This window comes from Mesoplodon bidens (genome assembly GCF_964165515.1).
Source record: "Mesoplodon bidens genome assembly, chromosome: 6".
NCBI lineage: Eukaryota > Metazoa > Chordata > Mammalia > Artiodactyla > Ziphiidae > Mesoplodon > Mesoplodon bidens.
The window spans coordinates 13,408,043-13,552,221 of NC_138162.1; the positions used below are offsets into that span (position 1 = coordinate 13,408,043).

A 144,179-nucleotide genomic window follows, 5' to 3' on the forward strand; every position below is an offset into this window, starting at 1 on the left:
GACTTAGGAAGGAAATGCACAGATAAGATTATGCCATAGATATAAATCTCTTTGAGCACCAACCCTGACCGCATCACTTATTATCTCCCTGCTGACCTCCAAACCCTTGGAAACATCTGCCATAATGTTAGTCCTTGACTGTATTACAAATAATCTCAAAATGAACTCCCTTAAGTCTCAAAGTTCCAGGTAGCAGAATATGATTAGCATGGCAGGTAGTTTAGATCATGTGCCCATGTTTTAGCTGCAACTGGCAGGGAAAGGAAATTTCTGCCTATTTCAGTTTCCATACTGGACAGAAGGATGCTTTTGCTTCTTGAATTTAGGATTCCCTCTAAATGAAGGGTGTTCAGGTTTTGGGCAGCCAAAATATATACTGTATAGTTTGAATGTTTTGCATATTTAAGGATATTATATAAGTAGAATCACACAATATATGTTCTTTTTTGTCTGGCTTCTTCCACAGTATAACTATTTTGAGGTCCACTTATGTTGTTGCATATATCAGTACTTTGTTCTTTTTTATTGCTGAATACTACTCCATTCTATGGACATTCCATGCCACAGTTTGTTTATACATTCACTTGTTGTTGAACATTTGGGGTGTTTCCACCTTTTGGCTACTACCAAGAAAGCTACTGTGAACAGTCGTGAACAGGTCTTTAAATGGCCATATGCTTCTGTTTCTCTTGGGTAAATATCTAGGAGAGGAACTGCCAGATTGAATGGTAAGTGCTTGTTTAAATTACTAAGAAACTGCCAGACTTTTCCAGAGTAGTACCATTTTACTTTCCCCCCAACAGCATATGAGAGTTCCAGTTCTTGGAACCTCACGAACACTAGGTGTGGTCAGTTTTCTTAAATTCTAGCCATTCTAATAGGTATGTGGTGGTAAATACTGTGATTTTAATTTGCATTTGCCTAAAGACTAATGACGATAGAGACTAATATGGTTTTTTCATATACTTATTTGCCTTTTGTGTGTGGTTTTTTTTTTTTTTTTTTTTTTTTTTGCGGTAGGCGGGCCTCTCACTGTTGTGGCCTCTCCCCTTGCAGAGCACAGGCTCCGGACGCGCAGGCTCAGCAGCCATGGCTCACGGGCCTAGCCGCTCTGCGGCATGTGGGATCTTCCCAGACCGGGGCACGAACCCGTGTCCCCTGCATCGGCAGGCGGACTCTCAACCACTGCGCCACCAGGGAAGCCCGTGTGTGTTTTATTTTGTGGTGAAATGTCTGGTCAAATATTTTGCCCATTTTTAATTGTATTTCTCCCAATCTCCAGTTTCCTTTTCATTGTCTTAACTGTTTTTTACTCCTATACATTTTATTGTTTTAAATTTTACGTTTAGGTCAGTAATCCATTTGAGTTAATTTTTCTTGTATGGTGCAAAGTGCTGACCAAAGTTCTTCTCTTTTTTTTTTTTTTTTTTCTTTTGGGATATGGATATCCAATTGCTTTAGAGCCATTTTAAAAAAAATGAGTATCCTTTCTCCAATGAATTGCTTTTTCCTATTTGTCAAAATCACTTGTACATATAGGTGTAGATCTATTTCTGGACTCTTGATCCTGTCCCAGTAATCTTTTTGTCTGTCTTAAAACCATATGGTCTTAATTACCTTTAAATCTAAAATTATGTCTAAATAAAAAAATTTATATAAAAATTCAGAGACCTAATAGAAAATGAACAAAGGTATGGACAGTTTACAGAGAAGGAATTACAATGGCTTTTAAACATGCAAAAAGATGCTCAACATCAACCATAATAAAATAAATGCAAATTAAAACTCCACTGAGATACAATTCCCACATTTCAGACTGTCAAATACTAAAAATTATAACAACACACTATATTGATGAGGGTGCAAGGAACTGATTACTTTTATCCACTGATGGTACAAAGTTAAACTGGAACAATCTCTATGAAAAACAATTCAGTAACATTTATTTAAATTTTAAATGGGTTTAACCTTTGACCCAACAATTCCATTTCTAGGAATTTATCCTGCAGTATAGTTCAACATGTGCTCATAGAGCATGTTCAAGTATTTTCACTGTGGCATTTCTTAGAATAGCAAAGACTATAAGTAACCAAAATCTCTAGCAATAGAAAACTGGTGAAATAAATTATGATATAGTCATATAACAAAATACAGTTTACCAGAAAAAGAATGAGTCAGATGTATGAGATGTACTGGAATGATCTTCAAAATATACTGATGAGTGATAGTTTGAAAGTACTGAAGAGTGTTTTTAGTATGCTCACATTTGTGTGAAAAGGGGTACTATTTACTTAAAACTGTATATACGTTTTCAGGGCACAGAATAGTTATGGAATAAAACCCAAGAAACTATGAACAGTGGCTGTCACTGGGGATGGGATAATCGGAAAAATCAGATGCTGAGGTAGAAGAAGAGTTAGTGTACATTATATAACTTTTTTTTCTGTTAGGATGTGTGTCTTTCTCTTTCAATAAGAAAAACTATAAAGGAGGCAAAATAAAGGTGCATGCTTATCTCAAACGAAGAGTGAATATCTCAGAAAGTGTGAGATGATTTGATCATTTTCTTCTTTGTGCTCTTTTGCGCTTGAAAAATTTTATAACATGAAAATGTGTTACTTCCATAATCAGAAAAAGAAGTACTTTTAAGATATTCTTAGAAAGCATGAGAAAAAATTAGCTTTACCTGAGATAATTAGACAATGCCTAAAAGAAGATGCTGCACTTGTTCTATCATTCGTATACACACACCGCTCAAAATCTATTTCCATAAGCAAAAGTCATCAAAAAAAATGTAAGGAAGTACAAAAAAGGAAAGTAAAAGCAAACCATTCTTTAAGTCCTTTAGTTTTTCAAATAAGACAAAGTTCTACCATCTGGTAGCCTGAGAAAAACTTCCTACCAAATGTATCATTATGACTTTCTTATGTTTTCATCATCAAAAAGAGTGGCGACATCACCATTAGAATAAGACTCAAACACCAGGAAAGTATTAAACAATATCTGATTTTTTTTACAGAGACCCCAAAATATAATGCTTGGGAAACATCCTAGGACTTTTTCTCTTTATATCACCAAAACTAAAGGTGAGGCTCTTAGGAAGGAGCTGTATGAAAGTTTGGATGATCTGGCAAAATCACAGATAAGGATCATCCCCAAACCTCGGCCTTAAAAATACATTGTACAAAACAGGCGACACATCAACATACTCCTGACCTTTAAAAATAATGTCATTGAGGGCAGACTGTCAGAAAATAATTTGGCTAAGTGGAATCTTACCACATACCTAGGGCATTTCTAATGGTCTTGAATTTAAAAGGTGGTCATTTCGCATTGCAAGGACACTAAAATTGTGCCCAGTTAAAGCCTTCCCAGTGTAGTATTATCTATAGAAGAACTGTAAGAAACATAATGCAAGCCACATTTGTAACTTTAACTATTCCAGGAGCTACACTGAAAAAATGTAAAAGAAATACGAAATTCATTTTAATAATATATTTCATTTAACCCACTATATCCAAAATTTCATTTCAACACGTATTGAATATAAACAATTATTAATGAGACATCTCACATTATTTTTTTCATAGTGAGTCTTCAAAGTCCACTGTTGGACTAGCAACATTTCAAGTGTTCACTAGTCACTTGTTGCTAGTGGCCACCACATTGGAAGGTACAGATCTGAAACATCTTGCTCATGAAGTGAGGGTCCAAAGAGTAAATATCAGAGACCTCCATTTTACTCCAACCTATAATCTAAAAGCGGGACCTGGTTTTGGATGATGCCTACTGAAGACCAGTTTATGCTTGTAAACGAAAATCCTGCCTAACACCTTCAACACAAGCTTGGTCATTGGCTGAAGCCAAATATTCCATTTTAGAACTTAATGCCTTTAATTTATATTTTTAATCACTGTTTACTAGGATATACCTTTGAAAGAGCTCATATATTTTTAGGTTTCTGGTCCTATAGACTTTGAATAAGTTATCAGTCTTAATATCTTTGTGAGGAAAATACATGGATAGATAGATAGATAGATAGGGATACATAAATCAACTTTGGGGGCAGAATATATCCTAATGCATAATGATGTCTCCCTTAGTACTCCATTTTATTGTCACAGAAGCCCAAGTGAAATAGAATGAGTTTTACTGAATTTCTTGTACACAAACAGGGTGGAATTTGATAAAGGAATACAAAAAGAATATCACAGACACTTTGCATCTAATCTAAAATGGATCCCTCCTAAAGGGCCCACCCTAGGGGAGATTTCTGCAGCACTTCAAACAGAATAGGTGGTTCTCCTGACTCAAGTCTGCCTTCTTCCTAAGGCTGAGCATTCTGGAATCAGACACTTGGATTGATGGCCAAGCTTCCACAAATTAGTCTGTTATTAGAAGGTGGCAAGAAGGTTGTTTTCTACTTCCCCCCAAAACTTTTTATCCTCTTTTTTTCTAGGAGGGAATGAATACCAAATGGAAAAAGCTGTTATTGATGGCATTTGCTTTATCCTTGATGTTGATTAAGCATCATTTTCGGTAAATACAGAAGACTGATGAGTTATCTTTAACGATTGGCAGAGTTGATCTAAAATGCTATGTGTTGCCCCAAAATATTAATAAATATTCCCTAAATTAATCAGAAATTACTTCTCCTTTGGGGAACAAATCAAATCATAAATATATTAATTCTTTCATCTTTCAACACTCAACAAATATTTATTGAGCACCTTCTTGGTGCTAGGCCCTGTTCTAAGTGCTGGGAAAACAGGAATAACACAAAGTGACTGCTCTTATGAAGCTTTACATTCTAGGTGGAGAAGATGGACAATAAGCAAAGAAATATTCAATATAATGTCAGGAGCATTGTATTTTACATAATAATACTATGAAGAAAGAAATTAGACAAGATAAGAGGATATAGAGCGTTGGGGGCTATTTCAGATACATTTTAAACTACATCAAAGTTCCATCTAATAGGAATAAGATTCAAAGTAACCTGCTACAGAAACACAACTATACTGGGAAACAAATTTTTTAACCTGCTAAAATTCTCTCACATAGAAAAACTCAAATTCTTCCCACCTCCATGCCTTCCTTTTTGATCTTTTTAAAATAAGCAATGCAATGCTACTGGTGCTATTTGAAAGTCAGCTATTTGTGGGAGCTAATGTCTTTTAAAATTAACCCTATAGCTTTGGTGTCATGTTCTACATGTTATTTGCCCTCCTGAGGTGTTGTTCCTTAATAGAAAGGACTTGTGGTCACTTGTAACAGTATTAATATCATCTTTTTGAAGATAATGTGCTATCTTAGTAGAAAAAGAAATAATAGATCATAAGCTCATTGCAGGCCTGGATTCCAGAACTGGAATGTCACATCAGAACTAGATGCCAGGGGCTTCCCTGGTGGCGCAGTGGTTGAGAGTCCGCCTGCTGATGCAGGGGACACGGGTTCGTGCCCCGGTCTGGGAAGATCCCACATGCCGCGGAGCGGCTGGGCCCGTGAGCCATGGCCACTGAGCCTGCGCGTCCGGAGCCTGTGCTCTGCAACGGGAGAGGCCACGGCAGTGAGAAGCCCGCGTACCGCAAAAAAAAAAAAAAAAAAAAAAAAAAAAAAAGAACTAGATGCCATGTATTCCAGAACAGGAGTATTGTGCCTGGCATATAGTAGTTTTGTAGTAATTATCTGGCTAACAAGTGAGTGAATGAATGGATCTGAATTCTAGATTGTTTTGTTATTCAATTGCAATAGGCATTTGTTCAAATTTAACACTAAAATGCCTTTTTTCTTGTATCTAAAGAATAAAGAAGAACGTAGAGAAGATTAATCTCTGCTGGTAAGAATCTTTGTTCTGTAAGTACTTTACAAACTGTATGTAGGGCAAACTGGCTGGAGTCAGGTGGATTCTAATGGCAATGGCAGTCAGAAAGAACAGAAAACTAGACTGAATTCTCTAGAGGCAACCACTGACAAATTTCTTGGGTTATCAGTTCAGAAATATTTTGAGTTTATATGGACATCTCCCAATTTTGCTCACTTGACACACTCATTTGCTTATACCAGACAAGTTTCTGACATTTTCTACAGTTTAAGTATCTCTGTCCAGGATGATATTTTTCTTCTACCATTGACCATTGTATAGAACCCAAGAATTAGTGAAACCAACCTTAAAAAAAAACAACTTTTTTTAAGTTCTCCATTTGTCATTGTATATATATATATATACACAGGCTCAGAGGCCATGGCTCACGGGCCCAGCCGCTCCGCAGCATGTAGGATCTTCCCGGACCGGGGCACGAACCCACGTCCCCTGCATCGGCAGGCGGACTCTCAACCACTGCGCCACCAGGGAAGCCCCGCAATTACTGCTTTCGCCCTTGGTCCTGGTGCATGTGAGATTTTGTGCGCTCCCTTTAAGAGTAAAGTCTCTATTTCCCCCAGTCCTGTGGAGCTTTTGCAATCAAGGCACACTGGCCTTCACACCAAATGCTCTGATGGCTCCCCTTCCCAGAGCTGGACTCTCAGGCTGGGGGACCTGACATGGTTCTCCCACAGGAGAACCTCTGTAATATAATTTTTCTCCAGTTTGTGGGTTGCCCACCTGTGGGGTATGAAATTTTATTATATCACATATCCGCTCCTCCTACTGGTCTCATTGTGGTTCCTTCTTTTATGTCTTTAGTTGTAGAAAATCTTTTCTGGCAGGTTTCAGACTTTTTCAACCATCGTTATTCTGCAGATGGTTGTGATTTTGGTGTGCTAATGCGAGGAGGTGAGCTCAGGGTCCTTCTACTCCGCCATCTTGATCACTGTCCTCTGCCCTTGCCTCCTTTCAGTCTGTTCTCAACACAGCAGCCAGGGTGATAATATTAAATTGTACATAAGACCATGCTCCTGCTCAAAACTTTGATTTCCCATCTTATTCAGAATAAATGTGATGGTCCTTGCTGTGATCCCGAAGGCCCTCATCTCCTAATACTGTCTCCCTAGTTCAGTCTATTCCTCCCCACTGTTCCTTGAACTCACCAGGCATGCTTCTACCTCAGGGCCTTTGCACCATTCCCTCTACCTGGAATACTCCCTTACTATCTCTGTTTTTTACTCACAGGTCATCTTCTCAGTCAGGCCTCCCTGATCACCTGGTCTAAAATTATAGAGTCCCCTCGCTCCAAAATTTTAAACTTAATTCTCCCTTCCTTATTTTTTCTCTTTACCATTTATAACTATATAGCATGCTATATATTGTATTTTACTTATTTATCTTATTTATTGTCTTTCTCCCCACAAAAATGTAAGCTTCCATGAGTTCAGGGTTTTTGTCCATTTTGTTCACAGCTGTAATCTCAATGCCTAGAAAAGTAACTGGCATATAGAAAGTATTCAATCAGTATTTGTCAAATAAACAAAAGAATGAATGGACATGAAATAAACATGACTGATGACTTTGGAAACTGTCTTCAGATTCTTAATTCATTTGCTTCTTTTTAAGCATCTAACCAGGACAAAGGAGTACATGAAAATTAACACTAGGTGGCACAATATTACAAAGAAAGTAGCCTAATCCTTTCCTCTGGACTGGAATTGCTTCAAGAAAAGCCTAAATGTTGCCAAGTTTCCTCTGGCCTCCCCACACCCCAGCCTGCAGATGTTATGTTTTGCTGTAATAACTCAAATTTCACTGATTTATACCCCACCTGCATAAATGTTATTCTGCCCTGTTGAGGATTTCAGTGCTCCCGGGTGCCGGTCCACGTTACCAAGTTCCTCCTCCCCAGCCCTTGTAATCTCCCAACACACCTGCAACTGAAGTCATTAATGCACTAAAGCCTTCAAGTTTCCAGAGCTGTGGGTGGTCTGTGGTGAGAAAGAATCTGTCCCCTCTGGGTCATACTCTGTTGCGGGGGGAGGTGTCACAGATTTTTACCCCCAACCTCCTCTCTCCCTAGAATTCACATTGGATCCATGGGTTCCAAGGGTTGGGGATGGATTTGAATGACAGCTACCATGGAGTCTTTAAGAATCACCATTTCCCTGCACCAGTTAAAGGCTCTCTTACTGGGACAACTTTAGCACATCTTGACTGCTCACTCCCTGAAGACTGGTTGTCCCAGAAGGTGACTCAGTGCTCATGCCAAGAAGCTACCATCACTCATCAGTCTTTGCCAGTTCATATTAGGTTGTGGTGACCAACTCATTCCGGTTTTCCAGGGACTTTCCCTGTTTTAATGCAGGAAGTTTCACATTCTAGGAAATCCCTCACTCTGGGGCAAACCAGGACAGTTGATAACCCTACATTAATCCCAGATCTCACTCCACTCAAACTCAAACCAGAACTGTATCACATCTGTGTAAAATTTTTAATGCACATATTTTGTTCTCTCCTCCCACCCACATCATCAGTTGCCACATCGGTCAATTCCATCTCCCTTTTGTCACCTATATTCATTTTCTCCTTTATATTCTCACTGCAAAAGTTAGTGGGAAACTGCAGTAATCAAGACAAGACGGGACCACTGAAGATCCAGAGCCCTCAGGAATGAAGCTTTGAATCACACCACCTGGTACAGGTGCTGGCTCAGAGTAAAGGAAATATAGAATGAGTAGGGGAAGAAGGAAGTTACAAGTATCAACTCCAGGCTCATGACCAGAGAGAAGAAAGGACTAATATATAAACATTAGTTTCTTTTTTGCTTACTGTATGTCTGTATATGTGTGTGTTTATGTATTTGTGTATATACAAACTAATTTTTTCTTCTTTCGCAATGTAAGAATTAATGGCAGTGGTTAACTTTACAGTTTCATCTTTAGCGTACAGGATATTCAAGAGGGACTCTAACTGAACTTGAGGAGTAACTGACATCATTCAAAGATCAATAAAATGACATTTGCGACCTTTCCTTTTTGTGGAAAAGGTGAGAGTGCCTATTTCTACAAAGGACAGTTGTATCTTGTTAAAGAAAAGTTGAAATTGGTTATTGCTGTACAGGAAGTTGAAATATATGTAGAAAGTTGCATATGGATATTGAATAATTAAAGGGATGAGCTGTCCCAGTTATTACACCATTGGCTCTCAGTTCAAACCCACACTTTTATACTCTGCTTTGTGATGCTAGGTTGGGACTATGAGAACTATATTTCTACTTTGCCACTTGACTTCCTGCAAGGAAGAGGAGGGAGAAAGGATGCACTCCTTTCCTGACAAGTGGTTATCAATTACAGTACTCAGCTTGGGGGGGTCACTCCTAGAACCAGCCTCATCATGTCTAATCAAAGATATCGGCAATAGTTAGCTATTGAGACCACCTCGGAGGTCTCAGGATCCTCTCCTTCAAGCTTCCTTTTGTGCCCCCAACCCCAGGAGTGACAGCTTCATCATACAGTTCCTATCTCTGGGTTAGCTCAGTAGCCCCTTTTTTGCCTTTTCAGTTCTCCAAAACTGCTTAACTAATTCCTTATATTAACTTCTCTCTGTTGAAATGCCAAGTGTGTTTTCTGTTGTTGTGACTATATCCTGACTGATACAGTCACCTGCCAAGTAAAGAACACTAACCACCTGAAGTGCTAAGGCTAAAAACAAAGGAAATATGGAATAAGAAGTAAAAGAGGGAAGCGATAAATATCAACTATGACCTTGTGACTTTATACAGCAGTAAGGATGGTAGCACTAGTGCATATCTTTGTTATGCACCTACTAACCAATGACTTCTACTTTTCCCCCTTCCCTTTCTCCTGCAGTTTTGTATGCAGTGTTGGTGGAACTTAATTTACAATTTAGTTCATAGGTCACCAGGTCACAAAAAGTCACATCTGGAGCTGCTGGAGAGGAGTGAGGCTCACCAGTAGATCCTGAACATGAGAAGGAGACAATGACTAACGGGACTTTTAAGTCTCTCGTCTCGTCTGGGGAGAAAGGGAGAGTGTCATTGTATGACAGGCAGAAGTATGAAGGTATTAAACATGGGCAGAAGGGTGAACTTAAATGTTAAGTAGCAAAAGGGCTGACAATTTAGATTCTGAAACTGCTTGTCCTCAAATCCATTCTTTGCCCTTCTGATGAACTGCTCTGGACTGCAGGGGGCTGACCTCTGTTAACTGTGATACCCAAACTCACTATCAACTGATTTCTGAAAGACTGGAAGACAGGGAGGGAAGGAATACGCCAGGACACTTCTCTCCTCTGTCTTCTAACTCAGGCACTTCTTTGGCAGGGACTGCACCTCCTTAGTGGACCCAGCTCCCATGAGACAGATCCTTAGAGGTCCTGGTCTCCAACAGATGACCCCGCAGCTCTGGGATTCAGTAACACGGTTTTTCATTTATGTCTCTCCATGCTACAAGCTGTGGCTCTTCTGCTTAACTTTCTCAGTTAGGCTCTCAGCTCTTCTATCACCTGGTAACCACTTCCCTGCATTACATTTTCTCTGTTGTAAATACTAGAAGTGGGTGCTATTTTTCTGGTTGTCCATGAGGATGTCCATTTTTTTAAAATTTCACTTCAAATTCTAGCTGGAGTATCCAGTGATATGCACTAATTAGCATACTATTCAGTACCATTATACACAGCAACTGAGAAACACTTTGTAATATTAAATAATTCATATTACTCTTAAGTCTGTGTGTATATATGTCTAGATATAACAAGTGTGAAGCAAGTTATGTATTTTACACTGACAGATGGATACTAATTCTAGAATTGTAATTTGTTTTCGTTTTATAAAAAGGCTAATATGATTTAAACAAAACGTTAAGTTTGAATTACCAGATAAGCAATAATGAGAGATGGAGCATGAGACGACTTCTCAGTTTTCTCCCTCAGTGAGTTGTGGTTTCCTTAGGCAAGGTTTGCACAACAGGTAACACTTATCCAATGCTTCTTACACCAGAGGAAATTTCCTCCCTTGCTTCACCTGGGGGGCAGGCATTTGGCAATATCTGGAGACATTTTTGATCGCCATGACTCAGGGATGGGGTGCTACTGGCATCTGGTAGATAGAGGCCAGGGATGCTACTAAACATCTCACAATGCACAGGGCAGCCCCCCAGAGCAAAATAATCCATTTCAAAATGTTAATAGTGCCACAGCTGAGAAGTCTGTTTTAGATAAATCTAGGAGTTTGGGGTTCTCTAAGCTTTGATGTCTCTCATATACTGCTATTCCACTTGTCAAGACCCCACTCTTCCTTAATCTAGCTTAACCTGACATTCATATAAAATGCTTGGCAAAGTATGTGGATTCACATACTAATATAATTTACCAAATCACAGAATCAGTCTCTGAATTTGGTTTTCAGTTACCTCAGCCCTATGACTACAAGCAATAAGAGATTTTTACAACACTATCCCATAAAGGCTTTTGAGTTTTATTCCATTAAGGCAACACTTTTGCAATTTGAGTATGTCACCTGCTTGCTTTAAATTACCCCATGTGATTAAAGGCACCCGTCATGGTTCAATCACACCTGTTCCCCTTTAAACTGAACTATGGCAACAGCTATCTGATTCCCCAGAGCTTCCTCCTCAGTGAGTACATAGTTCCATATAATCATACAAGATAACTTGATTGGCTATTTTTCCATTGCATACGGAATGCCACTTTACCATCATGGAATATGAAAGAAAGTCTCTGCATTTTGTCTGACCTCTATGTAATAACCATTTCCCTGAGGACATGTTGCCTGCAGCCCACTGTCTGGAACCACTAGATAGTAAGCTCCATGGAGCCAGGGACCAAGCCTATCTTATTAATCACTGTATTCCCAGCACCTAGGCTGTACTTGGCACATAGCAGGCACCTAGTTAATATTTGTTGAATTAATTAGTAAAGTCAAATGTCAATTCCTCTAAGAAACATTTTTATTAAAGTGCTTATTACATATGTTTCTTCATCTGTTTTTCCTCCTCAACTAAGTCTCTCAAGACAGAGACCTAATAACAAAGATACTTAGTAACCTAGTTACCAAGGTACAGGAAAGACCTTTCAAACAACTCATACAATAAAACCAGCATCCCTGCTACCATCGTCAAAAGAGACAGTGTGAAAGAACTGAGAGCTTAAGAACTTATAGGCTCTTCACGTAGGGAAGTAAAACTGTGGAAAGGCTGAATAGCTTACGTTTCTAAGTACACGCAGAACTGGTCTCCAAGAGATAACCAAACTGCTTTCACTCCTATCCTCCCCCAAAATGCCCTCTTGAAATGGCCTGAATTTTTTTTTTACATCCTAATAATGAAAGAAATTCTTTCAAATTTAAATTCATTTGAACAGGCATTCTTCTTTAAAATAACAATTATATCTGAAAATGTTAAGAGGTTGGCTATTAATAATCCACGTACTCATTAGGGCAAATCACTACAGTAAAGTTACTTTTTGTCTAATATCAGAGACTCTCCAAAACAGGAATGTAGGTAATTTTGGTGCAAAGAGAGCTTTGACGGGAGAAGATGGGCTTGGATGGACTGGGGCAATGTGGTAACTAGGGTAGTTAGCACCAAGCACTATGAAGTAGAAGAGAAGCAGATAAGAGAAATGAAAGGATGCTGAAGACAACATACACCAATTTACAAACTGCCTAAGATCACTTCAAGACTTAGAGAACATAGGGCTTCCCTGGTGGCACAGTGGTTAAGAATCCGCCTGCCAATGCAGGGGACACGGATTCGAGCCCTGGTCCGGGACGATCCCACATGCCGTGGGGCAACTAAGCCCGTGCGCCACAACTACTGAGCCTGCGAGCCACAACTACTGAAGCCCAGGCGCCTAGAGCCCGTGCTCTGCAACAAAGAGAAGCCACTGCAATGAGAAGCCCGCGTACCACAACAACGAGTAGCCCCCGCTCACTGCAACTAGAGAAAAAGCCCGTGCGCAGCAACGAAGACCCAACGCAGCCAAAAATAAATAAATAAATAAATTTATTTTTTTTAAAAAGACTTAGAGAACATCTTCGGCTCTTGTTTCTGCACTTCACTTGCTCTCTGGTTAGTACTGTGGTTCACCTGCTTCTAAATTAAGGATTACATGATGGATTCTGGGAGGAGGCTTCTTCTGAACATGAAGTCCACTAAATACCACCACTGTGCTGCTCACTTTCCTTGCAGCCACAAAACTGTGCATGCCCAATGCTCCTGTTAGTACCGTTGAGGCAACCATTAACTTTCTGCCACTTTGGAAGGTCTACAGTTCTCAAAAAAGTCTTGTGATGATTTCATCACCTGACTAAATTACCTGACACAGAGCTAAGAATGATTCAATGACTGCTTACAGAGTATAAAAACGGATTAATTCCACTCAAGGGGAAAAAAATCACTGACAAAACCAAACACTTTTACTAATTACTGTATTGCCACTCCATAAACACATGGTAGCTTTTATAGTAAAAAAAGATAGTTCCACTATGCTGAATTAGTCACTTAGTTGAATGCTAAGCATAATTTAATTTTGTTAATTTTGAGGGGATTTGTATAAAATCACTCCTTAATTTTATGAAATGCAGATTAAAATACAGACTGTTTGGGCTTCCCTGGTGGCGCAGTGGTTCGGAGTCTGCCTGCCAATGCAGGGGACACGGGTTCGAGCCCTGGTCTGGGAAGATCCCACATGCCGCGGAGCAACTAAGCCCGTGTGCCACAACTACTGAGCCTGTGCGTCTGGAGCCTGTGCTCCGCAACAGGAGAGGCCGTGACAGTGAGAGGCCCGCGCACCGCGATGAAGAGTGGCCCCCGCTCGCCGCAACTGGAGAAAGCCCTCGCACAGAAACGAAGACTCAACACAGCCAAAAATAAATAAATAAATTTAAAAAAAAAAAAAAAAAAAAAAAAAATACAGACTGTTTGCCATGATTTAATGCATAGCTTGTTTTTTAATTTTCCTTTCAGTCTATGTATATTTGATTAATAAATAATAAAAATAGAACCAAACACAGAAGTAGTTCTCAGCTTACCTTCTTCCAGTAGAAAAAGTTTCCATTTCTCCATGGATAAACCAATGTTTAGGGGAAGTGTGACAAAAAGTCACTTTGTTTTTATATTTCAAAAAAAAAATCCTCGGGGTGGAGCCCGTCATGGCGCAGCTGTGTGGGCTGAGGCGGTACTGGGCACTCCTCACCCTGCTGGCAACGCGGCTCCTCTCCCGCTGAGGCGGCCGACGGAGAATGTGGCGTCCATGGAAGCAAGGGCATCTACTAAGAGTGAGGTGTTTCTCCGGCCACACACAGCTGCACAGACTTTTGCCGAGTTTCGAAGAGTGTGGGGAAATGCCGGGCCTCCATCCCTAAGTGGTGGTACAATGTCACTGACGGATCCTGCCAGCAGTTTGTGTACGGAGGCTGTGGAGGGAATGACAATAATTGCATGACCACGGAGGAATGTCTTGCAAAGTGTGCTGGTGTCACAGTAAACACCATCGATGATCTGTCCAGGAAGGGAGCAGATTCCTCTGTCCCAAGTGTTCCCGGAAGGCAGGATTCTGATGACCTGTCCAGAGATATTTTCAACTATGAAGAATACTGCACTGCCAAGGCCGTTCCTGGGGCTTGCCGCGCATCCTTCCCACGCGCTGGTACTTTAATGCCGAGAAGAACTCTTGTGATAACTTCATCTACGGCGGATGCCGGGGCAATACAAACAGCTACCTCTCCAAGGAGGAGTGCATGCAGCGCTGCTTCGGCAAGCAGTTGTGTCCTGCCCTGCCCCGCACTAAAGCGGTGGTCCTGGCAGGGCTGTCCGTGATGGTCCTGATCCTCTTGCTGGGAGCCTCCGTGGTCTGCCTGATCAGGGTGGCGCGGAGGAACCAGGAGCGCGCCCCCCGCACTGTGTGGAGCTCTGCGGACGACAAGGAACAGCTGGTGAAGAACACTTAACGTCCTGTGAATACCCTGTCGCCAAGGGGCTGCCCTCCTCGATCCCCCGTTAATGAAGAGAAGCTGGGAAGGGAGGGAAGACAAGTGTTGAACGCGTCTGTGCTTTTTCAAATAGAGTGATTGGTTTGTATTTGTGCGATCATTAGGGCTTTTGGTCTGTTTGTTAATCCAGAAGGTAAGAGGGCTGCTCCCTGGTCTCCCGGGATGGGTTTGCTTTGGAAATTCTCTTAGTGAAGGGCTGTGCACGTTGCAAATGGTCTTAGCCCTACATCGGAGTCGGTTCCTCTTCGATTTATTTCTTTGCTCCACGTAGAGTTTTCGTAGCTTATGTTGAATCCTATTGTCTCCTTTCCGATCACAGAAGTAATGTTTAATAGTTTCCTTTGTTTGTTTTCTGTTTTTTTTTAAAGTAAGGAGAAACATGTTTTTTTAATTAGGATTCTGAAAGGAAGAAGTGAAATGTACAAGTTTAATAAAAACGGCCTTCCCTTAAAAAAAAAATTCTAAAAGTGGAAGGAAAAAGCAATCATTAGTTTACTTCATATATATGGTTTGACTAACTTTTAGTAACCACAACCCCTATGTTCAGTACAGATTAGAAGAAACCTTATATTCAGACCATTTTAACTCTTCAGGGGATGTGGATTCTATCGGGAATAAACTTTTAATTTTTTTAAATTGAATCAGTGTTTACTATTAAAAAATCACATGGCACTGAGAAGCAGAAAAGAAGATTTGAATAAATGGAGAGAGATATACTTGTGGATCAGAAAACTGACCCTTCAGCTATCCATGCACTGCAGACTTCTGCCAGAGGTTAGCTTCCCGAAGCCTGTCATGAAATACCGACGGATTTCCTGCTTCCCTCAACTAGTCAACTGGTATCTTTGGATTTTCTCTTTCAATCTAATCCACCTGCCATCATCTCCCTGCCTTTCGAATTGTATACATCACTCTATCCCTTGAGTTTCCTTTGCCTAAAAAGAACCCTTTCTTCACCATTTTCTGTTCTTGGTAAGATGCAGCACCTTTTTCCCAGATCACACCAGCCCAAGAGTAAAGTATTAAGTCTCCCAAATCTGTATGTCTCTGACTCAGATTCGGACTCTACCTGCACTTCAAGAGCTCCAGTTTCCCTGCAACAGCTTTGGGTGCCCCAACGGCTGCCTCATGGATGCTCTACAGAAAAATCCTCTTGATTATCCACTTGGTTGGCACCATTTGCTCTTCTGCTGCTGATGTTCCCTGGCGTTGCTAATGAACAAAACAGCAGCCATGCCGCCGTGGCCACCGACAGTACTATAGCTACCTACTGGGACCCACCAACAGGTACCAGTCCTGATGGAACCTGCCGATGTCTGTGCCATGGGTCCTGTCCTCTGACACTTCCCAAGCCTTGCATCTGATGCTGTTGACACTTTCTGTTCTGTGTTACAGACACTATAATTCCTACACCATTTTCCACTTTAGCTACCATGCTCTATCATTCTGAGTCTGAGAGTTGGGCTGCAGAACTAAATGCATAAGCCTCTGCTATACTCAGATCATCTGTCCACTACAATGCTGGCCAAATGTCCTTCAATCAAACATAGGCTCCTGAAAAATCTTCCCTAGTTTAAAAAATTAAGCATTTATTTATTCTGCCTTTTTAGGAAAAACTTGATTCATCTCCAGTTGATAAAGGAAAGCTCCTCTTTATTGAAGAATGCTAGATAGTGATAATAACTGTGGAAAGAATGGTAGAATCAGAAAATCACCATTTGGCACCCCCTGCCCCTCAATGAAATAATTGATTCAGGTAACAACTATCAGTGGATGTCAAAAAAGATAAATAAATAAAACAAATATGGCAAAATGCTAGCACTTACTGAATTAAGTAGTGGGTAAATTCTTTTAATCTTCTGAAAAAATTTTTTTCAATAAACAGTTGGGGCAGGGTCAAGTCTCTCTTAACTTAAGGTGAGGTCTTTCTCATGAGGATTGGTGTTCCTTTATGTAAATGGAACCCTGGAGTCATCTACCCATGCCAGAAGCCAGATATACTGACTTGTGAGGTGAGCACAGCTTCAGCCTGAGCTGAGAACCCTGCTACACTTGAGTCATAGTGCCTTCCTGATGCCTTCCTTTTTCTGACCCTTTCAGCTCTGTTTCCTCCCATCTGTCTTAAGGACAACCCTTGAAAACAAATATGAGTTTACAATTGCATAGTCACAACAGGGAGCAAACCAGAACCATCTGGGGAGCTTTTTCAAAAGATACACACCCAGAGCCTGACCTATAGATATTTCCATTCTTGGGTGGGCCTTGGGCACATGATCTTGAAAAAGTCTCCAGATAACTCTGATATACCTCTCTGAAAGAGAGGTGTTTCTCTGAAACTATACTTAGGCTTTTTCCTGAAGAATCTATACAAACATCCCTGACTTACAATGGTTCAACTTAATGATTTTTTGACTTTAAAATGGCATGAAAATATGCATTCAGAAGAAACTGTACTTTGAATTGTGAATTTTGATCTTTTCCCAGGCTAGCGACGACACTCTCTCTTGATGCTGGGCAGCCACAGCTCCCAGTCAGCCACACAGTCACGAGGGGAAACAACTGATACACTTAAAACCATTCTGTACCCAGACAACCATACTGTTTTTCACTGTCAGTACAGTATTCAATAGATCGCATGAGACAGTCAACACTGTATTATAAAATAGCTTTGTGTGAGATGATTTAGCCCAACTGTAGGCTAATGTAAGTGTTCTGAGCACGTTTAAGGTAGGCTAGGCTAGGCTATGATGTTCAGTAGGATAGATGTACTAAATGCATTTTCAACTTACAATATTTTCAACTTATGATTTCAACTTAGGTTTATTGGAACAAAACCCCATCATAAGTTGAGGAAGATCTGTATTCATAAGAAAGGATGGGGGCAGATTTAGAAATTGAAAAGATAAATATCAACTTAGGAAACTGAAAAAAATTCAAATTGTTGGTATGGTAGTTATTAATGCTGCTCACTGATGTCTAATTCTCTCTTTCCTAAACCCAGAAAACTGCACTTGCCCCTGCTCGTTCCAAGTTGGACCTAGCTGTGTTACTCGCTTTGGCCAATGAAATATAAGCATCAGTGCATGTGTCACTTCCAAGCAGAAGACTTCAAGAGACAGTGCACAAGTCACCATATCCCCTTTTCCCTCCCTTGGTGATGGTGGAAGCACATGTTAAGATGGAGCCTCCATCAGCTGAGATCCCTGGGTGACTATGATGAAAAAGCCTCTGTCATCCCAGGACATGAAATGGGAGTAAGAAATAAAGATTTTTGTGAAAAATCATGGAAATATGGAAGTTGTTCATTAATGCAGCATAATCTACTCTATCTTGACTGATAAACTGGCAAACCTTCTTTCACGGAGCCTAAGCAAGTTAAAGAGAATCAGTTCTGTCTTCATCAATGACTAAAAATTTACAGAGACGGTGCTGATAGAGGGAAACGGGGGAGCCTTAGGGTCAGAGCTACCTAAGTTTAAATCCGTGGTGTCATTGTTTGTTGTAATAATAAAAATAGTATATAATGTCTGTGTAATATACAATTACTTTTAGTAACCACTAATACTTATGAAGTGCTTACTATGTGCCAGGCACTGTGCTGAGCACTTTACATGGATTATTTCACTTATTCTTCCATAACTTGCCCAAGGTCAGAGAGCTAGGAAATGGTGGAACAAGGATTCTAACACAGGCAATGGAGGCACAGAGCCTGTGATCTTAACCACACCTCTATCTGCCTCACTCATTTGCCTCCTCTATAAACAGAGATCAGGCAATATGCAAAAAGGTACCATGAGTGATTACTTATCATGACCTACGGGAATGCAGTACTGTAAAAAGATGGGGAGCACAGGCACAATAATCAAATGCTACATTACTATGCTTGCATTACTTAATGGCCAGTATCGAAATGATCACTGTTAACTTCTTTAAATAAAGGTTTTTTAAAGTAAAGATACAGTGTACAAACAAATAGCACCCATAAAATGCCCAATGATGTAGTAGTAACTGTATCCAGTAGCTCCAAGCCATTATGTCTTAAAGTCCAAGAAAAAAGTTTTCAAGAATAGCGAGAAGATATTTTACGCTCAGCTAGCCACAAATGATATACTGGGATCATTCATTTTTTTTTTTTTTTTTTTTTTTTTTTTTTTTCTTTTTGCGGTATGCGGGCCTCTCACTGTTGTGGCCCCTCCCGTTGCGGAGCACAGGCTCCGGACGCGCAGGCCCAGCGGCCATGGCTCACGGGCCCAGCCGCTCCGCGGCATATGGGATCCTCCCAGACCGGGGCACGAACCCGCATCCCCTGCATCGGCAGGCGGACTCTCAACCACTGCGCCACCAGGGAGGCCCGATCATTCATTTTAATAACCTTACATTCATATATCAATTGTTAACTACATAAGAAAACACCATTATTAAATGTGAAGCCATTTGTTCTGGGCCCTTTCTTCGTTTGTTTAACTTCCTCCTTTCTTTTGCTTCCTTATATAATACTGTAAGAGTACAAGTACAGACTTTCTGCATAGACAGTCATGTCTTCTACAAACAAAGACAGTTTTATTGTCTCCCTTCCCAACCTGTATACCTTTTACTTCCATTTCCTGTCTTATTCATTAGCAAGGACTTCCAATATGATGTTGAAAAGGAGTTGCCTTGTTCCTGATCTTAGTGGGAAAGCTTCTAGTGTCTCACCATTAAGCATGATGTGCACTGTAAGTTTTTCGTACATGTTCTTTATCAAGTTGAGGAAGTCCTCTCTATTCCTACTTTACTCAGTTTTTATGATTAACGACTATTGGACTTTGTCAAATGCTTTTTCTGCATCTATTGATAGGATCATGTGACTTTTCTTCTTTAGCCTGTTGATGTAATGGATTACATTGACTGATTTTCAAATGTTACACCATTTTATATGTAACTGTATATAATTCTTTTATACATTGTTGGATTCCATTTGCTAATATTTTGCTGAGAACTTCTGCACCTATGTTCATGAGAGATATTGGTCTGTAGTTTTCTTTTATGTAATGTCATTGTCTGATTTTGATATTAGAGTAATCCTGGCCTCATAGAATGAGTTAGGAAGTACTCCTTCTGCTTCTGTCTTATGGAAGAGACTGTAGAGAATTGGTATAATTTCTTTCTTAAATGTTTGGTAGAAATCACCAGTGACCCCGTCTGGGCCTGGACTTTCTGTTTTAGAAGATTATTACTTATTCAATTTCTTTAATAGATAAAGGCCTATTCAGATTGTCTTACATGATCTTTTGATAAGAAGGGTTCATTCCACCTCTCTTGCTAAGATCTTCCATAACTTATGGCTTCATAATTTCCTTCTCAGTTTGGCATATGCCTTTTAGTCCATTGTCATCTCTTATCACTCCCACTCCCTGCATATCTGACTACTTACATTTCCCCCAAAATGTCAAGCTCTGTCATACTCCCATGCAGTTACAAGGGCTTCTCTGTATTCCTAAGGCATCCTTTTCTAACTTGTACTTATCCTACCAAACTCAGCTTTCTGCAGAAGCATTTCCTGATGTTTCCAGGCAAGTTAGCTGCCCCATTCAACTTGTATAATAGAGAAACAAAAATTATTCTTTAAAATTACCAAAAAAATCCAAACTTTTTAATAGTTATTTTAAATGTTCGACATAATTCAAGGTATGCAATAAATAAACTATAAGATACTGACCTGGTTGTGGATTGTGTCCTTTATAAATTCATTATCTAAGACAGACAGACACACTTTGACACAGCACATCAACGACGATACAAACACTGAACAATAAAGTATCATTTCAAGATAAAGGTTAAGTAAAGTATATATCAAGATTGAAGACAAACGTGAGTATTCATTTAGGTGTATGCTTAGATGTGTCACTTATTAGGAATGCATTACAAAATGTTTGAGTCTTTTTGTTTCTTTTTATTTATCCTGAATGATTAAGAGCTTAAACTCTGAAGTCATATAGACTTCGAACAAACACTACTTATAATCTGTGAGATCTTGGGCAAGGGAGTAAACCGAGCCTCAGTTTCCTCATGGAGATAAAAAATAAACAGTAAGGGCTTCCCTGGTGGCGCAGTGGTTGAGAGTCTGCCTGCCAATGCAGGGGACACGGGTTCGTGCCCCGGTCTGGGAAGATCCCACATGCTGCGGAGCAGCTGGGCCCTTGAGCCATGGCCGCTGGGCCTGCGCGTCCAGAGCCTGTGTTCCACAACGGGAGAGGCCACAACAGTGAGAGGCCCACGTACCGCAAAAAAAACAAAACACAACAGTAACTGGTAGTGATAGTAAATGATGGTACTGATGTTACTTGAACTATTAAAAATAGTGTCATTATGGAGACCTCTCTTTCATTCCACATATAGTGATGGAAAAAATATTTTTTATCATGAATCCTTAGTGCCCTGTGAATAATAACCTGTTGAAAAGAGAACTCTTTCTCCAACATAGTGCCCCTTTATTCATTTTTATAACTTTGACAGAAGTAGTTGAATATAGCGGCCACTAGATGGAGCAACATTCCTAGCAGAGTAATCCTTCCTAACCAAGAACTTTCCTTTCAGTATTTATTAAAAATAAATCATGTCTAGAAAAATAATCACTCATAATTATAGGTTACCTGGATACATTTTACAGGGAAACATACATGACTTTGAATACCTCAGAGATATTAATATGAGAAAACAAGTAGGACAAAGATTTGAATACACCGTAGTCGTATGTGGTATTATGGGCTGAAGTGTGTTCCCCCAAAATTCATATGTTGAAATCCTAAACCCTGGGACCTTAGAATGTGACTGTATTTGGAGGTAGGGTCTTTAAAGAGGTAATTAAGTTAAAATGAAGTCATCAGGGTGGGCCTTAATCCAATACGACTGGTGTCCTTATAAGAAGAGGAAATTTGGACACAGAAGTGTACAGAGAGAAGACAATGTGAAAACACAGGAAGAAGACAGTTATCTACATGTCAAAGAGACAGACCTGGAACAGATGCTTCCCTCAGGCCCCTTAGAAGAAACCAACTCTGCTGAACCTTGATCGTGGACTTCTCACTTCCAGAAGTGTAAGAAAAATATACTTCTGATGTTTAAGCCGCCCAGTCTGTGGTACTTTGTTATGTAAACCCTAGCAAACTAATACATGTGGAAACGAATACCAGAAAGAAAACTCCATGAGGGCAAGAATTTTTGTCTTTTTTGTTCATTGTTTTATCCCAAGCACCTACAACAATGCCTGGCACGTAATAGGTGTTCAATAAATATTTGCTTTGTGAACTGATAAATAAAGCGGATTAATAAAATTCTTGCCACAGATGACTCTATTAAATACCACCAGTGTTTCAGGAATGCTTTTTATTTTCATAAGACCTGAGGACACAAACACCCAGTGCTCTTACCAAGTGCTGTGGTGTAATTGGTCTGCTGCTACAGCCCAAATGTACAAAATCCACTGGTGAAACTCCTGTTATGATTCAGTTCCGGAGTAATTTCCTGAAGAACAGAAGAGCTAAGAAGACAAAAATGCTGCTGTAATACAATAAATGTGAATTAGCCCACACAGAGAAACAGATCAACCTAGTTAGACCCATCCTGGTGAAAATGCCACATACAGACATAGCTTGCTGGTACTGCTGTTCCCTCAAAAGCATTTGGTTAGCTGATTTCACTGCAATCACTGTGAACAGCCTGGAATCATAATTTAAAGGAAAAGAAAATAAATAAGGACTTTCCTCTGTTGTTCTTAAAGCATTTCTTACGTGGACACAGGAAAAAGACTAATTAAATTTCCTTCTGACTTATTCAATTATGAATTCATGGTGCATGTCTGTCTCAAACCCATCTCCATGTCTTAATGTCATCACTGTCACCATCAATCAATACTTAATTTGGTACCCTGAATACGCTAGGGAAATAACAGCAAAATAAAACATGAAAGAAATATGGAATAAATACTCTGATTTTAACCTATATGCAAATATACTTTAAATAACAGCTAGAGGAAAAATTCACCAAAATGATAATAGTTCTGTTAGAGCAATAATATGAGAAGTAATTCTTTCTCTCTTCAAATTATTTGTAATTTCATATAATAAGTCTCAGGTTTTGCTTTTTTTTTTTTTTTTTTTGCGGTACACGGGCCTCTCACTGTTGTGGCCTCTCCCATTGCGGAGCACAGGCTCCGGACGCGCAGGCTCAGGGGCCATGGCTTACGGGCCCAGCCGCTCCACTGCATGTGGGATCTTCCCGGACCGGGGCACGAACCCGTGTTCCCTGCATCGGCAGGCGGACTCTCAACCACTGCGCCACCAGGGAAGCCCTAAGTCTCAGTTTTTAAAACATAAAGTTCTCAAAAAACATTCTAACTTCTAATCACTACTGGAAGAAATTTTAGGACTAGAAATTCCCCCAAAGGGAGAGGGTGATACAATAATATTTATTTTAAAAGTACATTTAATTAATACACTTATACATAACATGCATAAGAAAGCCAGAATACAACAGTTTCATGGGCAAGTGAAAGTCAGCATTTAAAAATCTAAATCTGTAAATTCCCATCTATTCTGAAAGTAATCTAAAAATCAAGTCAAGGCTTGTTCTTAGTTCGGGGCCTGGAATTAGCTCCCGAACTGATGCAATCTGAAACCAGGGCCAACAAGTGTTTACCAAAGTCTTTGTCCCAAAGGGTGAAGCCTCTTTTCTAATTCTCCAGAAATGATGCTGTTGGAATTGCCTTGAAATTGAATCAACGCAGCAGGCAGGAGTACAAACATTAAATTCATTCTGAAATATTTTCCTTTCCAGCAAAAATGAAAGCTAAATACTTTTTCACAAATTGATTATGCAATTTGTAATCAAGTCCTCCTTTATTAAAAGTTTTAATTAGCTGCCTGTGCATTTGCTCCTCATTCCTGGGAACCGCGGCGTAAACAGGAAGTTCATGCCTCTGGGGCTTATTCGTTGTGGAATGGAAAAAATGAAGCTGCGGACTTTCTCCAGGATAATTTAGAGAGAAAGGATCATTAAATAACTGTACTCCCCTCCTTATCTTCTCCAGAAGGCTTATAAACCAAGCGACTGCACAAGCTGTACTCCACCCCCAGGAATATAAGCAGTTCTTTCTCACATGTGACTGGAGATGAACTTGAGAGCTCTGCACTAGCCTTGAACCACACACTAGTGTCCGTACCCCAAAGCAACGATGATCAGCCACTCTCTTAACACCTGTTACAATCGTGTGTGCTCCACTTTCTACCCCGACAACCACAAGGCTCCAGACCTAAAACTAGAAAGTCTACCATTTCAATTACCCAAACACCACAAAGTGTTAGATATTACAGGGCCAAAGGGAGAGCTTTGTGGTGATGGAATAGCTCTGTATTTGACTGTAGTGGTGGTTATACAAATCTATGCTTGAGACAAAATGGCATAGAACTATATGTACATTTGCGCCACTGTCAGTTTCCTGGCTTTGATACTACAGATAAGTAAGACGTAACTATTGGGGGAAACTGGGTAAAGGGTACCTATAACCTCTCTGCACTGCCTTTGCAACTTCCTGAGAATCTGTATTTATTTCAGCATGAAATGTTTTTAAAAGTGCACCTGCTTGTGTGCATCACCATACTTTGAACGGTTTGCATTCGGACAAGTTTTATGGAGAATAAAACACAGCCTGGTTTTCAAAGGTGAGGTTTCAGCCACCACCCTGCACAAAGCGTGAGGTGGGGAATACTCTTGCCTGTGCTTTTCCCTCCGCCTGGGATTCCCTTTCCGACCTCCACCCCACCCCACCCCCGCCAGCCCCCCTTCCCAAGGGTGGCTCCTTCTCATCTTTCAGGTCACACCTCAATGCCACCTCCTTACAGCGGCCTTCCCTTGTCCCCTTAACTAGAGTAGCTGCCCTCGGCTATCCTCTGAGTCCCCCCGTGCCCTTCGTCGCGCTCTTCCGCACGTATAATGACTTGTTTACTTGCTTGTTACCTGTGTCAACTCCACAAGGGCGGGCCCCATGTCTGCTCCTTGCCCGCTCCGCCCCTAGCAATGAGCACGCTGCTTGGCGACGGCAAGGGCTCGGAAAGGATTTTATTTGAATACAGGGCACCACACTCGAATTCACTCCCTTGGGCTCGAGGGTGGTCGCGCCGCTTTCTTCCCCTCACACCATGGGTGCTCCCAGTCTAGGGCTGGGCGCGGCGCCCTCACTCTGGCCACACAGGTGCCTCTCTGCCTCCTCCCTTCACTCGGACCCTACTCCGCCCAAGGAGGGCACCATTTTCTTCTAATTCTTCTGCCCAGAAGGGGCGCCTTTTTCTTCTTCGTAGCCTTTTCTCAGGCCATCCTCTCTACCCCCTCCCCAGTCTCTTCAGCCGCAATTCCCAGCCCTGTGGCCTCCGCCCCTCCCTTCCGGCACCGCCCCACCCTTCCGGTGCTGCCCCTGGCCCGGACCCCCGCCTCAGGGGTCGCTCGCCCCTCTGGCCACGCCCCTCAGCCCTTGGATAGCTGGAAGCTCCCCAGAAGCTGCCGCGCGGGAGGGGAGGGCGGCGGAGGGTGGGGGCGTGTCCTCCTCGGTCCTGGGCGTCGATTGGCCGGGCCGCGGGCAGTGGGCGGGACTGCTGGCTGAGTCTCGGGCTCCTGTGTCGCCTCCGGGCATTCCTCGCCGCTCCCGCTCCGGCCCTGGCGACTGCGACCTGAGAGTAGCGACTCCGGTTCGGGCATCATGTCTGACAAGCGGCCATCAGCGGAAGCCCAAGCCCGGCGGCTTCCCGACTCCTTCATGGGTGAGCCCTGTGCCCCTGACGAGGCCCTTGGGGTCAACCGCCGCCCCTTAACCTTCTCCTCGAGAACGAGCCTTAGCCCAAAGGTCCCAGGAAGGTCTCGGATGTTTCTTAGCCGAGCAACCGCTGCTCAAAACCGCGGTTTCCCCACTTGTACGCTGAGACTGACGAGCCCTACTTCGCGGGCTGAGGGTCAGGTTTAGGGATGTTAGGGTGCTGAGTGCAAGCCCAGTGCCCGGCACACTATGGACACTATGGGCGTAACAGAGGGCGCGTCTCCAGTGCCCACAGCCAGAGCAGGGCTCGCGTTATCCAGCGGCTGCCAGATGCCAGGCCCTGTGCCAGCGCTTTCCGCTCATTATCTCGTGGCATGCACGCGGACGAGGACGTGCCTGAGTGACTGGCGGCCAGCGAGTGGTGGAGCCGGGCCCAGACCTGCACGCCACACCCGGGAGCCTGCGTCTTCGCCCCACTCCCCCCTTCCTCCCCCCCCGCCATCGGAGGCCAGCTCCTTTACCCAAACCTCGCCCACCCCCAGAGTGCGCCGCCGTCCTCCCGAACTAGAAGGAACTCCTACCCCCCACCCCTGCCAATTTCCTATTAAGCCGCAAGACCGACCTGTGTAGTTTCGCCACATGTTCCCGACACATTTGCGGAAGAAAGGAGGAAGTCTCTTGTTAGCATCCTTCCTGTATCTCTTTCCAGCTTCACTTTCTGCCCCATTCTGCCCCCTCCACTTCACTTCCTTTGTTCTAGAAACCTCGCCTTCCGGACTTTTGTCCCTCACAAGGAACTGTAAGTTCCCCACCCTACCAGGGCCTTCCCAGTCTTGAAGGCAGAAATTGTGTGAGTGACTCAATTTGTTGCCCTGTGACTAGTACCCTTGAGAGGGCTATCACCTAGAACCTTTATTGGCTATCCTTGCGGGGGAGGAGGAATTCATAAAGAGAGGCAATAAACCACTTGGGAGTACTGGTTGCCTCCCCGGGGCTCTTAGTGATCCAAAGGAATTATTTCTAAGGATGGAATTTCAGACAGAATGACATAGTGAAAGAAGTTTAGGGGACTGGGTGGGCTTTTCCATCACCCAACAAAGAACACTATACTGGACTCATTTATTCTGATTATTTGCAATGCCAGCCTTGTCCACCGATCCCATGTGTCCCCATTTCCTTTCCCCAGCAATCTTTGTCTTTAGTTCCTCCCCAGGAACATCAAAAGAATTACAGAAATCTTAATTTCTCTTTTCTGTACCTTGGACAGTTATTTTCCCAAATCAGGAGTGTGACAGAGAGGATGTACTTGAAGAAACTGATACTAAGAGAAATTAAATTACTTTAAAGACACACAGTTTATAAGTAATGGAGTCATATTTGAAGTCTGGGTTTAACTGATTCTAAAACCTGCCCGTATAAAAATTGTGCGGTCTGCCTCTTTGATAGTCAGTCGTCTCTTCCTAGAAAGGAAGGTAGGCAGGATCCTTTCATCTGTACCCTGATGTCCTGGTGGGAAACTAAAGGACTGTGAGGACAATGTTAGAAGTTTGGTGAAACTGCAGTGGGAAATCTGTAGAAGTTCTTTGGGAATAAACATGATCTTTGTACTTAATGTTAGTTGTCTTTCATGGTCACAGAACAGCTTTCACTCCTAAACTCCGTTGGTTCTACACTACTTTTTAGACAGAAGTTTTTTAAAAATCTATTGAAAACTGTGCACCCTTTCCTCTGAAAATCATATATACAAACAAAATTTTGCTTGGTCGCTGTCACCTTTTTTTAAAAAAATTAATTTATTTAATTTTGGCTGTGTTGGGTCTTTGTTGCTGCGCACGGGCTTTCTCTAGTTGCGGCGAGCGGGGGCTACTCTTCATTGCAGTGCGTGGGCTTCTCATTGCAGTGGCTTCTCTTGTTGCGGAGCACGGGCTCGTGGCACGCGGGCTCAGTAGTTGTGGCTTGCGGGCTCTAGAGCTCAGACTCAGTAGTTGTGGCTCACTGGCTTAGCTGCTCCGCGGCATGTGGGATCTTCCTGGACCAGGACTCGAACCCATGTCCCCTGCATTGGCAGGCAGATTCTTAACCACTGTGCCACCAGGGAAGTCCCGCTGTCACCTTTTTAAAAATGTACGCCTTAGAGACCTGACACTGGTAGGAAAGCCACTACTAGAATTTATTAAATAGAATTTATCGAGTGCTTGCCATATGCCAAATACAGCCTAAATGCTTTGAAAGCATTATCGAATGCAATCCTCTAGCAGCTCCACAAGGAGTGTCATTATCTACCACTTTACAGCAAGAAAACGGAGGCTCAGAGTGGAAAAATCACCCACACCTGTGAACGAGGTTCAAACTTGGGCTGATTTTCCAAATCATTTTACCTATCCTAGAGCTGCTTCCAAATTGCATACCCAAAAGGAGGAACTTGTCAAACATCAGTACTTCACTGAAGGTGAGAGACAGTAAATAAAGCCCAAAGGAACCCGGCTTCAATCAAGACCTCCTGGCTAGACAGCTCCGGAAGACTGCTTCTGAGAGAAGCAGTGGACTATCAAAGCCCAAACTGTCCCTTTATGATTTTGCTGATAATTAGTCTTAGGAACATAAATATGACCAAACCTAGGGCAAGACTAGTTTTTCTTAAAGCCAGTGCATTCGCTTTCTAATGAAATAATGCAGATGGATTGCAAAGAAATGTGTGGTTATAATTAAGAGCCATGTCAACAGAATAAATCCCTTCGGAAGAACGCCTGAAATTATGCAGAATCAAGGGACTGATTTGTTTATTTCAGTTGTTACAGCAGACCAGATTGGGGAGAACTTTGTAACTTATTTATTTATTTATTTTTAATTTATTTATTTATTTTTGCTGCGTTGGGTCTTCGTTTCTGTGCGAGGGCTTCCCCTAGTTGTGGCAAGCGGGGACCACTCTTCATCGCGGTGCGCAGGCCTCTCACTATCGCGGCCTCTCCTGTTGCGGAGCACAAGCTCCAGACGCGCAGGCTCAGTAGTTGTGGCTCACGGGCCCAGTTGCTCCGCGGCACGCGGGATCCCCCCAGACCAGGGCTCGAACCCGTGTCCCCTGCATTGGCAGGCAGACCCTCAACCACTGCACCACCAGGGAAGCCCTGTAACTTATTTAATAATTAATCTGAGTTAAACCATCAATGGTCATAGATTAACTCAAATAACAACCAAGTCTACAAAAGTTGGCGTTTATATAATTTTTTTATAATTAAATAGGTCATTGGTTCCACCTGATGGTGTAACTTGTACACTGTAAAAGACAGAGTCACTGATCACCTGGTCAGCTTTGAAGAAAAAAGTTTTTAATGTTGATAAAGTGATAAAGATTGGATTCAAAGTCTGTTTTTTAAGAAGATGTGGAAAAACATTTTCCTGAAAATTACTGTAACCAGAAAAAATGAGCACCTCTCCGCTGTGTCTGCCTGGCATCTTGTGCCTACCTCTGTCATAATGTTTATTGCACAGTATTATAAATATCAATTATAATCACCTTTGTTAGACCAGGAGAGCTTCTGAAAGCAGAGATTGTGTCCTTCATCACTGTAGTAAGTTCAGGGTCAAGAGCATAGTAGGTTTGCAAAAATATTTGTTGAAAGAAAAAGGAAGCAGGGAGATAAAGACACCCATAGAGTAGATCAAGTTGTTAAATGTTTGGCTTACGTTGGTAGAGATGTTTTTCTGTTTATAGTTTATTTTTATTAAGTTTATTACAACCCAAACTATTGATTTTAGGGTGTGGACATGTTCCTCGTACAGATAGACTGTCTGGGTTTATATTATCAATAAAGGGATTATAATTGTTATGATAATATACTGTACTTAAGGAATCTCCTCTTAGGGAAGTGTGGAAAGAGCAGTTAGAGGTCACAGTAGAAAGAAGGAAGTGTGTGTCAGTTGCCTGTTGACACACAAATCGTTCCTCCATTCTTTTTGAACCTTTGTCTATACTCTGATCCTCTATACTCTAGATTAGCCTTGAAGATACGAGCAATAATGTGTCTGTCCTAAAATATCAGACAATGAAAATTAGATACCAGCCTTACCTAGTTGTGGATATGCACTGATGGTAGGATGGTATAGGATAGCGAAATGAGAGTGGACTCTCCAATTTGAAGATCTGAATTGAGACCTCAGTAGCATCACTTACTACCTACGTCACTTTGGGAAGTCTCAATCTCCAGAGTCAATTCCTCGTCTTCATGTTGGGCTTAATCTTACTGTGGTATCTAGCTCCCAAGGTTTTAAGTATCAAATGAGAAAATTTATATGAATGTACTTTTGAAACTTTAAAGTGTAAATTATTAAGATATTATTTAATGGGGAAAACAAAGAATAAAAAAGTTAACAATGACTATTCAGGAAGCCTAGTAATTATACAGGAAATTAAAATTTATGCACAAAAAGTTGTATAAAAGTCGGTCCAGGAAACTTTAGGACTCCAACTTACCTCCCCAAATGTGGTCTGTTTCTCCTCCAGAGACAGAGTCCCCAAGCAGGTGGTTAGTCGATATTTTCTCTATGGTGTGCAAGTCCCAGAAGGCGATTCACTTAATACAAAGTTTATTCCTATAAACTGTATCAGTAATGACCTTAAGGTTCTGATAATAATAATGGCTACTGTTTATTGAATGCTTCCTAAGTGTCAAGCATTTTACATATTTTCTCCTGTAAGATAATGACTGTTCTCGTCCCTCATTTTACTAATGAGAAAATTTAGTGGTAGAATGGAAATCTGACACCAAAACTCCAAGCTCTTAGCCACTGTTTAGCTACTCAGCCTCAGTTGAATTGGAAACCTCATGATCTAGTTTCCTTATGCTTCTGTTTCCCATTATTTAATGAAAATGATGCTGCCCTCCAAAGACTTTTATGAGAAGAACTTATAGTTACTTTTAAGATATCCAAGTAAAAGAGCTGGAAAAAAAAAAAACTGAAGAAGTAGGGGAGGTTTTGTTTTGTTTAGTATATTTCAGGCCTAGTCTAAATTTAATTAACTTAATAACATTATGAAATTGTTTTTCTCTCCAGTTTTTCTGAACATAACTATTTTTATCTTTCCAGACATGGGTCATATTCAGCCCATCCTTCTATCTTCCTGAATTCTCTCACCTCACAGGTGAAAAGGGCTGATTTTAAAAAGAGAAAAGGAAAGAAAACATTTGGGAAAAGCATTATGACCACTGCTTTGGGACAGAGGACGATGATTCTGAACTGTATTCTTTTTTTTTTTTTTTTTTTTTTTTAAGTAACAATGGTTTATAAGTTTCATGAATACAACATTGTATTTCTATTTCTATCTACCTACCATACAGCATGCTCACCACCAAAAATTGATGAACTGTATTCTGGGATCCTGTATGCAGACATGTAATTTCCATTTATCTTCTGTAATACTCAGCCTTTTCTTCCCCTCCCCAGAAAACAGCAGAATCTGGGAATTCCCTGGTGGTCCAGTGGTTGGGACTCTGCGCTTTCACTGCCGAGGGCCCAGGTTCAATCCCTGGTCAGGGAACTAGGATCCCACAAGCCGCATGGCACGGCCAAAAACAAAACAAAACAAACAAACAAAAACCAGCAGAATCACTCAATTCATTCAACAGCTATTTACTTAACAAATGTTGTTCAAGCACCTGCTCTGCACTGGGTGTCTTCCATGATAGCTCACTTACTCTTCACACTGACCCTTGAGGGGGTACTCTTATTAGCCCTCTTCTTAGATGGTTAGAGTGAAGCACAGAGAGCTAAGACACTTGCCAAAGATCACACAGCTAATAAGTGGCAGAGCCAACTCTGAAGCCTTATGCTATATATATACTACTTTAACAAGACCAAAATCTCATGAAGACACTGAATAAGATAATTACAAGTATGATAAGTAGCGTTTAGAGAGGGTGAAGTGCTATAGGTTAGGAGAGGGGACCCTATTAAAGACTCGGGTTCAAATTTAAAATTATTGATGATAGTCTCACCTATTTTTTCCTCCTGTTTTGTTTGTTTGTTTGTTTGTTTGTTTTGCGGTACGCGGGCCTCTCACTGTTGTGGCCTCTCCCGTTGCGGGGCACAGGCTCCGGATGCGCAGGCTCAGCGGCCATGGCTCACGGGCCCAGCCGCTCCACGGCATGTGGGATCTTCCCGGACCGGGGCACGAGCCGGGGTCCCCTGCATCGGCAGGCGGACTCTCAACCACTGCACCACCAGGGAAGCCCTTTCCTCCTGTTTTATGGCTAGAAATATTTGAATGAAGGAAAGCTACAGAAAATCCTCAGGATGTTTGGGAAATAAAATATTTATATTTATTTAATTTCCTGATTCTTTTTTTTTAAAAATTTATTTATTTATTTATTTATTTATTTATGGCCTCATTGGGTCTTCGTTGCTGCACGTGGGCTTTCTCTAGTTGTGGCGAGCGGGGGCTGCTCTTTGTTGCAGCGCACAGGCTTCTCATTGCGGTGGCTTCTCTTGTTGCAGAGCACAGGCTCTAGGCGCGTGGGCTTCAGTAGTTGTGGCACGCTGGCTCAGCAGTTGTGGCTCGCAGTCTTAGTTGCTCTGCAGCATATGGGATCTTCCCAGACCAGGGTTCAAACCTGTGTCCCCTGCATTGGCAGGTGGATTCTTAACCACTGTGCCAGCAGGGAAGCCCTCCTGATTCTTCTTGAGCTAAGCACAGCATTCCCTTTATTTCAACTTTTATTGACAATCTTTCTTAAAAGGACTAGTCCATTTCCTCTCCTTACTATCTCATGGTAAACACATTTTGAGTTTTGTAATTCAGGTCACATAATGCTTCATTAGTACTAGTTCTTTTAGTCTAGTTATCTACAGGTTTATAATAGGGTGGAAAAGTTACGGTCTTCAGTCATGGTTCTTAACTTGATACCATCTGGTCTGTAGCCACTCCAGTCCAGAGCATAATTTCTTCCCTAGAGGTTTAAGGATAAGGGCATTCAAAGAACTATAAACCATGCCTAATTAAAATAGTCTTTTGAAAGATGGGTTATAGTGTGTGCTTGTTTGCTTTCAAAGCCTCTGCCCAATGAACTGCAAGTTGCAGTCGCCAAGTAAACAGCATCATTTTTTCAACATCTGTTTATTGACACCCTACTATGTGCTAAACTCTGCTTTTCTCCCCTCTACCTGTTTGAATCTTTCTCTCTACAGGATGCTGCCTTCACTTTTGTTGTCTCTCTTCTCTTAACTCCTTTTTTCCATTTCTCTTATTTGCCTTTTCTTCTATCGTTTCCTTCCCTTCTCTTTCTCCTAAAATCCCAGTCATTTGAAAAACTCAGTTATAGTAAAATTTTGATTAATTGAAGATGTATTTATATTCAAATAAAATATTTTATCTGCCCTTTTGCCTGTTTCTGCCTTCAATTCTTATTTATCAGGTCTTTAAAGACCTTGTTTCAAAACAATTAAAGGGAAGAGAAACTAGGAATCTGGGAACTGTACCCTTACTTGAAATGCCAGAAGAAAGATCAGATGTCTTCTTTAACTCACAATGTCCTCCTCCTCAAATAGATGACTATATGACATAGAACTGGAATGAGTCGGATGGCCTGTAGACCAAATCTGGCCGACTGCTTGCTTTGTATGCCGCACAAGCTAAGAATAGTTTTTATTATATTTATACATTTTTTTTAAAAAGAGGAAGATTTGAAACTTATATGGAACTCAGATTTTACTGTTCATAAATTATGTTTTCCTGGAACACCGCTGTGTTCATTAATATATGTATAGTCTGTGACTGCTTTTGCAGAGTATTCAGTGGTTGAGACCGACTTTTTGGCCTGTAAAAGCCTTAAGTGTTTATTCTGTGGCCCTTTACAGGAAAAGGTTACCACACCTTGACATGGAATCTCCAATGAGGAGTAGTTGTGGCCAAAAAGAACACTTGTATGCTGAATATATATGCTTTTAAGAAAAACTCAAAAAATGCCAAGACCTTTCGTTTCGACCTACTATTGCCCCTTAAAAGTTGCTATTAGAACCAGATAACGTGTTTTTGAGACTAAATTCCTAGCCATGCTATCTTTCCCCACCCAAACAACACCGTTTTTGGCAATTTACAACATGAAGCATTTCGCCTGTATACTGAGCAAGAGGAAGGAAAAGATTGTGCTTTAAATGCTGGTATTTCAATAATTCTTTGGCTTACCTTTTCTTTCTGTGTGTAGTAATGTGTATGACTCAGTCAGATTTTCACATACTGCGTGAAGGTATGTTTCCGGTCTTTGCTTGAAGAAGAAATCTCTTATCTTTTGAACTTTAGAATAGAGTCCCAATGGTAAATGGAATTTATTATTTCACATGACTTCTAGTAGTGCCAAGTTCAATCAACCTTAAAGGAAATCGGCTGATATGGGATCATTAACAATGTGCAGTACTCTGAAATTATGCCTGTTATAATCTTGAAAAGTATTTTACTGCTTGTCTGGAAGCCAACCCAACAAAAATTACTGTACAACTTGGTTTTGTTTTTTCCATTTGTTTCATGGTTTTGTTTTGTTTTCTTTTGTCTCTTCCCAGAAATTCTTTTGCTTTAGTACTTTGGGACTCTGGAAGGAATATTTTACACCTAATTTACAGATTTTTGTAAATATGAGAAATAATGTATATATGGAGTTAGCTTGTGGCTGACGTGTGATAGGCATTTAATAAATGGTTATTATTAGTGTTAATAAAATGTACCTCCAGAATAAGAGAAATATAAGAATTGTGTAATTTCATCTTTTCAGCAAAATTAGTTTACACAATAAGGATGTATGGAAACTTTGCTAAAAGTATATTCAAAGCAACAGAGTTTCTAATTGAGAAAACTGGACACAACCTAAATGTTCATCATATGGAACGATAGAATATTATTCAACCTTTACTAATAAAGAGTATTTCCTGACATGAAAAGATGTCCACAATATAGGGCGGAAAACAGATTTAAAATTATTATGCATACCATTATTTCATTTTTGAAAAAAAGGACACATATATATTTGTGTGTCCAATAGCAAAGCAGAAAATAACCACCATCCAGAGATATAAAAGTGTAGATCATTTTTCTTCCTCTATTCTAAACTATAATTTTAAATGTTATAGTGACAGTATTTTGCTTTTAAAATAAGAAAAAAAAGTAATATTTTTAAAAATTTACATTAGTTTCCTGGAGGTAAGCCCAATTTGAATGCTCAATTAAAAAATGTTAATGTATGGGCTTATATCCATTTTCAATACCGTGCTTTGGTTAAAATTTTATTCTACCACAGTTTTCAGGAAAGAGTTTGGTAGTAAAAGAAAAAAAAATACTCTAAACCATGGCAAAGTAGTATTTACAACCAAGTATCATGGGATCCCTAATCTTTAAGATTGTTCCTACCCAGCAAATACCAACAAGTATATCAACCAAAATGTCTCAGAAATACCTATTGTTCATTACTTGTCTTTTACCTCATAAAGGTAGGAGGGAGGATTCAGTCCTCAGGGTAATGAGTGGGAATCTTGAAGGAAATGAATTTCATAAAATTTGGGGGAGTAACTGAGAATTTCTTTTCCGCTTTGGACTGTAGTGACCGTAAATGACTAAGGGTTTGTTTACAGCCTGGTGGAGTTTAAGCCTCACCTCTCTGAGGAATGTGATTTATGCACCTTTTTAAGCTATAACCAGGTGGGGAAGAGTTTCAAGGGTTGAGAATGGGATAGTTTCATTTTACAGGCACTAGGATATTATGAAATAGCACCCCTTTCTCCAGTGTGTATGCTCGGATTATTTCTAGCTAAGCATTTGAAAAGTGAAAGACCAAGCCCAGTTTTCAGAAAATCCGCTTAATTTCTTCTTCCTCTTGATTTGCATTCAAATCCCGTATACTCATCTGGGGTTTTCAAGAACATAATGGACATTGAGCACAAAAAACCTGGGCTGTACTTTGCGGTTTGTCCTTATGTAGATAATAATTCAGTAACTTAATAATTTGATTCATTAATCAGCTACTTGAAGGTCTTTGAATGTACAGGCCTAGCCTGGCAGGAGGGAGGCACAAAGTGAGGGAAAAATTAAGTAGTTTCAGAGGCTCTTATCAAGAAGGGTAAAAGCCACCTATTTTCCATTTTTCATCATGGAAATTGAACACTTGAGTGAAATAGGAGAATGACAGAAAACTGTCATCTGTGTTTACTGAGCACTGCCTCAGTCCTGCAAGGCCAGTCTGATTATTTCAAGTAAAGACACAAACGTTCAGAGAGGTAAAGATCGCACAACTAAGAAGTCACAGAAAGTTGAAACTTAAACATTCCCTATTCTCAGGAAATTCATCTAATAAGGGATATAAATGCACAAGAAATTACATATCCAGTTGGAAAGCTGGCTAAGTATTTTATATACTCTCTCTGCAAGATACTGTGCGAGACATTGAGAATATAAAAATAAAAAAGAAACATCCCTGCCCTCAGGGAGTTTATCATCTATTACTCTTCAGGACACAGAGAGCTTTGCCTGGAATATGGGAGACTTGGGGCAGTATTTTAGAAAGCACCAAATGCTGTCAGATAAGTATTTGTGGCCCATCTCTTCCTTGTTTGGAATTCCTTTCATTTTGGAAAACTAGACCTGAGTCTGGCAATGAGCCTTGAGACTGTCTCTTGCTATAAATAGGCACAGCTGGAATTAAGGGGGCTTCCTCTGTAAGAATATCAGATTTCATTCTTGGAACTCCTACCATGCTTTCCCAGCTTGGGTTCTGTTTTGAGGAAGTGCTCCAAACACAACAACTTCTTTAATAAGGATTTTTTTTTTTTTTTCTAATTCAGAGGCAAAGGGTCAAAGAGTGAATTGATTTAGAACATGGGCTTTGGAGTGAGATGACCTATGTTTGAATCCCAAGTCCTCCATTTTGTGACCTTGGGAAAGATGTTGCTTCAGTTATTTCATTTGTACAGTGGAATTAAAAACACCTAACTTCCCAGGGCTTTGTAAGGAGTAAATAAGATACGTGTCTAAAGTAATTTATTACAGTGCATGAAGTATAACGAACTGTCTAAAAAGGCTGCTGTGATTCATATCCGTTATGACAGCACCTGATAGGGCTTCTCCACCTGTGGAGAAGTGGCCTTGCTTGGAATATTCTCTCACTGAACATGCCTGTACCCCTCAAAATGATAACTTAGAAGCCTCCAGGATTAACTTAGTTCACTTTTACTTCAGTACGCATTAGGATGTTAACCTGACACTATGACACAGGATTGGAAAACTACAAAGTCGTGTATAACCAAAGTACTCACGTGTATTTCTGGTTTTTCATCTTATGTTTTAGAGCACTTGACCTGGAAACCCACGTGTGTCTCTTCTTCGTGCTCCCAGCCGTCACTCTGCTTCTTTCTTGGCCTCCTATTTATTCAAAGCCCCGTCTCGCTGCTGTCTTCGCCCCTCCTTCTGATCTGAGTAGTAACCCACGCCTGGCCTACCTCTTTCCCTCTGACCACCTCCCTCCCTCCCATCATTAAAACAGCTCCTGGAAAGACAGCAGACGCCTTCTGTGGTTGATAAGAAAAGCGATCTATCCCTCGGCCTATTCAGTCCCTCTGTCCCCCACAGAAAGGAAAACCAAACTAAAAACGAGGAAGCATCGGACACAGTGGGAAACACAACTTAGGAAGGGAAGGCAGTTTCCCAGGATGACAGTGAAAGGCGATCAGAGGGATGGTTGCTGCACCAGGACCATGAATAGGTCCAGACACGACTCAAAGACTCTTCTTTGGAAGGTGAAATTGGTAGAATACCTGAGCCTGCTGAAAGGAGGTGTAGACAATTGATGAAAGGTTTGGGGTTGAATCAATAAGTACATTGAAAACTAAGCAAAGGGAAAAAAAAAACAGACATTGACTCCAGAAAAAAGAAAAAGTTGTACAGGAAAAGAAAACGAATTATGATTCACTACGTGGCTTAGCTCTGAATGGCATTTGCATATTCATGAAATATAAAATTTGATATTGATCTAACCAAAATTATGATGCAATTCAAAGGATGGGTATATTTATGTGTGGGGGAGGGGTAGAAAGTCAACAGATAAAGCTCAAAACTGAAAAAACAACAAATAACAAAAGCAGTGTATTATTTAGAAACGGGGGTTATTTTTATTTATTTATTTATTTTGCGGTACGCGGGCCTCTCACTGTTGTGGCCCCTCCCGTTGCGGAGCACAGGCTCCGGACGCGCGGGCTCAGCCTCACGGGCCCAGCCGCTCCACGGCATGTGGGATCTTCCCGGACCAGGGCACGAACCCGTGTCCCCTGCATCGGCAGGCGGACTCTCAACCGCTGCACCACCAGGGAAGCCCAACAGGGGGATTAAATACCACAATACTCAGCCGAAAGAGCGGTTGCCTTGAGTAGAAGAAATTGGAAGAGGTGAGCAGGGGACCGCCCTCTTGTACTCGTGGAACTATTTGACTTTTTTAACTTTATGCAAGTTTAACTGATAAAAAATTAAAACTAAAACAGAAAAAGCACTAATGCATAGCAACAGGCTAAAAAAGAAGGTGAAAGAACAATATCTAGAGGGGAGAAACATAGGTGACAAATTTTATTTATTTACTTCGAAAAATGTGCATGCACATAGAAAGAGTTTGGAAGAATATTTATCATCTCTGAATTGAATGATTTTTCCCTTATACTTTTCTAAATTTGTTTGCAGTGGGGCATGTATTATCTTTGTGATCAGACAAAAGCTATTTCAGGGAATTCCGTGGCGGTTCAGTGGTTAGGACTCCGCGCTTTCACTGCCAAGGGTGCGGGTTCAATCCCTGGTCGGGACACTAAGATCCCACAGGCCTCATGGCGCAGCCAAAAAAAAAAAAAGAAGGAAAAAAACTATTTCGTGTTACAGACAAGGGAAACTATTAGAAATGTGAGAGGGAAACTATGGACAAAGATGTTCATTATAGCATTGTTCATAATAGTAAGAAATCAGAACCAGTATGGATGATACATTGTGCATATACCCAGTGAGATATTTTACAGGTGTCCTTTTTAAAAAGAGGACCTAAGTGAGCTTACATGCGTGTATCATATGATTTTCACCTTTAATTGTGCTGTACCCTCGGCTTAAATTCACTTTGCCCTCCTTCCCTATTTCATTGGTATTTTCCTTAACCATTACATCCTGCAAGAAGCCCCTCTGACAACCATCACCATTGCCTACCCACCCCATCCCACCCTACTTTCACCTCCATCCCAACGGTGTGGTGTGAGTTACCCCTATTCTGTGTTTTCAAAATATGCTGAACGGACACTATATCTGCACTTAGTATTATGATCTGTTTGTCTATCTTGCCCGCTAAACTTTAACCTTCTTGGTAGTTGGGATTGGGTCTTACTTTTATCACTTCACTGCATAATAAAAATTAGGGAAAGCAGCACCTGCACTTCAAGGTTTTTATGAGGATTCGATGGGAAAATACCTGTAAACAGCTGGTGTTCAGTGAATAGCAAGGATGAAGATGATGGGGGAACCATGCTAAGAACAGTGATAAGAGCTGTATGTTTTTGGTTTTCACAGATAGCCCCAGTGCAGGCCTGGGACCTTGTGGATGGATTTTGGTGGCTGTATCATTCCTGTTCACAGTTTTAACTTTCCCGTTGTCAGTATGGATGTGCATAAAGGTAAAGAATATTTCATCAACATCTGGAAAGGGCTCAACTCCTAAGTACATAAACCCACTGTGTGTGTGTGTTTGTGTGTGTAAGAGAGACAGAGAGAGACCATACTGGCCTATAATTCTTAACTCTAGTCACCAATTATAATGGAATCTTAAGACTTCTTTTCAGCCACTGCCCAGTCAGTCCCCCCTGATGATTAAAGTAGGGATCACCGTCTAAAATTTTCTGGAGTCAGGGATGTGGGATGGTCCTGTGAGAACAAGTCCTCCAGAGTCAGGATGCTGAGGTGTGACTGCTGGTGCCATTATTTACTGTGTGACCTTTGCGGTGTATAATGTGAGGAAATAGCAACACCTGCCTTATAGGGCTGTCGTGAGGATTAAATGAATTACGTACTTATCACAACACCTGGCACGTGTTAGTAATACATTCATAACGTTAATAATGTCTATAAAGTTATTAATACTGTGATAAATGACTATCATTTTCATTTTCCTAAAAAGAGAAAATACGCTCTAAGAATTTTCAGATTATGTTACTATTATAATTTAAGGAATCAGGAGACAAACTATGAGGACTTTAGTGCGTTTTTTCCTGTATTGACAATGCATGAGTAACTGAATAATAATGTTAGCAGCTGGGGAGTGAGGGTGTGGGTTTGCTTCTGTATGCTCTTCCTTACTTTCCAGATTTTATACAGTGAGTATCTATTGCTTTTATAATCCATAATAAAAGTAAATACCTTTGGGTGATTTTGGCAAGGCTAATTAAACATTAACCATGTTACCTATAGGTATTATCTGGATTATAGAGAAGAAAAGAAAATAGAGGCATCTCACTTGTTTAGAGCAGAAATATATCTTTTAAAAGCTATGCATATAAATACTTGTACTTCTCATGTTAAATTATTATTTGTGCTTTTAATCTAGATCATAAAAGAATATGAAAGAGCCATCATCTTTAGACTGGGTCGCATCTTACAAGGAGGCGCCAAAGGACCTGGTCAGTACTAGGATTCTGAACTGTTTGCCTGGAGAACGAGATTCGTCCTTTTACTGATGTGATTTCACTTATGAGGGTCTCTGTTGACTCAGTAGAGAGCTCTCATAGCAGAAGCTGTGCAACAATAGCAGTGCAGCCTACCAGAAATTACCCTTTCCTTCCTGCCTCTCCCCTCCCTTTCCTACTTGAGTTGATAAGTTTATCTTAGGCCAAGAATAGCCACAGCTATCGAAATTTGAGCGTGAGAATTCCTACTGAAATAAATGCTTTCAGTCATTATTTTTGGCAAACTTCGATTAAGCTCCCACTGAGTTCCAGGCTCTGGGAATTCAAGGGAGAGGAAAACACAGCCCCTACCCTCAAGGATCTTACTGCCTGGAGGTGGGACACCAACAAGGAAACAGGTAGTTACAATCCCACGTGATAAGTATTATGGTCAAACAATCACAGATGGCTGTGGAAACCCAGAGGAGTGACGACACCAACTAGTAGATGCTTTCTGGAGGTGACATCTTGGCAGGAAAGGGTGTGAGGCAGGGGAGAGGTGTTCGCAGCCCAGAATATGGGCAGAGCAATGCAGAGGAGGGCATTGTAGGCTCAGGGAACTGCAGGCGGCCCAGCCCCGCCAGAGTGCAGGACCGGAGGAGAGGGGAGTGGCTGAAGAGGTAAGCGGGGTCAAGGTCGTGCAGGACCTTGTACGGCTTGTTCAGGGGTTTGTGTTGGTTCCCAGGAGAGAAACTAGAAGGAGTAGAAAGACGACTTGGGAAGTGATTGCGCTGGTCTAAGGGAAAACAAATGGGCGACAGTAACAGTGAAGCAAGGAGGTGCAATCCACAGGTCTTGTGGGGACAGTTAGATGTGGGAAGAAAGCAGCGGGAGTCGAGGATGACCTTCCTGGCTTCTGGCTCATTCACTGAGATGAACTGCTTTCTTTCGGTTTATCAGGTTGATTCTGTTAGAACTGAATGGTGCGGTGAGCTGGTCAGGCGCTGGTGTCTCTCTCTAATGTCGTGTATGTCTCTGTTGCAGGTTTGTTTTTTATTCTGCCGTGCACTGACAGCTTCATCAAAGTGGACATGAGAACGATTTCATTTGATATTCCTCCTCAGGAGGTAAGGTTGTCTTTTGCTGTGAGTAACTGAGCTATCACCGGGGAAGGGGCCTGCCGTTGAGAGCAGCAGGGGACAGTAGTCAGAGCACAGCTTTAGAGGCTGTCTGCCCTCACCATTGTCTGGCTGTGTGACCTTGAGCAAGTTCTTTAACTTCTCTCTGCCTCCGTCTCCTCATCTATAAAATAGAGGTTATAATAACAGGACCTACTTTATACGGTCCTTGTGAGGACTCAATGAGATACTCTATGTAAAGTGCTTAGAGCAGAGGCTGATAGGTAGTAAGTGCTATGAAAGTGCTTGTTGTTACTATTATTGCAAAACGTACTGTTGTGTTAATGTAAGTATAATATCACTGTCCCCACCGTTGTCATCACTTTTACTACCACACTTCTCCTCTCTGGGTTTCTGATACAGTATTCTTCTTACGGTTCTTGACTGTATTCTAAATAAATTGGTTAGAAGCCAAAGAATTAGAAACTGCCCGTTTGGTACTTTAGATAAGCATATAATGTTTTATATTAGTAATTATTTCAGGCTTTTTCAAATTGCTCCACAAATCACCATTGAAACGCACAGCAGAACCCAGAAAGTAGATGGTTGCAGTGAGACAGAGGAATTCCTCCAAACTACAGTGGTGGAGCCAGGACTCAAAGCCAGCCCTTTGGATTCCCTGTGCAGTGCTTTCCCCACAGCTCCATGCTAAGTGCATCCTACAGCAGCTCCGTCCTGGCCCTTGACGCAGTGATGGCCATCCTGGCACTCGTGTCTAAGGAGTTGTAATAACTGTCGCAGATAGAAAGCCTAAAAACATGATGATGGGAGGAACAGAAGAAAACTGCCAGTGTTTTCTGGCCACAGGCCAGGTACTCAGGAGAGTGGTGGAGCCTTGTCACAAAGTCCAGAAACCATCTCAGGCACTTCCCTGCTGGCACTGAGCCAAGTAGTTAGGGAGGTCAGACTTCTTAATCCACACATACGAGGTGAAACCAGAAATCATTTTCACCCACAAGAACAAGACTAAGAGCATTGCTGTATTCTCTGCGTGGAAGATTGACCCTTAGGAGCCCCATTCAGGGTAGCGGGAAATTCTCCTGGCACTTTCCTCTGTAAACATGGCAGGCGTCTGGCAGGGTCACTGTGAGCTTCTGCCTTCCAGCTGCTTTCTAAACACAAGAGCGGATTGGAACTTGGCAAGCAGTCCTTTTTCTGATCCCCTGTGAACTTACTGAAAAGGGAGATAAACACTCTGCCTACAATAATTAGTAGATCAAGAGGATGCAACTTTACAAAGTTCCAGCTGTGGCAGAGTCACAGTGGCAAGAACTCATTTAGAAATGATACACATTATGGGGCTTCCCTGGTGGCACAGTGGTTGAGAGTCCGCCTGCCAATGCAGGGGACGCGGGTTCGAGCCCTGGTCTGGGAGGATCCCACATGTCGCAGAGCGGCTAGGCCCGTGAGCCACAACTGCTGAGCCTGCGTGTCTGGAGCCCATGCTCCGCAACAAGAGAGGCCACGATAGTGAGAGGCCCGCGCACCGTGATGAAGAGTGGCCCCCACTTGCCACAACTGGAGAGGGCCCTCGCACAGAAACGAAGACTCAACACAGCCAAAATAAAGAAATAAATTAATAAACTCCTACCCTCAACATCTTAAAAAAAAAAAAAAAAAGAAATGATACACATTTTCCCACCACGTCATAGGAAAAGATTAATTTTCACACAAGATGGTAATATACTGTGTATCTATTTACAAATCCCCCACTTCTCTTCCAGGTTAGAAGTATTTTTAGGTTACTAAAAAAAAAAGGATTACTGCTTTGATGCCTTGCAGAACTAAACTGCTATGTATTATCATTGTTTTTATTATTTTCCACGTACATAGCTCTTTACACTCTCAAAAGGGCTTCGTTTCCAAACATCATCTTCTTTGACCTTCAGAGAAATTTGCATAGACTTGGGCCGTATTATTAGCCCCATCTCACAAGTGAGGAATCGCTAAGTCAGTCTAAAGGCCTTGCTGGGGGGTCACCGAGGGAGGTGCTGGCAGAGCTGAAACTAGAGTTGGGGTCTCCTGACTCTCTCACTCGCACTCTTCATCCCTCACTGTGTTCCTGGGACCACGTTTCAGTCCCGTTCATCTCTTGTTTACTGACTACCTGCTGTGTGTCAAGCACTCTGCCAGTGCTAGAGATACAAAGACAAACTGCCCTCAGGAAATTCATAGTCTAACAGAGAAGTGATGATGTAGATAAATCATGTCACTGCAGTGAAGGGGCAAAGGAAAGCGTGGTTCCGTAGAGAAGAGGACACTTGAGCTGTGTCTTAAATGATGAGTAAGGACGCTCCAGCCTGAAGCCGTGGGGGAGAGAGGAGAGAGGACGTGCAAGCAGAGGGCCATCTGCAGAAAGGCCTGAGGCATGGAACATGGTGCATGTGGGGACCTGCATGTCATCTAGCATAGAGTGTGTGCAGGAGTGGGGAGGAATGAAGCCAGAGGGCAGATGTCAAAGGGCTTTACACCAAACCAAGGACTTTGCCCTTGAACGTGATAGGAAGCACTGATGCATTGTGTCCTGTTGAGCATTTTTACGTAGCGTGCTGTAAATATACTTGCACCTTGACCTCACCCTACAAAAACAGTTCCGTTCACTTTTTGTTCTAGTAACACTCTGCTACTTACAGTTCATCAAACCTCGGCTCCCCGGTACCTCTGTTCCTTTCACACATTATTCTCTCTGCCCTGAATACTCTTTCACTCTATCCTCAGAAAATGTTTATTTCCTTTTTCAAGACTTAGTTCATGTATCACCTCTGCCACCTAAAACTGTCCATCCTTTGTTCCTTAGAGCTTCCCTTGATTCCTCAACCTCTTTGAAAGTGGGAACCAAGTTTTTTCATACCTTTATCCCTGGAACATAGCACAATGCCTACTGCTAACTGCTACTAAGTCTCAGTATTTGTTAAGCGATCGAATGAAGGAATGGAATTAATAAGTAAATGAATGTACTTTGTTAAAATTTTATAGACATAGTTAACATTCTGATGCTTTGCTCTCTTAGTCCCTTTGGGCTGCTGTAACAAACCACCATAGACTCCGTGGCTTATAAACAACAGAAGTGTATCGCTCACGGTTCTGGAGGCTGAGAAGTCCGAGATCAAGGCACCAGCAGATTCGGTGTCTGATGAGGGCCTGCTTCCATTGTCTTTTCATTGTGTCCTCACATGGTAGAAGGGGGGAGGGATCTCTCTGGGGCCTCTTTTCTAAGGGCACTAATCCCATTCATGAGGGGTTCACCCTCATGACCTAATCACCTCCCAAAGGCCCACCTCCACACACCAACACATTGGGGATTGGGTTTCAACATGGATTTTGGGGGAACACAAACTTTTTTTTTTTTTTTTTTTTTGTACAGTCCAGCGGTATCGAGTATATGCACATTGTTGTACAACCAGCACCAACATACACCTCCAGGACTTTGGTCATCTTGCAAAACTGAAACTCTGTACCCATTAAACAATATTAACAATATAAAACAAGAATTCCCCTCCCCCAGCCCCTGGTAACCGCTATTCTACTTTCTGTCTCTATGAGTTTCGCTACTCTAGGCACGTCGTATAACTGGAATCATACATTATTTGTTTTTTTTTACGACTGGTTTATTTCACTTGTTGTAATGTTTTCAAGGTTCATCCATGTCGTGGCACATGTCAGAATCTCCTACCCTTTTAAGGATGAATAATATTCCATTGTGTATAGACCACATTTTGTTTGTCCATCAGTGGACACTTGGGTTGCTTCCACCTTTTGGTTATTGGGAATAATGGTACCTCTTCAAGTCCCTGCTTTCAACTATTTTGGGTTTGTATCCAGAAGTGGGATTGCTGGATCATATGGTAGTTCTATTTTTTTTTTTTTTTTGAGGAATCTCCATACTGTTTTCCACAGTGGCTATATCATTTTACATTCTCACCAGCAGTGTACAAATGTTCTAATTTTCTTACATCCTTGTCAACACTTGTTGTTTTCTGGTTTTTTTTTTTTTTTACATCTTTATTGGAGTATAATTGCTTAACAATGGTGTGTTAGTTTCTGCTTTATAACATAATGAATCAGTTATACATATGTTTCCAAACATTTAGTCAATAGCACTTACTAAAGACAATCAGCTAGTGTTTTAAGGTGTTCTGTCACATATCGTTCCTTATAGTTTTATTAAAGGAAGAGGTGGTTGACAGTTGTAAAATTGCTTCCTTTGTGTTGTAGATCCTCACTAAGGATTCAGTGACAATTAGTGTGGACGGCGTGGTCTACTACCGCGTTCAGAATGCTACCCTGGCTGTGGCGAACATCACCAACGCTGACTCAGCAACCCGTCTTTTGGCACAAACGACTCTGAGGAACGTCCTGGGCACCAAGAACCTTTCCCAGATCCTCTCTGACAGGGAAGAAATTGCACACAACATGCAGGTGAGGAGTGCACCAGTGCTGCAACTCACCAGAAGTTGGAAAATAAAGCAAAGGGTCAATGGGTGTTTGAGAACTTTTCATCAAGTCAAGTTGGGGAATCACCGGCCTTTTTTTCTTTGTAGAAAAGTTTTCCCAAACTCGATGGAAGGGGATTTTTTTCACATAATTAGCTCGTGGGTTAATAACACTCCAATGTGTGCATTGTTTTTTAATTCCCTCCAGTGTGGTTTTTTTTCCCCCAGAATTAGCGTTAACCTTTTTCTTCTGCATAATAGTTCAGAGGCCATTCTGCAAGATAGCGCAGGTATAGTTAAAGCCGTATTCTGTGCGAGTCCTGTGACTGCCTTTGCAACTCTTAGGCTTTCCAGTCTTGCTTATGTAACATGATGAATCAAACCTGACTTGTTCAAAAAAGATCAAGTACTATAAATCTGAACTGTTATTATGTGTATAGACTTCACTGTGTGTGAAATCTCTGGTCTTACTTGATGCCCACAACAACCATATGAAATAGAATAGAATGATTTCATTCCTACCGTTGTAAAGGGAGGATACTGAAGCACAAAGAAATAACGTGGCTCACACAGAGTCACATTGGCTCAGGAGTCTGCTGGCCACCTGTTTTCATAAGTGAAGTTTTATTGGAATACAGCCACACCCATTGATTAATGTACTACCTGTGGCTGCTTTTGACCTGCAAGGGTAGGGTTAGTTGCAACAGAGACTGAAAATAAACAATCACTATCTGACCCTTTTAGAAAAAGTTTGCCAGCCCACATTAGCTTATTTGTAACAGAATCAGAATCCACTCCCCAGTAACCCAGCCTCCCACTTCAGCCTCCCTGCCTGCATGGATAACTGATCTCTCTGCAACCCTCCACCAGTGCCTTACCCGCTCCAAATCCCAGGGAACAGAGCTACCTTAGGCCACTGGGCGGAGGCTGAACATTTCTAGCTTGCCTTCTCTCTTCCTAACAGACTACTCTGGATGATGCCACTGATGACTGGGGAATAAAGGTGGAACGTGTGGAAATTAAGGATGTGAAGCTCCCTGTGCAGCTCCAGAGAGCCATGGCTGCTGAAGCAGAGGCATCCCGGGAGGCCCGAGCCAAGGTAACCTATTTTTTTTTTGGAGCCCGTTTGTTTTTCCTGTTGAGTTTTCTTTTTTAATTACACAAAGTAAAACGTGTTTGTTGTAAAAAATAGAAACGATCCTGAAGTAGTGAAGATGAAGGCTCTCCCCGTCACTTTCAATTTCCCCCAGAGGCCAGCACTCTTAACAGCTTCGTGTACATACTTGAAGATTTCCATCTGGGGTTTATTTGACTAGGTTGTTGGTCCACTGGCTTGTTTGGTTTACAGAAGTGGGATCATACAATACGTACCTGTTCTTCACCTTGCTTTTCTCACTTAACCGTATCTCCTGGGAACAGCAGCACACAGAGCTCTACCTCGTTCTAACTGCGCCTCCCATACTTTTTTCTCCCAGTCCCCTATTAAGGACACATTCACAGTTCTGACTTCAGAGCAGATGGGCAATCTCATCAGTTTGCTTACCATTCCTTCCTTCCTTATTTTTGTTTTCTGTTTCATTCTCTGTCTTTTCCCAGGTTCTTCTTTCTTCTTACTGTTTCCTCTTCCTTTCTCTCCTCTTTTTTTCATTTCTCTTTCTTTGATGTCTGCTTTCCCCCCCCCTTTTTTTTAATCATTATCCCTGCCTATGTCTTAACCCTACATGGGTACACGACCCCCGTGGGAGGTGCTGAGGGAATATTTGTGAACCTGGAAAAGAGGATCTATTGAGATGATTGTGCATAAGGGTACAGGGATGTCTCACCAAACCCAAGGGTAGGAAGTAGAGTCAAGCCTCACCAGAATTGGAGCCAGAAACCAGAAAGCAGCCTCAGGGGAGGCAGGCATTCCATATCCTGGGCCACGTCTCGCTGCAGACAGCTGGAGGGGGAGAATGTCTGACTCCCAAGTGCACGTCTACCCAGTTGAACGCTGAAGGAGACATTCCAGCCCCGATTCCAAATTCACAGCAGAGTGATTCTTTTCAGTCCAACGTCACTCAAAGATCCTAATAAGGTCCCACAGCCCCTTACCTATGAATGGGTGGAGGAAGAGGGATGGTTTTCATAGGAGTGGTCGCCCTGGATGTGAGAGATCTCCCAGGATACCAGGAGCGAACCAATTTGTCGCCGTTAGAAAACAGTAGTAACTGGTGATAATTGGCTAACCACAGAACCCTGCCCTTCTGTTAGGATGCCCTGTAAGCCACAGATTGGTCACTATACTTTTTGAGCCAGCACCAAATAGAATAGTGGCTCATTTGACACACTGCATCCAGAACTTTCTACTAACCAGGATTTTTAGATTTTCCTAATGTGTTCATTGATGCTTGTGATGACACAACACCCTCAAGTACCTTCTCTCCAAACCATCATATTTTATTTAGAAGATTAAATTACATTTGTGTTAATGATATTAAATATGCCCCACTGCAATTTAGTTATTTGGAAGATCAGGAATCGCTTTTACCTAGAATATGTCATTAACCAAAAGCCCCATTTCCAAACCATATTGAATAATAGAATTTATCATTCATAGAATACGTACAGTATCGGAACCTGAAGTGTCCTTAGGGATTATCTTCTGAAGGTGACAAATACCTGGCCCAGAGGCTGCCACTCCACCCTCAGGCTCCCAGGCCAGTAATTAACCACAGCACTGTTTTCCCCTGAGCTTGACTTGACCTTAGAACAGTGCTGAAGCACTCCAGGTAACTACCTGCAACTGCTTGGAATTGGCCCTAAACATGAAACTTATTTGCCATATCACTCTTTCGATGAAAACATCAAAGCCCAGAAAAGTTATGTGTTTCCCTGAAAAGCACACAGTTGATTAGTGACCATGGAGATTAGAATTTCTTCTGCTCCCCACTGCCTCCTCTGGGACTTTCCAGGACGGACCGAGTCTCTTCTACCAGCATTCTCACCAGTTAGGAAAGAGCTCCTGACTTCCCTTTCTAACAATAAGAAGAGATAAAGGAAGCCGGTTAGAATTCTGAATTACTGTGCTCTCACTTGGGTGAGGCTGTCTTTAAGGTTGCGGTTAACACGCAGAATCACAATGAGTCTCATCCTTCCATAAGGTACAGTAACCCCTCAATAGCCATAAGCCCCTGTCCTCAAGTTCTCAGGGAAATAGGGGTCACCGTTTCTTCAACAAATAAATTGCAGAGGAAAAGGGTGGAAGAGTCCATAGATTAAGAGACTTCAGAGAAAGATTCCTCAAGTTAATTGGCCACGAGGGAAATGCAAATGCAAGTCACAAGCAGATGCCACACTAACCATCCACCAGGATGGCTTAAAAAAAGAAAAAAGAAAGCAAAAGGTCCAAGTGTGGGTGAGGGAGGAGGTTTTGTTGGTAAGAATATAGATCGGTAAAACCACTCTGGAAAACTGTCTGTCTGTATGTATCTGCGAGGAATGCACATGTTTGGTTACCAAAGGGCACGTGCTGGAGTGTTCACTCCAGTACTCCAGCAGCACTTTGTAATTACCCCCGACTGGCAACTACCCACATATCCATTGCTAGCTGGATGGATAAATAAACATGGTTGATTCATACGAAGGTGCACTGCACAGCAAAGAGAATGAACATGTAAGTGCTCGCAAGCATAATTGTGAGAAGAAAGATCACAAAAGAGGACAGATTCTCCTGAACATGTTATGATACGTTAGGGGGACTTCTTTTTTTTTTATTTTTTTGCGGTATGCGGGCCTCTCACTGTTGTGGCCTCTCCCGTTGCGGAGCACAGGCTTCAAGACGCACAGGCTCAGGACGCACAGGCTCAGTGGCCATGACTCACGGGCCCAGCCGCTCCGCGGCATGTGGGATCTTCCCAGACCGGGGCACGAACGGGTTCGTTGAGAGTCGGCAGGCGGACTCTCAACCACTGTGCCACCAGGGGAGCCCAGCGGGACCTCTTTTTATTTTCAGACCAACTCTTAATGACTGGAAATGGAATGTCTTCCGTGCTTGCAAATTCTCCCTTATTTCCTTTTCCACGGTTCTCAGAAAAGTGCCTGGCATGTGCTTTCAGGCTCCTATCTCTGGGGCTACTCATCTAATAATTGAGAGGGTGGGGTGCAAGGATGCAGGTCACCTTTCTTGGCGCTTCCCTCAGAGCAGCCCCCCTGGGCCACAGGAGGAGACAGCCGGACCTCCCACGTGCCTGAAAATGCCAGCTTTCGACACGACGGTCTGTAAAGATGAAGAGCCGATTGACAGGGGACTACTGCACTTTTTGCAGAAGGCGCACACACCCACGGGTAGCTTGCGTTGCTTCCTAACATCCTACCCACAGTGCCCGCTTGGCCTGTATTAGACACAGCCTGTGGTGTTGTGTTCACCTCTTGGGCAGCCCACTCAGAGCAGCTTTTCTATTAACAAAATGTGAGACAGCCGGGTGGGTCTGGCTTCCCAGCCAAGAGATGATGTATTGATTGGTAGTGGGAGATGAGCTATCTTTGCAGTTGGTCCGTGTCCAGACAGAAAAAAGGACCTAACTGGGCATCTGAGAGGACATGGAAAGAAAATCAGAGCCTGCCGTTCTCGTGGCAGGGTCAGCTTGTGTCTTCTCTCCAGTGTTTGCCTGGGAGGACAGTTCCCGGATTCCCTTTCAGTATGGCTGGCGCTGGCCCCTTCTCACACATCTAGTAGGGCATAATGGTTTGCCTCGATAAATTAAGGTTTTTATCCTCTAATCTGGGCTCCATCTCCCAGTAAGTATCCCCTGTCTCACCGAATGCACCGCAAATCCAGGAACCTGGACTCAGCCTCTGTCCCCCTCTGGTCCCGTCCCAGTCCGCCCCACACTGTTGAGTCTCCCTCCTGAGCAGCGCCCCAGTCTGTCTCCTCCTCCATCCCCACTGCCGGTGACTGGCACCAAATCACTCTGAAAGCTGTCCCTCTCGGCCTTTTCTCTTACTGATGCTCAGACATCTGTCGGAGTGTTTGCTCAAACTAGATCTGATGAGGGTTCCCATCGCCTCCGGGATGAAGACGAACACCCGAGCTTGTGCTGCCCTGCCTACCCCGCCCCATCCCCCCCCCACCTTCCCACCTTGTCCCATTCGTCTCCCACCTTCCCCTCTGCCCCGTTCACCCCCCACCTTCCCACCTTGCCTCATTCACCCCCTACCTTCCCTTCTTCCCCACAGTGCTCATCCCCTTACAGGGTCCTGGAATACACCAGCTTTTTTACACCTCAGTACCTTTTCATGTGTTCTGCCTGAAATATTCTTTCTCATCTTAATGCAAACAGCAAGGCTGTCGTCCTGTAACGTTCAGCTTCTCCTGTAACCTCACCACTTCACCTTCTGCAAAAATTGCTTTCCTCTCAGTGCCGGCATTTGTACATGTCTCTGTCAGCATTTGTCACACTGGAATGAAATGATCTGCTTCCAGTCTGTCTCCCCTACTTGGCCAGTAGCTGAGGGAGGCGGGGGAGTTCCCCCTCTATCCCTAGCCCCTCACAGGGCTTGACACCTGGGAGGCCCCCAACGTTTACTGTATACATGAATGAAATTGTACTGGTCATAAGACCATTGCTTTCAATTCTGATATTCACAGCAGTGTTAAGAACCATTAATATTTTGAGATCCCTGTGAGAACAACCTAACTACCCTTTTAGTCTTGAGGATTATGGTATCTTTACACCTCTTCTCCTAAGATTACAAATTAGAAGTAACTGCCTTGATTTGGCTTCTGACTCTTTTAGGAATTAGGGCATAAGTGGATCCAAAACTTAGGTCTTGACTTGGCGCTTGCCCTTCCTACATAATTAGCCTCCGTTTATACACTCAACATATAATAGACCTTCTCTGTCTTCCTCACAATGGTCCCATGAGGTAGGTGCTATCCCATTCTAAGAACAAGAAACTGAGGCTCAGAATGTTAAATACAGTAAGTCCCCTACATACAAACCTTCAAGTTACGTACCTTCAAGTTGCGAACTTTCAAAGATGTAAACGTGCGTTCGCGTGTCCAGTCACATAAGTTAGTCCACGTGTCTGGGCTACATTGTCGTGCGCGTGCATCCTCTACAAGTGGTTGTGCTTCTGTGTACTTTACAGTACTGTATAGAGTACAGTAGTACAGTATCTTTATTTCAAGCCCAGGGTGTCTGGAAGCAAGTGTAGAAGCAGCGGTATATAGCCAATTGTGTTAGTTGGGTACCTAGGCTAACTTTGTTGGACTTACGAACAAATTGGACAACGAACGTGCTCTCAGAGTGGAACTCGTTCGTTTGTTGGGGACTTACTGTAACCTTTCTGAGGACATTCAGCTAGGAAGGGTTAGGTTTGCAGTTTGAGCTTAAGACCATCCAATCTCCAATGCCCCTGCCCTCCCCACCACTCCAGTGATCTTCAAACTTTTTGCTCATGTAACCCCTCAAAGAATTTAGAAAAACTCTACGTCCCATCTCACATTTTAAATAGACGTGTAAAGTTTTTCATTTTGAGTGTATATACTTGTCAAGCATATAAGTCCTGGCATGTTTTAAATATTGACATTTTGAAATGAAACTGTTAACATCATTCTTTTAAATGTATCCAGTGAAATTTCGATAATGTAATGATTTCATCCTCTGTTTTATAGAATGATGAAAGAATAAGCTCTTTTAGCAATTAGGAATTTTTCATTTTTTCTTTTTCTCCTTGAACTTATATTTCCATTCCACCTCCCCCACAGAGTCTTTTCCTAATATAATGTATTTTGTCATGGATTATTTTCTCACCCTTCTGGAACACATTTAGTATATAAGTTAAAATATTTTTTAAATTTCTCTGACTACAAACAAGGGTCTCAGTGAGATGAATGCGGAATGAATTCATATCTTTGTAGATGGCTGTTACTTATTGCTAGAATAAGACCAGATTCAGCATCAATTCTACTTTTCATTTTTACAGGTATAAGGAGTAAGAAACCTTATTTATATAAACAAGTAGATGGAATTGGAAGTTTTTTTTAAAGTAACTTTATACAATTCTTAGCACTCCCTCTGAATTTACGTGCTAAAAAATCCTACAGTGATCTTTTCATCAAAAAATACTTTTAATTATCCATCCACTTGCAGTACAATAAGGTTCTCTTCCCTTTCTTTGAAATCAAAGAATTGGAAATCCATCTGACTTGCAAAAGGCTTTGTATCCAGTCACTGGGGTCATTCACTTTCTCAGCCCCTACACAGTATTCTGAATTGTCCCCTTGTTTGGTGCCCTAGAAATGGGAGAAAGGCAATAAATAGTCAAAGAGGATGTCTTGACCTCAGGCACATATTCATGCAAATCAGTTACAGGAAAAAGAACATACAGGAACTGAGTCTGGAAATTGATTTCCTTAGAATTATTCTGGCCGACTCCCGGGAAGGCTTTGTGTACCACCTGAGCTAGACGTACCCCGGTTTGAACTGCTCAACACCCGCCGTGTTCTCTGGCTTGACTTCTCCTTGCCACTGTTCTGTAGGTCATTGCAGCTGAGGGAGAAATGAATGCATCCAGGGCTCTGAAAGAAGCCTCCATGGTCATCACCGAATCTCCTGCCGCCCTTCAGCTCCGGTACCTTCAGACACTGACCACCATCGCTGCTGAGAAAAACTCGACAATCGTCTTCCCTCTGCCCATAGATATGCTGCAGGGCATCATGGGGGCAAAACAGTGAGCCATGTAGGCCGATGCAGAGATGAGCTCTTCCCTCCTAAGGATGAAGTGGGGACCAAACCAGCCTCTAACCCATAAGGAGGGCATAGGGCGGGAACCTTGACTTTCCTCCCTCCCTTCCTTTTTCCGTATGTTGAGTGTGATGTTCTTAGAACGTGTAGTGCTCCTAGCCACAGACGAAGGTTGTTAGCTTGTAAATACTACGTGAGAGTGATGATTTATGTAAGATAATCTCTCACTCTAAAATACTTAAAAGTTCGTATTTTTAGATTGTCATGCGATAGGTTAAATCCATCTTCTTTCGACTCTCACTGAGTCGTCCTGTGCCCTCTATCAGCAGCCAGGCCAAAAGCAGGAAGGCAGTCTGTCATCCCAGCCTGACACCCTGGCTGGACAAATGTTTTGCAGAGAACAGTGACCTCGGGCTACAACCAGCTTCTCTGGGCCACATGTGCCTTACTTCCGGGGAATCTCAGCTAAGGAAATTTTCCAAACATCAGTTTACCTTCTAAACTCAAACTGCCCCACCCACACCCCCGATGCTGCAAAATAATCCTTACTTGAGGGTAGACATGCCCTTGCCAGTACCTGTTAGCACTGGAGAAAAAGGTGAGGATCAAGGAAAATGATCACCCTAACTCTTGAAAGACTTCTAAATCCATCGCTATAGAGGTCCTTTTACAATAACGTGGGTGGTTTTTTTTTTTTTTTTTTTAACTTCTTTGAGCCCCTTTATGAGTAAATGATTCTTCTGTGGTCTTTCAAACCAGCTAAATACTTGTCACAAACGTGTTTTTTTTCTCACTTTTGCCTATTTTCATATATCAGGTTCTAAATAGTTGTGATTTTTTTAAAATAAAATTTTCTCTAAGTTCTATAAACCATTGTTTCTATACCCATTTGAATAGCTTAAGGGACTAATACTTAAAAACATATATCTTCAGAAAACCATTATATTTTACTGTCTGCATGCTGTCGACCCGTGTACACTGTGAGCTGTCTTGGTTACCGTTCATTAAGTAGTAGAAGGAACTCATAGTCTCTCGGGCACACAATATCCAAGGAGCTTGGGAAGATGCTCTCAAACTTAGCATATCTATATAGGTATAGATCCTTTCTATTTCCCTGGTGATTTTTTTTTTCTGTCGTATATGGTGATGCTGAAGGAGGAAGTGGTCAGCCCTTCTGAGCCACCACTGCTGTAATATTAAGAAGCATCTTCCGTTTCATAAACGCCTGTGAAGCCAAGTAACCTGGCATTCTTCTGTTGGTCTGGAAAGCCGCCTGGTGACATTTGTACCACTTCCTCTTTGAAGCTCTGAGTTCACCTGGAAAAGTCTAAGAATAGCAGCTTCCTTACCCAAAGCTGCCCTTCATAATCTGTCCTTAGGTGGGTCCCTCTGTCAAGTCCCAGCCTACGAGAGTCCCCTCCCCGACAGCCCACTTCTAAGGTTATCTTACAAAACCTTGAACCACGGTGCATCCAGGTGCCTGGCTGAGTTCCTTAGATACACAATATACAGAGCACTTTGGCTTGGAACTCAAGCTGCGTTTATATTTTGAATTTTTTTTTTTTTTTTTTTTTTTTTTCAGTATGTGGGCCTCTCACTGTTGTGGCCTCTCCCATTGCGGAGCACAGGCTCCGGACACGCAGGCTCAACGGCCAAGGCTCACAGGCCTAGCCGCTCCGCGGCATGTGGGATCTTCCCAGAGGGGGGCACGAACCCATGTCCCCTGCATCGGCAGGCAGACTCTCAACCACTGTGCCACCAGGGAAGCCCTATTTTGAATTTTTAAATAACGATTTTGTCTCTTTTGTGAGGTGGCTCACCCTCGACCACTGAGGACCAGGAGACAACCACATATCCTGGCTGAAAATCTCTCGTCGGACTTAGAGGTTCAGTGCTTTCTGTTCCTTGAGTCTATCTCCAGATACCAAACAACCTTCGCTCTTCTGCCTTGTGGATTCATAGTCCAAAAGGTTGGAATTAAATTGCCTGGGAGGGAGGAGGCATAGAAGGAGCTCTAGGATGACAGTGTTAGTACAAGAGTTTTTTCCAGGTGGCCTCCCTTTCCAATGCTGTATATAATAAAGTGTGCACTTTTACTAATTTTGTTTGGGTGAGAGAAGTTTTCTTTGGGTGAGTCTGTTTCTGCCTGCATTTAGTGTATGTGGATTTCGTTTTTCAGAAGCGGCACATCCGTTCCTCCAGTCCTGGGCTAGCCGCTTTGACTTCTGTGTGCTTTTCCTGGGCCAGAGGAGGAGGAGAGGCCGTGGTCCATCTGCCGTCTCTCATGTCTTGGCTCCCTCTGGTGCACCTGCCTGCAGTTTCCCTGGGGAGTTTGAGATTGATGAATCCTTGGCTGGGCTCATTTCCCTTTGCCTTAATCCAAACAGGACAGGACCTCACTTCTTGCTGTCACCCAGCTAATCACACTGGCATACCCCCTACTTAAAAAGAGAAATAAATGATATAAAACTAATGGGTGTTACCTGCCACATTCAACCTTCAAAGAACCATCTTGAATTAATGACTACTGCTTGTGGAGCACTAGGTACCTGTCCCTGTGCTCAAATACTTATACATACATTCTATCATTTTATCTTCAAAACAACTTGATGAGGGACTTCCCTGGCGGTCCAGTGATTAAGGCTTTGTCTTCCAATGCAAGGGGTGCAGATTCATTCCCTGGTCAGGGAGCTAGGAGCCCACATACCTCGGGGTCAAAAAACCAAAACATAAAACAGAAGCAATATTGTAACAAATTCAATAAAGACTTTAAAAATGGTCCACATCAAAAAAAACTTAAAAAAACAAAAAAAGGACTTCCCTGGTAGCATAGTGGTTAAGAATCCGCCTGCCAATGCCGGGGACACGGGTTCGAGCCCAGGTCCGGGAAGACCCCTCATGCTGCAGAGAAACTAAGCCCGTGCGCCACAGCTACTGAGCCTGCGCTCTACAGCCCACGAGCCACAACTACTGAGCCCACATGCCACAACTACTGAAGCCCACGCGCCTAGAGCCCATGATCCACAACAAGAGAAACCACTGCGATGAGAAGCCCGCGCACCGCAACGAAGAGTAGCCCCCGCTCGCCACAACTAGAGAAAGCCCGCGTGCTGCAACGAAGACCCAATGCAGCCAAATAAATTTTTAAAAATGTTTATTAAAAAAAAAACAACAGCTTGATGAGACACATTTTTAGCCATTTTATCGATGAGGACCCTGGGGCTGAAAGGTTAAAAGTTACCCAAAGTCACATGGGTAGTTAGGAGCTGACTCGGGATTTGAACGTGCATCTAACGCCAAAGACTCCTAAGTTGTCTGAATGTATCCTGGCGAGGCAGTGCCTGCCTCCTCCACTTTCATATACACACCACCACCCACAGTCTTTTTTTTTTTTTTTTTTTTTTTTTTTTACGTTACACGGGCCTCTCACTGCTGTGGCCTCTCCCGTTGCGGAGCACAGGCTCCGGACGCGCAGGCTCAGTGGCCATGGCTCACGGGCCCAGCCGCTCCATGGCATGTGGGATCTTCCCGGACCGGGACACGAACCCATGTCCCCTGCATCGGCAGGCGGACTCTCAACCACTGCGCCACCAGGGAAGCCCCACCCACAGTCTTTATATGTAGATCACTTTTCAAGACTGTCAACTTTCCTTTGACTAGTGAAACTTTGCATTCATACCCAAGCAGGCCTTAAACTCTAGTTTTGGACCATCAGATCTAGGCTTCGGTCCAAATGAAGTAAGTAGATTGGGTGTTGGTTACCACAACATTGTTAGAACACACTGGCCTGAGGGGGAGGAAACCAGGGTTCCATGGATCTTTGAAGTTTCGTGGCCTTTTAAACTATATTATCTCTGTGAGCTTCACCATGCTGGGCTTCACAAGGTTACTAGCTAGTAAATGGTGAACCACCTGTTTCCAAACTTCTTTTTAGCAGCAACCCCCTTTTTTCTTTTTCCGAAGGAAACTATAAAGTAAAAGATTTAAAATGCTTATCAGGATCAATTCTTAAGTTCACATTTATAACATTTACTTAATATCAATCGATGAGGCTGTTTTGAAAAACTGTGAATCAGAGTTACAAAAGGCAATTACAGCCTTAAATTAGGCTCTACATTCAATTTCTCCATTTTGTTTCAAGTGTCTGTGATATTTGTTACTACCTTAAAAACAGAATTTGAATCAAACATTTGTAAAATCACTGAAGCACCGCATAGAATTCTACAGATCCCAGGTTTTTTTTAAAAAATAAATTTATTTATTTATTTTTGGTTGTGTTGGGTCTTTGTTTCTGTGCAAGGGCTTTCCGTAGTTGCGGTGAGCGGGAGCCACTGGTCATCGTGGCGCATGGGCCTCTCACTGTTGCAGCCTCTCTTGTTGCAGAGCACAGGCTCCAGACGCGCAGGCTCAGTAGTTGTGGCTCATGGGCCTAGTTGCTCCGCAGCATGTGGGATCTTCCCAGGCCAGGGCTCGAACCCATGTCCCCTAGCATTGGCAGGTAGACTCTCAACCTCTAGCGCCACCAGATCCCAGTCTTTAAATCACTGCACTTGATGCTTTTCCCACTACACCCTTGAACGTGTAAGTTGACCTCAGATAGGTCATACCCCTTTCTGAGCCTCATTTTCTTCACCTGTAAAATAAGAAGTTGAGTTCCACCTGTTTGGGTCTCAGACCTTTAGAGAAAGTGTTGGAAGCTATAAGCACAAATTTGTACACAACTTTAAGAGATGCACTGACCCCACCACCATGCCTGTCCAAAGACTCGAGAACCATTGGACTAGATAGATGATCTTTCAGATCTGATCTTTAAGATCTTTCCTAATTTCAGCAGCTCTGGGCTCAGATCAGGGTGGGATTTGCCTAAAGCAGTCACACTTGCGAATAGGATGCAGCCCTTTTCAATCCACCCTATAGCCAGAGTTTGTTGACAAAGGAAATTGAACCGACTAACAGATTTCAGGAAGCTCTAGAAATTTAGTAACCATAATGGAGGCTGGGAATCTTCCTGCAAAGATTCTGAAAACAAAACAAAACAAAACAAAAAAACAGGCTGGAAATTAAGCCCTCTGAAAGCCCACTTATGAGAGCATGTAAGTGTGCTTACGGTTTAATTTGATTTGAGTTGGTTTTCCACTGCTTACAGCCAAAAATATCCTATCTGATCCACAGTGTAGTGGGTCTTTACCTCCATGGTTATGTACTAAGTCCTGCTGTGGACTAGGCTCTTTGGTTTTACCAAATAATAATAATAACATTTTTACCATTTTTGAGCATTTACTATGTGCCAGGTATTGTATTAAGCATAATCTCATAAAAGTCTTAGTTGGGTAGGCTCTGTTCTTATTCCCATTTTGCAGCTAAGGAAGCTACAAAGAATTGAAGTAGGATTACACTGCTGATTAGTGGTGTAGCTAGAATTTGAACCCAGGTCTGACTTCAAAGCCCCACTTTCAACCCCTATATTGTACCACCTCCAGTTAGGTACTATATGAATACAATATTACCATTTTGCAGGTGGGGAAGCTGAAGCTCACAGAAATTTTCTGTCCTATCCCTAGTGCCTTGCACATGGCCTGGCATAAATATATATCTGTTGAACTGAATTGTCCAAGATAGGATTCAGGATCCAAGCCCAGACCAACCTCTTTCCAAGAGACGCCCCCTGGGCACCTGTCATGGCATTTCACAATGACTTCTCCATTGTAGATGATGGAATCCAACGTCTCTCAAAAACCGTTAGGAAGAGAAAAATGTGTGGTTGAAATGATAGTGTTCCTGACTCATTATTTTGTCTTTGAGAGAAAAAAATATGGAGTCCAAGCAACTCCACTGCCTCAGACAACTTCCTTTCTCAGAGTAGGCAGACCTCTCTGAAGCCGCAGGCACTAATAAACCAAGATTGGCCAATAAACTGCCTTGAATGCCAATAAATGGAAATGAAGAATGCATGGCAGTTTCACCTGCCTTTTTTTTTTACATCTTTATTGGAGTATAATTGCTTCACAATGGCGTGTTAGTTTCTGCTGTATAACAAAGTGAATCAGCTATACATGTACATATGTTCCCATATCTCCTCCCTCTTGCATCTCCCTCCCTCCCACCCTCCCTATCCCACCCCTCTAGGTGGTCACAAAGCACCGAGCTGATCTCCCTGTGCTATGCGGCTGCTTCCCACTAGCTAGCTATTTTACGTTTGGTCGTGTGTATATGTCCATGCCACTCTCTCGCTTTGTTCACCTGCCTTTGACCTTCCACAGCAAGCTGGCTCTGTCTAGAGAAGCCTCCACCTTCCTCTAGTGAAGGCCCTACAAGCTCTAGGTGGTTAAAGGCTGCCTTTGTTCCAGAACTTTGCGTTTGTCAAGTTGATAGCTTTGACCATGAAAGTGGCCCTTTGGAGTAGAGGTAGGCATTACAAGATCAAGTTCAAACCCCTCAGTGTGGCATTTGAGGCCCTCTGTGAACTCTCTGCTTCCCCACCTTCTGCTCCAGACCCCTGGGCTGCTGTCTGTCCCTGAGTACAACATTCTCCCTCAGAGCTCCATCTTTGTATAGATCCATACCCTGCCCGAGATGACCTGACTCCCGCCCACTCCATGTTTCACCTGGAAAACTCCTTCCCCACTACTCTAGTCAGTTCTGCGATGAATCAGACTCTATTGAGGTAGGGCCCCTAGGGAATTTACGGTTTTAATAACTCCCTGGGCAACTAGGGTGATCAGCCAGCTTTGGAAACAACAGTGTAAACACACACACACCCGTCCCACCGCATAAACCCTCACACTGGTTTCTGTTCTTCCGCGGTCCTAGGAACGGGAGTTTTCCCTCTGTAACTTGATGGGGATGGGTGGGGGGGGGGAGGTGGCATAGAACAAAAGGGAAAACGTGGAGAGAAAAGACCAGAAGGATAGAGGGGAGGGAAGGGGATCGTCTCCCAGCAGTTCCTTGGACTGGTTTGGCATCTCCATGGAGAAAAGGTTTAGAGACATAAGTTCACGGAGACGTCTAAGAGGAACTTCGTGACAAACGGAGCATCAGTGAAGTGTCAGGGTCGGGGGGACCAAGTGGGGCACAGAGGAAGTCCCTCTTCCACGCCCCAAAGGCTGCAAATTTCGGGAGCATCCAGGGGCACCTCATGTCAGCAGAAACACCCGTGGGAACCAGAGGAAGCGAGGAAGATCCAGGCAGATGTTACAGGGTGTGGTACCTTGCCCACTTTCTACTACAGGGAATGGAAGTGACTCAGGGGTCCAGCTGCTGGCTTTGAACTCCTGCCGACAGTGCTCCAAGGCCAGGCCTCCCAATGACTGAGTGTAGTGGGGAGATAAGACACACTCCGCCCCTGGGAGACCTTCAAATCCTTTGTGGGCTGATTTGACTTAGGCTCCAGAACATTTTAAATCAAACAAATATTCGTACACCAAGGTTCACAGCAGCATTATTCACAATAGCCAAAAGGTGGAAATGACCTGAGGGTCCATCGATGGAGGAATGGATAAATAAATTGTGGCATATACATACAATGGAATATTATTCAGCCACAAAAAGGAATGTCATTCTTACATGTGCTGTAAAATGTATGAATTTTGAAAACATTGTGCTGAGTGAAATAAGGCAGACAGAGGACAAATGCATGATTCCACTTACATGAGGGACCCAGAATAGGCAAATTCATGAAGACAGAGAGTGGAATAAAGGTTGCCAGGGGCAGAGGGGAGGGGGGAATGGGAGTTATTGTTTAATGGGCACGGAGTTTATGTTGGAGATTATGAAAAAGGTTTGGGTATAGACAGTGGGGACGGCTACATAACATTGTAAATGTATTTAGTGCCACTGAATTGTACATTTACAAATGGTCAAAGTGATAAAATATTATGCTCTGTATAGTTTACTGCAATAAAAAATAATAACAAAAATGGGACTCTATCATTAAATTTTTTTTTTTTTTACTCTGGCTCCAGGACTCCCCAGAAGCTTTGCTGAAGCTTGCTGGACTGCACGGCCATCTAAGATGCATCCACCCAACCCCTCTTCCTCCCTCCTTCACTTGGGGTCAGACTTGCATCTCAGTCTGATGGCTCTCCAGCCTCCTGGTTGCCTCCCAATTTCCTTCAACATAAGCATTTTACCCGTAGTACAATCTATACCCATTTCACCTCACTGCTTCTCAGAGGACCATGATTCACACACGAGGTGAATGAAACTCACTCACTGGTTCACAGACACAAGCCATGCCTCCCCCTTCCCCTTCCTCGCCCCAGGGCCCTTCTCAGAACAATGACCAGGACAAATGAGCCACAGCAGGGTAACACACTTCAAAAAGCTTTTTATTGAATTCAATTATTTCCAAAAGCACAAATATTTGAGACAATTTTGCAAGGACCCTGAATTTTTGCAGGGCTGTTTTTGGCTACTGTAAAAAAGCAAACAAACAAACAAAACAACAACCTCACACACACACACACCAGAGTGGCCCTGCTTGCTGTAAGGTCTCCTTGCGGGATGGACAGTTCTGAAAGGCACTGACCAGTAACAGGGTGGGGACTTCCTCAGGCAGCCAGCTCAGCTAGGGCCCTGTCCAAGGGATCCATAGACCAATAGTTGTCATCCCAGCCAAGGAACCAGCCCACGAAGGAGGGAGGCTCAAAGCCTTGCTTCACCATGGTGATAGGGGTCCGCCTATCACGGTTAGCTGGGTCTGTTTCGATGTACCGCTTAGCTGCAGACACATAGGCAGGAGAAGAATCCTTAGGGTCTCCCTCGCCAAGGAGAGATGCTTCCCTGCCTAAGATGGTTTTTGGTCCCACTGTCCCCAAGGCCCAACCCGGCACTGGACACCACCATCCCTTAAAGGCAATGACACCACATGACTCCTCCACCACCCTGCCCAGGAACACGGGAAGGAAAGGGGGTCACAGTTTAACCTCCAGCTTCACAAAGCTTATGTCATTTTTCTTTAGCCATCCCCTACTGGAAGATATCGAAGAACCAGCTTTTGTGTTTCCAGCTCCCAAATCAGATCTACTCAGCTACCAGGGATCTGCTTTCTCACATCTAAATCCTGACAAGTTTGGTCCTTGGGCATTCTGGGAATCTGAAGCAGCTCCTAGCTGCTGCTTCCTTTTGGTGGGACCTAAGCCCTCTGCAGGAAGTGAGCTGTTCTTTCACCATCCCAGGGAGGGCTCACCGGGGGCTGATCACAGATGCGAAAGTCCCCACCCCCACTGTCACAAACGCCCAGACCCGCACAGGAAGCTGCTTCCACCCCACTGCATGACACAGACACACAGGCACCCTTGGGTCCTCACCAGAGGTCAAGGCTTCCGTCTTTTCCTCTTCTTGAGAATCCTTTCCAACCCAGACAAAGACCTGGAAGAGAGGCACGAGATGAAATAGCGTGAGGCATGCTGACTCCACGCGCTCCTGGAGGAAGAGTGGGAGGTTCCAGGTGAGGACCAGACACCCCCTCCGCTGACAGAGCCCACGGACCGGGACTCCAAGGATTTGGAACAGAGACAGCAAACTGGTGACCTCCAACCTGCTCTGTAGGCCCACCACCCTCTGGGGGGTGGTCTGCTTTCAGACAAATTGAGTGACTAGTGGATTACATTCAATCCAGACTTCCAACTTCCCTTGCAAATGGGGAGGATCTGGCAGCTTCACCCGCACGTGGATGATGAAGCTGAGCTGCTTCTCTCAATGGGGAGTTCCAGTTTGCCTCAGACTCCACCATGCCTTCATGTCTCCCCAGCTCAGCCTGCTTCACTCACTAACAGGTGCCGTCAGCCACTGAGGTTGAGACCCCTCTCTAGAAGTTCAGGAATGATCCCTTTCCGGGCATTTACTTGTTCAACAAATGAGCAGCCTAACATATGCTCACTGGTTTCTTCACCCAACGAATATGCATTAAGAGTCTGCTATGTGCCAGTCTCTGTGTGTCTGAGCCAACATGGTCTAAGGCTTGGAATAAAAACAACTCACCACCACTACCACCATCTTGAATCTTATGACAAGCTTGTTACACCAAAAAATCTATCCAGCTGATTTTTATGTATCATTTATTTTGATGTGTATCTAAAATATCTTAAAGAGCATGTCATTGATAAGATGGTATTAGACAATAAAATGCCAGACTTCCTTGCCCTTACTTATTTACAAATGTGTTCCCTACTGCAATACATCGGCCCAGGTATTGTGACTGTACTGCCCATCACAGGACTCCCAGCATCACAGCATTTTGCCTGGAAGACAGTGGTGCTTCATAAATGTTGGCCGATGGGCTTCCCTGGTGGCGCAGTGGTTGAGAGTCTGCCTGCCAATTCAGGGGACACGGGTTCGTGCCCCGGTCCGGGAAGATCCCACATGCCGCGGAGCGGCTAGGCCCGTGAGCCGTGGCCGCTGAGCCTGTGCGTCCGGAGCCTGTGCTCCGCAACGGGAGAGGCCACAACAGTGAGAGGCCCACATACCGCAAAAAAAAAAAAAAAAAAAAAAAAAATGTTGGCCGAGTGAGTGAATAAACAGATGAACGCACAGATTAAGTAGTAAATGGAACAAAGTTCCCAGCAGCCGAATGGCTAAACTGCAAACCTTTTGGTACTGATCTTCCAACTGGGGAGCCCAAGAAACAGCCCTGCGGGTCGAGGGGAGTCTTACACCTGCATGGCTGCTATCTCTAACCCTGACAACTCTGGGAGAAGCCAGCTTGATAGGAGGGGTTATGGACTGCCACCCCCCACGAGAATGCAAGCCCCGTGGGGACAGGGAAATGTCTACTTCTAGGTGACACTGGACAGTTTATGCCTGCATGTGACATGCTGCAAAGTTCAACTTTCTTTACCAACAGATTTAAAGGAAGAGTTCATGCTCCCCTAAGGCCTGGGAAATAACGCTGGTCGTCTGATTTGCATTTATATGGTGCTTTGCAGTTGGCAAGGAGATTTTATCTACCTCTCATCTGTTTGGATTATGCAAGGTAGGTACCACCATGCCCATTCTGCAGATGAGGAAATGGAGGCTCAGAAAGGGAAAGTGACTTGCAGCACCGTGCTTCACCCACCTGGTCCCAGGTGTCCAGAAGCATGACGTCATCGGTGGCCAGGTCTTCCTGCATGAGCTCGCCAGGGACCTCTTCAATCTGGGAAGGAATGGAAGAGGTTAATAACAGCGCACCAGCAAGCCGCTTTCTCCCCGCCCCCCCCCCCCCACCGTAGGCCTGCTCTATCTGCCCCCTTGAGTGAGATGCAGAGCTGGCTCCAACCTGCACGGGTCTATGCTGGTCTGTCAGAAGGGTACTCTCCCTGCCCCTGCTGTGGCTGCAACAGCTCCGCTCCCTGGAACACACCTCCCAAGGGGCAAGCAGAGGGAGCGCCCTCCGCCCTCCGCTGGGACTCACCACAAAACGTCCGATCTTGTTGGAGCAGGCGAAGAGGCGAGGAGGGTGGGCATCCATCTTCTTGTCCTTCAGCCGTGGGGACGTGCGGTAGGCGGCCTTCCCACCCAGGGCCTCCCAGAAGCTGTCTGTGAGGGCAGGCCACACCAGTTACCAACTGACACCACCCTCCCCCCTCCAGCACTTCTCCTTAGGCCCTGGGACAAACCCTGCCCTAGCACAACCAACTGCTCTCAATCTGCAGCCTGCATCTTAAAGTCCCAGGGCGCCAAAGAAGGAAGGGGCCTGAGGGATTCGATGGTGATGAAACGGAGGCCTAGAGAGGGAAGACTTGGCAGTGGACACACAGCCAGAACTACTTCTGGTTTGAGACTGACGACAGCACCGTGGGATGGGGATAATTAGCCCCGCTCAACATATGAGGCGGTTGAGGCTCAGAGAGATTAAGCAACTCACCCAATATCACACAGCTAGTATGCTGTAAAGCCACCTTACCTGACGCCACGTATCATTTCCACTATACCTGCTCTGTCCACATGTGCTATTTAAGTTTAATTGCATTTTCCCACCAGTCACATTTAAATATTCATTAGCCTAAACATGTGACTAGTGGCCACCAAATTGGACCTGGCAGACATAGAACATGTCCATTCTCTCAGAAGGTTCCAGTGGACTGTGCTGCTCTAGACAGAACGACTCTTCCCCATTTCTGCTAAGCGTCAAGAAGGGATTGGGCTTAAAAGTAAGAATAGAAAGACCTAGGGTTGGCCTAACAAAGGTGTTCCTGACCCATGCTCTGGAAACAAAGCAGGCTTGTGGCATTGTGACCCCTCTTCCAGCTGACTTCTCCACCTGCCCCAGCCCACACTGAGCTCTCCTTTCTCTAACTCCTGGACGCCTCCCTCTCACTGACCATAGTCCTCATTTTGATCTAACTCACTTTTTTTTTTTTTTTGGCAGTGCTGTGGCATGCGGGATCTTAGTTCCCCGACCAGGAATTGAACCCGTGCCCCTGTGGCGAAAGCGCAGAGTCCTAACCACTGGACCGCCAGGGAATTCCTTAACTCACTTTTATTAACACATATTAGGGAACAGGTGCTCAGGAGAGGGGGGAGGATATAGAAACCCCCAAGCAGACAGAAGGGAGGGAAACATAACAGCTGCATCCCCAGAGAGCAGAAGGCCCCTCTGCCCCTTGCTCCTACCTGGCTCGCTGCCTTCTGCCACCTGCACAGGTTGGGCCCGAAGCACCTGGAGCAGCTCCTGGGCCCCAGTCTTCTCTGCCTCGCTGGCTCCTGTACCCACCCACAGGTAGGCGGCTGAGGGGGTTTTCAGGACAAAGGCATCGTTGGAGTTCAGCACGCCAGCCTTGGGGATCACCTGGGAGGGCAGTCCTCGATTAATCAGGAACCAGATAAAATGTCCTCAGCCCCCTCCTCGTAGCCCAGGAGACGCTGCAGCAGGACCAGCTCTTAGGTGAGGGCTTGGAAGAGCACACACCCCATCAGAGCTGAGGACACACCCTTTGGGCACTGAGGGCCTTAGTTGACTCCCAAGAGTCATTAGTGCACTGTGGCTAGCCAAGGAGATTCTAGAAATCTGGGCTGCATTAACAGAAGTTGGGTGCCCAGAACAAAGAAGGTGATAGTCCCGTTCTCCTCTAGGCTGCTCAGTAGGATTATGTTCAGACCTGCACCTTCCACCATGAAAGGGAGAGCAGCCAACTGGAATGTAATGAAGAACAATGTCCAGATTGTGAAGAATGGACTACCTGTGAGATAGTGAGCTGCACGTTATGGAAGGTATGCAAGAGGCAGTGGGCATTTCTTGAAACAAGGGGAAATCTAAGACATACAATCCTGCTGCCTGGGCAGGAAGGTACAAAAAGCTGCTTCTTAACCCCTCAGCCAAACCCACCCAATCCCGTGCCCGGAGATCTCCCCACCAAGCCTGGGAGGTTTCAGAGAGGCCAATCGTGCCTGGGGTCCAGGGCCTGGGTGTTACCTCAACAGCTCGGGTGGCTCCAGAACTGCTGGCCCGGACCTGGAAGAGGCGGGTACTGGCAGGAGCTGTCTGTCCACCCTCGCGGGAGGTGCCACCCCTGTAGATGATCATGGGTTTCCCGCCAAACAGGCTCATGAGGTGAGGAGGCTCCTTGCCTTGGACCACACGGCTCTGGGAGGGAGACAGGAGAGCAAGTCAGGAAAGGGGGTGGGAACATCAGTCCTGTACGACACCAGGCTCACCACCACCCCCTGCAGCCAGCACAGCCTGGGCTCACCCCTCAAATAAGGCCGTCACACTTGGGTCTGTGCACGGGTGATGCATGACCTACAGCACACAGGGGCTGGCAGGGGAACAGGAGTTCCAGGAAGGCCGGACACAGCACTATTGCCTGAGGCCCCCCGGGCACTGCCTTGGCCACTCCCCTCCCACGAGGCCCTGCCTTGCTGAGCCTGAGTCTAGTCCAAGAACCAAGAGAGCCCACGTTTGCAAATATTCCCTTAAATGGAAGCACAGGGACTGTTCGTGCACTTTCTTCCAGGATGGTGATGTCAGCCTCAGGCATGAAAGCTGGCAGAGTGGTGAGAATAGAGCCTTCCAGATCTGGAGAGACCCCTTCTGCACAGCCAGTGCACCCCACAAGCAGACTGCAGTCAAGGGCTTGGTGGTGGGAGGGAGAGGGCAAGGAGGTCTAAGATATATCACATCTGCTTCTGCCCTGTGTGCCCATTTCATTTCGGATCCCAGTTGTGACCCTGGCTAGCTAAATCTAGAAGACAATCGCACGTGTGGGTTGGGGGTATTGTAGTCACTTCCCAACGTGGGCCACCACTGCTGGGTCAGAGCTCAGATCCAAGCTCTGCCCTGACAGCGAGAATTCAGGCACGGCCCTCAACCTCTCAGTTTCTTCCTCTGTGAAATGGGGCCAAGAATGCTACTCCTAAGGCTGATGTTGGGCAGTAATCATCCCACTCAGCACCCGGCACCCAGCCTCCAGGACCCAGAGGATCCCACTGTCATGGTCAAAGTTCAGGGTGCCAACCCCAAATCTGAATCCAGAGCCCTGCTCACTCCAAGGGTAGGATAGAGAAAGGAGGATTCTGGCTGCTTCTTCCATGTCTCCCCCACCTGCTGCCCTCCAGGGCCCAACATTGTAGCCAGAGCAACCTTTTAAACCTATGAATCCCTTCACATTACATTTACCATTTTAGCAACGTACCCCTCCCTCTACCTGGAATATGCCTGGCTAACTCCTACTCATCCATTAGGTCCCAGCTGAAAAATCCCTCCCTGAATGGGGGCCTTGTCTAATCCAATTAGCTCCTACTTGGGATCTATGTGTCCTTATACTTAACACACCTGTATAAGGGGTCTATTATGGGCCAGGCATGGCTCTAAATGCTTTACAAATGTTAACTCTTCATTCTCACAGCAATCCTGTGAGATAGGTACTGGGGTTATTAACCCCAGTTGGAGAACACAGAGGCATAGAGAGGCTAAGTGACCTGTCCAAGGCTGCCCAGAGGTGAAGACTAGATTTAAACCCAAGCAGGCTAGCTCCATGTCCTTCCTCTGAACTATACCACCACACTGCCTCTCCTGCTCCTCTGGGTGTCTTATCATTTTCACTCACTGCACACGTCGTTATGTGTGATTGTCCGTCCTTTGCCTGCATGTCTGCTGAACATCTTTCTCCCCCCTAGACTGTAAACCACATCACAGCAGTTTAGGGCAGGGCAGGGGTGGGATCTACGTGTTCATGGCTGCAGACGCAGTGTCAGAGCCCTGCATAAATGTTCGCTGAAAGGATGGATGGATGAATGGAATGATGGACAGTCAGATAGATGAGTGAACAGATGGACAGGGCCCAGGGTGCGGCCCCGAGGGACAATGGGCTCACCTGGACAGGGTTACCTCCCAGCTCCTCATCCAGCTGGGCAGTCAGGATGGCAGATGCGGCGACCTCATCCTGGGTGGACTGGGCACCCTGCCTAGAAGGGAAGTGATACTCAGCACTGAGGTTTGCAAAGAGCCCCGCGTCTCTCCTTCACCCCGGGCCTGAGAAACCCACAAATCCCCAGATTACAGGCAATGAAACTGAGACACAGAGAGGAAAAGGGGTTCTCTCAAAAGCAACCAGTGCCAGGAAGCAGACCAACATGCCACAACCCCCAGCTCAGCATGTCACCTCTTATAGAGATCTGACCACAACCAACAGGCTTCCTTATCCTACATCTGCCCTGCAGGGATATTTATAGTCGGTGGCTTTCTGCCCCACCTCTTCCTAGTACTGTCTAAATTTCTCATAACCAACATGTGTTATCTGTATAAGCAAACAATTTGACAAATCAACGTGCTGATGTAGCTATTAAAAAAAACAAAAAGGCTTCTCGTGAATTTTGTACCATGTGTGTATTACCTTGTCCAAAAAAATTTCTTTCAAGCTGCTTTTAAAAGTCTGAGGTTGTCATCATTAATCATTAGAGAAATGCAAATCAAAACTACAATGAGATATCACCTCACACCAGTCAGAATGGCCATCATCAAAAAATCTGCAAACAATAAATGCTGGAGAGGGTGTGGAGAAAAGGGAACCCTCTTGCACTGCTGGTGGGAATGTAAATTGATACAGCCACTATGGAGAACAGTATGGAGGTTCCTTAAAAAACTACAAATAGAACTACCATACGACCCAGCAATCCCACTATTGGGCATATACCCTGAGAAAACCATAATTCAAAAAGAGTCATGCACCAAAATGTTCATTGCAGCTCTATTTACAATAGCCAGGACATGGAAGCAACCTAAGTGTCCATCATGGGCTGAATGGATAAAGAAGATGTGGCACATATATACAATGGAATATTACTCAGCTATAAAAAGAAATGAAATTGAGATATCTGTAGTGAGGTGGATGGACCTAGATTCTGTCATACAGAGTGAAGTAAGTCAGAAAGAGAAAAACAAATACCCTATGCTAACACATATATATGGAATCTAAGAGAAAAAAAAAAGGTCATGAAGAACCTAGGGGTAAGATGGAAATAAAGACACAGACCTACTAGAGAATGAACTTGAGGATATGGGGAGGGGGAAGGGTAAGCTGTGACAAAGTGAGAGAGTGGCATGGACATATATTCACTACCAAACGTAAAATAGATAGCTAGTGGGTAGCAGCTGCATAGCACAGGGAGATCAGCTCGGTGCTTTGTGACCACCTAGAGGGGTGGGATAGGGAGGGTGGGAGGGAGATGCAAGATGGAGGGGATATGGTGATATTTGTATATGTATAGCTGATTCACTTTGTTATACAGCAGAAACTAACACCCCATTGTAAAGCAATTATACTCCAATAAAAGTGTAAAAGGAAAAAAAAAAGAAAAAGAAAGCCCAGAGATAAACCTACACACCTATGGTCAACTAATCTATGACAAAGGAGGCAAGACTATACAAGAGGGAAGAGGGAAGAGATATGGGAACATATGTATATGTATAGCTGATTCACTTTGTTATAAAGCAGAAACTAACACACCATTGTAAAGCAATTAAACTGCAATAAAGACGTTAAAAAAAATTCTGAGGTTGTCAAATTGAGAGGCATTCTACAGAATAAGACTAGTGCTCTTCCAAAGTATCAAGGTTGTGAAAGAAGAGTAAAGACTGAGGGCTTCCCTGGTGGCGCAGTGGTTAAGAATCTGCCTGCCAATGCAGGGGACATGGGTTCGAGTCCTGGTCCAGGAAGATCCCACATGCCGCAGAGCAACTAAGCCTGTGCGCCACAACTACTGAAGCCTGCATGCCACAACTACTGAAGTCCGTGCACCTAGAGCCTGTGCTCCGCAACAAGAGAAGCCACCACAGTGAGAAGCCCGTGTACCGCAATGAAGAGTAGCCCCTGCTCATCGCAACTAGACAAAGCCTGCGTGCAGCAATGAAGACCCAACACAGCCAAAAATAAATAAATAAAATAAATAAATTTATTTCAAAAAAAAAGAGTAAAGACTGAGGAACTGTCACAGATTAAAGACATGATTAAATGCCACTAAGGAGACGTGATGACTAAATGGCATGTGACATCCTGGGTTAGATCTTAGACCAGAAAAAGGATATTAGTGGGAGAACTGGTGAGATTCAAGTAAGGTCTATAGATTAGTAAATAGTATTGTAACAATATTAATTTCCCAGTTTTGAAACTTGAACTATGGTTAAGTAAGATGTGATCATGAGGGAGCTGTGTAATGGGTATATGGGAACTGTCTGTAGTATTTTTGCAACTTTTCAGCAAGTCATTTCAAAATAAAAAGTTTAAAAAAAAAGAAACCCAACCGTCAACCTTCAAAAAGTTTGAGATGGCATATAAGAGAAACGAAATGAAAAAAGAAAAATATATACTGAGATACCATTTCATAAACTATAAGGTTGACAAACAGCGAAAGTTTGCTAACATAGTCCACTGGTGAGGCCGTGGGGAAACAGACACTCTCATTTGTTGCGGGTGAGAATGCAAATACTACAAACTCCATCTACGGAAACTGGGTGCTATCTATCAAAATGACAAGTGCATTTACTGTTTGACCCAGCAATCCCACTTCTGGGAACTTACTGCAAAGATATTTGTCTACACATTCAAACTGATGTTTGTTTAAGGTTACTAATCACAGCAATGCTTGTAATAGCAAAAGTCTGGAATCAACCCAAGTACGCAACAGCAGGGAATTTGTTAAATAAACTACAGGATAGCCACGTGATGAAATATTATGCAGCTGTAAAAAGGAGTGAGGAAGTTCTTTATGGACTGACAGAGACTAAGCTCCAGGAAGTATTAAGTGAAAAAAAGCAAAGCGCAGGACAAAATACATAGTTTGCTGTCTTTTGTAAGGAAGGAAAAGAACTAGGAATATAGGGTGAGATTTTCTTATATTTGCATCAAAAATTACTGGAAGAGTATACAAGAAACTAATGAAAGTGGGCATCATGGAGGGGTGGGGGTCATAGAGCAAGGTGAGGAGGGACAGAATGGGGACAAGCTTTCTCCATACGTGCGTTTTTATTCTGTTTTGATCCTTGACTCGTGAATGTATTATCTATTTTTAAAGAATTAAAAATAATTTTTTTTTTTTTTTTTTTTTTTTTTGTGGTACGTGGGCCTCTCACTGTTTTGGCCTCTCCCGTTGTGGAGCACAGGCTCCGGGCGCGCAGGCTCAGCGGCCATGGCTCACGGGCCCAGCCGCTCTGTGGCATGTGGGATCTTCCCAGACCGGGGCACGAACCCGCGTCCCCTGCATCGGCAGGTGGACTCCCAACCACTGCGCCACCAGGGAAGCCCTAAAAATAATTTTTAATTAGAAAATGTGGGAGGATGAACAGTATTTAGAGTGGGATTGTGGGAGAGATTTTCTGTTTGTTTGTTTCTCCCTAGTCCCCATGTCTCCTACAATGGACATGTAATGCTTTTATGAGAATAGTTTAAAATTGGTTTAGAGAAAAAAGACAAGAGGTGTTGCCCTGTGGACAAGAGCCTTTCCCAGTGGATGGTGGCTGCCCCAGCTCAGGTCCACACACTCGCAGGCTTCCCTCAGCCCTGTTCACATCCCTCCTTGCTGCCATGCTCGCCCCACAGCACAGGGCCCCAGACCCTCACCAGCTGTAGATGATCTGTCCCTGACGGCCGCCGTGACGGTAGTTGTACAGAATGATGTAGCTGTCGCCACCGTAGAACTGTCCATACGTGGCGGGGTCCACGGGTACTTTGTTGGAGCCTTCAATTCTCCAGATCTACCAGAGCAAAGCTGGGCTCAGACATGGTGCAGCAACCCCAGTCCCCAACCCAGACCAGCTGAGAAACCACACAGTGGTGGGTAGTGGTTACAAAACACGACTGCACTCAGACTCAGACTAAAGTTAAATAATTTGCCCAAATCACAGAGCCACTAGGATTCAAATCCAGGTTTCCTGCTCCAGATCCTTATACTGCACCCCTGCCCCACCCTGTACTTCCTCCTTGTAAAGATCAGCACAGGGACTGGTAGCTGCATGATAGTATTTGCAAAATGGGTTTAGTGGGTGTTACTCAGTGTAACACAGGCTAAGGGTACAAATCAACGAATGACCTGGATCCAAATCAGGATCCACCCCCTTAGAGGTTGTGCAGCCTTGGACAACTTGCTTACTGTCTATGAGCCTCAGTATGGGACTAATAAAGGATGTTGGTCTATTCATGAAAGTCTAGCACAGTGCCTGGCACAGGGTAATGGCTCTACAGGTGGCAGCTACTCTTAATTATTAGAACTATTATTATTTTATTATTAATGTGGCCATTATCTGTATCATTATTAAGTTGTCTGAATTTTATAGATCACCTGCAGAGGCAGGGCCATCCCTAAGTGACCTCAGAATGACACCCGCTGGCGGATCTCTTTGCCGAGCTCCGGTAACACGGTTTCAAAGCGGTCACAAAGCCCTGCAGCGCCACCTGGTGGTGCTGCAAGTCCCGGGAAACAATCTCTGGACTTTGAAAACTCTCGAAGGTGATCGAGTGGGCTAAGCCTCATTTTACAGGTGAGGAAAGTGAGGTTCAAAAAGGTTAAGTAACTTGCCCGAGGTCACACAGCTGAGCTGCAAGGGCTCCTTCCACACTGCCCTATCCTGATCGTTTTCATCGCATCCTCCCCTCCCACTGAAGTGATGAATGAGTGATGAATGAAAAATAATAACACCAATGACAAAAACAATAATAAATAAAAATGAACACTTTTGCTATTTCTGTTATGTAGGATGGAATCAGTGTTTGCCTGAAGCAGATTCTACTTCATAAACATCTCTGAATTCCACCCCCCCCACACTTCTCCATCTTTACTGTGACCTTCCTGGTCTCAAGGTCATTATCTCTTCCCTAGACTATTAGAACCTCCTCATGAGGTCTCTGCCGTCATTATCCTGTCTCTAAATTCATTTTCACAGTGAGTTTTGGAAGCACGGAACTGAGCCTGTCACATTTCTGCCTTTAAAAAAAAGAAAAAGAAAAAAAAACCCTCACTAGCACCTAATGGTTACAGGATCAAGTCCACACCCCTGGACACGGAATTCAAGGCCCCTCCTTGAGGATGCCATCAGCACCAGGCTCCCAGGACAGCTCCCTGCCTGGAATACCTACTCTTCTTCTCTGGCAGCAAACTCCTACTCATACTCTGAGGCCCAACCAAAAGGTCCCCATCTCTGTGAAGACTGCCCCAACCACCCACCTTCACTGCCCTTCCTGTGTTCCCATAATCCCTGTGCACCTCCCATCTTCCACTGACCACACAGGTCTGAGCAACCAGCTACGGCTGTGGTCACCTCCCCTCCCAGACCAGGCACCCTTCATGGGCAGGGTGGGGTCTCAGACACTTGGCACAGAGCCTGGAAGACAGTAGGTGCTTAGGGTATGTTGGTTGCAATAATCCAGCAAGACAAAAGAATTCCATCCACCAAAAACTGTGGTCAAAATCTCTTAGAGAAACATCTTCAGAGAAGCAGGAGGCAGTGGGTGGGCCAGAGGTACCAGGGAGGGAGCAAGGAAGGGGCCTGGACACACCCACCCCAGCCCCCCAGGTACCTGTTTCTGGCCTGTGCCATTGTCATCCATGCCGTGCTGGGCGGCCATTGCAGTGGAGGTGTGCAGGGTGGCGGCGTCGAAGGGCACGCGCTCAATGTTGGCGATGTGGCTGGAGAGATAGGTCAGGCCCAGGCCATCCGTCTGGTCTAGGTCGCGCCAGTTCTTGAAGAACTGTTTGAACAGTGGGGTCTCGCCACCCTCAGGAAGGACGGAGACCTGGAAGGGGAGGGGGGAGAGCAGGATATGCTGGCTTGGGGTCCCCCTGAGGACACCCAGCAGGGGTCCTCAAGGGAGCCTCAGACACCCAGTCCACACTGAGGTGGGATACCCACCCAAAATGGACCCATTCTCACTGTCCTACCTGGCTCCAAGACTCACCTGGGTCTGCTTGGGGTAGTCCATCTTGGAGATGAAGTCGGAGGCTGTTTTGAGGGCAGCCTTCCTCTCCTCCATGTTGGCCTGCCTGCCTGTCAGCAGAGGGAGGGTAAGGGGCCGGGGGTCAGTGCTGCGCCCCCGCATCCAATGGTCCAGGGAAAGCAGAAGGCCAACCTCCCTCCCTCTTCTTCCTAGACTGTGGACAGCCAAGGCCAGAGAATTCAGAGCTGATCACACCATGAGCTCTCGGGGGGCCAGCCGGGGGTCCTGCCTGATGACGGCAAGTGCACCGACCACTGCGGCCCATTTACTGAGCTCAGAACTATACAAAAATGATGGCATTTAATCCACACAACAACCTTATGTGATAAAGATCATTATCTTGTCCTCATTTACATATAAGGAAGCCAGGGTCTTAGAGAGGTGAAAGGACTTGACCAAAGCCGCTCAGCCAGTAGGAAAGCTGCAACTCAGACCCTCAGGCCACCCTCCTCTTCCCTAAACTCATGAGCCAAATTCCTGCAAGGCTGCTGGAGCTCCCACTCGAGGTCCTGTTTGAGCCCTTCCCCTGTCCCCAATACCTTTCCAGACAAAGATTTTCCCATCTTTGCCATGGTCCAGGATGAAGCAGTCCTCTGACTTCAAGGCCCCCTGGGCGAAGGGGTTCTCGTCAGCCACAAGGGAGACCAACATGGTGCCCGCGCCATTGGAGACCTGGGAGGACAAGGGAAAGGCAGTCCAGCCCATCAGTGACCTCCACCACTTCAGCCTAACCATGGGCGCCCCCAAGACCACATGTGGGGAGACCCACGTCTCACCCCCCCACAAAATACACTGCAGGGTAACATGAGGACTTGTGCCCTCAAGCCCTGAGGCTCATTCAGGATTTCTTTGTCTTTTTCCGCTATGTCACAACCACATCTGTGTCCTACACACAGGTGTAGCACGGAAACTGCACACGGAAAGGGAAGGGGGAGGATCCAGTGCAGGAATGCAGGTGGCATAGGAAAAGAACGGTATAGTTGGTGAAAAGATATTCAACCTCATCAGTTAAAAAAAAAAAAAAAAAGGAAATAAAGAAGAAAAAGAAAAAGATCTAAATGCAGTGTAGGATTCTGGATTGGAACCTGGAATGAAAAATTGGGGAAAACTGAATAAAGTCTGCAGTTTAGTTTGTAGTATTGAATTGATGTTTCTTAGTTTTGACAAATGTACCTGGTTATGTTAAGATGTTCAGGGGAAGCTGGGTGAAGGGTATATGGGAACCCTCTGTACTATCTTTGCAATATTTCTGTAAACCTAAAAATTATTCTAAAATAAAAGCTCATTGAACTTTTTTTTAAGTGTACCATACTCGTCAAAATTCAAAAGATTGACAATACCCAGCATTGAAAAGACTCTGGGTGAACAGGCACTTTCAAACCCATGATGAAGGTAACTAGGGAGCCCTTCTAGAACGCATTTTAGTAATACATACCGGAACTCTAAATAATAATTGCTCCATGTTTATTGAAAACTTACTATGTGTAAGGCACTGTTCTAAGCAATTTATGTAATTTATATAATTTAATCACTTCTACAATTATACGACTCCTTTAATCCTTAAAACAACCCTGTGGTAGTCCTTACGTATCCCCATTTTATTCACAAGGAAACCAAGGCACAGAGAGATTAAGTAACCTGCACAGCTAGAAAGTACCAGACCTGGTATTCGAACCCAGGTAGTCTGACTCCAGAACCAGTATATATATATATATATTTTTTGGCCACGTCCCGAGGCTTGCAGGATCTCAGTTCCCGGACCCAGGATTGAACCACAGCAGTGAGAGCCCAGAATCCTAACAACTAGGCCACCAGAGGACTCCCAAGAACCAGTATTTTCAATCACTGACTCTTTATTCAGCCTATGACCCAGCAATCCATGTCTAGGAAACTCCCCTAATGCCAAACTTAGCCCAAGTGCACAAAGAGGGACTGTTTGCAATCAGAAAAGGTGGAAACATTCTAATGTCCACCAATTAGGGATCTGCTGAGATTCCTACATTCCTAAAATAGAATACTACACAGCCGTTATAAAGGACCATGTGGACCTCTATTACAGACAGATATTCCTGACCACATCAAGTGGAAAAAAGAAGGCCACAGAAAAGCATGAATAGTTTGGATCCATGAATACCAAATAGAGATGGAAAAATGTATGTAACTAGACACAGAAAGCTGTATCTGGAGGTTCCTTTACCAAAAGGGTAACCATGTAACCATGGTAACCCATGGAGAGCAGAGAAGGGGAGGTTGATTTTTTTTTGAGTGCCGTTACTTTTGTAATTAAAACCCATTTTAAAAATAGTACTGGTTACCTTAAACTAGTGAAATTGCATTGACTTGTATTTTCTTCTTATGTTCTTGAGAACTGCTCAGTACTGTTATTTACAATGCATATGTATTACTTTAGTATCAGAGTAAATATCAATAATGTGGTTTTTCTGTGGTGGTGATGAGAATCTTCACCTCATTTTGTTGTTATTTTACCACAAACAAGCCTAGGGCACAACACGGGTGTCACAGGCCCAGAGGCCAGAGTTCCTTGGCTCAGGATCAGCCTCAATTCACTTTTTTAAATCACAAGAAGGCAAATTCCCTGGCGGTCTAGTGGTTAGGACTCCATGCTTTCACTGCTGAGGGCGTGAGTTAAAGGGAACTAAGATCCCAGAAGCCGCACAGTGCGACCAAAATAAATAAATAAATAAATAAATAAATAAATAAATAATAAAATCACAAGAAGAAATTATAAATAAAGTCATTAACCATAACCTGCCCCTCAACACACACACACACACCCCACACACACTTTTGTACTACTTCCCTGTATTTTCCTACAACACTCCCATCAGTTTCCTCTGTGGACCCCCGGAAATCCTGAAAAGTTGACTCTATTGCCCTTCTCCCCACTTTACAGACTAGGAAACTGAGACCCAGCAGAGAACATGTGCTGCCCAAGACCCCACAGATGAATGTGACACAGATGTGTCTGCAGTCGCTCGCACACTCTTACTCCCGGGGCAGGAAGGCAAAGGCAGCAGATGGGTGTCTACTGGAGGCGTGTGGAAGCCGAGTCCCCCCCCACCCTACCCCCACGCATGCTTTGCTCAAGGCCCCATGGCAGCGGAGCTCAGGAAGACCAGGTCTCCTGACCCAAGACCCAGGGGATAGAGCAGCTGAGGCTCACCTTGTAGAGCTTGGCCAGCTTGCGGTTGGCTGCGTCCTCCTTGGCTGTGTCCTCGGCACCCTCGGGCAGAGCCGGCTTGGGACCCAGCACCTGCAGGAGAGGGAGAGATGGAAGAAAGGGTGGCGGTGAGCTCCTGGCAGCCTCCTCCCCCAGGGAGGGGACTGAATTCCTGAGAGAGCTCCCTCCCCAGGCAGGTAAGGACCACACGGTCATCCATCCACAGCGACCTTCCACTTAGGGTAGGGTCCCCTCCAGAGACATCCTGCATCTCTTGACGTGTCTCCTGTGTGCAGAGCTCAACCAGGGCTGCCTGTCAAGTCCTTCCCTCCTTGTTCCTTGTCTCCAGGAGCTCCATGCTCCTCTGCCTCCTGGACAGTCCTTCCCTCCTTGTTCCTTGTCTCCAGGAGCTCCATGTTCCTCTGCCTCCTGGACAGTCCTTCAGGTATTTATTCTAGCATTTCCTCCTAGCCTTCTAAGAATGATAAATAGAGCTATGGACACCTGCCACCACATGCCTTTAACAGACCTCATTTCACCTTCGCACCCATGCTGAGAGGCACAGATGATTATCACTCTCATTTCACAGGAGAGGAAACTGAAGTCTAGAGAGAAGAAGTACCTTGTCCACACAGCTATAAGGTGGCTAAGTCGGAATTTGAACCCGTATCCCTGTGATTTTAGAGCCTATTTTCACACCTCCATTCTGAGCTACCTCCAGCTCGATGGCCCCAGCTACGGCCCCTCTCAAGCCATGTTTGGTGACCAGGCTCCTCCTTCTGCTATTCCTAAAAACCAGAACTCAACAGCCCCAGACAAGCAGGAGACAAGTGGCTCGGAGCAGAGCCCGTGGTCTCCTCCTTTTCCTGGTGACCTCTGCCTCTGTTGATATGTCCTCAAAGCACAACGGCTGGCAATGCCATCATGCAATTGGATGAAATGGGCTATAAACTACTAGGAATGGTCAGAAGAGGAAAGAGGGGATTGGGTCTCCATTGTCTCTTTCTGACCTGGTTCCAGCGCCAGGCTCACCCTCGGAAGATGCCAAGACCCTCCTTCTCAGCTCCTTTGGAGGACTTGGCCCTCCCAGTGGGAGGGTGTGGCTCACAACCCGGGGATATACCAGGTCCTGGGATTCCAGCCCTACTTCTCAGGGGAGTCTGGGAGTTGTCGGGGAAGCTGCTCTTCTAGCTTGGTGGAAAAACAAATTCACCTCAAAACTGCCTGTTGGGGCTTCCCTGGTGGCTCAGTGGTTAAAAGTCCGCCTGCCGATGCAGGGGACACGGGTTCGTGCCCGGGTCTGGGAGGATCCCACATGCCGCGGAGCGGCTGGGCCCGTGAGCCATGGCCGCTGAGCCTGTGCGTCCGGAGTCTGTGCTCGGCAACGGGAGAGGCCACAACAGTGAGAGGCCCGTGTACCCCCCCCCCGCCACACACAAAAAACCAAAAAAAACAAAACCTGCCTGTTGGATGGAGGAAAGAAATGAGCCTCCCGTCCCTATTCTCAGCCCCACCCTGCACTCTTGGGATGTGGCTGTGGGTACCTGGAGCATCGCCTCCGGCTCAGAGCCCTCCTCAGACACGTGCACATGGGCCCGGCCACTCCGCTCGTTGTCTCGGATGCCCTTGGACACCTGTGTGGCCTTCAGCCTCTCAAAACGGTTGCTCTTGGAGCCGCACCACTGATAGATGTCCTGTAAGATAGGGACCCCACATAAGACAGTGCCCCATATAAGCCCTGCCCAGCGACATGGCAAGGAGGGAACGGGGCGGGGGGTGGCGGTGAGCTCACCTTGTTCTCTGCTTGCCCAGGTGATGGCCGGTGGAGCACACACATGCCCACATCCAAGCACAACAGGTGTGATCTGTGTGCACCAGGGCATGTGCATGCATGATTTGGGATATGTGTTTTTTCACAGGTACCCCTACACATAGAACGTGTATAGAAATGTTTGCCTGCTGGTGGGAGCAGAAATTAGTACAACCACTTTGGAAAACCATTTGGCTGTACCTTCTAAAGCTCTGTATACCGGTATCCTATGACTCAGCAATCCCTTTCCTGGGAATACATCCAACAGAAGTGCATGCATACATCCACCCAAAGACCCGTGCAAGAATGTTCAGAGCAGCATCACCTGGAATAGCCCCAGACTATCCCAAGTGTCCATCAGCAACAAAACGGATCAATAAACTGTGGCATATCTGCTCAATCAATTCTTATATAACAAGGAGAAGGAACAATTTACAACTAAAGACAACAATATGGATGGCTCTCAGAAAGAAAATGTTGGGCAAAAAAAGTCAGAGATCAAAAGCAAAGATTCCACGTACATGAAGTTCAGAAACAGGTGGAACCAGTCTATGCTGTTGGTTGAGAGAGTCTGGGATGACAGCTATCCTTGGGGGTGAAAGGATGAGAGAGGACAGACGGGGAATTCCCTGGCGGTCCAGTGGTTGGGACTCTGTGGGGCCCACTGCAGGGGGCACAGGTTCCATCCCTGGTCAGGGAACTAAGATCCTGCAAGCCATGCAGCCAAAAAAAAAAAAAAAAATCTAAGAAGAGAACAGATGGGGCCTTCTGGGGGCTGGTGACGTTCTGTTTCTTGATCTGGGTGTTAATTACATGGGTGTGGTCACTCTGTGAAATCTATAGAGATGCACACTCAGGATTCACACACTCTTCTGTGTACCTGCTACACTTTAATAACAAGCTTACACGCAGTGTGTGCCTCCGTTTGTATGGACATTACACCACATGTATATATGAGGTTGGGTGTAGAACATCTGGCCATGTCCTTCTGCAGGTATGAGTATATGTGGATTTGTGAAGAATGTGTACAAAGCATCACACGTCAATCAGTAAGGTGGGCCTGGGTAAGTGCATCCCACACGCGTTGCCACATACAAGTGGGCGTGTGCAACTACACGTATGACATGCACATTGTGGGTCCCTGAACAACATGCTCAAGTCTCCACGTGTAGGCATTCATCGTGGTGTCATGTCCACGCCTGCTGGGCAAGAGCTTATAGTTTGTTTTTTTTAATTGAGCTATAGTTGACTTACAATACTATATGTTTCAGGTGTACAACACAGTGATTCACAATTTTTAAAGACTATACACCATTTGTAGTTGTTATAAAATATTGGCTATATTCCAAGAGCCTATAGTTGCTGCACCTGCCCACCATGTATTTGCAAGTGAGTGACTATGTGTAAAAAGGTACACAAGATGTGCACATGAATATGCCAGGGAGTCTGTATGTCAACTGAAGCCAGAGTATGCTGTGCGTGAGGTCTGTGGGCAGGCATATGATGAGTCTGAGTCTACACGCCAGGCACGTCTGCACCCAAATCTCTGCAGGTATGTCTGACCGCTACACAGAGCATGTGTGTGCATGGGGGCTGCTGGCTCCGTGGCTTGACGTACTTGTTCACGTGGATGCGTCCACCTCCCCAGAGTCAGGCCTGGAGCACCTCAGTGGCCCCTGGGAAAGGGGAGGGCAGGACTTACATTGCCCAGGTCCAGGATGAAGCAGTCGCCATTGTTGAAGCTCTCCCAGGACACAGGCACCTCGGTGGCGCGGACCGCACGCCGCCCTTTGACCTGGAAGAGTCTCTGCACCACCACCTCATTGGGTACCACGTGCTTGAATCCTGATGCCACGCCTCCTTTCTGTTGGGTCAAGGAGACAGCGTTAGTCCACGGGAGAGCGTCTGGGGCAGGGATAGGGATGAGTTGAAGGAAATTCTGGCCTATGCACCACTGGACTTCTAGCAGATTCCCTACCCACTGCACATTGCTGCCACCCCTTTGAATCACATACTCCACTAACAAAGAACCCTGGGCCCACTTTCCTGGATCAAAAAGCTTCAAACATTCCTTTCTCAAAACCTGCATTTTCCAAGGGATTTTCTAAGGAACTCTAATCCCCCAAGATAGTCTGCAAGGAAAGGATTCCATGATCAAATAAGCACAAGGAATGCTCCTTACTTGCTCCCTGACTGTTACATAACGTACATCCACATAATAAAGGCTCTGGGAAGTCCTATGGTAAATAAACCTGCTTGCCTTTTGTTTTAGAGAACATGTCCCTGCCTTATTGAATCAAGAACTGCTTTTCTCCTCCGCATCCTGCCTGCAGCTCGAGTGTTCTGCAAAACCCACTTTGAGAAGCACTCACCCAAAGCTTTCCCATCCTTCAAGGCTCTCTCGGTTTCCAGCCGAGACCATCCCCCCCCCTCCTCTGACACTGCTGCAGCAAGTCCCACCCAGCTGTGCCTTCAGAGGCAGCTGTGGGTAAATGACAGAGCACCGACCTCAGGTTCCAGTCCCTGCCCTGCCACTACAGTGCTGGGTGACTTTGGGTAAGTCTCTTTCCCTCTCTGAGCCTCAGGCCTCTCCCTTTTGAAATGGTGACAAAAGCCCCTGCTGTGCCACCTTCTACAGTCATCACCAAGTTCCAGGGAACTTCAGGAAGGATTCCTGGCAGTGGTCAAAACTGCCCTTGGCTCAGTAGAAAGCCAAATAAAGTGGGCTGGGCGTCCTCATTAACAGTTCCCAGCTGCAGGTGCTCACCGACCCCAAGCCCCAGGGATGTCAAGTCAGAGCTGTGAAGGTCCTTATGAGTTTCCCGTTTTACGCATGAGGAAACTGAAGCCCAGAGAAGTGAAGTGACTTACTCAAGGGCACTCAACAAGCACGCGGCAAAGCTAAGGAGTAAAACCTTGCTTCCTGTTCCCAATCCGGCACTCACCTCCCTGCTCCACACATCAAGGGCCACTAGGGACAGAAATGTGGCCACCCCCTCCAGGCCCCTTGCTGACACCTCAGTTAGCAGAGCAAAGCCAAGTCTGACTTGCCGCGCAGAGTCCATGAGGGCAAGGGACAAAGGGAGTGAGTATAATTGGGTTCCTAATACGTCTACACACAGTAAGCAATATGGAAGTGGTTGTGAAATGATAATGCCGACGCTTCTGGGCATTTTGTATGTGTCATCTGTGAGGGAGGTGTCATCATCCCCACCTTACAGATGAGAAATGCAGATGCCAGAAGTGCAGAGACTTGCCTAAGATCTCAAAGCTAGTAAATGGTGGAGCTAGGACGCAAACCCAGGTGTAACTAAATTTGTAAGGGACACATTTCCCCCCAACATCAGGTTTTCTTAGAGCAAAGGTCACTAGGGTCACCCAGGATGGGAGGTAGGAACAAGCCACTGTTCAGAGCAAGGTTCTTCAAGTTGAAATGTTTTCCCTGTTGTCAGTGGAGCGCCCCCTGGTGTCCTTTCTTAGTACTAGCATGAGGCCTTTCAAGAGCATCCCCTTGGGCCCAGCAGGGCGGCCAAGGTATTCGCAGATCCTTTCTTTCCACTTGGCTTCAGGGACCCTCCTGCTGGGAAGCAGGTAAGGAAAGGCAGCTGGGGAAGAAGATGCAATGCCCCGTGCTCACCTGGTAATGACCGCAGAGGCTGCCACTTACTAGGCCTGTGACAGAGGCTGAGGCACCTGCTTTATGGCCATGCAATGTGGTCCCCACAAGCCCCTGAGGTAGCAACTCTCATTACCCCACTTCACAGGCATGGAAACTGAGGTGAAAAGAGGTTCAGCCCTGTGCCCAGGGTCCCAGATAATTGGTGGAAGTTTTACCCCCAAGTTCGCCCTTCTAGGGACCAGCCTTGCCCAAGTCTGCCAGCCCAGGAACTCCTGAGTGTCTGTGGTCACCACTGACCTCGGGACCCCATTCATCTGGAGGTAAAGAGACCGTGGATCTGAAAAGCTTTTCCAAAAGGTGCTGAACGGGCACATGGACCATTTTCATGGATTCCTCAGAGAGGAAGAAACCGGGGAAATGAGGGAAGAGAAAGACCCTTAACTTTTAGAAATACATCTCTAAAATATTTTACTTGTACAAGTGTGCCTTTTATTTTTTATCAAAAAAATAGAAATTTTCTTTTAAAAAAGGAAAAGTGTTGTTCAATGTCATAAATCTTGGTTCCAATAAATTCTCTGTATATGAATTTATAAATTAAAAGAATACTTGATTTCTAATGAGAATGGACGGGCATTTCCTGATTAATTAACTCCTCTAGTCTTACTGATCTGGGAAATTAGACTTAGAAAGATTAGTTAACAAAAAAATAAAAGTAAGCTCTTAGGAGACATTAGTGGATCTCCAAGTATAAGGGGCAGGACTTTTTGGAAAGTTTTACTATTTTTCACTATTTTTACTTTAATCTTTAGGACTGATTGTTGCTTTCTATGGTCTAATCATTAGGTGGGCAGAGATTGGCATCAAATTATTTGAACAAAATTTAATAGGATATTGTTTTAAAAGCCACTTTCCAAATTAAAGTGATGAGATATATATATCATATATCATAATATGTATAGATTCTATATCTATATATAATATACACATCTATACGTTCATATAGGGACTTCCCTGGCAGTCCAGTGGTTTAAGACTCTGCACTTCCACTGCAGGGGGCATGGGTTTGATCCCTGGTCATGGGGAAGATCCCGCATGCCGCGCGGCGCGGCTAAAAAAAAAAATAAATAACATATATGTTCATATACAGAGAGAGAAAAATTATGTACCATTTGGTGTATATCTCCAAGAGTAGAATCACGGGGGACTTTTACTTCCTAGAAGCCATATTTCTACGTTTGACATTTTACAATAAGCTTGTATCACACTTGTAGTCTGAAGAAGGATAAAAGCTATAAAGATCTACAATTTAAAATATGTTATAAAACAAAGAAAAACCTACTGATTGGGGCTGGTCCCCTCCACCCTCTAAACTCAGGGTTCCTCATCTAAGAAACAGGAGGGAGGACAGGAAGGGTTCAGGTGACTCTGTGAGCTCCCATTGCGTTCTGGGAGCTTCTAGGACTCAGGTCACCCCAGACTCTGCTTGAACAAAGGTTTTCAAATAACGCAGCCCCATGGGGTCTTTAGGGTTCTGTCTGAGAGTCAGGAGGAGAAGGAAGAAGAAAAAGAGGAGAAGGAGGAGGGATCAAATGCAATGACCTTAAAGATGTGGAGGTCACAGAACAGGACAGCACAGGCCCCGTGACAGCCCTTTCCAGCGGCTCTCGTCCCCTCCCTGCCCCTTCTCACAGCCCGAGGACGGAACTGGCGCCAGGAGCAGGCTTTCACAGAAACAAGTCTTGCGTAACAAGTTCTGCTCCTTGGAGATCTATAATTGATGAGGGCGCCAGGCCGAGAACCTTGAACTGGGCCTGCCAAGTGCAGGGGCGGCGGGAGGACTTGCAGAAGGTGGAAAACAGGACTGGCTTTGGACCTCACATTTCCACCGGAAGCCAGGGCCTCTCAGGGCTGAAGTCCCAAATCCAGGCTTGGGCTGGGAACCCATCCCCTGGAGCATTCCTCAGAGTATGGTCCAAGAACATCTTGGAAAAATCACTGGAGGGTGGAGGAGGCTTGCTAAACATGCAGATTCCTAGGCTCCATCTGAGATAAGATCAGAGACCAGGGAGTCTTCAAATGTCCACTCTGAACTCGTTCTGTGCGAGGCCCTTCACACCTGGGTTTAAATCCCAGCTCTGTCACTTACCAGCTCTGTAAGCTGCTTAACTTGTCCACAAGTTAAGTCGCTGCTGTCCAGACAGCAACAACAATAAGCAGGCGCCGTTGCTCAAGGGGCTTGATAACTATTTGCTGAATGAATGACAAATGTGTGAGGGCGCCCACCTGGAGGCACAAGTAGGGAGAGGGTGGCCTTGGGACCTGAACCAATCTCTCTGACTCCTGATCGAGTGTCCTTTCCGCGTTCTGCTCCAGGAGCTGCAAAAAGCCCTGGTCCTTCTCCAAGTCCAGGGGCTGGGTCCCAAGCTTCTCACCCCTCCCTCCGTTGGTACCAGGGCCCCAGAAGAGGCTGTAGAAAGAAGGTAGAACTGGACAGCTCTGCAGGAGGCACTGTGGGCGTGGGTGTGGCTGACAGGGGTGCTGGTAGGCTCCAGGGAATCCAACCCTGCTCCACCCAGCGCAGGGCTGAGGCCCTGTTCCCACAACACATCCTGCCCTCTGCTATCTCAGTCTCATGAGAGCTTTTCCATCACCTAATCCCTGATGTGTCAGCTGAGTAGACAGCGTGGCCACCCTGCTAACACAGACAATCCAGAGGCCCAGAGATGGACAATGACTTCTCTAAGGTCACACAGCACATCAGCAGCATAGATGGGGCTTAATACCTATCCTAGAACCCTGTCATGAGAAGCATGTTGGTGTAGTGGGAAAAAGCTGGGAGTCAGGAGATCTGGGTTCTGGTCCTGGCTCTGGGACTGACTTGCTGTGTGACCCTGGACCAGTTGCTTAACCTCTCTATGCCTCAGTTGCCCCTCCCTCTCTTAAAATAAGAGATTTGAACTCTGACATTAAGACCGTCAAAGCTTATGATCCCCTCCTTATCCTGACCAAAGAGAACCCCAGCTTTATAAAACTACAGCTTTTCAGGAGCCCTTCCAAGGTGCCAAGCCCTGTGCAAGGCATTTCCCAGCTATGCCTTCACCAAATCCTCTCCCCAGGCCCAAAGGGCAGGTACAACTGGTTCTCATGAACAGAAGAGGAAAGGGAGGCTCAGGGAGGCCAAGTGGTTTCCCAGAAGTCATACAGCATATACGGCACAGCCTCTGGGGCTTCCGGCTTGGTTTTGCTCAGCCCTACCTGGCTTGGGGCTGGGGCTCAGACTCTTCAGAGTTCAAGTTCAAGGGGGATTCTAACAAGCAGAAGGGGAAATGTGATCAAATGTGTTTCAAATACCTAACATAGGCCCCTCTGTTGGCAGGGCCTAAGAACTAAAGGGTACAGGCTCAAGCCCCGGGAAAGCAAGGTTCCCACCCATGGCCCACCCCTTACGGCTGGGGCTAGGAAGACCACCCTGTGAAGTGATGGAGAATTTTCTTCTCTCAATTTAATAAGAAACCAGAGGCTCAGAGAGAGAGTGTGATTTGTCCAAGGTCACACAGCTAGGAAGGGCCCAGAGCTAACCAACTCCAAAGGCTGAGCTCTGACCGGTCTGCCCACATCACCAAACAAGACTGAAAGATGGATGGACCTGAGTGAGCCCTGCCACTGGTGCATCTGTCCCTGCTGCCCGGCACCCACCTTGTACTTGAGGCCGGACTTGAAGTAACCAAGGAAGGTGGCAGACTCGAAGCCCTGGACCTCACGGTGCTGCACTGCCCGACCGTTCAGGTAGTCATCCAGCTGCACCGTGAAGATGGCGGCTGCCCCGCTCTCATCCTGGCTGCATTCATTGCCTGGGGGACATCAGAGCAGCATGAGCCGGGCTTCTGTAAAGTGGCCCCAGCCTCCCATGGAGGAGGAGTCTGGAGCCCCTCGCTGTGCCCTGGCCTGGCTGTAGAAGCTGGGCAAGCCCCTGCCTCCTATGAGCTTCGGTTAATCTATCTGTGTAATGGGGGTGGTGGGAGGCTGACTCCAGGTCTCTAAGAGACCTCCCGGCTCTGACGCATTCCCCCTGCACTCACTCTCAACCTTCCTGAGCACGAAGTCAGGCCAGGGAGCATCAGAAAACCAAGGCACAGTGAGGGGGCAGGACTCACAGAGTCACACAGCAGAGCCGTGGCAGGACTCCAGGCTCCGACTCTGAAGGGCAAACTGGAGTGTGGCTGGAGCTGTGCAGGGGGTCCAGGGTCCCCAAGTCACCCCCAGTCTGTGTGCCACAGTGGCTTGTTGAACCCTCACAACAGTCCTATGAGATAGTCTAGCGCAATCATCAGGTCCACTTTACAGAGACACTGAATATCTTGCCGAAGGGCAGAGCCAGGGTCTGAACTCAGGCAGGTGGGCTCTAGAGTCTTGGGAACATGTAACCAAGGGTCTGGCACACACTTGATGCTCAATAGTCACTTAATTCCTGTGGGCACTTCCTGGCGACCACGCCTCAAAGGTCTGTGCTTTACAGCAGAGGGGCTGGGATGGGGGCTCGGGCGGGGCCAGCCTCACCCAGCCAGTAGTGGAGGTCGTACTGCAGGTTCCCATTCCTCAGCTGCACCGTCTTCAGGATGACATAGGCATCGCCTGTGAAGAAGTCTCCGTAAAGGTTGCGGGGCACGGGAACCAGGTCGAACTTCTCCACACGCCAGATCTGCAGGCCGGGCTCCTTCCCCGCCTTGAGGAACTCGGGGTGTTCCACCACCATGCTGCTGGGCTGCAAGAGACGGGGAGGAGCCTGAGCGAGGGCAGGGGCCTTGGCGGGGAGAGACCCCACCCCGGGGCACGAGGGAGGGTGGTTTCCAGCACCAAGGGCATCTCACTTGAGCCGCTGACTCTCCCCACCCCGTTCTATGACCCCTGCTCGACGAGTGAGCAAACAGGGCAGAGTTTAGGCTCCAAACCCTGTCCGTGGCCAGCATCTGTCTCCCCTCCTCAGCTCCCTGGCGATGGGGGGACAGAAAGCTCTCCCTCCCTTCTCTCTTCCTTTCTTAGTGCCAGTTAGATGCAACAGCCGAGGCGCAGAGAGGTGAAGACGGGGACCCCCAGCTAGGAAATGACAGAGCAGGAACTGGCCCATGCTCTAAGAGCACGAGTTTTGGGACCGTGGGGAGACCCCTCAGATGGCAATGGTAAATCTGGGGGTCGCCAGGTGCTCAGCTTGCTCCCTTCCAGCATCCTCAGTGGTCCTTAGAACTAGAAGGGTCCTCAGAGAGTTCATTATCCAACTCCACCCTGCAGACAGGAAAATGGAAGTCCCAAGAGGGGAAGGGGACTAGCCTAAGGTCACACAGCCTGTCTGCTTTTCCTCTTTGGAAGTGGGAAGATTTCCCATGCCCCATCCATGTCCATGTCCACACCTCCAAGAAGGGCCTAGATGACTGAGCCCAAGTGGCCTCCTGCGCTGTCTGCCTCCTCCCTCCTGCCCCCAAAACCCCACCCCCCAAATTCCATTTCTTGGAAAAGGCGAGAGGACGCAGCCGGGGTCTGCAGGAGCCTGTTGGAGATGAGGTGGTCAAGGATGGGGGAAGGCCGTCAGACATGCACTGGGGCTAGACATGGAGCAGAGTGGGATGGTTAGCTTGGAGTCAGAGGGTGGAAATCAGCAGGCGCAGGTCACCTCGGGCCGGATCTGGTGGAAGAAGTCAAAAAAAAAAACAGATGGGAGAACTCAGGCAGAGGGACGGAGAACACAAAAGAACAGCAGGAGTGAGGAGAAACCAGACAAGGCAGAGGAGGTACCAGAGAGGGGAGAATAAATAACAGGAAGGACGGTAAGCAGGCGGAGGTGAGAGTATACAGGGAAGAGGGGGAAAATACTGAAGAGGCGGAGAGGAATTAGATGAGAAAGAGGACTCTGAAATGCAAGAAGAAATCAGAAGAGGGGAGGAGAGAAATGAGGCAGAGGGAAGGAGAGGCAAGGAAGAGGAGAAATCTGGGGGCAGAGATGGGTAAGAAATCAGAAGGTAGCACCGAGGGAAAAAGAAATCCGGCCAAGGTGAGGTTAGCCTCTAGGGAGGGAAACAGCCAGGGCCCTGAGGCTCCCACCCCCATCCACCGGAGCCCCGGAAGCAGCAAGAGATACTTACAAAGCAACAAAACAGTTTTTCCATTCTAGACCTGAATTACTCCCCTTTTCCTAGCGCTGTATCTGCAAGAACTTACAATAGAGAGTTACTCCGGGAGCCCCCCGGGGCCCCCCGGGCACTCACCCGCGCCTGGGTCACCCCCCGCGACGCGGTGGCGGCGCAGGCCGGCGGCGACAGCGCGCACAGCGCCAGGACCAGCGGGACCAGCGCGCCCAGCAGCGCGGAGCGGTGCGGAGCCATGGCAGCGACGGCGGCAGAAGACCTGGGCTGCAGCCTCGGCCTCCCCAGTCGCAGACCTTAAGTAGCCGCCCGCCCATCCCGCCCAAGCTGGGGACCGCCCCGTAGGGAGGGCGGGGGGCAGGGCTGGGCCCCAGGGCGTGGGGCAGGACTGGGCCCCCGCGGACCTGGGAAGGGCGGGGATCTGGCCTGGATTTTAGAGACCTCGGGGTTCCCACCCGGACAGATCCAACTGGGCGTTGCCACCCCTTCACCCCAGCTCAGGGGTGGAGACCAAGCACAGGACCTGGCATACAGCAGGCACTAACTCAGTGCACACTAAATGGGCACACGTAAGAATGGCAGGGAGCTCACCCATCTTAGCCTCCTGTGTGATCCATGCAAGACCCCTCCCCTCTCCACCCCTAACGTCTCCAGCAAAAAAAATACCATGAACTAACATTTATTGAAGGTTTTCCCCTTCATATGAAAACTGACACATGCTAACATCCTTGACAGACTGGGTACTATCGACAGCCCCATTTTAAAGAGGGGAAAACTGAGCGCAGAAGGGTCAAGCAATTTGCACACTACGAGGAAATGAAAGCCAAGATTTCACCCCAGGTGCTCTGAGTGGACGACGCACTTAGGCAGCATGTGGCTGTCCCCAGCATGTGGTTGTCACACAGTCCAGGGGGCTGACCTTCACTGGACCCTTGAACAAGCCAGACAGAGAGGGGCAGGCAAATCTCTCAACTTCTCAGATTGCAGATTCTATTTTACTCAAGACTGCCCGTCTTTCCTTCCTTTTAAAAAAGTTTTTATTTTGTAAACGATTGTTTTGATAAAAACCTAAAGTCACGTTATTTATGCAAAGTTTTGCCTCTCAACCCCGCTTACTCCTACCTTGGGGCAACCAGACACTTCTGTCTTCTTCCTTCAGCTGATTTCAGTGTTTGCCTTCACGTCTTAAATAACAAGCCCTTGTTGTTTGGGTTTTTTTCTCTTTTTTGGGGGGGGGGCTGTTAGTTTTGGTTTTGTTCTTGTTTTTTTCAGTTTTAGGTACCATCGACTCTCCCTGGGGAAGTCAAGGAGTCAAGCCTCTTGCCCTTCTCCCAGGCTCCCTTCCCATCTCTCACTCTCCCACTGGAGGCTTACAGTCAGTCACTGGGTTAGAAGTGCTATTCGGATTCACCCAGGCCTGCTTCCCACCTTCTCCAGCCCCTCTGTTCTCCCTCTCACTACTCTGCTGGACCCAGCTTCTCTATTTCCAGGTTCCCTTTGCATCCCAGATCTCCTCCTTTCCCAATAACAGGGAATGCAATGACAGGGAAGAGAATGGAGAAGCTGGAGACCTGGGTTTGATTCCCACCTCCACTGTGTGTAAGTTACTTTCTTCTTCTCTGCCTCAGTCTCCTCATCTAGTAAATGGGTATAAAGTGGTTGCTGAGAATTAAACCAGTCTCTCTGTGTGAAAATGGCTGGTCTGACAATTAGTAAATGGGAGTTCCCATCCCCCTTCCCCACGAGCTCTGGTCATCCGCCCCAGCTCCTCCTGGAGCCCAGTTTCTATCTAATCAGGCTGAAGTTTGCCTTCCATCACACACAACTTCCTCCCATTTAAGGTGGACTGTGGGTCAGATAAAGGGTTAAATGAACACACACACGGAGAAGACAAATCAGACTGCAGGGATTATAAGAAAGCTTCATGGACAAAGGGACTTGTGACCTGGGCCTTGAAGGACAGGGAGGAGGGAGGCTGAGAAGAGGAGGCATTCTGGGGAGGGAACAGCATGGGCAAAGGGCAAATGCAGGCCACATGCAGTGACCGAGGAGGGGTCCTGTCTGAAACACAGGAGCAAGAAGAGACGAGGCTGGAGAGGGTGGCGGGGGTCACAGGGTCCTGTGTGTCACACTGAAGAGTCTGAATTTTATCCCAGTGTCTGTGGGGAACCACAGAGAGATGCCCGAGTTCTTGAAGCCCTATGTCTAGTCCTGGGCCTGCAGAGCCTGCAGTGGATCAGCTCTGGCCTAAATTCAGAGAGCTCTTCCCTCTCCTTAGGCATTTCGAGGATTATAAAAACCCCACAGTTCTCATATGCTCTTGATGGAAGTATAAACCAGTTTCCCCTCTCTAGAGAGCAATTTATGACCACAAATTCGAAACATGTAATGAGACAACGGTGCCATTTCCTTCAGTATCACTTGCAGACGAACGCGGAAATATATGTGCAAGGATGTTCACTGAAGCATTGTTTGAAGAAAACTGGAAAGGACCCAAATGTCCGGGTTAAACAAATTATGGAGCCGCCATACAATGGACCACTCTGCAGCTGTGAAAAAAGAATAAGCTAGTGCAGACTGTGCCTGGCACATAGTAGGCGCTCAATAAGCACAGAGAGATCTCCAAGTGCAAAAAGCAAATTGGACAATAACTATAATGTGACTCCTCTCCTCTGTTTTATAAGGGTGTCTGTTTTTGCATACATCCTTAAAAAAATCGAGGAGGGTAAACACCAAACTGTCAAGCCAGTTTGTTTGAAAGGGATAAGAGGTTGGGGTTAAGCACCCACATCACTGCAATTGGCACGAGGGAACATTTTAGGGTGATGAAAACATTCTAACTCTGGATTATGGTGATGATTACACAACTGAAAAATGTACTAAAAATCATAGTCCCGTCTGCTTACAATGGGTGAATTGTTATGGTATCTAAATTATACCTCAGTATACTTGTGTGAAAATTTTTTTTTATGTGCTATAGGGATTGAAACTATTTATAAGTATTTATCCAATGAAGTTTTTTTGGGGTTGTTTTGGTTTTTTTTTTTTTTTTTTTTTTAATAAAAGACTGATCTAGGGGGACTTCTTCGGCAGTCCAGTGGTTAAGACTCTGCGCTTCCACTGCAGGGAGCGTGGGTTCCATCCCTGGTCGGGGAACTAAGATCCTGTATGCCACGTGGCATGGCCGAGAAAAAAAAAAAGACTGATCTAGAAATTATACCTTTAAAATAGACAATGATACCTGCTCATTAGACAATTTGGAAAATCCAAACAAGCAGGAAGAAGAAATTTCCTTGTCATCCCCGTCCCCCGAATGAACCTGAGTCTGCATCTGGCCCAGCTGAGCAGTACTTTCTTCTCAGCTGGTGATTAACAGAGGGTTGCTGTGGCTTGGCCTTAATGCCAGGGGTCACTGACCACTAGCCCAGGGTCACTGGCCCCTGGTTAATGATCACAAAGGCCCTGCCTGCAGCTTTGCCTGTCACATAGCTCTGGAGCCTGGGTCCTCAGCGCTGGAGACCTGGTAAACAGGCCCCAGCTCCTGCCCTCGGGGAGCCCATGGCCTAGAAACTCTCACTATAGGGCAGTGATGTGTGGAGACTGTGATGGGGACATGGTCTTATGCTGCTCCCTGCCTGGAAGAGGATGTATGAGTTCAGGGCAAGAGTGGGGGCAGGGGCCAGTGGGGGGACTTAAATGCAAAAGAAAAACTTCTAGGTAGAAAGGAAGGGTCCCCACCCAGTGCTAGGCTTCCCTCTGCCACTGACTTCCTGGGTGACTTTGGGCAAATCACTGTCCCTATCTGGGCCTCAAGGTCCAGATACCCAAAAGATGGGGTAGGCCCTGATGCTCTGACTCTAAGCCTCATTCCTAGCCCAGCATTCCCAGATACTGGCTCTACAACCATATCCAGAACCGACATGTCTCTAAGCCTCAGGGTTTCCATCTGTAAAATGGGAGCACTGGTCCAGGTTGCCTCTACAGGTCCTTCTGAATGAGACAGTGCAGGGCCCCTGAACTACACAAGGGGGCACGGTGGTCACCGATGGCAGCATGCCACCTCACCTCTGGATCCAGACGTCTCTGGGAGAAGAGAAGGAGGAAGGGATGGGCAGTGTCTGATATTGAGTCTCCTCACAGCAACCAGGGGAAATAGGTATTAAAGTTCCCATTTTATAGACCAGGAAACAGAGATTCAGGGAGTTTCAGTCACTTGCTTGGGGTCATTCATCTAGAAAGAGGCACTGCTGAGATTCAAACACAAGACTGGCTGGCTCCAGTGCCCAAGCTCTATCTGGGGATCAAGCAGGGCCTCCCAGCACCATCCCACCTGGGCAGGAAGGGAGCAACAGTACCCTTTACAGGTAAAGGGTTGCAGGCACTGACTCAGTCAAGCCCAAGCCAAGCCTGGCAGCCCGAACTCCGTGGGGTGGCCGTCCCTACCACGCCTCCCAGGCTGAAGAGGTCGCAGCCCTCCAGCCCTGCACCTGAACCTGTGAGCACCCAGGACAGAGGCTTGTCCTGGGAAGGTCCCCAGGCTGCAGCCACTGGGTGGAAGATGGACTGTGGTACCTACACTCTGTGCCACTCATGGGCACACAGGTCAGGCACGGTCTCCTGTACTTGGGAGGCAGCCTGGCTCTGCCACCACTCGCTATGTGAGTACGCCCTAGTCCCTGCCCTCCTCTGGACCTCAGAGATCCCCTTGACCTCTAATCTTGGGTGTTCCAGGCTCCTGCCTACTGCTACACACAGTAGGTGGCTTTCAGCATCAGCCCACATCTCTCCCCTGTAGTTGGATCCAGGACCAACCCCCCCCACCACCATCACCAGCTCCAGCCCTGCTCCTCTGTGACCTTAGGTTAGCCTCTGTGTCTCCCTGGACCTCCCAAGGCAGTCACTAGAGAAGGGAGCAGGCAGCCTCACCCTCCGCCCCCGGCCTCGATGTACAAAAGGCCTTGGCTGGCCCTGGAAGACACCACCCTGTTCTTTTTTCTTCACCCCGAACACTGTTGTTCTTGATCCCCAGGCAGCCGGCTACTCATGGAAAGCCCTCTCTCAGAGCTAGTTTGCTTTTTGGGTCACTGCTGGGCTCTGGGTCCTCCTGGGAATACCCACCCCTCTGGTTTTGCTAAATGAGACCACAGGCAGTAAACAGAGAAGGCAGTTATGAAACCCAGTGAAAGCGGACAGGGCCTCTGTGAGGTCTGGGGAGCCCTGGGGACTCGAAAGAACACATTTTAGAATCTGGGAGACTCAGCTCCTGTGATCAGGGCCTCAGTTTCCTTATCTATAAAATGGGGAGAATGATACCCAGCTCACAGAGCAGTGAGGAGGCCCAGGGCCCGACATACAGTAGAAGCTTCCCAAAAGTTAGTGCCCAGTTTTTGAACTGGTTTCTTTGCACAGAGGCCTCTGTTCAGCATGTGCCACGTGAGAGCAGTGTGGTGGTGCTGGAGAAAGGTTACAGACTTCACAGGAGATTCCTGAGTTCAGGTCTGGGCTATGGAACCTGGAGCAAGTTGCTTTCCCTCTCTGAGCGTTGGGTCACTCATCTGTAAAAAGGGACAGTAGTGCCCAGTTGCAGGACAGTTGGGAGCTCAGGAGCGAGACTGCTGGAGTGCACTGCACAGAGTAGGACTTATCTGTAGCAACGCTCACTAGTCCATCCTCTCTTTGTAGACTATGACACCAAGAACAAGAGTGTAACTTCTGAGAATCACATAGCAAGTACCTGGCAGAGCAGACCTGGAACCCAGGTCTCCATTCCTGGGCCAGAGGTAAGGTCTGAGCCCATGACATGACAAGGCGCCCTGTAAGGGCCAGCTGGACCTCTGCCCTGGCCCTGTCTACCCTGGGTGTGGACAGCTGTCGGGGAGATGGCCAGTGGGACTCCAAGAGGCTGACTATCCCTGGGACCAAAGCCACTGGCTCTATCCCAGCTTCGGAGGCAACCCCACCTAGTGCTGAGAGCCAGGGCAGGACATTCAGAGAGGGACTAACCCTGCCACTTCCTGAGCCTGTGCCCTGGAAGCAGCCAGATCTGGCCATGGGTGTGAGTGGCCTTCCTGCCAGGGTCCACTTTGAAGTCGGTGTCCCCTTCTCTGGGGAAGCAGTGGCCCTGGGAAGCTTGGCAGGCCAGCAGCTGAGGTTGCAAACGGCTGTATCCTAGCCCCTCTGGCACCCCACAGCCCACCGATAGGGGAGTCCAGGCACAAACACAAATCAGCAGCAGGACAATGAGGCCCAACTACAGGCACTGCGGTGCAGGACCAGTGGAAGATGGGAACAGTCTCCGCCTGCCAACCTCCTAGGGCAGCAGGGCCTACGGGGCCCAAACCAGAGCCAGAAGCAGCAAAAGCCACAGGAGGCAGCTCCCTGCTCCACAGAGGAAAGGCTTTCCAACAGAGAGAAAAGCAATGTGCATGATTGTGGAAAGAGCTCCCAACAGGAAAATCTGTGTATAAATCCCGACCTACCACTTGTAGCTCTGTGGCTTCTGCTCTCTGAGCCTCAATTTCCTCATCTGTAAAATAGGGATTAGAATTGCTTCTTCCCAGAGTTGCTGTGAGAATGTTGTAAGGTAAAAATACGTTTGGGGCTTAGCACAGTGCTTGGCCTAGCATATGCACATATAGAGGAAGCTGTGGTGGTTGTTTGCTGGGTGCTAGGAAGCGTCCCTCTCTCTCTCTGTCTCTCTCTCTCTCTGACACTCAAGTTCCTTATGTATAAAATCGGGGTTAAAATGTTTTTCTCAAAGGTGAGTGGAGATCACTGAATGAGACCATAAATGTGGAAGATCCTAGGACCATGCCTGGCATAAGACAGTTCAAAAATGCCGGTTTCCTTCCCCCTCTTGCAGAGAGATAATGAGTGGCCCAGTGGTGACCCAGCCAAGGGGACTCAGATGATGAGCAAACCAGCCCATTTCTAAGGACATTTCAGGCCCTGGGACTTTAAGATTCTGAAAGAAACAGCAAAAGGCAAACAATGTTTGAGCATCTGGTCAAGGTCCCCCCCTGTCTGTCTGGGGATCAAGTTCATCCTTCGGCAGGACCCAGCTCCTTAGGCCAATAATCACCATGATGGGAGCAATAATGACAGGACCTCAGAAGACGGTGACATATCCCTCCTGCTGCAGGCTCCGAGTGAAGCCTTTCTCTGTCCCCAAGCCTTGCACAGCCAGTGACAGCCAAGACCTCCTGTAAGCAGGAGCCCATCTTCCGGGTGTCAGTTTGTACCTTGCAGGCAGAACTTCCAAGAAACACAAAGCGGACAGGTTCAGGACAGAGGAGAGTGTCCAGAATCCAGGAGCAGGGGCAGAGCTTAGGTGGGCTCAGGATACCAAGAATGACCAGTAGGGTGAGGGGTGCACAACCTTCCATCCAAGGGAAGACAAGATAATATCCAGGCTGAGTTTGGACAGAGCCCAAATCCCTACCTCAGGGGGGGGACTTGGGCCAATGGCCCTTCTGCAGTGTTTCAATTTCCTCCTCTATAAAATGTGGTGATGAGTCCTACCCTGGGGGTCATCTGGGAGGAGGATTGAAGGAGCTCCCAGCCCTGTGCTTATTAGCACACAGCAAGCGCTCAATAAACGCAACACCCAAAGACAACCCCTCGGCATGTGTCCAGGCCCCGGAAACGAACAGCCCACTGGCCCCCATACCCACCCTTGACTTCTATCTCTGCATCCTTGCACCCAAAGCAGGGTCTGGGACTGGAGGGTCCCAGCCAAGGCCCAGAGACCTGGAGGGATGGCTGGTGCCAAGGATAGGAAGGCCTCTTAGGAGGGGGCCTCAAGCCAGCACTTCAAGAGCCCACCTTGCCTCCCACCCCATCCACAAACCTCTTTATGATGCCCTCCCCTCTCCTCTGGTCTCCTCCCACCCCAAGGAACAAGGGCTCTGGAGTCACTGCCCGATCCCAGCCCTGTCTCTTACTACCTAGGTGACCCTGCAAGTGACTCAACCTCTCTGAACCTGTGTCCCTGGGTATAGAAGAGCCAGACTATCTCACAGGCTTGCTGGAACTTGACACTAGTAAAAACCAGTTATGGAAAAACTCCAAATGCTATAGCATGATTAGAAATTCTCTGCAATTTATCTCAAACTTCTAACTACAATAGAACTACCAGAGATTCAAAGGTATTTTTTATCCTTACTAATCCCTTTAATTTTACTAAGGCTTTTTAAAACGCACTTTCCCCCCTTAAACATAAACAGAGGTATAGTACTGGAACCCTTTTGTTCCTTTCCCAGCTCAGTGAATAATCGTAACCAGCTGGAAGAAATAAATGAGATCCAGTCCGCAAAGCACAGTGCCTGGCACGTGATAGGGCTCCGGAATGAGTGCTGTTTCCTTTCCCCGGGTGTACTCCCAGCCTCACCTCCATCCAGGCCCCTGCCCAATGACCCTCATCATCAAGCCCTCTGAGGGCTTCCAGAACTCTCTGGGACACTCCAGAGTCATCCCACCAGGCCATACACAAGGGCTGAGGCCAGAGCAGAGACGCTCAACCCCACATACTCCCCATTTACACTCACTTCCCTCTCCTGCATCCCAGACACTGTCCTGGTTCAGGGTTCCCATCTTTCCTCTGGAACCACTGCACCAGCTTCCTCAGTGCCTTCGACGCTCCCTTTATCCACAGGGATCGCATCATTCCCTGCTCAAGACCCTTCCACGGACCCCAGTGCAAACTGAAAGAAGTCAGGACTCCTAAGCTTGGCTTTTAAGGCCATCTGGGATCTGGTACCTACACGCTCTTGCAGCCTCATCTCCCACTGACACCCCCCCTCCACCTTCCCCCCCGACACCCTCTGCGACACCTCTTGCCTCTATACTTCCTGCCTCCCAGAGAGCGGCGGGGTGGGGGGGGTTGTCTAGCCTCAGCTGTCCCTCTGACTGTATGACTTCAGGCAAGCTCTTTGCCTCTCTGAGCTTCAGTCTCCTCATCAGGCTATTGGAGGCCTTGTGCAGATGACACAAGGTAAGGGAGTGAGCGTCAGGTGCCAGGAGGGCTTGGGCAATGCTAGCGCGGGAGCCATAACCTCCCCCCTGCACCTGCACCTCCGTTTCCCCCACTCTGACAGCAGCTGCTAGGGATGGGCTCCTCTGCCTCAGCAGCCATAGCGGCTCTCTCTCCCTTAAGCCCCGCAACTAAGACGCTCTCACAGCCGCAGTGGCAGCCAGGGAGGGAAGCAGGAGGGAAGATGGCTTAGAGGAAAATTACCCAGCTCCAGCCCAGCCAACAGGGGCTCACAGCTGCCTCTGACATAGGGGACTTGGGGGCCTGGCAGGCTCTTCCTGAGCCATGAACTTGGCCCCAAGCCTTGACCCCTGTCTGAGCTGGTCGGGGGGGCTACTCTGGGCTCCAGTCCTCTGGGACACTCCCACTCTTTGGCATCCAAAGAGGCAGAGAGGAGGAGGAGACAAACCAGACAGGCCTTTGTGAGAGGAGAAAATTGGCTCCTGCTGGGGCCCCAGGCACTGATATGAAAAAAGGACCCTCTGTGCCCCGTTGCCATACATCAAACCCTACACCCTGGGGATCTTGTCCTTGCGTCATATACTTTGAACCACGCCCAGCATCACATACACCGTGTTCTCTGTGTCCCATACCAGACCCTGTGTTCCTCATACCTCGTCCTGCCTGTGTACCCTGGTGCACAGTCCACGTGCTGCGTCCCATGTCACTTACACCTTGGATCACGCACCATGCACCATGTCACTTCTGCTGTGTGATGTACTCTGTGTAGACAGTCCCCGACTTGTCATGGTCCAGCTTAGGATTTTCAGACTTCACGACTGTGCAAAAGCAATACACATTCCCTAGAAACCTGGTAGGGGAGTAAGATCCCACATGCCTCATGGCCAAAAAACCAAAAACATAAAACAGAAGCAATATTGTAACAAATTCAATAAAGACTTAAAAGAAAAAAGTGCTTTGAATTTTGACCTTTCCTGGGCTAGCGATATGCTGTACTATTCTCTGTCGTGATGCTGGGCTGCGGCCGCTCCCAGACGGCCACGCGATCACCAGGGGAAACAACCGGTGCACTCATAACGATTCTGCACTCAGACAACCATTCTGTTTTTTCACCATCAGTATGGTGTTCAACAAATTACATGAGATAATCAACACTTTATTATAAAGTAGGCTTTGTGTTCGATTTTGCCCAACTGTAGGCTAATGTAAGTGTTCTAAGCACATTTAAGGTAGGCTAGGCTAAGCTATGACATGTGAAGGCACGGTAGGTCAGGTGTATTAAATGCATTTTGACTTAAGATATTTTCAACTTATTGGGACGTAACCCCATTTTAAGTGAAGGAGGATCTGTACTATCTATCATCTTTTGAATCCCACGTCCACTGTCGCAGGCCCTGTCCCTTGGAAGTGTGTGCCATACACCTTGCCCTGGGTTCACACCCTGTGTCTCTTGCTCCATGATTCCCATCTGTTGTGTGAAGGTCAAGGAAGACAGGCTCTGGGACAGACTCCTAGGACTATCCACCGTTACCTACACGACCTTGCGAAAGTTACTCCCCTTCTCAGTGCCTCAGTTTCTTTGGCTATGAAATGGAAATGATATTGACATTTACCTAAGAAGTCTTGTCGTGGGGATTGAAGGAGATACAGCAATTACAGGGCTTAGCCCAGTGCCTGGCACACAGTGAGTCTATCAGATGTTTGCTGTATTGTTACAACTGTGCCCGCATACCCGTACCACATCCTGTGTGCTGCCTACCAGGCTCCCTCGACCCCAGCCCCTACTGTGCATCAGACACTCTATCACGTTAGTCCAATTCAACCAATGAGCTACAAGGAGGCTACGCCTCCTCCCCTACGGGGGAGAAATCCAAGGCTCAGGGAGGGGCGATAATCTGCAGGAGGTCACACAGCCAGAAAGGGTGAAGCTGGGAGTTGCACACAGGTCTGGGCATCCAGAGAGACAGAAAGTAGATTAGTGGTGGGCTAGGAGGTGGGTGTGCCGATTGCTGGCCAGCAGGCACAGGCACATTTTAGGGGTGATGAGGGGTGATAAAAATGTTCTCAAACTGGATTGTGGTGACATTGGCATCACTAGTGTAAGTCTGCAAATTATATGTAAACTTACTCCAGCAATTTATGTAAATTATACTGCAATAAAGCTGGGTTTTGTTTTTGTTTTTTAAAGCCCATGGGCTTGCCGGGCACCATTCCGCCAAGGCATTCAGCAAGAAAAGTGCTCTCCGTGAGTTAGTGCTGACGGTCAAGCAGAGGCTGAGCAGCCCCTATGAGGCCCAGGGGAAAGCAGCCATGAGCCGCATGGCTCCCAAACACCTCTGCAGACTAGGTGTGCAGCAGAATTACCTGGGGAGCTCCTGAAAACCCCACGCCCAGCGTCTGTCTATAGCTCGGGGTGGGGCCTGGGAACCTGGGGTTATGAGGCTCAACCTGGACTGGGAAACGCTCATCAAAGCCCAACATCTCCTCTCGCACTTGGGGAAACTGAGGCCAGGCAGCACTGGGGACTTGCCAGATCTAGTCCATCAAGCAGTGGGAGGGCCTGGGCTGGAATTGGGGCCGCTTCTTGGTTCCTTCTCTCCTTCCCTCCTCCTCCCGCCCCTCTCCTCCTTGGCCCTCAGCCTCCTGGTGACTCAGGGCTCTGAGTCATCCAGTGGCACCAGAGAGGAAACTTCTTAGTAAAAACAATCCCCAAACAAAGCTTTCCCCGATCTGGGGAACAGAAGAGGCCCAGGGGGTTAAAAGAGGTAGGGGAGGAGAATACAGGGTGGAGTTGGAAGCTGGGACCCCAAGACTTGTCTTTCCTCTCCACCACTGAGCCCTAGAGAAGGCGCTTCCCTGCTCCGACCTCAGTTTCCCCTGAGTAAATAACACCTACTACTGCACATAGAAGCTCAATGTGGGCCAGGCAACATGATAAGTCCTTCTCAGCTGTGTCTTGCTGACAATGCTTCCCCCAAACTCATGGCTAGCATCCTGCCCATTTTACAGATGGGGAAACTGAGACCCAGAAAGGTTCAGCCCAAAGTTACACAGTTAGGAAGTGCAGAGCAGAGTCCAAACCCAGGGCTATCTGACTCCAAAGTATTACTCTCATTCCTTTTAAAAATACCTACTGCGTAGCGTGGCATGCTGATCTTGTCTCATAAACCGTGTAAGGTCAATGGCCCAGTAGGGGCTCAACCACACATGCTTTTCTCCTTTCTTCCCTGTGTCAGGCCCTGCCTCAGGACTCCCCGGCCCAGTGGGGCACACACATGAACTTGGGTATTCACCCAAATGGCTCTAGGCAGCAGGAACACAAGGCAGGAAGCACCCAGGGCCTGATGAACCACAAAGGAGCATTTGAGCAGGGCCTTAAAGGATGAATGGAGGTTTGTCTTTGGGGAACAGGGAACCAGCACGCCAGGCGGAGGGAACAGCAAAAGCAAAAGCTCGGAGGTGTGCCCCCACTGGAAAATGCAAACACTGGAGAGGCATGCCTGGGGTTAAGACCTGGTGGGTAAACACTGGAGGGGCCTGACTGCTAGGGGTCCTGGCCTGATCTGAGGCAGTGGAGGATTTTTTAAGCCCGGAGAGAATAGGCTCGGATCTGGTTTCATCTCTGCAGAGGGCCTGGCTGGCAGATGAACTGGGAGTCAGGACTGGGACTTCCCCTGAGGCCTCCCTGGAACTCCTCTTCCAAGCAGGCCTTGGGGACGACCCTAGATCCCTTGCTACTCATCCATGGGTCAGAGTTGCCCCTGAGGGCCTCTTCCTCCACCATAGCTGGGCTGGGCAGAGGACAGGCGGGCCTCTCCTGACCACATCAACCTAATCACATCGGCCTATAAATAGGGCCCTGTGGCTTAGTCTGAAATAGCTGTGCCAGGCCCAACTCCACAGGCACACAGTTCCAGAAATGCTCCTTCGCCTTGACACAGTTAAAACCCAAAACTTCCTCAGGACACTATTGTTCATGCTCTAATTCACTTTCTTAAACACGAGGCAGTGGGCTGGGGGGAAGAGCCCACCCACCTGCTGCAGGCTGTTGGAAATGGGCCTTGTGACTGCTTTTCTGCTTTCCGCTCTCTGGGGACCCTGAGCAAGTCACTACCTCTCTCTGGGCCTCAGTCTCCCCAAATGTAAACTGGGAGGTTGCACTTGATATCCTTGGGCCCCTTCTAGCCAGGGTGTCCCCCAGAATTGTCTAGGGGACATTGTTACCCCTTTCCCAGTCTACTTGGGAACTTTGAAATTGTCAGTATTTTAAAAATTAGAATTGCAATAAATACTTGAGACAGGCCCAAGCCATGCCACTGAAGGGCTGGGTGACCTTGGAGGAGTCACTATCCCTCTCTGGGCCTCAGATTCCTCAGTCATAAGATGAAGGTGCTGGTAGATTGATGCCTGAGGTCTATGACTTTTTTTTAATTAAAATTTTTTTTTGTTTGTTTAGTATTTATGAGAACCATGATAGGCCGGTCTTGTGCTGAGTGCTGGTGCTAAAAGACAGCTGGTCCAGCTCTCGGAGCCCAGCCCTGTGCCACATCCCAGTGGGGGAAGTGTAAAGGCATTTCCAAACCGCTCGGCATCCCACTATAGGCTCCCTTCAGGGCTTCTGGGGACACCTTGTTTCCAGTTCACATTACAGATTTATGGCCACAGAGGAGGCCTCCCAAAGGGGCAGATCATGACAAGGACCTGGGCCATTACCAACCAACAGGGAAATAAAGATAACCAAGCCATCACTAGGTACCAGGCATATGCTTAGGACTTTACTTCCCCATCATCAATCCTCAAGAACCCTAATATCACCCCCATTTCACAGATGAGGAAACTGAGGCTGAAAGGGGTTAAAGGACAGGTCAAGGGGCACATAGCAAATCAGAGCCAGAGTGACGCTCAGACCTGCTTGCCCCTGGAGCCCAGGGTGTAACCAAACCCCAGCGAAACAGCTCAGGAGGGCCAGCCAATGGGGGAATGACCCAACAGGGCACAGAACAGAAAGAGGCACAGAGCATTTTACTGTATGTGTGTAGGTGGGCGGGACTGACAAGGCTTCACCGGGTGATATTCATTCTCTCCAACCAGTTCACAGCGTTGCCTCTTCGATCCGCCCTCCCCTCTGCCTCCCACCAACAACTGATTGTTCTCAAATGCCATTGCTCAAGCCACTCCTCAGCTCAAGACCTGCCACGGCTCCCTGACACCCAGAGGATCGGGACCCTGCATTCAAAGCCTCTCCCATGTGCGCTCTCCCAGTCTCCCCACCTCAACCCCACCCTCCTGCTTTAGCCACTCTGCTCACTAGTCCCCAAGCACAGAGGTTCCACCAGGGGGCCAAGCCTTTGCACGGGCACCTCCCTGGCCTGGAATGCCCATCCTCTCAGCCTAGCGCCTGACTCAGGGGGAAGCCCTCTGCGGCTCCCAGGGCCCCAGGCGTCAGCCACTGCACGTCTGGATCTCCCAGGGCAGGACAGGGTCTGATTCACCTCCTCTCCCCAGTGCAGAAGTTCAGCAATGAAAAAAATGCAAGGAGCCCAGAGAATGCTGGGAAGTACACATTTCAGGGCTGCCCAACACCAAGCCTTCTACTGAGGAACAGCGTCAGGATGCCACAGTGTGGAAGAGCCAAAAACTACAGCCTCGGGGCTCACCAGGGTGGGACTTGTGACTCTCTCTTTCAAGGGTTCTAATAATGAAATCGGGGCAAACCTCTCCCCTACTTTAAAACTTCCAGTGGTTCCCCACGGGTCTAGGAAAAAGTCCAAACCCTAACCAAGGTCCCCAAGGGCCCACAGGACCAAGGTGCTGCCTGGTCTCCAGGGGCCCTTCTCTCGTCGTGCTCCCTTCTTTCAGTTCCTCAAGGCCACACTCATGCCGTCGTGCTCCCTTCTTTCAGTTCCTCAAGGCCACACTCAGGCTGTTCCCTCTGCCTGGGGCTCTGTCCTTACCCACCCAGCCACCTTCTACTTCTTCTTCAGGTCTGAGGGTTTTCAGGAAGGCCTCCCGCATCTGTCCAGACAAGATCCCATCACACCCACCCAATCCCATATGCTCCCATAACGCTGGTCCTTTCCTTCATAGCTGAGGAAAGAATGAATCTGTTATGTGTATAACAATGTATGTAAGACCCAAGACTGTAAGACCATGAGGGCTGGAAAAATCTCGTTCGTTGCTGATTCTCCATCACCCAGTCCAGGGCTTAAATATCTGTCAGGTGAATGCAGGCATGAATGAATGAACGAGTGAATGAACTACGTTACTCTAGTATAGTATATATAGTAACTATGTTATTATACGTGTAACTCAAAAAAGAAGTAGTCAGAAGCCTGCTGAATGTTTGAGGAAAAAAACCAGGGCCCTGACTAGGAAGGTCAGAGAAGTAGGAGATAAAGTGAATGGTGCAGCCCACCAGAAGCAAAAAGAAGAGAGAGCTTCTAGAAGGAGGAGGTATCCAAGGCTCTGGAGAGGTAGGACATGGAGAGCGGAGGAAACACCACTGGATTTTGACAAGGAAGAGGTCACCGGCGCGGTCCCCTCAGAGATGGGCGTGAGGTAGGGTACAGCGCAGGGATGGAGGAGGGAAGGGGTGAACACGTAAAGCCCTCAGCTGACAGGTACTCACTCGGTGGGTGCTCACTTCTGCAGAAGTGGGAAAGCAGAAGATGGTCCCTGTGTCATTGTCGCCAAAAGCATTAACACAGCATAACTCTCTTTTTGGTGACAGATCACTTTGAGGCACTTCGGCTCTGGGAGTTGTCAGGGCTCAGCCTCAAAATCAGGAGCATCGGAACCAAGACGGCGCCCATCCCTCCTATCTGGGCAGCATCAGGGATGCCCCTTTATCTAGAACCCTCGGGATGCGGCTACAATTGGACAAGTCCCCCTCTCCGGATCCAGCAGGCCTTGTAGGAATCCCCAGCTTTGAGGACACAGCATTCTGGAGACCATCGGAAGACCCTTTCATCTAAGCTTGGGGAAAGAGGAACTGCTCCAGCTGCAGTTGGCTTGTCGTGTCACCCCCTGGAAGCCAGCTGGGCTGCAAGGATGAGTAAGCCCTGAGGCATTCAGCCCCTTCTCCTTTTGGCAGCTAAGGGTGATATCATGACCTGGAGGGGTGTTTTCCAGGCTCTCCGCACGGTTGCCATCACAAACTCGCTTCCTTCTGTTCCGACACTGGAAGCTGGGTTATTCCCCTAGTGCTGATCCTTCCTCTTTCCACAGCTCACAAAGCCCTTCAGCATCTATGAGCTTGTGCAGTACTCACGACAACCTTGTTACATGAGTGGGGGAGACCAATGCACCCATTTTATAGGCAGAGAAACCGAGACCCGAGCTGGCACCTGAACCAGGTCTCCTGCTTGCAGCAGAGGACCCTGCACTCCACCCCCTGCCTCTCAGCCTCCTACAGCGGGTCACCTGTGAACCTGATAGTCAGGCGGGCCCGGCCCTGCCGGCCATCCCAGGTGGGTATGACTCATCCACTTTCCCCATGACTCACACTTCTCACTCCTCCTGTGGTCAACAAGCCTGGATCCTCCTTGGCAGCTGTACCCCAGCTTTTCTCACCTCTCCAAAGAATTCCTACACCTCCTCCTCACGGGAGTCCACCCTCTTACAGAAGCGCTAACAGAGGCCTTGAGAGGGAGAGAGCTTTCCCACAGTCACCCAGCGTGCAAGCAGCACAGCCAGGCTCGGGGCCCAGGAGCCCTGGCACCCAGCCCAGTTCTTGCCTCTTCCCCACGGGATCACCCTTGCCTGGCCTCCCTCTCAAGGGAGCGTGAGGGGTAAATGAAGAAATGAGCAGAAACATTCGCTGAGCCTTACTAGAAAAACCTCGGGGACTGCCTTTGAATCCACTTCTGGCGACCAGCAGCTGCTTCCACAGTCCCCTCCAGACTCCCCTGGGCAGCCAGGGCTAGGTTTAGAAGGACGCCAGGGTGTCTGCACTGCTCTACCTACCTTGCAGGGCTGTTGGCTGAAGAGGGTTGCTCCTGTCGGGAGGTGTCGGGACCAAGGCGGAAGCACAGTACAGGGGGTTATCAGCACCACCTGTAAAGAAAGGACCAAGACTCCCAGGGTCAGGGGCTCAAGGTCATCTGGTCAGAGCCCCATTTGATACTTCCACTCATTCCCAAGCCCCACCCCCCTCCACACCAAGGTCACATAGCCCCTACTTGCACACCTCCAGCAATGGGGCACTTACTTCCTGCCAAGGCTGCAAGACCTTCTGTTGGAGAGTCTGGCTAGTTAAAAGGCTTGTCACAAGGATGTGCTAAAATCTCTCTTCCTATGCCTCATATACACTAGTCCTAACTCTACCCTCTGGGGTCACCCAGAACAGGTCTGCCACCTTGTTTCCCAATGTCTCCATAGAGACTTGAAGACAGTGACCCTGGGCCCCTCAAGTCTTCTGCAAGTTGTACACCCCTCTTCCTCCAGCTCTTCCTGAGATCAAGGTGTCTGGTTCCCTCCCCCTGCTTCCCTGATCTACTTCAAATGAACCCTACTGACAGCACAAGGCTCAGAATTAAACATTTAGCCGAAATCTATCCAGGGCAGGGCAAGCAGAACTCTCACCTCCAACATTCTAGATATCATGCCTCTATTAATCCAGTCTAAAGTCCCACGAGCGTTGAAGGTAACCTCATTGCATGACTGAATTTAGCTTATGGTCAACTTCAGAGCTGTGGTTCAAGATCCTGGAGTTAGACAAAAATGGCCCCTCATTTAACTAATATGTAACTTAACCAAGTTCCTTCATCCTTCTGAGTCTCAGTTTTCTTCTCTGTAAAAGAGGGATTATGTTAGAACGTACCCCATAGGCTCATTATGAGGATTAAATGAGATAAAATATGTCTAGGGTTTTGAACAGTGTATGTGCTTACTCTGATTATTCATCAGATTAATCTCTAAGCCTTTTTCTAAAAATTATATCTTTCTCATCCTGTACTGGTGCAGACTGCGGACCCAAGCTGTTCACATGCCATGTCCCCACCTCTATGCTTAGCATTGCTCTATTATTGTTAAGACTGTATTATCATTATCTGGTGACGGGTCTTTCTCTCCCATCAGACTGTGAGCTCCATTAGACTGTTTTGCCTTTGAAGCTCCAGCGCTGGCACATGACCTAGCAAACAGCAGGACCAGTGGGTATATGCTGGATGACTAAACGAAGGGCCTGCCTACTCTGGCCCCAGAGTAGATCGTGCAGCCCAGTCTTTCAGCTCCCACACTTTCAGGGACAACCTGGATCGTCACCCTAACTCACTCCCAGACTCATTCACAGCTCATCCACATTCAGGCAGCAGCTGAGCACACTCGCTCCTGCCTGAACTGCTGAATTTCTCTGCCCAAACCTACTTCTCCAAGCCAAGGGGAGAGAGTCCAAGATTCCAAATTCAGTGGAGCCCTGCAGGCTCCTGGGATTAAGACACAAATGAACCCTATTCTTAGCTGACAGTAAATGGCCCAGACATTCCTGTGGATTTCTGCATTGTCAGTGGCACCAGTGCATAGCAAGGGATCTGGAAAGAGGTTGGGCGCTTATCTGGGCCCCATGACCTAGAGTTAAATGCCACCTCCATGGACCCTCTTCAAAGAGTTCCACAGAAACTTCCCAGTTCCACGGGATAGATCAAAGTAGAGCTGGGTTCCTGCAAATGACTAATGACTTCCCACTTTCTGTTAACTCCCTGAGGACAAACCTTTCAAATCCAGCCCCCTTCTCTTTGACACACCCCCAAATCTCACGCTCATCCTCACCCGCAGTGCTGCATTTGTTCCCAAGTGCCACCTGTTTCACCCTCAATGCTCTCCATCTCAGCATCAGCACCATCACCCACCATGCACACACTGGGCCAGGCCAGACACCGGGGCACCAACCTCTTCAGCCTTCCCTGCTCTGTCACTCTCAGCTACAAAACTGCCTGCTGGTTCTACCCTAATGCATCCACTTCTCCCCACCCCCACTGCCAACATTTTGGTCCAGGCACCATTGCCTCTCACCTGGGATACTGCAGTGCTTCCTACCTGGTCCTCCCACTTCCTCTCTCCTCGCCTACAAAGCAAGCCCAGACCACGTTACTCCTCTGCTCAGACCCGACCATGGCTCCCCGACAGCCCCCAGGTAAAGCACAAGATCCTCAGCGAACCTTTCAACACTCTTTTACGATCTGCCCCCATCAGCGCCTTGAGCCTCAGCTCTCATCAGTTCCTGTCTTCCACCCACACCCCTCCAAGCTCCAGCCAGAGGCAGCTGCACTCTGTTCCTTGAATCTTCCCGTAAGCTTTGCACAGACTGTTTCCTCTGTTCCCAAATCTCTTCCATCCCTCCTGTTCTTCTTTTCTCCCGCTCATGATCAAGCCCAGCTTTCCTCCAAGAACTCTCCTCTAACCTCCACTTCCCCCGTGAGGCTGAGCTCCTCTGAGCCACCACCCATCTCCCCTGTCACACTGTTATGGTCTGTCTCCAAGTCAGCCTCCCCCATCAGACCAAGACCTGCTCCTGGCTGTCCCTGCGCCTAGTCTAGGGTCACCACAGCTCAAGATTCATCGAAGGAAGAAACTGGTAAATCACATGCGTGCACACATGTGTGTACACGTGTGTGCACACGTGCATAAACACTCATGCGCACACGCGTTCACAGAGATGGCAAAGGGTACAGGTGCTGCCATCTATGGGCAAAAAGAGCATTACACTCTTTTCCAGGCTCTGGACACCGGGAGCTCCAGAGTTTCAAACTCAACTGGGTTTAGAATTAGTTCCAGCTAACTCCAAGTTGGTCTGTTTTCCATTTTGGATCTTAAGGCTGCCACAACTTAGAAACAAGGTCCATAAACCACTAGCTCTAGTCTACCACCCACATGTTGGATGGAGCCATAAAGAGGAGGTCTCCTTCCAGTGCTCACCATCCCAGTCTGGGGCTCACGTGGTGCCTGTTTGCTGAATTATATATTGGAGAGGGAGAGAAGCACTTCCTAATAGTCAGAGCTGCCCACAAGTGGAAAGCGTGGGCAGAGAGCTTGCCGTTAGTGAAAGCATACAAGCACCAGGCACCCCATTTGTCTGGGTGGCTGAAGAGGAGCTTTCTGCCCTGGAGGGAGGGGGTGGTTGGGGGAGGCTGGAACAGAGGTGTTCTATCCTAAAAGACTGCTCCCAGCTCACTGGGAGGACCCTCAAATTTGGTGGGGGCAACACGTCATCTGTCCAGTAACTCCAGAAGGGTTCAAATGGCCGCCCCAATGACAACAGCTGTCATTTTTTGAGCACCTACCAAGTGTTAAATTCCTTACATACACCATGTCTCATCCTCACAATAACTCAGCCAGCAGATGTCACAGTCCCTATTTTGTGAAGGAAGAGCAGAAGTTCAGAGAGGTGAAGCAATGTGCTCTGGGTCACACAGCTAAGATGTCGGGCCAGCTCCCATCAAGTCAGGCTGCGTCCCCGATACCTTGGTCTCACTAAATTTCAAGCTATAAGGCTGGGCCTCTTGCTCACTAGAGAAAAATATAAAGCTCCACTTACTTTAGACCGGTGTTAGAAAACTTTTACAGTAAAGAGCCAGACAGTGAATATTTTAGGCTTTGCAGGCACATACCCTCTCTGTTGCATATTCTTCCTCGTTTGGTTTTGGATTTTCTTTTTTACATTTTTACATTTAAAAACATGTAAAAACCATTCTTAGCTTAGAGACATACAAAAACAGGCTGGGGCTTCCCCGGGGCTGTACTTTGCAGCCTACAGCTACAAAAGAATAATATTTATAATCTTGAGTATAAAAACTTCTGGTGGAAATGTTTATGCCAAATGCTAGGTCCTTCAGCTGTATTTCTCCCCCTTCAGATGGCTTCCTACTGAGTCACTCTCTCCTGAAGAAGAGCCCTACCTCGCTCTGCAATTAGGTAGCAAAATATTTCAAGGGTTGTTTAGATTCTAGAAACTCATAACTGTGGACCAAATACAGTTCAACTCAGTGTTGTGAAGAGAGGAAGGAGGCAAATACGATGGGGAGAAAGAACCTCAAAGAGAAGACATCAAGAGATGTGGGCTCCAGTCTGGGCCCTTACCAAAGGATTTAGAATCTTACTGTGCAAAGTGTGGTCCCTGACCCAGCAACATCTGCATTACCTGGGAGCCTGTTAGAAATGCAGAGTGCCAGGCCCCACCCCAGACCTATGGAACCAGAATCGCATTTTCACAAAATCCCCACGTGATTTGTGTGCAAGATAAGCTTGAGATGCTCTAGAACATCCCTTACCTCCAGCTGCAACAGTGTTAACAAAACCCTTCCCCTGAGGAGAGAAAGGGTCCAAAGGCATTTTTTTTATGCTGTAATATTAAGTCTCTGCCCTAACATCTGCACCACTGACCTCAAAAAGCTTGAGGTCACCCACCTTAGGATGCACAATCAAGAGATCAAGACCTGCCGCTGGATCTTGTAATTAAGCCTTTGACGGGTGGAAAAGTAGATCCAGGCAGACCAAAGAAGGTGCCCATCCCCATTTCACAGTGGCGGAAACCGGCTAGAGAGGAAAATGACTTTCGCAGGACAACGCTGCCAGGACAGACTCGGGGTCTGACCATGACCAAGTTCCTTTCTTCCCAGGTCTTGGGTTTAATAATAACTGAAATCCTTTTGGTTTAGACCAGAACTTTTGAAATCTCACAAGTGGTGGAGCAGAAATCAGAGAACTTGCTTTGTGCTTTAGGAAATTCACTTGCTCTCTCTGGGCATGAGCATCCCTGGCCATGAAGTGAGGAGGTGGGATCAAGCAACTCCCGAGGTCCAGCTGTTATGGTCGGAATCTGGAAACGGTTTCAAGGCGAGGAGGCAGTCAGGAGAGAAGCCTTCAGCAGAGGGTGACCACAAGCACAACAAAGTCTCTGCACTGGAAACAAAAAGGCAAGTCCATCTGTCCTAAGCATGGAGGCAGACCAGTGACCGGGCATAAGCTCAAGGTCTTATGGCAAGTGCCAAGCAGAAACTGGAGTGAGAACCAGATTCTCTCTGCCTCTTCAGCCTGGGATCTTAATCGTTATCCCTTACTGATGCTGAACTGTGCAGATCTACAGGCATACCTCGTTATATTGCACTTCTGTTTATTGTGCTTCGTAGATACCGTGTTTTTCACAAATTGAAGGTGTGTGGCACCCTTCGAGCAAATGGCCTTGTGGCATCATTCTTCCAACAACATTTCCTCACTTGGTGTCTCTGTGTCACACTTCGGTAATTCTCGCCATATTTCAGACTTTTTCATGATTATTATATTTGTTATGATGATCTGTCGTCAATGATCTTTGCTGTTACTACAACGACTCGTTGAAGTCTCAGATGATGGGTAGCATTTTTTAGCAATAAAGCATTTTTGAATCAAGGTATGTACATTTTTTTAGACAGAATGCTATTGCACACTTAATAGACTACAGTATAGTGTAAACATAACTTTCACATGAGCTAGGAAACCAAAAATCTTGTGTGACGTGCTTTATTGCGATATTCACTTTATTGTAGTGATCTGGAATTGAACCCACAATATCTCCAAGTTATGCCTGTATTTGCTAAATGAAGAAATGAAGTAGATGCTTCAGGAAAATGGTCCCTGAGCCTTCTAACAGGACAGCTTGCCTTTTGATAACCAGCTTCCAATGCTCTCCTTAAAGAATGCTGCCACCCTTGTGAATAGCTGGTGGAAATAAAGAACTGCTACAACTTTTCAAGGGTGGCAATTTGGCAAAATGTAGCAAAAGCTGTAAATACATCATTTTTGACCCAACAACTTCATTTCTTGGGCTCTCTTGTAGAAAATAATGAAAGAGGAATAATTTATGCACTAGAATGTTCATTGCAGGATTGTTTATAAACAGCCTGGATGCCTAATAATAGAGGATCAGTTAAGTGAACAATTCACACCATAGATACAATAATAGAGAATAATAAAAAAATCAGGTCAGCATTTATCATTTTAATAATAAAAACGTAAAACTTGTTTTTTACAAATAAGATGCATTATTTCACTTCTTTAATTCCCCCAGACTATTGGAATGAAAGATTTTAAATAAACATGTATTTATCTACTTAGGTAGAGTATACTTTTGTTTTCTAATCATGTATTTTTTATTTTTTAACATCTTTATTGGCGTATAATTGCTTTACAATGGTGTATTAGTTTCTGCTTTATAACAAAGTGAATCAGCTATACATAATACATACATCCCCATATCTCCTCCCTCTTGCGTCTCCCTCCCACCCTCCGTATCCCACCCCTCTAGGTGGTCACAAAGCACCGAGCTGATCTCCCTGTGCTATGTGGCTGCTTCCCACTAGCTATCTATTTTACATTTGGTAGTGTATATATGTCCATGCCACTCTCTCACTTTGTCCCAGCTTACCCTTCCCCCTCCCCGTGTCCTCAAGTCCATTCTCTAGTAGGTCTGCATCTTTATTCCCGTCCTGCCCCTAGATTCTTCATGATCATTTTTTTTTTTTTAGATTCCATATATATGTGTTAGCATACGGTATTTGTTTTTCTCTTCCTGACTTACTTCACTCTGTATGACAGTCTCTAGGTCCATCCACCTCACTACAAATAACTCAATTTCGTTTCTTTTTATGGCTGAGTAAGTATACTTTTAAAACTCTTCTAAAAATTAAATTTAGAGTACTAAATAACATGAAAAAATATTTATGTTATAACATTGGAAAAAAACTGAAAAGAATAGAAGATTACAAGCATGGTATGACCACAATTATATGGGGGTAAAAAAAAAAATGTGCTGAAAATATCAGGAAGGAAATGCACCCAAATGTTAGCAGTGATTATCTCATGTTGGCAGAATTATGGACAGTTCTTATTTTTTTATGCTATTTTTATTTTCTACATTTTCTATCATAAAGAGTTATATTTAGAACAAGAAAAAAAGTCATTGGAGGAGGCGGGGAAAAGTACCCATATCCCATGGGTATCCCACCCATACCACTTTGCCACTCTGCCAAAATTAACTAGTATTTACTGAGTACCCACCAAGGGCCCAGCACAGCCACAGCCACTATAAAAGGAAAATTAAGGGCCAAGCCCCACCCTGAAGGCTCACATATATCGGGTGTATATTCTTTGTCTGGCAAATAAGTGGAGCCCAGATGATATCCTGTTGAAGCTGGAAAGAAATAAGGTTGTTTGCTTAACCAGTTCAGCAGAATAAATAAATCCACTCCCACTGGTGTGGTGGCGCCTTCATCCGAGTTCCCTGAGAAGCTCTGCGGCTCTAACTGCTGCTGGAGCCCCCTTGGGAAGAGCATGTTTCAGGGATACATTACAGCTCAGGAAGAAAACTGTTATCCCTGAGTCCAAGCATTGAATGTAAGAGGTTCTGAGGCAGAACCAGCAAGGTACTGGAAGGAGTAGGATGGGGGGCCTGGGAAGGAACCTAACTGGCCATGTGGCCCCTGGGGACCCCTGGGCATGAGAGCTCACATCTCCAGGCCTCAGTGTCCTCATCTGTGAAATGGGACCCATAACAACCTCAGGGCTACTGTGAGGCTCAAAAAAGAGAAAGTAAGGCATTTCAGCTCTCTAGGCTGAACCTCAGTTTCCTTATCTGTAAAACTGAGTCAATATCTCCTCCCTAGTAGAGTTGTTAAAAGATTAAACAAGGCGGTGAAGACAAAAAGTGAACACAGACAGTAAGAATACTACAGACAGGGGCCCTCATCCTTATTGCTTCTAGAACAGGGACTAGGATACATGATTGAATCCTAGGCCTCAACTTCCTTATCTGTAAAATGGGCAACCAATTCAACACACAAAGACCAAATTTATGAACAGTAGCTGAATCTCCAGCTGGCACTGGTGCAAGTCACTTAAACAAAAATGACTGCTGTGGGCTCACTTTATGCTTACAGACATGCGGGTCCCATGTTCCTGCACTGAGCACAAAGCCCCCTGACTCAGAGGCCACCAAAGCTGGGAAAGCCTGACGTTATTCTATCCACACCCCCTAGTGCCAGGAGGACACTGGGGCCCAGAGCAAGGCAAGGATTAGCTCAAGTCACCCAGTATTCTGTCAGTGGCAAAACCAGGACCCAAGCCCAGGCCTTCTGCTGTCCAGCCTTGCCCACCATGCCTACTGCTGTCCTCTGCCCCGCCCTTAAATTGTTGATGTGGTCCCAGGCAGGGCAGGGGAGAGCAGTCAGTCTGCAGCGGTGGGTGGAGAATGGGGAAGAAAAGCCAGAGAGCAGCAGGAACCCAGCCTGCCTGTGGTCTCCAAACTCTCAAACCACACGAGGCTGAAATATGACACAGGCTCACTCAGTTGAAAGGGAGGAGATATTTTTACTTAACATCCCCCAGCTGCCTGAACACTGGTCTCTTTCTTTCCCTCCCCCCCAAAATGCATAGCTCCTGGGACCTGGTTTTCCCTGCTTCTGCCAGCATTTTCTCAGGAAATAACCATGGGGCAAGAGGGGTGCCCACTCTTTCTGGCTTCCTCAGAAAGCTTTCCAGACCATGGGCTCAAATGGTGAAAGGAGGGAGACTGGGCCTGGCTGGGCCCCCTGCTAACTCTCTGAGTGATCCTGGTCAAGTCTGTGTCCTCTCAGAGCCTGAATTCCCTAAAATGGAGGGGAGATGGACCTACACTCTGGAGTCCTGTAGACAGTACAGAAAAGCATGAGTTTACTCACAGTCCCAAGAGGCCCCTCCAGGCCTGTGTGCTGCAGAGCTGAGTTCCCCAAGCCACACACACTGATTTGCATCCCTCATCACAGCCACAGCAAAACTCCCCCTCAGTTCTCATCATGTCAGGACTAAACAGAACCTCTGGGAGAACATTTAGTGCAGTGATTAAGAGCTACAGCTCTACAGTCAGACCTCCAGAATCCTGGCACCGACACCTAACAGCCTCACAATCCGAGGCACGTTATTTAGCCTCTCTGAGCCTCAGTTACCTCTTCTATAAAAGTGGATAATAGTAGCTACCTTAGAGGAACGGTTGTGAGGAACCAACAAAGTAATTAATGTTCCAGCACTTGCTTTACTAAAAGGTAGCTTTTTATTATTATCACGGAGACCAACATCTCCATTTTACAGATGAGGTCACTGAGGCCCAGCAAACTGGGACTTGTCCAAGGTCACTCAGAAGAACTCAGACTACAGCTCCATTCCTAGGTCAGTGTGTCTAACTTCTCTTAGTCCTACAATCTCTAATAACCAAATATACATGCTCAGAGACTAGAAACAGGCTGTAAAGTTTTCTTGAAGAAAACCAGAGACCAATGCCTCAGCAAAGGATGACAGACCATGCAGAAATCATCTCCACGACCTGGCAACTTCTCATGAGAGACCCAAACTGCCCACACGGAGTGGGGAGAAGTGACCCTCTGGCACTGGATGGCTAAGAAGGGTGAAGGCATCCAGTCTACAGCTCTTGCTTGTGCCAGCTTGGCAGAAGTGCACACAAGGCTGTCAACAGGGGCCACCTCTTCGGAAAGGAGGGGGTTAGAGGGATGAAGCCCACTCTATACTCTTCTTTACATTTGAATCTTTAACAATATTTTTTTGCTTTAAAAGTAAAACCCAACACTGAACAACTCAGAATAACTTAGCAACCTTATCCAATAGCTATAAGCCTACTGTCTGCTTTTAGATGAAATTTACTGCAGGTTCTGATAGGTTCTTCAGCTGGGCTTCCAGAATCTGCCACTCTAGTCCATTCCGTGGTCACTGCTCTGGTTCAGACCTGCACTCTCTTGACCATCCAACAGCCTCCTCGGGATCTCCCTGCCTCCAGTTAGCCCCTTCCAATGCATCTGCTACATCAGCCACAAGATTAATGAGAGTTTTGATCACTGCCTTCAGGATAAAGTAATTCCAAGCCCTTAGTTTACAATCTAGTTCCATTTTGATTTACAGTCTCAACTCCCACCACTCCACCTTTCGCTCATCTGCCATTCTAGCCATGTTGATTGTTCAGAAAACCTCAGTGCCTTTGCATGAGCTGTTCCAGCTTCTTAGAATGCCTTTTCCCCAATCGCTTTATCCCCTGGAAAACTATTACTCATCTCCAAGGCCTGGGTCGGCCAGACAGACTTAATCACCCCTTTAGGCTGAAGTAGCTCTCAGTATTGCATGTTTGTACCAACCACTATAGATGAGAAGCATCTTGAGGACAAGTAGCTTTGTCCTCCTCAAGGCTCTGGGGCCCCTCACAGGGTAAGACACAGAACCTGGGCCCAGAAGAGCGCTAAATCAAGGAAGGAGGGAAGGAAGGAAATGCCGTGAGAGGCAACCCCTACAGCCTCCTCCTGGGAGCCGCTTGCTTTTCCAGATTCATGCTAGTCCACAATAAAAAAGACTATGGAAAATTTTGGAGTAAAGTTCCTTTCCCTGATTCACACGGAAACATTTGCTGCTGTGAAACTCACCCGGGTGCCAATCCAAGCTCCCCCGGCTGTTTACAATTTCCCTGGCATTTATAAATAGCGAGGCCCCAAAGAGGAAAATGGAGTTTCAAGGGAGCTGGAGGCCAACTGTCCCCACTCCCAGCCCCCCTCCTTTGTTCCAAGGCCTCTACCCCTTAATGAACATCCCCAAGAAACACCAGCCAGCACCCCAACGCGTGGGTGTGTGTTGGTGTGTTGCTGCAGTGCTCAGTTTCTTCGTGAAGGCAACTCGAGACTCAAGAAAGAGTCTAAAGCCCCACCAGCTAGAAGGAGTCAGCTAAGTGAGGCCTGCGACTGGGTCCCAGCCCTGCCCCTTCCTCATTGTGTGACTATCAGCCAGTCACAAACCCTCAGGGCCCTTCAGTTTTCTCAACTGTGGAACGAACAGGGCTGGGGGGAGACTCCAACAAGCTCTAGTCACTGTAAAGTAAAGGGCAGCAAGAGTTCACAGTGCCCTGGTCAGAAACATGGTCCTGGGAGAACAGGACCTGCAGGATTCAGCCTCCGAAAAGCCCCCCGAGGCCCTGCCTTCCACAAAAGGCAGTTACCCCCAGGGCAGCCCTGAATGTCCTTGGCTCTACAGAGTTCTGGGTGTTGTAAAGATGGCCTCTCTGCTCTGAGGAAGATGTGAGAACAGGATAAGGAGTGGATGTCTGGGCAGATGAGGGGCCGGAGAAGGAGCCAATGTCCCCTGCATCCCCAACAGTCTCCAAGGACCCAGGCTTCCTTCTGGCCACTGTCCAGAGCAGCCGGCCTGCACTGAGCCAGGAAACACTACTGTAATCACGGTCTGGGGCGTTTGGACCCAAGAAGAGATGGGGGCCTAGAGGGAAAGGGAGATTCCCATCACTGTCTTCAACTCTGACAGAAGTTTCCGTGTGAGTCAGGGAAGAGAACATACCCTGCAGGGCAGGGGAAGAAACAGTACCGACAGGTAGCAAATGCAAGCGGATTCCGGAGTAGGAGGAAGCACTTTCTAACAGTCCTGGGCCCTGAAAGGGGAAGGAGGTGGAGGGCTCCTCATCATCGGGGGAGCGCAGGCAAAGGCCTTAACCCTGGAGTCCAGGATCCGCGGAGCAGACCCCCCCCAGCGGAGCCACCGCCCAGCCCGCGGGCTGGAGACCGCCGGCAAGCGAGTGCAGCCGGGCCCACTTAACCCCCACCGCGCGAACTGGGTCAAAGTTAGTTCAGGTGCTTGCAGCAAACGGGGCCTGTGGGTGGAGGCCTGAACCTCCTCCTCCCCTGCCCTAAGCCCCCAATCCAACTCTCCTTGGTCCCCTGGAAGGCCAGCAAGGTGAGGGAGGAAGCTCTTCTCCAGCGATGTCCCGGCTGCCGGGCCGAGATCCAGGCGCGGGCAAACTCGGACCGGACCGCGAGAGGAGGGAGAAGGACCCAGAGGCCCGGGATCCCCAGATGCCCCAGGGTCGTGGTCGCTCCCCTCCCCTACCTGCTGCTGCGGCGCTGGCGACGGCGGCTGCTGGGTCCAGCTGTGCTCAGCTGGTTCCTGGCTGCGGGGCAGGGGCGCTGCGGTCGCCGGACTGGGATGGGCAGGGCGCGGGCGGGAGCCGCCCTGAAGGCGGGGCCGCCCGGAGGTCGGGGGGGAGAGGGGAGGAGCGACGGCCCCTCCTATAGGCGGCGGGGAGGATGGCGACTCTGGTCCCGGGCTGGCGTTCGTGGAGTGCACTGCATGTGACTTTGCCCCAAACCCCTCGCTACTTGCCCAAGGAAAGCATCAAGCTCCCTGCTTTACACGGGAGGAAACTGAGGCCCGGAGGCGGAGGAGAGATCTGCAGGAACCTGGGGGGCAGGGGAGGAGACCCGGGGAGCGCTTGAGCTGGGCTGGGGCCAAAAAGCTCAGTTGGAATGGGCAGCGTGCGGAGGCAGATTCAGCTCCGGGGGAGGTCAGGCTTCAGGAGGCAAAACCACTGAAACCTGGGCAACGCACAAAACCGAGGAGGCGTATAAGCAGCAGCTAGACCCACGGAAGGGAACAAAGGAGCAGAATGATTCCCAACTGCATTCAGAAACAAGAAATATACGAAATGCCAAAGCGCATCCTTGTCTTTAAAATATTAAGCGGCGGCTGTGGAGTCAGACTGCCTGGGGTGGACCCCCCTGACACTTACTAGTCCTGTAACTTTGGGCAAGTGACTTAACGCATCAAAGTTTCAATTTCCTCATCTGTAAAATGGGCATCATAGTTTCCTCTTCACGGGCTGTTGGGAAGACTCAGAGAAAGACCCTTAACACAATGGCTGGTACTGTGGGTTCTCTATAAATGGACGTTCTTATTAGTGTGATGGCGGATATTATTTTAGATGATAGAGCACATCCACATTGTCAAAAAGATGAATGCCACGTCATTTTTAAACAAATGTGATGCTTTATGTATAGCAATAGCATCTCACATGCATACGACAGAGAGCCATTTACGATGGAGGAGGGCACAGGACAGCCTCCCAACAGTCCTGTGCAAATGTGATATCCTGGCCTCTTGCAGCTGCTCTGTGACTCCAAGTTGGGAGGATTCACACTACAGGAGACTAGACCAGATGACTGAGATGTCCATTCGCAGCTTAGGTGCTGGCAGCAGTCCCATGTTCAGCTGGGTAAACCTCCCTCCAACAGAAGGTAAAATGTACCAAGTCAATAATTGCCCAGTGCTGGGAATCAGAGACAGAAATGCTGGTGTTGTCAAAGTAGCAGAGAAGCTAAGAGCACACACTCACTTCCTGGTTTTTCCTAGTTGTTCCACTGAGTAGCAGTCAGGGAAGCCACAGGGCCTGAGGAAATCCCAGCCTGGCCCTTCCTCCTGCCCCCAATCCCTTTCTACAACTCTAGTGATTACAAGAACCATTTCTTGAACACCTTGGGCCATGCTCTGGGCTTCCCACATGCTACGGACGTTCATCCTCACCTTACCCGTTCCCTGCTCCCCCAAGGTAAGTGTTACCATGTGCGTTTTTCAGATGAGGAGACCCAGGCACAGAGAGGGTTAAGTAGCGCTCCTGAGTTCACACAAGTGCCACTGTACATGTCTGAGTCCTTGGCCCCCTCTCCTTTGCTCAACGTCCTCTGTCATACTCTGCCACTCTTCCTGGCTTGGCAAACTCTGTCCAGTTCCACTTTCTCTGAGAACTGAAGCAGGATACCTCACCCCCAGGAGGCTCCCACCCTCTCTCTGCCACTCCCTGCTTTTTCGCAGAGGCTGCCTGTGGCCCACTGCGGGACAGGTGGGGAGGAAGGCATAAACACAGACTATTTGGTTCTAAGTTCTTTGATTACAGTCCCTGGTATACGCATGACCTCGAATTATCTAACGTATCATTTCCAACCCCAGCGACTTCTCTCAGGCAAAGAGAAGGAAACCTCTGAATCTGTGTCTCCAGAGAACTGGAGGATATGATATTGGCATGGAGGAAACATTGGAGAACATCTAGTCCAACCCCTCATTTTAGAAATGGGGAAACTGAGGCCAAGAGAGCAGAGAGGCTTGCCCACAGAACACTCTGACAGCTCCATTTGGTCCTGGAGAAGCCCATAATTCTAGGCTGTCACGAGAAATAATTTTAAAAAATGGTGATGACAATAGTGACATCCAATAAGACATCGGAGGGCCAAGCAAATTCCTAGCGCTTTGCTCTACATACATCAACAGGACAATGTGTGTCTCACAGCTAATCAGGATATATCTTGGCCTGACCCTTCAGTCAGGGTCAAGTCTGCCTTGCATGGATGCATAGAGGTCTCCTCTGCCTTGGTGTCTTATTCTCATTTCTTTCTAGACTCCTTTTTGTACTCCTCTCCCCATTGGTCTAGGGATCAGTAAGGACTGTTTGCCCTGTAGCTTACCTTCAGAGTGAATGTCTTCTTGTTCTTGCTGATATGGATCTCCTCTCATGGAAGAACTTTGATGTCTTTTGCCAGAAGACCACCTCTTTCCCAGGAGTGAGGATGGGGGAAACAAAGGCCACACCCAGGCCAAGCAGTAGACAATTTGGGGGTACCCGCTCCCTCTTCTGAGAATGCCTTTCCCCATCCACAGTGGTGGCCCTCACTTGGTACCCAAGTTGGTACTATAACTCTCACCCCACCACAAACACAGCTGACACCATCTGGAGTGGACACCACAACCAAACTGGACTATCAGAATTTGGAATTAGAATTTGGGACATAACAGTTGTGATTGATTAACTGGGCATGTGAGGACTGGTCATCTCTGAAGGCCAGTGCCACCATTGTGAGACAGCTGTCTTCCACAGAGAAAGCCAATGAGACTCTCATTAAATGACTAGATGGGTGTGAAGAAACTCAGGGAGGAAAAGGCTGGGCTGACCAGGGAAGACTTCTGGATCTGTGAGGCTCTTTTGGATGCAGACCTCGCCTGGAGCTAGCTTCAGAAAAATAAGTTATAAGGACAGGTATTTTTTGAGCAGTGAATGCCTTATAGAAGCAGAGCCCAAGTGGAGATGTTATGCAAAGGAGTAATTGAAGAAGTGCTCTCAGGAGAGATCCTGGAATTATCTCAAGGAGCCCTAGGGCAGGGATGCAGCTGGGCCTCAGAGTCAGACTAGAAGCAGGGCCTGAGTACTAAGGAAACCCAGGAAGTACTCTCACTCCATGGTTCAGCTCTACCCATCTGCTTCATTGATCTGCCTCACATGAGAAAAGCATCTCTGCTTTCCACAAAATGCCTTTTACCAGCAGTGAGCTGGACTCATTGTCTGTGGCCCACATGCTAACTTAGGCAGATGCCTACCCTTTATCCAACTGACTCTAGCCGGAGTGGAGGTGGGTTTCCCCCATTCAGGTCTGTGCATTGAGATCACCTGTTTGACTGGGTACTCAGTAGAAGGAGGAAGTGTGTTTGCTTGGTTTTCCAATATATGCCCAGTGTCAAATAGTGCCTGGCACAGAGCCAGTGCTTAGCAAATTTTTACTGAATTAATTAATCAGTAAGTGAGGGAAATAAGAGATAAGTTTGGCCAGATAGAGTGAGTTGGGATGCCTCAGAAGGACTCAGGAGAGGGCTGCACTTTTTGAATTTCAAGAGCTGCCAATCCTAGCGTCTTCTGAACGCCCTGGGCAGGAATGTGTGTGTCCCGCTATTTTAATGAGAACTTAGAAGTATGGGTGCCATACAATCACTCTCAGCTCAGTCGTAACGCGTAGTTTATGTATTTCCACATCGTTTGAATTCCTAGAAGGCCTGATTCTATAATTGTGCCCCACACATGCCAATAAAATGCTGAGCAGCAGGAGCTTTGGAGAGGGTCCTGATGCTGATTTCCCCTCCGTCCAGCCTCCCAGGTTAGATTTTCAAGGAAATTGCAAAAGCACCCAGACACCCTTCTTCCTTCTGCCATGCCTGTCACCGCTGTCCACAGCTACACATAGCTGGCCCTATGACAGTGGCACTTTAAATAATAAAAACTAAAATTGTAATTATAGCTACCACTTTGGGGATACTTATTGGCCACTTTATTATTTCAGTTAAGTCTTACAACTCCCTCCAAGTTAGGTATAATCTTCAATTTCACAAATAAATAAACAGTCTCAGAAAAGGTAAGTAACCTGATTAAGGTGTCACAGCTGGGTGAGTGGTAGCCTGGAACTTGAACCCAGGTCTGTCTCCAAAGTCCAGGCTCTTTCTACAGCCAAAGTGAAAGTCAAGGGGAAGATAAAGCCTTTTCCATACCTTCTATTCACGATCAGAAATCATTTCTCTTCATCTTGACAATGTTAGGGCCTGAAGTTGGGCCCTTCCCTGTACATTTCATATAATGTTTTATGAAAACGCAGTATTTCTTTATGTGGAAAGTATCTGGAGTTGTTTAAGAAATGTAAGGCTGTTTTAAGAAAGGTTGTACACTGCTGTGCTTTACAAATAAAAAGTCATTCATAAAACCCCTTAAACACACACATACCAAAAAACTTTTGACACAGTGCTATTTTTGTATCCTTTTATTCTGTATCCACATAGGAAGTTCATGTTTTTTGTTTTTTCCTTATTTATTATTTACTTACTGCTTTTCTAAGTACAAGCCCTGTGCCTGGCCTGAAGGGCATAGAGGTGAATCAGTCATAGACTCAGTCTTTGCAGGGCCTGTGGCTAAGGAAACAGACAGTTGCAATAGGTTGTTATAGGAACTAAGAAAGAGGACGCTCAGGGTGGGGACAGGAGGAGAAGCTGGGGAGCAGGCTCCAAGAAGCCTGCAAAGAAGGAGATGAGCTGGGCCTTGGAGGATGCCTCTCTGTGCTTCAGTTTCTTCATCTGATATGTGTCCACCTCAAAAAGTTGTGGGAAAATGAAGTGAAATTTTCTATGTCAACTGCTTGCTGCAAGGCCTGGGGCATAGCAGGGCCTCTGTAAACAGAAGCTGGTATCATTTACGGGAAGCCTACAGGTAAAGACACGAAGGCGTTTAAGAAGGGTGAGCTTGTGCCACCGTGTCTGGAATGCAAGGTACCGGACTGAGTTATGAAAGATGAGGCCAGACAGCAAGATGACAAGACAGCAAGAGGACAATTAGTCATAGGTGCCTGCTCCGGGCATTATCTCCTTCAAATCTGACAGCAGTTCCTCATATAGGAACTACTCTCCCTCCCAGTTCACAGATGGAGAAACTGAGGCTCAGAGAAGTGAAGTCCCTCGTTTACATTGCACAGCTGGGAAATGGCAGGACTGGGACGAGAACCCGGATTTCACTCCAAAGCCACTGTCTCCCAGGAGGGGCTACGAGCAGGCCAGGCTGAAGGGATGGGGCAGTGGGAAGCTGGCTCTCATGCAGCAAACCGACGCTGTTGTAGCCGGATCATGAAGAAGTTTCTGCGGAGGGGCACAGGGGCCTGCTGGCCTCACAACCCTTGCCTGCCAAGGATTTAGCAGGAAGAGCTGGCTTTTGTTCTAGATGAATCAGCGCAGCTGTGTCTGAAAGCCCAGCCCCACTCTTCTGGGCTCAGCGGACCAGAAGGCATTCAGCTGTCCCAGCAGGTCACCAGTGGGGTGGGGGCAGGCAGAGCTGTGTGCACTGGGCCGCACCATTTCCAGAGAGTTATAGTTATCGCTCCGAGGAACAATGGGCTTTTCAGAGGTCGTGCTGCATCTTGGGCTGCAAGTTGTGGTAGAAACACAATCAGACCAGCAATGCATTACCTTCTTTGGGATTTGAGGAATGGAAAAAACAAACAAAAAGTCGTCCATAACAGCTGATTGGGTTAAGGTTTTCAAAGTTGATCTCGTTCCTCTGCTTTCCTGCTCCTCCACTTTCTCCTCCTCCTTTCCCTTCCCCCTATTCTTTTGTGCTTCTTTCTTTTTTTCCCTCTTCCTCCTTCTCTGCTTTCTCCTTTCTCACTGCTGTTTCAGCAGTAGCAGTGCTTTGCTGGAGTCCAAATAGCTTTGCCCGGGGAATTAGAACACCCACGTTCACTCCCTGCCCTGCCTCTTTCTTGCAGGATGATCCTGGGCAAGTCACTCACTCCTCTGATCCTCCATTGTCTCATCGGTAAATTGGGACAATAGAAGTAACCGCCTCTGAGAAAGGTTATCCCTGGCTCACAAACCCGGGATCTTTTCCAGCCCCTGCTTCTGCTGCACTGGCCCCAACGAAAGCCAGAGGGCCTCTGTCTCTTAAGATCTAGTAAACTGTCCTTCAAAATGTTAGACTTCAGGTCAAGTCACTCTAGGTTGTCTTATTTTACAGCTGTGATTTGTAAAATTGTCTTCAAAAACTCACAGTGCAGGGCTTCCCTGGTGGCGCAGTGGTTGAGAGTCCGCCTGCCGATGCAGGAGACACGAGTTCGTGTCCTGGTCCGCGGCAGTGAGAGGCCCGCGTACCGCAAAAAAAAAAAAAAAAAAAAAAAAAAACAATTCACAGTGCAAATCCAATCACTTCTGTTTTTTTCTTCTCAAATCAAAACCTCCAACTTGAGAAACCTGTTTTCAGGTTTCAACAGGAAACTCCGAGGCTGAAGCAGCCCCAGCAGGGAGAGGGTCTGCCCACGTCCACACCAAGCAGGCAATCTGCATGGTGGGTGTAAATGAGCGGGGCAGTCGTCCGAGAAGGTTGGTTGACCCAATAAATAGGATAAGCGACATTAGTATCAGTGATCAAGTCTGTCCTTTATGATTATGGATGCTCATTATTATTATTATTATTTTTATTTATTTTGGCTGCATTGGGTCCTCGTTGCTGTGCGTGGGTCTTTCTCTAGTTGTGGTGAGCGGGGGCTACTCTTCATTGCGTTGTGTGGGCTTCTCATTGCAGTGGCTTCTCTTGTTGTGTGCAGAGCACAGGCTTTAGGCGCGCGGGCTTCAGTAGTTGTGGCATGCAGGCTCAGTAGTTGTGGCTCACGGGCTCTAGAGCGCAGTCTCAGTAGTTGTGGCTTAGTTGCTCCGCGGCATGTGGGATCTTCCTGGACCAGGGCTCGAACCCGTGTCCCCTGCATTGGCAGGGGGATTCTTAACCACTGCGCCACCAGGGAAGCCCTTATTATTTGTTTTGATGTGAGTTGGATTAGCCATTGTTGAAGGGAAATTATGTGATTGTTAATTAGTTGTTTTGATGTTGGAAATAAAATACTTGGGAATATAATAATTAGAATGACTATGGGGAGGTCTATTATTGTTGGGGTCACGAAAGGGGCAAATAAATTTTCGTTCATACTGTCTCTCAAGGGGTAGGTTGTTTTTGTACTTTAGTGAGTGTTGACTTTGGGTTGGGGTAGTAGATAAGTTTTGAGATTTTTAGTTGAAATATAATAAATAGTGTTAGAAATATAGATGAAATGGTAATAAATCACGTTGATATATCTAGTTGTGGTATGTCATTAAGGAGAATCTTAGCTCTCAGTCTTTAACTTAAAAAGTTAACGCTGGGCTTCCCTGGTGGCGCAGTGGTTGGGAGTCCGCCTGCCGATGCAGGGGACACGGGTTCGTGCCCCGGTCTGGGAGGATCCTACGTGCCGCGGAGCAGCTGGGCCCGTGAGCCATGGCCGCTGAGCCTGCGCGTCCGGAGCCTGTGCTCCGCAATGGGAGAAGCCACAGCAGTGAGAGGCCCGCGTACTGCAAAAAAAAAAAAAAAAAAAAAAAAAAAAGTTAACGTTAACCTAGCTTCTTAATGAGCTTATAGCATAGATGTGGATCATTTTTCAAAGTATTTTAGAGGCACTAACTCAAAGACAATTGGCATGAAGCTATGGTTTGACCCACAGATCTCTGAACACTGTCCGTAATATAAGCCTGGTCGTGTTGACATTAGGGTTGTTTGGTTTAGGCGTCCTCGGATTGCATCTGTTTTTAGACCTAAGGAAGGTACGGCTCATGAGTGCAATACGCCTTCGGAAGAGAGTAGTATTCGGATTGTTATCTCTATAGGCAAAACTACTCAGTTATCTACTTCTAGCAGTCGTAGTTCTCCTGGTTTTAGGTCGGATGTTGGGATTATATAGGAATCAAAATTTAGGTCTTCGTAGTCAGTACATTCATAGCTTCAGTATCATTGGTGACCTATAGTTTTTACAGTAACAGATGGATTGTTAATTTCATCTATTATGTAAAGGCTTTGTAGTGACGGCAGGGCAATTAAGATCAAGATAATGGCCGGCAAGATAGTCCAGATAGTTTCTACTTCCTATGCATCTACAGTGCTAGTATGTGTTAGCTTAGTTATTATTAGTGAAATAATATAAAGAACCAGGGAGCTAATTAAGAAAACAATGATTAGTGTGTGGTCGTGAAAGTGTAGTAGCTCTTCTATGATGGGCGATGTTGCACCTTGAAAACCTAGTTGGAAGGGATATGCCATAGAGATATACAAGATTTCCACCTGTGACTTAACTTCAACTAAGTTATATAAAATTTTACTAATATCTCATTCATGGAGAAAGACATAGCGGCTATGGTGTTGGCTTGAAACTGATAAAAACAGGGTTCGACCCCTCCCTTTCTTGACTACTTTAGATTGACGTAGGCTGGCTCTTCAAATGTGTGGCATGGTGGAGGACGTCCATTTAATCACTCTAAATTTGTAGTAGTGAGTTCTACTGTTAGCACTTCTCGTTTGGATGCAAATGCTTCTCAGATCATGAAGATGATCAGCATGATCATCTGCTGTTAATGAGATGAATGAGCCTATTGATGAACTAGTATTTCATGTTGTATAGGCATCCGGGTAGTCGGAGTATCGGCGAGGCATGCCAGAGAAGCCTAAAAAATGTTGTGGGAAGAAGGTTATGTGGACACCCACAAATATGATTACAAAGTGAACTCTTGCTCCTGTTGAGTTGCGTGTATATCCTGAGAATAGTGGGAATCTGTGTACAAATCCTCCTATGATAGTGAAAACAGCTCCTATTGAGAGCACATAGTGAAAGTGTGTGACTACATAGTAGGTATCATGAAGGACAATAACTAATGATGAATTAGCTAACAGGACAATGCCTGTTAGTCCACCGACCGTGAAAAGGAAGATGAAACATCATGCATGGCCAGGGACCATTTAATATTACCTCGGTGGAGTGTTCCCAGTCAGCTAAACACTTTTACCCCTGTGGGAATAGCGATAATTATAGTGGCTGATATAAAATATGCTCGTGTATCAACGTCTATACCTACTGTGAATATGTGGTGGGCTCATACGATAAACCCTAAGAACCCGATTGATATTATAGCTCATACCATACCCGTATATCCGAAAGGTCCAAATCAAAATTTGTGTGCATTTCTGCCCTTTGGGACTCCAGACCTCCCCCCCCCCTTTTTTTTTGTCTCCAGGTGCCCTACATGTCCCCCTTCAGGGATGAGGGAGAAACCTTTAAGCAGTTAAAGGTGAATTACCCAAAGAGGATCTTTAAGCTCATCTTTCCCTAGAGATGAAAAAGAAAAACATATAAATCTTCAGAGGGCAACCTGTCACACTCTTTTAAAGTATACAACTTAATCATGGCATAAAATGCAATCAGTACAGTCTGGTTTTAGGGGACCCATGGAAAGCTGTGCGAACCTTAGGTGCTGAGGGCCATGGGTTGGCAAGCTCTACATTTTATCACCATCCAGACAAATTCCAAGCTTTTATAGCCTGGTATTGGTGGCCACACATGACCTGGCCTTGCTTTATCTTTGCAGCTCTATCTCGTCCCCTCCTGCCTGAACCCTGTGCCCCTCTGCCACTGAATCACCTGCTGATCTTCCGGCAGATTCTGCTTTCTGTCACCTCAACACCTCCAGAGATTTGTACCCCAGTTCTCTCTCTCTTCGGATTGCCCATCTTGACATTTTCCTCCTGTTTAACTCTTTCCTATCTTTTCGGATTTAGCTTTGGGGGGAACCTCCTTGGCAAAGCCTTCTCTGACTCCTACACGGTATATTATACCAGCTGCCCCTCCGTGCTCCAATGGTCCCCTGTGATGCCTCTGCCATAGCACTTCCTGGACCATTCTGCCAAAACAGGTTCCCCTGTCCTGTTATTCTTCATCCCAGAACCCTGCTTAATTCCCTTACAAATGACGGTCATTTGTAATGATTTAGTTACTGGTTTGTATACTGTCTCCCTCACTAGACTATGAGCTCCCTGAGGGCAAGGCCAGATATCTCATCCTCTACCACCTACGAAAGTGGCCGGCACAGCATCCTGGACAGAGCGGACCCTCAGAATACACTTATTAAATTGAATTGAAATGGCACTGATCACACTGTGTTATAATCATCTGTTTATGTTTCTAGCTCTACCAGCGAACCCCTCATGGGCAGGGACAAAGTCTCATTCACTATTATGCTCCCCGTGCCCAGCACAGAACTTGGCTTATAATGGGAGACTAGTAAATGTGGAATGAATAAATGAATGAATGAATTAAATGAATAGGGACTTCTCTGGCGGTCCAGTGTTTAAGACTCTACGGTTCTACCACAGGGGGCATGGGTTCTGGGTTCCATCCCTGGTTGAGGAACTAAGATCCCGCATGCCACATGGCACAGCCAAAAATAAATTTAAAAAAAATTTTTTTAATGAATAAAGAGCAGAACTAACATGAAGGCAGGATGAACAAATGATCAAATAAAGGAATTCCAATAACCTTTCTGATACAACCAATTGATAGCTGTTACTTTCACTATTTGAAATAAACATAAGCCTCCTCTCTTGATTCTGTCTGCTTGTACTACTGGAAAAAAAATTATAATGGAGTTGGTCAAGTCTAACCTTTAAAAAACAATCACCACAGAAATCCAATGACTGGAGTAATGAATAGGCAAGACATTGCTATCAATTTACATTAATTAGTAAGGCTAAGATACCCTCTCAAAATGTCTGCTTCCTTAACCTTCTAGATTTGTATCAAATATCACCCCTTGGTTGTTTCCAAGTTTCATATTTTAAAGAAGTTTGAGTCACTGTAACAACCCTGAAATGTGTGTGTGTGTGTGTGTGTGTAAAGGGGAAACTACTGTTTCTTCTCTACTACTCACACAGAACTTCACTTTGGCACCAAATGTGTAGGTGTTTTCCCCACACTGACCAATTCTGTGACACCAGCTGGGTGTCCTACAATCCAATTCAATTCTGACATTACCTACTTGGAGTTAGCATCAGATTCCACAGGTTAAGGGCTCAGTCCCACAGGAATGTCCTCCACCTCCACTTCAGATGCCAAATGCAAGCCCAAGCCTCCAGTATCTCTGACCAACCAGCTACAAGTCAGGGGCTCTCATGACCCTCTCCTCAGGTTTGGTAATTTGCTAGAATGGCTCACAGAACTCAGGAAGACAATTTACTTACTAGGTGACCAGATTACAATAAGGGATACAAGTCAGGAACAGCCAGATGGAAGAGATACACAGGGCAAGATGTGGAGGAAAGGTGTTGAGCTGGGCTCCATGCCCTCTCTGGGGTCACAACTCTCCCAGCAGCTGTATGTGTTCAGCAACCTGGAAGTTCTCTGAACCCTGTAGTTCAGGAATTTTTATGGAGGCTTAATCATATAGGCATGATCAAGTATTAACTCAATCTCCAGCTCTTCTCCCCCGCGTATCGCAAACCCCCCCCCCCAAAACAAAAAAAACTAAAATGTCTTCAATATAGTCTTTAGTTTTAAGTACAATAGCCAACTTTCCCCATCTTTCCTAAAGTCAGAGTATAGCACCTGATACAGGACTGCCAACGATCAGGAACTTAAACCCAGGACTGCCCTAGACTATTCTGGATGGGTAATCAGCAAACCCACAGGTATTTCTATTTTTACATAGTTGTGATCTTCTCATTTAAACAATTATGCACATAGCTTTTTTTCCCTCGCTATATTATTTCGCAAACATTTTCCCCTGCTGCAATATATTCTTTATATTTCCTCTGAAAAAGTCATAACTTCCTGCGTCTCCGTTTTCTCACCTGTAATCACTTCATCTTCGCTGACACATTCACCAGAGCTCTGGAGAGCTGAGCAAGCTAACAGGGAGGAGGCTATTCTAGTGGGTGAGAGGGCAGGCTTTGTGGTCAAACAACTTTGTGGAATCCTGGTTTTGCCACTTCCTTGTTATGTTACCTTTGGCAAGTTACTTGTCATCTTTGATCCTCCGTTTTCTTATCTGTAAATTGGAAATAGTTGTGCCTTATGCAGAGAGATGGAATAAGGATTCAGTGGGTTTTAAGAAATGCATGTGTAATATGTAATCCAGTGCCTGACACATAGTAGCCCTTAATAAACAATAGCTGCTATTAATGCAAAATCAAATATCTGGAATTGCCTAGCCCAAGATAATTCTTTCTTTCTTTGTCTTATTTTCATATTTTATGCTAGCTTTACCAAGATATGGTCCTAAACTTAAAGCTTATATGCATGTGTATATTTTTCAGATACAATTTTATCATTTAATTGCTAAGCTTTATATCAGAAAATAATAAATGTCTTAGCAAATATTTTAAAAAGCTGCTCTTACTATTGCTATTATTGTTATTACTATTACACTTTGCTTTTCCACAACGTTCATGTATCATCATTATTTAACCCTTACCAAATGATTTCTTATTCCTTATTCTTATAGGTGATTCTGCAAGGTACATCCTCAGGCATACAATGTTTTCATCTCCCCAAAATTATCTCTTCAGATTAAACTACCAGGAAGAGCCAGCATGGCCACACAGGCTTTTTCTCTCTCTGTCTGGCGAGCCCCTGATTCTTCAAGAGCTTCATTTTCAGAAAGCCTTCTCTGACCTCCAAAGAGCAAATCTTCCCTGCCCCACTTTACCTAGAACACACCATCTCTCTCATGGGTACCGTTAGGTCTTCTCCTTCCAATCCGATTTCCACATGGCCCCAGAAAGATTTTTCTAGAAACACATGTAAAGCACTCTGTGGGAAAACAGAATCTCTTAATGGTTAGCGAGAGAGTAAATTGGTAAAAGCCCAAAGATGGGTAATTGGAATACTTATCATTTGATCCAAGAATTCCACCTCCAGGAATTCTTTTCTACAGATGTACTCAAAAATGTGCAAAAGGGCACATCTACAAGGTGATCAGGGCAGCAATGCTTATAGTAGCAGAAAACTGGAAATCACTTAAATGTCCATCAACAGGGGATGATTTAAATAAGTTATGGAACGTGCATACACTAGAATACCATAGATTGGTGATGCTCTATGTAGTAAAATGGGGGCATTCCCAAACTATATGCATATTTGTCAGTGAAAAAAGCAAGGTGCAAAGCAGCATGTATACAATGCTAGCATATGTGAGAAGACTGAGAAAAAAAGAGAGAGAGAGGAAGAATAGATACATGTGTTTGTACTTGTATAAAGTACTTTGGAAGGATACATAAGAAACTAGTAACATTGCTCACCTCTGGGGAGAATCTTGGGGTAGCTAGACACGGGCAGAAAGGGGATTTTTCTGTGTATACCCTTTGTTGCCTTTGAATTTTAAATCATCTGAATGTATCCTCTATTCAAAATAATAACAATAATAGACAGAAAACACATGTTGCAGAGACACAAAAATACTGCAGTATGTACTTGTTGGTAAAGAGATGGCAGAAGAATTCATATCCTGGAGAAGATTGCTCTCCTGTTGGGGAGAAAACCTTCTAAGGGTCTTTTGGGTGTGCAAAGCCAAAGCCCAGTTAAAACCATCAGAAAGTAACGGGTGACCTCTCTGGGTGAGAGGCAGTTCTGATTTTAAGTAATTCTTTACTTCCTCTGAGGTGGACCCAAGAGCCAGAAGTTTGGGGCACTGAGACCTGGGGAAAGAGAAGAATAAAGAGAAGGAACTAAATAAGAATAAGAAATAGGGGGCTTCCCTGGTGGCGCAGTGGTTGACAGTCCGCCTGCCGATGCAGGGGACACGGGTTCGTGTCCCGGTCTGGGAAGATCCCACATGCGGCAGAGCGGCTGGGCCCGTGAGCCATGGCCGCTGAGCCTGCGTGTCCGGCGTCTGTGCTCCGCAACGGGAGAGGCCACAACAGTGAGAAGCCCACGTACCGCAAAAAAAAATTAAAAAAATAAATAAAAGAACAAGAAATATAGTAACAGACCTCCATGGCTGAGATGGCTCTCCATAATGGTGTAAGGCTGGAGGCCTTTAGAACAAGTGACTATTGTTTTAGGGGGAGCCAGATCTTGCCATTATGAACGTGGCAGGATGTGAGGGCTCAAACCGTTTCAATACCAGAACAGTCTGCAATTGCCTCCCTTTTTTCGCCTACTCACCACAATTATTCTCCCTTATTTATTGTGCAGTTTGAAAGGTGAGTTGTCCCTACCCTTAAAAAAAGGGAACTCTTTTCCTTTTTCTTTTTTGGTTTGTTTGTATTAATTGCTGATGATCCAGACCCTCGATTTAATAGATCATCAAGTCCTCTGTTAACGAACTGGAGAAGAGCAGTGGAACTAGAAGAGAGAAAGAAGTACCATGGAGGTGACCACAAGGGGCAAGAAAGATTTTCTCTAAAGTAGAAGGAGGTCAGAGGATGTGAGGAGGAGAGGGAAGTGACAGGGAGGGGTTGACACAAGGACGCTCCTGGCCTGGGAGCTGATCTGGGGCAGTTTATCAAAAAGGAACACGACCCAAAGCACAGTTGAGCCAGGTGAATTGAATTAGCAAACAAGGCTTCAAGGGACATTGTTTGAGCAACAAGGAGCAAGGCAAGAGCTGAGTCATTGTCACAGGTCACTCAGCCATGACCAGAGAACCTCCTGTTGCCTGCCCCAAACTCACCCACACACGTTGTTCCTCTGTGGGCAGCTGGTGAACAGGTCACTCTAATGGCATTGGAGCTGTTAGGTGCATTAGCATCTCTAACTCACTGGATGCCTGCCCAGCTGGACACATGGCCAGCCATACCACACAACTTCAAAGTGAACCTGCCCCATTACTCCAGGTGACATCATGCCCTAGGACAAAACCCATGAGCCCAAAGCAAGGGACTGGGCACCTGGACCCAGTGGAATGGTGACAAGAAAGCTCTGGGCATCTGTACTCAGTGCGGGAAGGGGAATGAGAAAAGTGGGATTTGAACTGAACAAGCTCAAATCCTCCTGAGATGGGACTGTGCTTAATGACATCCCTGTTACCCACGAACAGTGATAATCTGGAGAGCAGTGTCTGGCAAATCTGACAACGTTTTGCACTTTCAATGGCCATACTCCACCTCTAGGGCAAATTCCAAATTTCTTAGCCTGGTGTATCCGTCAGCGTAGCCTAAATCATGCTGCAGTAATGAATTAACCCCCAAATCCTAATGGCTTAACACAACATAAACTTATTTCTTCTTCATGGTACATACCGCACGCATGCGCTCCACATAATCAGTCATGGACCCAGACGGATGGAGGGGCTACCATGGTGGAGCTGTATCACTTGGAACACGAGGGCTCCTTGGCTACTTGGCAAGGCAGGAAAGCTAAGGAAGAACTTGCTTTTTTAATAATATTCTTTTTTCTTTTTTTTAAACCCCACATTTGTTTACTTATTTATTTTTGGCTGTGTTGGGTCTTCATTTCTGTGTGAGGGCTTTCTCTAGTTGTGGCGAGCGGGGGCCACCCTTCATCGCGGTGTGCGGGCCTCTCACTGTCGTGGCCTCTCTTGTTGCGGAGCACAGGCTCCAGACGCGCAGGCTCAGTAGTTGTGGCTCACGGGTCTAGTTGCTCCGCGGCATGTGGGATCTTCCCAGACCAGGGACTGAACCCGCGTCCCCTGCATTAGCAGGCAGATTCTCAACCACTGCGCCACCAGGGAAGCCCAAGAACTTGCTTTTTTATACTCCAGTCCAGAACTGACACGCGTAACTTCCACTGACAGCCGTTGGTGAAACTAGGCGGGTGGTTCTCTTTAACGGCGAGGAGACAGGGAAGTGTGGGGAGGAGACGGATATTAGGGAAGCAGTAAATATCTCTTCATACGTAGCATTCGAGACCCTTCGTGATCTCCCCCCAGGATTCCCTCCAGCTTCATTTCCTGCCACTGCCCCCCTTCCCAACTCATAATCCACCTCTGGTCACAGGCATTTCTTCCAGCTCCCCAGCCATGTCCTTGAACCATCATTCCCCCAGACCTTTGCTCATGCTGGTTCTTGAACAATAAAATGCCCTTTCTCTACCTTCACCATCTGCCAATTCTACTTTTTTAAGCCCAACTCAAATACCACCTTCTCCGCCTGAGCCCTTGGGGTAAAACAAATTGACCCTTTTCAGTTCTGCCACATCTCTTCTTATATACTTCCTTTAGCACTTAGAGTCCATGGGACTGACTTCCTGGCATCTTTCACAGTGCCTGGCACATAGTGGGCACTAGATAAATATTTGTTAAGTCAATGCTTCTACTTTAGAATTTTTCAAATAATACTTTGTTTGTATGTCTTTCCCCACACCCATTCACCCACCTCCAATAGGCCATGAACTCTGGATTTCCCCAGTACCCACGAGCAGTGAAAAAATATTCCGTTAAATGATTGGGGAGAATTGATTAATTTGCCTTATGGTTAATTTTGAATAATGATTTTTAAATAATTGTGAATGGGTCTTTTATTTTATTTGGGGCGGGTCTTTTAAAAATGAACATCAGCTGTGTGTATGTTACACTTCAATTAAAAAGTTTACTCTAGGGCTTCCCTGGTGGCGCAGTGGTTGAGAGTCCGCCTGCCAATGCAGGGGACATGGGTTCGTGCCTCGGTCTGGGAAGATCCCACGTGCCGCGGAGCGGCTGAGCCCGTGAGCCATGGCCACTGAGCCTGCGCGTCCGGAGCCTGTGCTCCGCAACGGGAGAGGCCACAACAGTGAGAGGCCCGCGTGCCGCAAAAAAAAAAAAAAAAAGGTATCCTGGAGATCATACCATAGTAATAAGGAATTTTCTTATTCCTTGCTATACTCCATTTGGGGGATGTACCATAGTCTATTCAATTAGTTTTCTATTGATGGGCATTTGGGTTGTTTCCAGTCTCTTGTGATTACAAAGCTATATTGGATAGCCTTGTATGTGCATCTTTTCACCTTTTTGCCACTGCACCCCTGTGATAGATCTCTAGAAGTGGGATTGCTGCATCACCACACACCTATCAAAATGGCTAAAATTAAGAGAGAAAAAAAATAATACCGAGTGGTGATGAGGATGCAGAGCAACTGGAACTCTCACGCATTACTAGTGAGAAAACAAAATGGTACAGCACTTTGGAAAACCGTTTGGCAGTCCCTTATAAAGTTTAACACACATTGACAATATGACCTAGCAATCCCTTTCCTATATTTACTCAAGAGAAATGAAAACTTATATTCACATAAGCATTGTGTGTACCTGAACATTTAAGGAGGCTGCATTCATAATTGCCAAAAATAGGAAACAGCTCAAGCGTCCTTCAACTGATGGATAAATTGTGACACATTTCTACAATCAAATGCTACCCAGCAATAAAAAGGAACAAGCTACTGGTGCATTACAACATAGATGTATTTCAAATGCATTCTTCTAAGAAAAAGAAGTCAGATTTAAAATGCTACATACTCCAGGATTCCATTTATATGACATTGTCCAAAAGGCAATACCGTAGGGACAGAGAACACATCAGTGGTTGCCAAGGGCTGAGGTGAGGGGGATAGTTTGATGCCTAAGGGGCTGCATGTTGGAATTTTGGGGGGTGATGGAATTGTGGTAATTATGCAACTATACGTGCTTGTTGAAACTCATAGAACTGTACACTAAAAAGAGTGAATTTTGCTATATGTAAATTATACCTTAATAAATTTGACCAAAAAAAAAAAAAGATAAATGCACAGGTAATTTTGCTAATTCGTATCAAATCTCCTCTGTGGTAGGATGATTAATGGCTCCCACAGATATCCAGGTCCCAATTCCTGGAACCTGTGGATATTACCTTTTATGGCAAAAGGGATTTTGCAGATGAGATTAAATTAGGAATCTTGAGATAGGCAGAGTATCCTGGATTATCCAGGTAAAACGTCATACAATCTTAAGTGTCCTTATAAAAGGGAGGCAGAAGGAGATTTTACTGTGGAGGAGAAGGCCATGTGAAAACTGAGCAGAGAGAGCTTTGAAGACACTGCATTGCTGGCCTTGAAGATGGAGAAAGGAGCTATCTGCCAAGGAACAGAAGGAATGAAGCTCTAGAACACAGAAAAGGCAAGGAAATAGGTCTCCCCTGGAGTCTCCGGAGGAAGCACAGCCCTGCCAACCACCTTGGTTAGAGCCCTGTAAGACTTCTGACCTCCAGAACTTTAAGAGAATAATTTGTGATATTTTAAGTCACCAAGTTGGTGGTAATTTGTTAAAGAAGCAATTGGAAACTAATGTGCCCTCCATAGGAGCTGTACTGTTTTTGCCGTCCCACCAAAAGTATACTGAAGGTCCTTTTTTAAGGAAGAGGAAAATTTTCCCAGAAGCCCCTGAGCAGACATCTTTTCATATCTCACTGGCCAGAATTATGTCACATGGCCTTTCCTAAGCCAATCACTGGCAAGAATAATCAGGTTTCCTCCTACCGCCTGCCCTAAGGCTGCTTCATTCTCTAATGACCCACACAGCTGCCTGATCCTGACCACATCAGGGTTCTGCCCTCAAGGAAGGAGAAAGGCATAGCTTTGGGTGGGCTACCAATGGTGCCTACCTCAAAAATTACTTGCAGAAAAAGAAAAACCCTCAGATCAAAATATATTTTATACAAGTTAAAAACCCTTGGACTAAACTCTCTAAGGGGCCATCAGTTGCAGCTTCCCAGGCCAGGGCTTTCCCATACCCATCTGGCTTTGCCCTGTTCTCTCTCCCTTTTTCCACAGGAGGTAGGGCCTAGCTGAGCTCTATTTGTGAGTCACCAAGGTTAAATAAGGCCCTGTGAACACATAGGCCTGCCTTCCAGAAAAATGTCCCACTTGCAATACTGACTCAAGTCCTATTAAGGGAATTTTTTCCATTTTCTCTCTGTTTTAGCTTTTCTCTGATATATTATCCTAGAATGTCAGAGCTGCAAAGGCCCTTAGAGGTGATAATAATACTACTAGCAAATGATAATAATAGTGTTTATTATTATTAGGGCAATTATAACAGCTACCATTTATTGAGCATTTATTACCCTCCAAGCACTTTGTATTTATTCTCACATTTAATCCTAAAGTCTTCCTGATAAGGTAGATATTATTATCATCCCCATCTAATAGATTTTGAAATGAAGGAAAAAGAAAGAATTAGCCAAGGTAAGTGATGGCAAACGGGTTCAAACTGAGATCTGTGAAGACTCCAGAGTTTTTGCTCTCAAACCCCATGAAGTCCAAAACCTTCCATTCTACAGATGGGAAATGATAGCTTGGGCAGGGCGGGGTGGGGGTCGAGTAGAGAGGAGCCCTGGGAGTTATAAGCATCCTGTTCAGGTCACGTGACCAGTGAGCAGTCAAGTGAATGACTACCCCTCTAGTGCAGCAAGCAGCCCACAGAGCTTTTCTCTGTCTTCCACAGGAATCAAATATTGACAAATCATCTTGCAACTTGAGTTTAATAAGAAAAAGTGTTTGTCTTTTTGCAAAATGAGAGCAAAATGGAGACTTTTCTCATTGTGATTTGTCACATTTGTCTGGCATCATTGGGGGGTTAAAAAAATCGTAGTCATAGCATGAAGAGTGCCTTACAGTTTATAAAACACTTTCAAATACTTTCTCTTACATGATCCTTGCAACAGCTCTTGAAGCAGGAAGATATGATTATCCCACTTCACAGATGGAGAAAGTAAGGTCCCCAAAGGGTACATTACTTGCCCAAGGTCTCATAGATCAGTAATTGGCAGAGCCAGAATCAAAACCTGGACCCTAGGGGCTTCCCTGGTGGCGTAGTGGTTAAGAATCCACCTGCTAATGCAGGAGACATAGGTTCGAGCACTGGTCCGGGAAGATCCCACATGCCGTGGAGCAACTAAGCCCGTGCACCACAACTACTGAGCCTGCGCTCTAGAGCTTGCGAGCCACAACTACTGAAGCCCGTGTGCCTAGAGCCCGTGCTCCTCAACAAGAGAAGCCACCGCAATGAGAAGCCCAGGCACCGCAATGAACAGTAGCCCCTGCTCACTGCAACTAGAGAAAGCCTGCGTGCAGCAACGAAGACCCAATGCAGCCAAAAAAAAAAAAAGAAAAAAACCTGGACCCTGTCCCTTGCAAGGAAACTTGCTGGCTATGAGTGCCTGATGTCTAAGGACTGGGACTTTTCTCTTGAATTTTAGACTCATATTTTCAAGTTTAAACAACTTAAGATTTTGATTGGCTGAGGTGTTTGTTTTTTCTTTTTTTTTTTGGCTGAGATTTTTTTCACTGAATGAATCAATTTAGTGAGAGGTGACATCTTTTTAATCTTAAGTCTGCCCGTCCTTCATCTTTTATGCCTCCAAGGCGAATCTGATGTTTTTTCTTAATAAAGGTGCTTTGCAGTTTTTGCTGAGTTTATTCCTTTACAAATTGCCTTGATAGCTAATTTGAATAACATCTTTGGTTCTGTTATGCTTTTCTTCTAATTGCTTTCTAATGCATTATTTTTATTTCCAGTTAGTAACTTGAAACTTGGTTGAACATTCTTGTTTTTTCCAAGAGCTCTTCAGTTTCCAGGATAAAATTATACCATCTGCAAATATTTTTTAAAAATAAAACCTGCTCTCCTGATTCCACCATGAGTGCTCCTTTTACCACATGACACGCCATTTTTCCACAACTCTGCATTTTCCAGATGACTAAATGGCTCCTTTAAGTGCCAAAATATTTAGAAATATAACTGCCTGAGTTGAAAATCTTTCTCAAATGAATTACAATGGGTAGCAAACAGCTGTGGTTTTGCCTGCAAAACACATTCCTCCCCCATCTTTTGGTAGCAGCCCCCTGTTTCTTTTGAGGAGCTGCCCCTTCCCCACTCCCATGAGGTCCCAGCAAGACGATATGTTCCATTCACAAACCCCTAAAGAGGCCTTGGTTCCACCAGGCTGACCCAACTGACTCTTCCAAGAATTTGTGTCTTGAGAGAAGAAACACTTGGCCAGAAGGATGTTGCAGCTGAGTCCTGCAGAAGGCAGACCCTAAGGAGATGTCCATGAGTTTTTGCCTAGGGATACCCTGATTTTTGATTCTGCCCAGACTTTCTCTACCAAAGTCTGGTTAAGTGCTCCTTTGATGCCAGGAGCTACCCAATATCCTTCCAATACATTCTCTTTGTTTGTTTAGGTTTGTTTTTGTTGCAAATAATACAGATATCAGTGCCCAAGAGTTGACTGCAGACAATACATCTTGTTATGGATTGCATTGTGTCTCCCCCCAAAAAAGATATGTTGAAGTCCTAACCCCTAATACCTCTGAATATGACCTTATTTGTAAATAGGATCTTCACAAAGATAATCAAGTTAAAAGGAGGTCATTAGGGTGAACCCTAATCCAATATGATTAGTGTCCTTAAAAAGAAGAAATTTGGACACAGAAACAGATATATACAAAGGGAGGACAATGTGGAGACACACAGGGAGAAGGCCATATTAAGATGGAGAATTGGAATCACACATCTACAAGCCTGGAATGCAAGAAATGTCTGGAAGCAACCAGAAGCTAGAAAAGAAACATGGAGAACAGTTCATTCCCTAGAGAGTTCAGAGAGACCATGGCCCTGAAGACACCTTAATTTCAGGGTTCTTGCTTCCAGAATGTGAGACAATAAATTTCTGCTGTGTTAAGCCACCCAGTTTGTGGTACTTTGTTATGGCAGCCCTAGGAAGCTAATACAGACCCTCAAGGAAATGTGGGCCGTTGGAATGATGTATGGAAGAGATTGCTAGATGTTCACCAAAACCCGTCTCCCCTTTTTTGCCTATGAGTGAACTTGTAGCCAGTGATGAAAGAAAATTTGTATTTTATGGCAAGACAAGAAAAACTTAAACATAAAATTTTTCTCTGCTTGTTTGGGCCTCATCCCTCCCCTTTAGAGTGTATTGTGCATCTGCATTAACCAGACCTCCTTAGGAAATAATCTTCTTTCTTAATTTTGTAAGGGGTCGTGATGACCCACTACTCATTTGGTACATGCAGATCTGGATTGTGTAAACTGTTAATACATCATTTGAGGTATGACCCTTTGTCTCAAAATCTTAAATAACTGTGCTTTGACCTCTAACAAGTGGAAGAGTCCTCAGCACTTTCTGAAAGACTGTCTCCCAGGTTATAATCCTCAGGTTGGCTCGAATGCAACTTTCCATTTCTTTCTTAGTTAAACTATTGATTAATTTTTTCATCAACATACAAATGGTGTAGTCAGCAGGATATCAGAGATACCTACCAGAGGACACCTGGAGTCTACCCTGAACCAGCACTTGGTACCAGCAGAGACCCACTGAGTCCCACCAGCTTCTCGGTACTCCTCAGGTATTCCAGTAAGTTCTCCTGATATCTGGATTTCATTGCTTTTAAGTGATGATCCTAAAAATTTTATTTTTAAAAAAATATTTATTTAGTTAGTTAGTTAGTTTGGCTGCACCAGGTCTTAGTTGTAGCACCCGGGATCTTTGTTGCAGCTTGTGGGATATTTAGTTGTGGCATGGAGACTCCTTAGTTGCAGCATGCATGCAGGATCCAGTTCCCTGACCAGGGATCAAACCTGGGCCCCCTGCATTGGGATCGCGGAGTCTTACCCACTGGACCACCAGGGAAGCCCCTGATGATCCTAAAAATTTTATTTGAGCTGTTTTTACTTAAGACTCACAGTCTTAAAGGGCACCAGTGCATTTCCTAGGCAGGGACCTGGGGGAATATGGGCAGGAGGCCCAGGGAAACATGGGTGGCTGGGTTTTTGTTAAATTTGGTTTAAATGGAAAAAAACAAGTTGATATATGGTCTGAAGAAAACTTTTGCTAGTGAATGACAGTTTAAATTATTCAACTCCACAAAACAAGGGACATTTGCTCCTTCTGGCCACAAGGTGTCCTCAGGCAACTGAGGACCTAGTGGAAGTATCTGAGGATTAATCCTTGTGATGTGTAGCGGCTCTACAGGGAAACCCCACTACAGCCATTAAGTAAATAGTGCTTTCCGGGGATTCACGAGATAAGGACTGATCATCCAGTGCTCTGAGTACCCATGGTGGTTTTACACTGTCAGAGGGAGAAATCAAGATATGTAAAAGAGTTGAATGTACTCAAGGGTAACACCTTGGGGAGCTAGATCCAGAAGCAGCACATATTCAATCCACCACACTGTCCTCAGAAAGTTGTTCATGGGTTCAATCCCCGGTCGGGGAACTAAGATCCCACAGGCTGTGCAGCGGGGCAAAAAAAAAAAAAAAAAAAAAAATTGTTCAGATCATACCTCATATCTAAATTAGACTACCAGATTAATAATGGGAAATTGTGCCTCAGAGGCCAAACAGCTCCCCAGTGGAGAGTCACCTATGGGACTACCAGCAGGGTTTATGTATGCTTGCAAGTGCTTACTTAATTGGAAATTAAAAGAAATGCTGCCCTGAAATGGCAAGGATGATGGGACTCTTCTCTGACATTGCAAAACCGATTTTTGTGTGTGCACGTAAAGCCAGCAGAAGGTAAGTTCTAACCATATCAGACATTCTCCTGGAGCCCAGCCTGCAGGGTCTGTTGGAAATAAGAGTGGCAAGAGTTTTTCTCTTTTCTAAAATTATATTAGCAGGAGAAAATATTTGTAGGGCTAGCTCCTTGTATCCTTAGACTTGCAAAGAGTTCTAAAGAGAGCTCTCGTCTTAAAACATTGACCTATTTTAATTGGTATGTAGAAGCCCCAGAAGGCTTCAAAATTCCAAAACAGCCTCACTGAAGGATTGGTTGTAGAAGGCTAATGAAAGATTAATGATATAAAAGGTACCTAAAACAAACAAATGGACAAATAAACAACAACAACAACAAAAACCCCTTAAGACTGATGTAATTACTGCTCCCCTCTATCTTCCTTTATTTGAGTACTCACTGTAGTAATCCTCTGTCTGAATTGCCTTTCCACTCTGAAGAGACTATTAAGTGGTTACTTTTAGAAATGGGACTGCATGAGGCTCTAAGCCAGCCTCTTCAGATCAAAGGCTGAACTGAGTTGAGGGCTGAGTTAAAGAATTTCTTAAGCCCAGGGGGGATCCTTAAAAGTTTTTGTAAATGAGTAATCAAGATGGCAGGCCACCTGTCTGACTAAACTGACCATAACTGATATTCAGAGCCTGATAGGAATTTTTTTTTTCCGCCTTCTTCTTTAAGCTAAATGAGGGAAAGGAAAACCTTCCAACATAGGTGTATGGGTATGTCACTCCTTTGATATCTTTGAGGTGGCCATCCAATTCTTTGAGGAATTAAAAATAGTTGTCCTTGTTTTACAAATCTAGTCTTTACTGGACCAGAGGTGTGGCTCCAGAAACAATTCAAAGCCCACCAGTAGATTTTATACTCTCCAAACCTCCCCTATTCATCTTAAAAGACTTGTAAGTAAAACATTCTGGCCTTAAGGGAACAAAGTCCTCCTAGGAGGAACTGGCATTTCTCCTCCTATGCCTTTGAGGTATAAATGTTCTACCTGGTCTTCTCGGGGAAACTCTCACCTAGGCCATCTTTCTAAAATGCAAATTTCAGGAAGGTAACTTTTATCTAAAGAAAAAGCAAAAGGGGGTAGGTAATTTGGAACTTGACTTGTCAAGGTCAAATACAAATCTTAAGTGTCTTCTCCATAAATAATAATAAAGAGTTTAGTCATGTAAACAGGTGACCTCTATTTGTTCCATCTGCCAGAAACACAATTTGAATCCAACTTCTCTTGTAACACATGGGTTTTGCATTATTGTACCTGATTCATGGCTAAAATTTGAGAATGGGAACTATGGAGTCTCTGTATGTGTTTGCATGTTTGTATGTATCTATATACGTGTGTTCTAGAATCGTTGTATTGCTGAAATCAATTGTAAAAGAACTCTATTTAATTGACTTAAAGGAAATTAAGCACTTATATAAATATTTAGAAATATAAAAGGAACTAACACGAATGAATTTCAGGATCACATGATATAGGATTAATTTTTAATGAATTAAAACAAGTTTAAATTTATTGGTTTAATGAATACAGTCATATCTTTTGGGTCATCAACATTAAATATATTTTTATTGTACCTAGGTTTACTAGAAGTCAAATACAATCTTATTATTCCTGTTATAAAATTTGTCAGCATGAAAAAAACTTGATATGGTCAAACTTTAAAAAAATTTTTATTTTATGTTGGAGTATAGTTGATTTGCAATGTTGTGTTCATTTCAGGTGTACAGCAAAGTGATTTAGTGATATGGTCAAACTTTTAAGTAAATTAAATGTAAATGAGATAAGAATTTTTAGGTGAACTCTTCAGAAATAATTATGTTTTAGGACTGTTTACTTTAAAATAGTTTCTCCATATTTTGGTAACTTGAAACTGCTAAAT

General features: G+C 45.8%; 2 protein-coding genes and 1 pseudogene across 6 annotated transcripts; 2 read left to right on the top strand and 1 right to left on the bottom strand.

Annotated features, from left to right (window-relative positions):
* Positions 1-13,874: 13,874 nt before the first annotated feature.
* Positions 13,875-14,867, top strand: LOC308618637 (kunitz-type protease inhibitor 2-like; annotated as a pseudogene). Its single transcript has 2 exons — positions 13,875-14,157; positions 14,214-14,867. The product of its transcript is annotated as a kunitz-type protease inhibitor 2-like (transcript).
* A 10,681-nt stretch (positions 14,868-25,548) lies between these two features.
* STOM (stomatin) lies at positions 25,549-55,773 on the top strand. Its single transcript, XM_081237663.1, has 7 exons — positions 25,549-25,690; positions 39,248-39,351; positions 40,278-40,350; positions 41,380-41,462; positions 45,729-45,932; positions 46,911-47,045; positions 53,469-55,773. The coding sequence occupies exons 1-7, from the start codon at positions 25,630-25,632 to the stop codon at positions 53,661-53,663; spliced, it is 855 nt and encodes a 284-aa protein (XP_081093789.1). The 5' UTR covers positions 25,549-25,629; the 3' UTR covers positions 53,664-55,773.
* Positions 55,774-61,979: 6,206 nt separating this feature from the next.
* Positions 61,980-118,836, bottom strand: GSN (gelsolin). Of its 4 annotated transcripts, none has more exons than XM_081236930.1 (18): positions 118,707-118,836; positions 106,779-106,868; positions 88,245-88,449; positions 87,384-87,538; positions 81,771-81,932; positions 79,803-79,952; positions 78,262-78,351; positions 75,617-75,749; positions 75,039-75,127; positions 74,661-74,876; positions 72,708-72,841; positions 68,967-69,057; positions 67,067-67,237; positions 66,268-66,442; positions 65,066-65,190; positions 64,730-64,807; positions 62,982-63,042; positions 61,980-62,392 (listed from the first exon to the last, which is right to left on the bottom strand). In XM_081236930.1, the coding sequence occupies exons 3-18, from the start codon at positions 88,438-88,440 to the stop codon at positions 62,223-62,225; spliced, it is 2,196 nt and encodes a 731-aa protein (XP_081093056.1). In that variant the 5' UTR covers positions 88,441-88,449; positions 106,779-106,868; positions 118,707-118,836; the 3' UTR covers positions 61,980-62,222. The 4 variants fall into 4 exon arrangements, with proteins under 4 accessions (XP_081093056.1, XP_081093053.1, XP_081093054.1 ...); XM_081236927.1 differs by lacking the exon at positions 118,707-118,836 and adding an exon at positions 89,822-89,892; XM_081236928.1 differs by lacking the exon at positions 106,779-106,868 and having other exon boundaries at positions 118,707-118,790.
* Between the last annotated feature and the right edge of the window lie 25,343 nt (positions 118,837-144,179).

What these genes read in the sequence shown, in the direction of transcription:
- STOM (XM_081237663.1), top strand. Translation starts at nt 25,630, where the DNA reads ATGTCTGACAAGCGGCCATCAGCGGAAGCCCAAGCCCGGCGGCTTCCC. An exon ending in GCTTCCCGACTCCTTCATGG is followed by an intron (nt 25,691 to 39,247) that starts GTGAGCCCTGTG and finishes TGGTTTTCACAG; the next exon opens with ATAGCCCCAGTGCAGGCCTG. An exon ending in AGGAGGCGCCAAAGGACCTG is followed by an intron (nt 40,351 to 41,379) that starts GTCAGTACTAGG and finishes TCTCTGTTGCAG; the next exon opens with GTTTGTTTTTTATTCTGCCG.
- GSN (XM_081236929.1), bottom strand. Translation starts at nt 90,061, where the DNA reads ATGGCTCCGCACCGCTCCGCGCTGCTGGGCGCGCTGGTCCCGCTGGTC. An exon ending in AGCCGGAGGCGATGCTCCAG is followed by an intron (nt 78,352 to 79,802) that starts GTACCCACAGCC and finishes CCTCTCCTGCAG; the next exon opens with GTGCTGGGTCCCAAGCCGGC. An exon ending in GAAAATCTTTGTCTGGAAAG is followed by an intron (nt 75,128 to 75,616) that starts GTATTGGGGACA and finishes CTCTGCTGACAG; the next exon opens with GCAGGCAGGCCAACATGGAG.